At 48.6% G+C, this 144,179-nt stretch overlaps 1 protein-coding gene across 7 annotated transcripts; it reads right to left on the reverse strand.

The window, feature by feature from the left end:
* Positions 1 to 4,707: 4,707 nt before the first annotated feature.
* GULP1 (GULP PTB domain containing engulfment adaptor 1) lies at positions 4,708 to 107,724 on the reverse strand. 7 transcript variants are annotated; one of them, XM_029069051.2, is made up of 13 exons: positions 107,495 to 107,722; positions 70,408 to 70,472; positions 69,211 to 69,272; positions 56,901 to 56,972; positions 45,609 to 45,707; positions 37,273 to 37,410; positions 33,966 to 34,082; positions 32,367 to 32,459; positions 20,827 to 21,081; positions 16,962 to 17,109; positions 11,186 to 11,280; positions 9,147 to 9,157; positions 4,708 to 6,927 (listed from the first exon to the last, which is right to left on the reverse strand). In XM_029069051.2, exons 2-13 carry the CDS (start codon positions 70,433 to 70,435, stop codon positions 6,906 to 6,908), a joined length of 1,140 nt encoding a protein of 379 aa, XP_028924884.1. In that variant the 5' UTR covers positions 70,436 to 70,472; positions 107,495 to 107,722; the 3' UTR covers positions 4,708 to 6,905. The 7 variants fall into 7 exon arrangements, with proteins under 7 accessions (XP_028924884.1, XP_039768438.1, XP_028924882.1 ...); XM_039912504.1 differs by lacking the exon at positions 56,901 to 56,972 and having other exon boundaries at positions 107,495 to 107,724; XM_029069049.2 differs by lacking the exon at positions 9,147 to 9,157 and having other exon boundaries at positions 107,495 to 107,719.
* Positions 107,725 to 144,179: the final 36,455 nt, after the last annotated feature.

The following is a 144,179-nucleotide window of genomic DNA, read 5'->3' on the forward strand; positions in this document are numbered from 1 at the left end:
GTCTTAATCCCCATTTTACAGATGAGGTAACTGAGGCACAGAGAAGTGAAGTGACTTGCCCACAGTCACACAGCTGCCAAGTGGCGGAGCTGGGATTCGAACCCATGATCTCTGACTCCTAAGCCCCTTCTCTTTCCACTGAGCTACGCTGCTTCTTATAATAACGGTGGTATTTGTTAAGCACTTACTCTATGCAAAGCACTGTTCTAAGCGCTGGGGGGATACAAGGTAATCAGGTTGTCCCACGTAGGGCTCACAGTCATAATCACGAGAAGCAGCGTGGCTCACTGGAAAGAGCACGGGCTTTGGAGTCAGAGGTCATGGGTTCAAACCCCGGCTCTGCCACTTGCCAGCTGTGTGACTTTGGGCAAGTCACTTAACTTCTCAGTGCCTCAGTTCCCTCATCTGTAAAATGGGGATTAAGACTGTGAGCCCCACATGGGACAACCTGATTCCCCTGTGTCTACCCCAGCGCTTAGAACAGTGCTCGGAACATAGTAAGCGCTTAACAAATACCAACATTATTATAATCCCCATTTTATAGATGAGGTAACTGAGGCACAGAGCAGTTAAGTGACTTGCCCACAGTCACACAGCTGGCAAGTGGCAGAGCAGGGATTCGAACCCATGACCTCTGACTCCCAAGCCCGGGCTCTTTCCACTGAGCCACGCCACTTTGATATATAAACATAAGTGCTGTTGGGCAGGGAGAGGGGGGAAGAGCAAAGAGAGCAAGTCAAGGTGACTTGGAAGGGAGGGGGAGTGGAGGTAAAGGGGGCTTAGTCTACCGTAGGTCACTCGTTCCAGTGCAGGCTCCTGAAGGGCAGGTGTCATGTCTTTGTCCATCACTAAGCATGGTTATTGTGCTTCTGCCATTTCTTGGAAATCTCCGAAGTCTTCTGTGCTGAGAACCGGACTGTTCCCCACTGTCTCCCTGACCTGGGTCACTTATTGGCCACTGCTTGGACTCCACAGTTTTTGGACTGAGCAACCCAGACTGCTCAAGGTGCAGGTCACCGGGATGAATCGGGCCTTGATGCAGGGGTGGTTGATAGACAGCAAAGCTAGTGAGGACTAGTGGAAAGAGCTCTGGCCTGGGAGTCAGAGGACCTGAGTTCCAATCCTAGTTCCACCACTCGCCTGCTGTGTGATCATGGATGTCACTTAATTTCTCTGTGTCTCAGTTATCTTATCTGTAAAGTGGGGATTCCCCTCTCAGGGTCGCACCTGGAGAGTTTCCAGTACTCTACCAGTGTCGATTACTGGAGGGAGAGTCAAGCAGAGGCATACCCATTCCTAGCTTGACCAGTGGCTAGCGAGTGGAAGATAACTTGCTACAAGTCAAAACTCACCCTTGCTGGGCAGCAGTGGCATGGGAGAGGGTTGAGGGCGGAGACTTAAGTTTACTGCGTGGAAGGTGGCAATGGTCAACCACTTCTGTATTTTTCACCAAGAAAACTCTATGGATACACTGCCAGAATGTTTGCAAATGGTTAGCAGGCTGTTCTGGGAGAGATGTGTCCATGGTGTCGCTATAGGTCGGAAATGACTAGACAGCGTAAAACAAGACAAAGTGGAGATTAAGACCATGAGCCTCACATGGGACATGGACTGTGTCCAACCTGATTATCTTGTGTCTATATCAGTGCTTAGTATACTGTCTAGCACTTAGTAAGTGCTAAACAAATACCATAAAAGAAACAAAACAAAACACAAGCAACATTTGGGCTCAGAGACCAGCAGGGCTGATATGAGAGGTGACGGCCTACCTCTGGTGGGGCAGGGGAAGTATGGGAGGGTTTTAGATTGGGAACCCCTTCTGGTTCAGGGACTATGTCCCACCTAATTATCTTTTATCTACCCCAGGGCCGAGTAAGGTACTTGGTACATAGAAAGCTCTTAACAGGAGCCATTATCACCATTAGCATCACTTTATACAGCGCTCTGCTCTGTGCAGGAGCCCAGTACAGTGCCCTGCACCCAGGTGCTCCTTAATGGCCACTTCTTGATTTACAGACATGTTCACTGAAGAAACCCACTAAAGACAAAGCAGTGGTAGCATTTCTTGTTTTGTTTTTCTGTCTGCCTCCCCCTTTTAGACTGTGAGTCCGGTGTTGGGCATGGATTGTCTCTATCTGTTGCCGAATTGTACATTCCAAGCACTTAGTACTGTGCTCTGCACACACAGTAAGTGCTCAATAAATACGATTGAATGAACGAATGAATTTTTCAAGCACTTACTCTGTGCATGGCACTGTACTAAGGACTGAAGAATAGAAGTGCGAATTAGATACAGACCCTGGGTGTTGAGGGGCTCACGATCTACCAGTATAGATGGGGGAGAGGATTAAAAGACAGCACATTGGGAGAAAAATAAACAAAAGAATCTAGTTGAACTTCACATCCAGTTCTCCTATAATGCCAGGATGCTTTCTTATGAATCTTCGCACTCAGGAAAAGCTATGCTGTAGTAAGCACCGGTCCACCACCGTGGGGCCCGAAAGCACAAGACATTTAATCGACAATGCAACTTGCCAAGCTAAATGAGCTTTTGTTATCAAAAGGACATTCCCTAATTCCCTAGCCCCATTCTAGACAGAACTCATGTGTCATGTGTCAGAGCTGAGTGTATTGGACAACTCTCCTCCTTGTCCCCATTGGCTCAGTGGTTATGGTGCTGGTAAAATCTACATGACTCTTCCTAAATGCATAGGATGGTTGTGTAGTGCACATTTGTGTAATGCACATAACATTTGTGTACTGCACGCAATGTGGTGTCATACTCAACATTTGCACAGTGCATGTGACTCGTGTGAAGCCCACGCAATGCTTATGTAGCACACAAAGGGCTTTGGGTCCCGTCCTTGCAAGAGGGACCAGGCCTTTGCATGCTCAGCAGGAAGGATGGGGAGGTGATTGGAGAAGGCACCCACCCCAAAACACACACACACACACACACACAAACTCACACACTTACAGATATTCGGTGGATGGATGAGTGTGGGAGGGGAGGGGGCGTTGACCTCCCTGAGGTCATCTGCATTCCAATCCTAAAGAGTTCAAACTGACCTCTACCACGATTGATCCGGGGCTTCCCTCCCCTCTCCTGTAGTGAGCCGTTTCCCCTCCCATCCCATCCTGTCCCCACCTGGTCTCCTTAGCCTGTGGCTAAGCCTCCCTACCATGTGCAGAGCACTATCCTGACTGCCTACTATGTGCTTAGCAAATGCTTATGTGCAAAGCACCTTAATTATAGTAACAATAATAATTATGACATTTGTTAAACACATACTGTGTGCCAGGCACTCTACTAAGCGCTGGGGTGGATACAGGCAAATAGGATTGGACACAGTTCCTGTCCCATGTGGAACTCACAGTCTCAATCCCCATTTTCCAGATGAGGTAACTGAGACACATAGAAGTGAAATGACTTGCCCAAAGTCACACAGCAAACTAGTGGCAGAGCAGAGATTAGACACAGGTCCTTCCGACTCCCAGGCCTGAGCTCCACCTACTAGGCTATGCTGCTACTAAGCACCTACTGCTTGCAGATTGCTGAACTATGTGCCTACTCTGTGCCAAATGCTGTACTGAATGTCTGTGAGCATTGACTGCCTAAAGACGCAGTGCTGAATTTGTGTGCTGAACACTTTCTGTGTACAGGCACTGTATTAGTGTGCCAAATGCCTACTGTGAACAGACACTGTAACAGTGTGCTGAGGGCCTACTATGTATGGATTCTGGATTGGTGTGCTGAGTGCCATGTGTGAACAGATACTGTATTAGTGGGCTGAGGGCCTACTCTGTAATAATAATAATAATGTTGGTATTTGTTAAGCTCTTACTATGTGCAGAGCACTGTCCTAAGCTCTGGGGTAGACACAGGGTATTCAGGTTGTCCCACGTGAGGCTCACAGTTAATCCCTATTTTACAGATGAGGTCACTGAGGCACAGAGAAGTTAAGTGACTTGCCCACAGTCACAGCTGACAAGTGGCAGAGCCAGGATTCGAACCCATGACCTCTGACTCCCAAGCCCAGGCTCTTTCCAGGGAGCCATGCTACTTCTCTACAGACAAGGTATCTGTATTCTGAGTGCCTACTGTGTACAGACACTTGTATTAGGTATTTTCTGATCCCAGAGAAAAAAAAACATTAGAGACATGATCCCTGTCTTCCAGGGTGAAGGACAAGTATTAGCCCAGCTGACTGCTTGCAGGATGTATTCCCTCTCTCATTGAAGGCTGAACCCACTGGCTTTTCCCTGGACTTATCAATTCAGAGATGAAGCATGAGCTGAAACCATTATTTTGGCAAGCAGTGTGGCCTAGTTGGAAAGCAAGCCTGGGCCTGTGATTCAGAGGACCCGGTTTCTAATCCTGGCTCTGCTGCTTACCTGCTGTGTGCCCTGGGAGAAGTCATTTGACTTCTCTGTGCTTCAGTTTCCTCCTCTATAAAATGAGGATTCAATTCCTGTGCTCTCTCCTACTTAATCTGTGAGCACCATGAGGGACCTGATTATCTCATCTCTATCCCAACGCTTAGTACAGTGTTTGGCACACAGTAAGCATTCAACCAATTCCCCAATTATTATTCATATTATTATTATTCTTTCAAAATTTTCTGGCTGAAAAAGTGGTGGATTATGGGACTCCCATTCCACAGCATTCTGGATAGATTTCCCAAATAAATGAATTCAACAGTGAGATTTCCTTGAAAACATTTATTTACGGCAAAGCCAGACATATAATTGAGATTACATAGAAATATGGTTTCTCAACTGATTGTTCATCAAAGAAATGCCCTGTTGGAGTAAGCATTTGGAAACAGAGTGACGATTAACTACTGAATCATGCCATTGCTGGGACTAGGTACCATAAAAAATCAGTAAAGAAATACGTCATAAATTGTGCAAATATCATCTTAGTGCACTAGTGTTACCATTGATAGTAAGGGGCACTAAATATATGCCTATTCCATAAAGCTTTTAAAGAACAATAAAAATACAAATTCTATCTGTTAAAAAAGCCACTAATGTGGCTACTAAATATCCTGATTATACAGATTCCAAAATACTGTATGATGAGAAAAAATGATAGACTTCTTTTTATGAAACAAATATTATTCTAACATTAGTTAAGACATATGCATGTAAAACTAAAACTAATCAAGAAAGGATTTTATACATTGTAGAGCAATGAGAATGCTTATGCAAATGCATTTGACTTTTTCCTGGGAAAATTTGAGTATTGGAAATGAAATCAAATGTAAATTTAATGAGCCAGATATATTTCTCAAAAAGAAATGTCACGACTAGGAAAGGAGAAAAACAAATCAACTGGAATCATGATTAGTTTACTGATCTCGGGAGTGTTATGGGGTCAGGGTAAGTTTTTCCGGGGGTGGATTTTCCCCAAATTAATGTGAATTTCCAAATATGGTACGTTTTAGACAAGGCTTTAGAGAAATACCAATTACTTCCTAGGAAGAGGGTATCGCTGAATTACAAGATAAAAGAAAATGTTTATTGCTTGTGATGAAAGTGAGTGGATGCATAGATGAGTGAACTATATACTAAATCTCAGCAGCAACTTTATTTCTGTGCATAAAGTGAACATAGGAACTGTAGCACTGTGGAACTGCAGCACTGTGGAACAGTAGCAATGTAATGGAATTAAAATGAAATTGTGCAACACAACCTACTGGAAGTGATGGCTTTTTAACCACCATTTGAATTGGTGGCTGGGGTGTAACAGTGAACAGAGGTGGCCACGAGATCTTTTCTAGACCAGATCCAACTGAAATCTCCCAGCGAGTACTTGGGTTGCGTGAGCTCCACCCTGCCTCTGTGAACTTGGGAATACCTGCTGCGGTGGGCAGGCGAGCTGACTCCAGAAGAGCCGGGGAGGACCCCTTGATGCTGCCATGTGCAATGGCCCACTGAACAGGAATTGGGATGAGGGCGGGAAGCCCATCTCATCGGTGACCAGGCTGAAGTTGGACACCAAGCACCACAGTGCAGTCAATCGTTCAGTCGATCCATTAATGGTATTTACTGAGCGTTTACTGTATGCAGAGCTCGGACTGGCTGGGCTCAGCCACTCGGAGCTGCTCCGTGTCACCCTACAGACAAGTGGCAGAGTTGGGATTAAAACCTGGATCCTTCTGACTCCCAGGCCTGGGCTCTGTTCACTAGGCCATGCTGCTACTGGGAAGGCCAAGCTGGGATCCGCAGATCTGAAGCCGCTGAGGCTCCATGAAAGTGGAAACATTTGGATTTGGGGCGCATTAGAGCTGAATGAGATGAACTGTACAGGTGGTCAAGGAAGCTGGCATCCTTCCTCGCACCAGCTTTCTCTGATCTTCAATCCCTCTGACCGCTCTGCTGGCCAGCTTCACGCTCAGGAGTGATCTCGCCAGACTGGACACGAGGGCTCAGATCATCCAGCTCCATGTTCCCAGGGTGGGAGGAGCTTCAGGCCGGAGGAACACCGAGCCTAAGCTTCCGAGTCACTCTGGGATCAACTGAGGCCTACCCAGAGCCTCCCGGACCCACCCAGCAGACCGAGGAGACGTGACCATTATTCTGCAACTTCCATCTTCTGCCATGGCTTCTGGCCGGGGGTTCCGACTCCTGGGAAATGGGACATCCCGTTCTCCAAACGGGGGCCGCGGAAAAGGCCCCACGGTCCCCGTTGGAGGGCGGCGTGTCCCCGGGCAACAGTGGACCGGAACCAAGTTCTCCCGAAGTGCAGCTCAACCCCAGTGGTGAAGAGAGCCAGAACGTTGGTACGTGGAGAAGAGCCGGATCCCAGATGCTGAGCCACAGAAAACGGGCCCAGCCCCTGCTGTCGGCTCAGCAGTGGCTATCCAGGGGGTCCAGTCCGAATGCTGTGCCTTCCAACGTCAGTCCCATTTTGAACCCCTCCTGCAAGAGAGCGAGGGGGTGGGGAGAGAGAGACAGAGAGAGAGAGAGAAGGTGAGTGAGTGTACTCATTCGATCTAGGAATCTTTCTCAGTGGAAATCCATTCCAAAGAGAGGCTTCTGGTCCAGGCGGTACAGGAAGCCCAACTGGAGGGTGGGGCTGCCCTGGCCTCCTTTTTCCGACTGCCCTCCTTCCCTCCATGGCCAGGGATCAGGGAATCAACTGTCTTGGGATCGGGGGGAGCCCCCTTAGGGTGGCTCAGGCTATCGGTGGAGGTAGCTGAAGAACTGGGTGTTTGGGCTCAGAGCCAAGCCCTGCAGCCTGGGGTTCAGGGAAGGCCAAAGCTGGGCATATGTATGTGCGTGTGTGTGAGTACGCACGTGCGTGCACATGTGTGTTGGGGGGCTCAGAGGAATAACTGGCCAAAGAGAATGGGGGCAGTGCTTGAGCTGACAACTCTGCAATGAAGAACTCAGGGAATGCCAGAGCTGGATGTTCCTATGGCATGTGGGGTGGGTGAATGAGTGAGTGAGTTAGTGAGTGAGTGAGTGAGTGAGTTAGTGAGTGAGTGAGTGAGTGTGAGTGAGTGTGTGTGTGTGTGTGTGTGTGTGTGTGTGTGTAGGTCAGTGGCAAGACTGGCTGAGGAGAACTGGGGACAGCAGGGGGCGTTCTTCTTGCTGACCAGCATGGACCCAAGGTGATTAGCCCTGGTGTCCAGTTTGCTCCCTACTCACTGGGAGCTGCTCAGACTGGGTCTGGGAGCAGGGGATTGACTGACTTGTTCTGGGACTTATCCTTCTACAGGAAGGGAACTTGCTGCCCAGGATGGACATAGGAGCACTTCCTGAGGGCAGGCGGCCAGAGGGCGTGGTGTGGGGAGGGAGAGAGGAGGAGAGTGGGGGAGGAAAACGAGGAGGAGGAGGATTAGAAAGAGTCGGAAGGTGAAGGAAAGGGATTTTGGAAAGCAGATTCCAACAGGAAAGGAAAACCTTCAAACTAAAGGGTCTGTGTGTGGGAGGGAATGTGTGTGCCAATGTTTGTAAATGAGCATGCGCATGTGTGCATTTGTATATGAGTAAATGAGTGTGTGTGAGCAAGTGTCCTACTGAGAGCTCGACTCTTCCGGGAGGCCTTCCCAGACTGAGCCCCCCTTTCCCTCTGCTCCCCGTCCCCTCTCTTCCCCCCTCCCACCCTCTGCTCTTCCCCCTTCTCCCCTCAGCACTGTGCTCATTTGTATATATTATTTATTATCCTATTTATTTTGTTAATGAGGTGTATATCTCCTAGATTCTATTTATCTTGATGATGTTGTCTTGTTTTGCTTTGTTCTGTTTTGCTTTGCTCTCTGTTTCCCCAGTTTAGACTGTGAGCCCACTATTGGGCTGGGATTGTCTCTATCTGTTGCCGAATTGTACGTTCCAAGCGCTTAGTACAGTGCTGTGCACATAGTAAGTGCTCAATAAATACTACTGAATGAATGAAAGTGTCAGTGAGTGTGAGCATAAGACATATACGTGAGTGGGTATGTGAGTTGCATGAGCAAGTATATGTTTCTGTGGAAAAGTGTGCTTTAGTGAGCAAGTGTATGTAAATGAATGGGTGGGTATGAGTGAATGTGAGTGTGTCCACGTGTGAGTGGGTATATGAGATTAGGTGTGTGTGTTTATAGTGGGTGGTTTATATTCGCAGGAATATGTGCGAATGAGTGGGTGTATATCCATGTGAGCAGATGTGTGAGTGGATACATGTGAGCAGGTGTGTGTGTGTGTGTGTGTCTGTGTACAAGAGGGTGTACGTACATGGGAACAAGAGGGTGGGTGTGTTGGGGTCTTAATGGCAGAGGGTGGAGGGGAACAGAGTGGCTCTCTCTCTCTCTTTCTCCTAGGCCCCACGGGCCTTTCCTCAATCCAGGGACCACACAGTCTTGCATTTTTGACCCACGATGCCTGCAGAGAAGACCGGGTCAGGCCAGACCACACACACAGTTGGATCTGGGGTCCCATGTGTCCTGGCTACAGGGGTTTGTACCTCAGAAGCTCTGGGACGGTGGCTTTGACTAGAGCTACAGAAAGTCGTTATATTTCAATCCCACTAAAGAGAATGCACACACTCAGGCTGGGACACATTGGCTTAAATTCATTTCTAAAGCCCAAGGATGTTCTGAATCTGAAAGCTAAACTCCACGCGAGTGGGGTACCGGGACCGAGAGAGTATTACCAACCATCGCTGGCGCTGCCCGCCCAGGACGCATGAGGAGAAAAGAGACAGGGATAGACGTTAGACCCATTAAAGGAGGCAAAGTCATCTGCACGCTCTGTCTACTAACTCGATTGGACTCTCCCAAGCTCTCAGCCCAATTCTCTGCACGCAATAGACTGTAAGCTCCTTGAGGGCAGAGATTGTGTCTACTGACTCTATTGTCCTCTGCCAATAGCTCAGCCCAGTCCAGACTCGAAGTAAATTAAGGGCAGAGATTATGTTTATTAAATCTTCAGCTCGCTCCCAAGTGCTCAGGGCCTTACACTGCACAAGGGAAGCTCTCAAAAGACACCAATAACCTTTCTTTAGATACAAGCATCAAAAACCCACCAGGCAGAGATCCCAACATCAAAATGCTGATACCACTTTGGATTTCACCCAACACAGAGGCAGTGAGAGTCACCTTTAGAATTAACTTTCTCCATCCCAGGGAGGCTGTGTGGTCTGGTGGAGAGAGACACAAGTACTGGATTCTAGTCCAGCTCTGTCACTGACTGGCTGGGTAACCTCAGGCCAATCATTTAACCACTCTAGGCCATGGTTTTATCATCTGTGAAATGGTTTCCCCCTCTAGACTGTTATCTCCCTATGAACAAGGAGAAGAAGTTGCATGGCTTAGTGGAAAGAGCACGGGCTTGGGAATCAGAGGTCGTGGGTTCTAAACCCGGCTCTGCCACTTGTCAGCTATGTGACTTTGGGCAAGTCATTTAACTTCACTGTGCCTCAGTTACCTCATCCATAAAATGTGGATTAAGACTGTGAGCCCCACATGGGACAACCTAATTACCTTGTCATTTACCCTTGTGCTTAGAACACTGCCTGGCACATAGTAAGCGCTTGACAAATACCATTATTATTATTATTATTAGCAGGGAATATGTCTACCAACTCTGTTATATTGCAGGTCCCCACGCGCTTAGTACAGTGTTCTGCACACAGTAAGTACTCAATAAATAAGATTATGTGAATGGGGATAACACTTTCTACTTCTTAGGAATATTATCAGGCCACAGTGTGAGAGTTGGTGAGAAGGCATTCTGGGATAGGAAAGGCACGCCACCAAGTTTCATCATTTTTTTCATTGTCACAATTCAAGGACACTTCTTGGAGGTCTGAGCTCCACGGGAAAGAGGGGCTCCAAGGCCCCCTGAGTACTGCAGTGAAGCCAGAGACACTGGCGTTTAGGCAGGCTCCCTCCCAAAGACTCCTACTTATCTACCCTTCCCATCGCTTCCCTGATCCCTAGGGTTGGGATCTCTGAGCCCACCAACATGGATTGGCCAGAACGGGGGGAATGTTGCATGGAATTCTGGTAAACCAAACGAGGACTCACTTGACCAATTGCCACATTTGCAATACAGCAGCATGACCTACAGAAAGAGCCCTATCTTGGGAGTCAGAGGACCTGCTTTTTATCCCCAGCTATGTTCGTGATCTGCTGTGAGACCTTGGGCAAGTCACTTCTCTTCTGTCGGTCTCAGTTACCCCTTTTGTAAAATGGACAATAAATCCAATTCCCTTGTACTTAGACTGTGAGTCCCATGTGCGACAAGTACTGTGTCCTACCCAATTATCTTGGATCTACCCCTGTGCTTAGTAGAGTGCTTGGCACATAGTAAACAGTTAATACGTACTATGGTTAACATTAACATTAAAGAGGTAGCAGGTACCGCCAGGATTCTTCACATACTTCCTCAGGAAATACACAAAAGGGTGAAATGATCATTTTCCCCTCAATTTCTAAAATTCCCCTTTCCCAGGACAGACCCTCCCATACAGAGACTTCTTACCTAGAGCAGGAGCAAGTTGCTTCCCTAGAATATTGAAATGTAAATATCAGAACGTTTATATGCCTCTAACAAATTGGCTAAGGTTCTTGGCCCAGAACTAGCAATATGAGTCCATGTTTACTGTTTTGAAGATGTAACCCCCATCTCAATGTTGTCTTGCCTTGCTTAAGCCCAAGAAAACCATGTCTGTCAGGAAGGAATGAAAAGTCACCTGCATCTCATCGAGTTTGGACTGGATATCTGGGGGGAAGTCTCCGGAGCCACAGCTGAAGGGGTCGAAGGGCTCTGCTCCAAACAGGTCTCGTTCTAGAATCAAGAAAACAGTTAGCGAGGGCCTTGGGCAGCGGAGACCACTGGGCTCCACTTGGCCAGCTGGAACTAGATGCAGAAAGTTGAGTCCACTGTGGAGACGGTCGTTTCCTTCCCACGTCCTGAGAGACCTGACCTGCTGGGAGAGCTGGGTCCAGCCATAGAGTCTGGGCAGATGGGTCCAGAGAGAGCTGGCTTGGAGGAAGAGTGCCCCGAGAGCCAAATCCTGGGCGCTCGGGGGCTCGGGGGAGAACACCTAGGCTTGACTATGGAGCGAGAGAGCTGCTGAACTCTCTTGGGAGTTGGTTTGGGGTTCTGCTTTCGGTTTCCTGATCTCAGTGGTTCACTACTAAAATGAGCCCAGGATTCAAGTTCAGCTGCATTCAACACCCACACCAAACTCTGACTTTGATTCCCATGATCCAGCACAGAACAACCAAGCCCCCGATTCATGGCCTACTAGGAAGCAGCATGGGCTAGTGGTTAGAACAAAGGACCTGGGTTCTGATCCAGGCTCTACTACCTGTTGTCTGTGTAACCTTGAGCAAGTCACTTCATTTCCTCTGTGCTTCAGTTATCTCATCTGTAAAATGGGGGTGAAGATTGTGAGGCTCATGTGGGACAGGGACTGTGCCCAACCTGAGTAACTTGTAATAATAATAATTATGGTATTTGTTAAGTGCTTACTATGTGCCAAGCACTGTTTAAGTGCTGGGGTAAATACAAGTTAATCAGGTTGTCCTACATGGGGCTCACAATCTTAACTCTCATTTTACAGATGAGGTAACTGAGGCAAAGAGAAGTTAATGGATTCCCCAAAGTCACACATCAGACAAGTGGTGGAGCAGGGATTAGAACCTAGTCCTCTGACTCCCAAGCCCATGCTCTTTCCACTAAACCATGCTGCTTTGCTTGTATCTACCCTAGAGGTTAGAACAGCGCTAGACACACAGTAAGTGCTTAACAAACATCATCATTATTATTATTATCATTATTATTATCATTATTATTATTATTACTCTCTCCCAGGGACCCAGTATGGACCAAGCAACCCCCAAGGCTCTCCCTTCTCCATCTCTGATTCTCCCCAGTGGTCCAGCATAGATGAGTCAACATCTCTGACTCTTACCTCTCCATCCCTGACTCTGCTCCAGAGACCTAGCCCTTAGCACTCAACACCCCATCTCCCCTTTCTTCATCTCTCACTCTCCCCCAGTGACCTAGCACAGACCACCCAACACCCTTGACTCTCCCCTTTCCACCTCAGCAGCATGGTCTAATGACTAGATCACAGGCCTGGGAGTCAGAAGGACCTGGGTTCTAATCCCACCTCTACCACTAGTCTGTTGTGACATCTCTCATCTGTATAATGGGGAGTAAGAGCCTCATATGGGATATGGACTGTGTCCAAGCTGATTAGCTTGTATCTACCCCAGCACTTAGTACAGTGCCTACCACATAGTAAGCGCTTAGCAGAATACCATTAAAAAAAATAATTGGCACCCTTAACTTTCCCCTCTCCATCCCTGATTTTCCTCCAGAGCATGAGCACATACAATCTAACACCCCTGGCTTTCCCTTCTTTATCCCTGAAGCTCCCTCCAGTAACCCAGCACAGGGTCTGTCCAAACCCCTCTGTACTTGCTGGTGTTTCTGGCTGTACAACTACCAGTGGGAATGGACACCATATGCAGAGTGTTTCCTGCTGCTGATTTCAATGACTCATCACCAGTACTCATTCTAATTCCCAAATCTAGCTGTCTAGCCCTGATCTCTCTCCTTCTCTGCAATGTTGTATTTCCTCCTGCCTTCAGGACAACTCTACTTGGATGTTCTGCCAACATCTCAAACTTCACTTATACAAAACAGAACTAACTCCTCATTGTCCCTCCCAAACGCTGTCCTCCTCTTGTTTTTCCCAACCATGTAGAAAAAACCATTATCCTCTTTGGCTCACAAGCTGGGAGTCCCTTGTGGGCAGGGATTGTCTCTATTGCTGAACTGTTCTTTCAAAGTACTTAGTACAGTGCTCTGGACACAGTAAGTGCTCAATAAATACGATTGATTGAATGAATGAACCCTTGACTAAACTCTCTCATTCAACCCACATATTCAATCTCTCACCAAATCCTGTCGGTTCTACCTTCAAATCATCACTAAAATCTGTCCTATCCTTTCCACCCAAACTGCTACTGTGCTGCTCCAGGTACTTATCATATCCCACCTTCGCTACTATATCAGCCTCTTTGCTGACCTTCCTGCCTCTCTTCTCTCCCCATTCCCATTCTTACCCAACTCTGCTGCCAGGATCATTCTAAAAAAATTTTCTGTTCACATCTCCCCACTCCTCAAAAACTTCCTGTGGTTGCCCATTCACCTCCATTTCAAACAAAAACTCCTAAAAATTGGCTTTAAAGCAGTATATCAGTTCACCCACCTTCAGTTTTTCCTCACTGCTCTCCTAGTACCACCCAGTCCACACACCTCACTCCTCTAATGCCAACCTACTTGATGTGCCTCGAGTTCTTCTAATTTACCACTGATCCCTTGTATGTGTCCACTCTGGCCTGGAACCCCCTCCCCTTTCATGATTTGCTTGTATCCACCCCAGTGCTTAGGTCAGTATCTGGCACATAGTAAGTGTTTAACAAATGCCATGATTATGAAGAAGAGGATCGGTGAACTCATTCGCTCTCACGGCTTTGACTACCATCTCTACGCAGATGACACGCAGATCTACATCTCCGCCCCTGTCCTCTCCCCCTCCCTTCAGGCTCGCATCTCCTCCTGCCTCCGGGACGTCTCCACCTGGATGTCGGCCCGCCACCTAAAACTCAACATGAGCAAGACTGAGCTCCTCATCTTCCCTCCCAAACCTGGTCCTCTCCCAGACTTCCCTATCACCGTGGATGGCACGACCGTCCTTCCCGTCTCTCAGGCCCGCAATCTCGGTGTCATCCTTGACTCGTCCCTCTCGTTCACCCCACACATCCTATCCGTTACCAAGACCTGCTGGTTTCACCTCTACAATATCGCCAAGATCCGCCCTTTCCTCTCCACCCAAACGGCTACCTTACTGTTACGGGCTCTCGTTATATCCCGGCTAGACTACTGTGTCAGCCTTCTCTCTGACCTCCCTTCCTCCTCTCTCGCCCCGCTCCGGTCTATTCTTCACTCCGCTGCCCGGCTCATCTTCCCGCAGAAACGATCTGGGCATGTCACTCCCCTTCTTAAACAACTCCAGTGGTTGCCTATCGACCTCCGCTCCAAACAAAAACTCCTCACTCTAGGCTTCAAGGCTCTCCATCACCTTGCCCCTTCCTACCTCTCCTCCCTTCTCTCTTTCTACCGCCCACCCCGCACGCTCCGCTCCTCTGCCGCCCACCTCCTCGCCGTCCCTCGGTCTCGCCTATCCCGCCGTCGACCCCTGGGTCACGTCCTCCCGCGGTCCTGGAACGCCCTCCCTCCTCACCTCCGCCAAACTGATTCTCTTTCCCTCTTCAAAACCCTACTTAAAAATCACCTCCTCCAAGAGGCGTTCCCAGACTGAGCTCCTCTTCCCCCTCTACTCCCTCTGCCATCCCCCCTTTACCTCTCCGCAGCTAAAGCCTCATTTTCCCCTTTTCCCTCTGCTCCTCCACCTCTCCCTTCCCATCCCCACAGCACCGTACTCGTCCGCTCAACTGTATATATTTTCGTTACCCTATTTATTTTGTTAATGAATTGTACATCGCCTTGATTCTATTTAGTTGCCATTGTTTTTACGAGATGTTCTTCCCCTTGACGCTGTTTATTGCCATCGTTCTTGTCTGTCCGTCTCCCCCGATTAGACCGTAAGCCTGTCAAACGGCAGGGACTGTCTCTATCTGTTGCCGACTTGTTCATCCCAAGCGCTTAGTACAGTGCTCTGCACATAGTAAGCGCTCAATAAATACTATTGAATGAATGAATGAATGAATGAATGATACGTAATGGCTAGAGCTTGGGCCTGGGAGTCAGAAGGTTATGGATTCTAATCCCTGCTCTGCCACTTGTCTGCTGTGTGGCCTAGGGCAAGTCACTTAACTTCAGTTACTTCATCTGTAAAATGGGGATGAAGACTACGAACACTTTGCGGGACAGGGACTGTGTCCAACTTGATTTGCTTGTATCCACCCCAGCACTTAGTAATAACGATGGTATTTGTTAAGTGCTTACCATGTGCCAAGCACTGTTCTAAATACTGGGATAGATACAAGGTAATCAGATTGTCCCACGAAGAGCTCACAGTCATTACCCACATTTTCCAGATGAGGTAACTGAGGGACAGAGAAGTTAAGTGGCTTGCCTAAGATCACACAGCAGACAAGTGGCGCAGCTGGGATTAGAACCCACATCCTCTGACTCGCAAGCCCATGCTCATGCCACTAAACCACACCGTTTCAGTGCCTGGCAGATAGTAAGCAGCACTTAATAAATACCGTAATTATTATTATTATTATATGACAGACCATCACTCTCTCCACCTTCAAAACCCTCCCAAGATCACATCTCCTCCAACTGGCAACTCTTCGACTAAGCCCTCATTTCCTATGCTCCCTTTCCCTTCCATATCACCTATGTACTTGGATCTGTACCCTTTAAGCACTTGCTCTTCACCCCACCCTCAGTCTTACAGCACTTATGTACATATCCAAAATGTATTTTAACATCTGTCTTCTCCTGTAGGCAAGCTCCTTGATGGCAGGGAACTTGTCTACTAGGCTTTTTTGTATTATTCTCTGCCAAGCACTTAGTAGAATCTACTGCATACAGTAAAAACTCAGTGGTTATCATTGATTGATTGATTTTCCTGTCAAATGCCGAGCAAAATGCACCTGGCAGTCCCTTTACCCTATATTTGGTATTGAAGATGTCAGTATTCATTCATTCATTCAATAGTATTTATTGAGCGCTTACCATGTGCAGAGCACTGTACTAAGCGCTTAGGATGAACAAGTCGGCAACAGATAGAGACAGTCCCTGCCGTTTGACGGGCTTACAGTCTAATCGGGGGAGACGGACAGACAAGAACAATGGCAATAAATAGAGTCAAGGGGAAGAACATCTCGTAAAAACAATGGCAACTAAAGTTACAGAGACATCAGAGTCCTGTCCATGGCTTCAGAGAGAAAAGAAATTTTAGTGTCCTGAGGATGGGACTCCTTTAATTTCTCTTAGACCCTGAGCCTCTTGAATGACCGGGCCTTCTCTCCTATGTATGCTTTCCCAGTGCTTAGTACAGTGCTTCACACACAAGAGGTGCTTAATAAGTCCTCTTTCCACTTAAATCAGTGAGGAAGATTCAGCCACAGCCAAGCTGATGGACCCTTGCCTTCTGGCCTATCAGCTAGGAACGAGGCAGAAAAGGAGAACCATTGTTTTTTAAACTCATCTGGCAACAGAGCATTCCCTGTGGTGCCCCAGACAACACTCAGCCCCCAGCCCCAACGTGCCCTGGACACCGCCGAGTCCCCATCCCCAACCTGTCCCAGATGCTTCCTAATTCATAGTGTGACCTGGGGCCGCCAAGCTGAGCTGACTCGTTGGCAACTTGCAGGGTTGATGATGAGGTGACCGGGACCCGGGCTGGCCCGGGGGCAGAGCCTGGTGCAAGGAGCGAACCGAAGGCTGGGATCCAAGACATCATGTTGACTTACTGGTGTCCGCGGGCCTGCTGGGCACTGGAGGAGGCCGGGTGCCATTGTGCGCCGGCATGGAAGGTGGAGGAGATCCAGGGGAGAAGGGAACCATGTCAAAGACATCCGTGTCCATGGACGGTGGCGGTCCAGGCTCCGTGCTGCCCGCCTAAAGTGAGGGGAAGAAGCAAGCGTCAGGTGGGGGGCAGGTATTCGCGAGCAAGTCACACACCCGAACTAATCAACAGAGGTTCACACCAAAGCTGCGGGCCGGTGACACTGGCCAAGTGCCAGTTCACAAATGTTACGATGACTATGGTAAACCGCATGCTAATATCCACAAACACAGGAACAAAATCATGCCACATCACATGCTGCCATCACTCATGTAGCTGGTTGGGGATTTAAAAGAGTTGGACATTTTAAATCAGTTGAATTTCACAATGTTGCCTAGCCCCAATTAACACATGGAGAAATGGCAACAAACTCAAATCTGGAAACCAAAGGCGATGCAAGCTTCCTTCCAATTCCTCCCTCGGCATGGCAGCATTACAGATCAGAGGTCAGCACTACTCCTTTCCAAGACAGATGTATTCTTGACTGATCATCTTTATTACCACAGGGGAAGTGGTGGACAGTGGCCAGAGCCGGCAGAGCGTAACTCTGTCTTAGATGAGGACACGTCACTGAGGGTTCTGATTTAGGCAACACGGCGGCGGCTGAATCTGCTCATTTCTAAGCCACTTTCAAAACACACATCGGCTTTCCCAGCTCGCCGCCCTTTGGGGCCCCAAACCCCGGCCAGATGGAAGTGACGGAGGGTGCCTAGAGCTCAGGTGAGCTCAGCAAGCTTGACCCAGGCAGGGAGACCTGTCCTGCTCTTCTAGGGTCACACCGCAGGGTGGAGTTAGACCCGATGGGATTGCAAGCAGACTCGATTCCCTGGATCCTGGGCCAGAGGCTTAACTGTGTTTGATTTTCCTTGGTTTGGATTCAACTGGGCCTTTTTTTCAACTTTGATCTTCACAAATGCAGCAGCAACAGAAGTTCTCTAAGGAGTTCTCTAAGGGCATCCAGGGACGCTGACTGAAAGAAAATTGTCCATCAGACAAAGTCAGACCTGCTGACTTCCGGGATGCAGTTGGTGTGGATGGAAGACCGGTAACTGGGGAAAAGCTCTGGCCCCAAGGTGGAGTCCAGCCACCAGCCTGAATGCCGGGGTTTGGACACCCAGGGGAGGGCCAGGAGCAGGCAGGGAATTGGGAGCCGCAGCAGAGTAAGCCGACATCAGGGTTCGCCAGGCTGAGAAGAGGGCCTACCAGTCATCCTCAGGGGGGTGAGGTGGGAGCCGCCGGGCCTGGATGGATCCGAGAGGGAGGAACCCCCGGCTCGTGGATCTCACTTGGATTTGGCAATGCATCTGACCCGTGAATGTGGCGAGTCAAACCAGCTCTCTCTGTTGCCCTTATCCAGCCCTCACTGGGAGCCCAAAGATGGCATCCCCTCACTCGACTGAACGGGTTGGCAAATGTGGTGCAGAGCAAACTGGTGAGTGCGTTGGTGAAAATGGTGATTAGTGTGCTGCTAAGCATTCTGGTGAGAGAGGTGTTAATGATCATGATATAATGATGGCATTTGTTAAGCGCTTACTATGTGCAAAGCACTTTTCTAAGCGTTGAGGGGGATACAAGGTGATCAGGTTGTCCCATGTGGGGCTCACAGTCTTAATCCCCATTTTACAGTTGAGGTAACTGAGGCACAGAGAAGTTAAGTGACTTGCCTAAAGTCACACAGCTGACAAGTGGCTGAGCTGGGATTAGAACCCATGACCTGTGACTCCCAAGCCCGTGCTCTTTCCACTGAGCTATGCTGCTTCTCACACGCTGCTAAGTGTGATGATGAGTGTGGTGCTGAGCATGCTGATGAGTATGCTGCTGAGCATGGTGTTGAGCATGCTGGTGAGAGTGGTGATGAATGTACTGTTCAGAGTGGTGAGTGTGCTTGTGAGAGTGGTGGTGAACTCCCTGGTAAAAATGGTGCTAAATATCTTGGTGAATTTGGTAATGAGCACGCTGGTGAGCATGGTGCTCAGTGTTCCGGAGAGCGTGTTAATGAGTGTATCATCGAGAGTGGTGATAGGTGTCCTGGTGAGAATGGTGGCGAGTGTGCTGGTGAGTGTTCTAGTGAGCATGGTGAGGGCTTGTGAGCTTACTGGTGGGAGCAGTAATGAGTGCACTGGTGAGTAACTAAGGAAAGGAATTCACAGCATCAAACACTAAAGAAACAATATTAATTAAATACAGAAATTCTATTAGTGGAAACATACCCACAAGAGGAAGTTGGGGAAAAAATAAAGTCTGAAGAGCCATCTTATATCACTCTTTTGTGCATTATGTCCACGTGGCATCTTATAGTTCATTTTAAAGTCCAATTCATTGTCTGTTTGGATGTTTTCATCCCAGACCTACTGGCAGATGTAGGAGTGACCCATCCTCTAGATGTTAGGGAAATCACTTTGCTAATGATCTTTCATCAATGTTATCAACATGCTCACTGACACATTTAGTAACTTATTAATGGCTCCATTAACTCTTTCAGAACAGTGGGTTTCATCTAGTGGACCTTTTCTCATTTCCTACACATGCCCAGCTTGGCTCAAATCAGAGGAAGGGGTTTGTCTACCTACCTCCCTTCCCAAGATGGGAATTGAGACTTCTCTTCCTTGTTACACAAACAGAATACAAACACAGTCTTGGATGCCATTAAAACACATGCAAATGAAGCCATGATCACATCTGCCAATAGAGCCAGTGGAGGAGAGTGGTTGGACAGTGTGCTGCACACAGGTTGAGCTCAGTACATTCACGCTAGCACTTGGGGGCAAAGTGTCACAAGCATCAGGGCAAATTTGCAGGTAGCTTGGCATGGCATTTTGAGGGAAACGAAAGCACTTCCTTCATTTTGTACAGTATCAGGGCAACTGCACAGCCCAGAAATAGCTGCTGCTCTTGGAATGCCCAAATCTTCTTCCTCACCTATAGAAATCTGCTTTAGTGAGGCTAGAAAACCTAGAGCTCAAAACATAGAGAATGTGGGCCTTGAATCATGTAAATTTGGTCTCGTCCCATCCCAGGACAATCGACCCAACCTCTCCCAGCAAGCAGAGCCTCTCTTGCCAGCCAAATCATTCCTATAGAGTAATAGCAATAATAATAATACTGATGGTATTTGTTAGGTGCTTACTATGTGCCAAGCACTGTTGTATGCACTGGGGTAGATACAAGGTAATCAGGTTGTCCCACGTGGGGCTCACAGTCTTAATCCCCATTTTACAGATGAGGGAACTGAGGTACAGAGAATTTAAGTGGCATGCCCAAGGTCACAGAGCAGACACGTGGCGGAGCTGGGATTAGAACCCATGGGCTCTAACTCCCAAGCCCTTGCTCTTTCCACTAAACCACACTTCTTCTCAAATACCAAAAAAGGAATGAGTCTGGGAGAGCAAAATCATTTGAGAGATTAGAAACCCATTGGACTGGGGTCCAGGGACCCGGATTCTTGGCTCAGTTCTGCCACTGGTCATCAGTGTGACTTTGGACAAATCATCTAATCTCTCTGAGCCTCTATCTCATCATCTGTAAAATGGAGATAAGACCCTCACTCTCTCCCCCTCTAATGCCGGAAGAGCCCACCTGAGACAGGGACTAGGTCCGACTATCTCCAGCTGATTTTGTGGTGCTTAGAACGATCCTTGGCCTCTAGGAAGCTCTGAGTTGATTCCGAACTATATAAACTCCACACCCCACACCGCGATCCCGTTCTCCTCAACCCACCCCCTGTACAAGATGAATAGTGCTGGTCTTCCCACCCTTGTCCCCACCATTACACAAGGTCTCGGGATGCCGAACTGGCTTCCTGTCCTGGGGAGGGCAGCTCTCGGATGGGGAGGCGACGCTAGTACAGAGGACCGTCTGGAGCCGGGAGGGTTCTCAGGAGCGAGGGTGGTGGCACCGATGGGTCCCCGGGGATCTGAGCCCTCACTAGGACCCCACGAGAAAGGTGAGACTCTTTGGGAGGGCCGATGCTCATCACACGCAGATTTTATGTGTGGTGGTGGTGGGGGCAGTGGCAGCAGTGGGGGCTGCAAAGGAACCACAGAGAGAAAATGTGCTGGGGAAAAAGAGAAAGTTAAGAAAGAAAAGCAAAAACCAAAGGAGCTAACACGGACTTTATCACTCAGTCAGTCAATCGATCAGTAGTATTTACTGAGTGTTTATAGTTTGCAGAACACTGAAAAGTGCATTTAGCCAGGGACAGTATTAAACCACTGGACAGCTTAGTCATGGGGAGACGTGATGGCTTCATTCTGCAACCTGACTATGCTTACTGAATGAATGAATGAACCAGCGAATGAACAGATGAGCTAATGAACAGAGGAATTAATATTTGAATAAAGGATTGAATAAATGAATGAATGGGAGGTAATGCTGAGCTGGTCCCTTGTCTGACCACCAGGCCAATCTCCCCCGAACCACCGAAGGCAGAAAGGAATCCGGAATTTGGTAACTGGCTACAGGCCCTTCCTGAAAAACAAGTTCCTCAATTCTCTTGGTGCGTCCACCCAGGGTCAGTGGCACCTACTCAGCCCGAGCTGTGTCCGATGTCCCAGGTGGAGCTGGAGCCCAGCTGAAGAACACCCACCACACCCTACCATTTCCAAACCCAACTCCTACCATTGATCCAGTGGGGGCCGAGGAGCTGCCCTAGTGAGAAACACCATCAATTCCTTGAGCCTTCTCCCACATTCCGCTCTCCTGCCAAGCACGCTTTGGGACAGCACAATAGAAATACACAACGCACTCCATGCCCACAGTATATTTACGGCATGGTGCCCATAAGGATTGGGCACAGGGTGAACGCAAAGTTGGGGAAAGTAAAACAGAAGAACACGACACACTCCGTACTCAAGGCGCACGTATGATGCAGTGTCCATGGAGGGCAGGGCATATGCTGAACGCAAGATTTGAGAAAGCACAGTAGAATCAGATGACACGCTCTCTGCCCGCAGCATATTCACAGTGTGTGCCCATGAGGGCAGGGTACATGCTATAAGCAAGGTTAGGGAAAACACAGCAGAAGAACATGACACAGTCCCTGGTTCTTTCATGCCAGACATATGTTTACAGTACCTGCTTCACTGGACTCCAGAGCCACCCTTGCATCCCTGTCCCCAAATGCTTGGAGACCACAAGGGCCTAGAGATGCCAAGGCCCTGGAGATGCCGAGCCCCTGGAGACCCCAAATCTCCAGAGATCCTGAAGTCCTGGGGACCACAAGCTCCCGAGGACCCTGAACTCTTGGAGACTCTATGCTTCTAGGGATGTCAAGGCACTAAGGGTCCTTTGGCCCTTGGTATCCCAAATTCCTGGAGACCCCAAGCCCCTGAGGACCCCAAGCCTTTGAGGACCACATCCCCCTGGGACTCCTGAGCCCCGTAGGACTCCAAATTCCTGAGGCACCAATCCCCAGGTGGTCAGTCCACTCTCTGGTGAGATTGTGAAAACCCCATTCCTTTACAAGCTCACAGAGAGCTGGAGGCTGAAAAGCATTTCCCCCAGACAAAGCAGTATGGGGAAGAGGGGAGCCAGAGGGAATGGGGAGATGGGAGAGCAGAAGGGGAAAGGGGGTGGGAAGAGCAGGAGGGAATGGGGAATCAGGGGAATGGGGGGAAATGGGGGACTCTAGGGAATGGAGAACAAGGTATTGGGGTGGCTGGAGGAGCATGGAAGGGGGGGGAAGGGAGAAGCAGGAGGGAATGGGGAACAGGGAAAAGGGGGGGGAAGGGGGAAGCCCATCTTCTAGACTCTGAGCCCGTCTTCTAGACTGTGAGCCTGTTGTGGGCAGGGATTGTCTCTCTTTTTGTTACTGAATTGTACTTTCCAAGTACTTAGTACAGTGCTCTGCACACAGTAAGCACTCAATAAATATAATTGAATGAATGAATGAAGGGGAGGATCTGGACTGAACAAGGGAGTGAGGAGATGGGAGAGTGGAGGAGGGAGAGGGAGCCCCAGGGAACAGGGAAGCTGGGGGATGGGGGAGCTAAGGGGGGAACAGTTGGGGTCTCTGGCTGGCTTCCAGCCTCTCTCATTTTCTATTTTCTTTCTAGCTTCAAGGTTGCAGAAGCGTCTATCCTATTTTCCCTAATTAAAAATGGAATCATTAACTTCCAAATGAGAATATATGCATTGAAAAATAAATTATCAGATGAAATCTAATATCCAACCAAGAACTGAGGGACTCGGGTAATTAGTCTCTCTAGAGAAATGATGATGAGACTGAAATCTCCTGGAAATGAATCAGCACAGACAGTTTCAAGTTCACCCTTGGTTTTTACCACACACAAGCAGCCCAAAGTCAAAGGCTCTGTGGGAGATCACTCTTCTTGTAACTATTCTTCCTGAGGTTACAAAGAATTCATAATGACAAGTCACTTCCCTTTTAAACCTTGTTTGGCTAAACAACCCTACGAGCAAACTGCAAATTTTCTACCAGCTTAATCAAACTGTTTTGTTCCAACAGATGTACATGATAATTCTGATCCTAGGGGTCCAAAAGGAGGAGTACAAATCCTCCTTTGATTTCTCTATGCAATATCTCCTGGGAAGGACCAGGGAGACTCATTTGGGACTGCTACTTCTAATCCCCAGTTTAGCTGGCTACAGATTTTGTTGCACCTCTCCTAGGTGCATAACCACGTACTGTGGTTATTCATTCAATAGTATTTATTGAGCGCTTACTATGTGCAGAGCACTGTACTAAGCGCTTGGGATGAACAAGTCGGCAACAGATAGAGACAGTCCCTGCCGTTTGACGGGCTTACAGTCTAATCGGGGGAGACGGACAGACAAGAACAATGGCACTAAACAGCGTCAAGGGGAAGAACATCTCGTAAAAACAATGGCAACTAAATAGAATCAAGGCGATGTACAATTCATTAACAAAATAAATAGGGTAACGAAAATATATACAGTCGAGCGGACGGGTACAGTGCTGTGGGGATGGGAAGGGAGAGGTGGAGGAGCAGAGGGAAAAGGGGAAAATGAGGCTTTAGCTGCGGAGAGGTAAAGGGGGGATGGCAGAGGGAGTAGAGGGGGAAGAGGAGCTCAGTCTGGGAAGGCCTCTTGGAGGAGGTGATTTTTAAGTAAGGTTTTGAAGAGGGAAAGAGAATCAGTTTGGCGGAGGTGAGGAGGGAGGGCGTTCCAGGACCGCGGGAGGACGTGACCCAGGGGTCGACGGCGGGATAGGCGAGACCGAGGGACGGCGAGGAGGTGGGCGGCAGAGGAGCGGAGCGTGCGGGGTGGGCGGTAGAAAGAGAGAAGGGAGGAGAGGTAGGAAGGGGCAAGGTGATGGAGAGCCTTGAAGCCTAGAGTGAGGAGTTTTTGTTTGGAGCGGAGGTCGATAGGCAACCACTGGAGTTGTTTAAGAAGGGGAGTGACATGCCCAGATCGTTTCTGCAGGAAGATGAGCCGGGCAGCGGATTATGTGGATTATAGTTATGATTATGTGGTTATGATTATGTGGTTATGGTTATGGTTAGGAGAAGAAACGAATAACAGCCCTGCCCTCAAGAAACTTACACTCATGAGACAAGACACATGATACGACACACAGAGGAAAAACATATCTAGACAGGTATTACCTTCCAGACACTCCTGACCCCTGACATTTTCATTTCAAGACCATTTCCTCTCACCTTTCCAATTGCTGCTTCCCTGCTAAATATCTCACCCTGCCTTCTAAGCATTTTTGAAAAGCCACCTCCTCCAGGAAGCTTTTTCTGGTTAATCCCCATCCTTCTAGTTGGGTCACTCCTCCAAACTCCTTCAGCATGCTTAGGCATTGATGTGTTCATTTACTGATCATTCATTTATTTATCTGTGCGGATGCTTTATTTATATTGAAAGCTTCTTGCTGGATAGAAAGTTCCTGAGGGCAGGGGCGTGGCTCAGTGGAAAGAGCCCGGTCTTGGGAGTCAGAGGTCATAGGTTCGAATTCTACCTCTGCCACTTGCCAGCTGTGTGACTGTGGGCAAGTCACTTAACTTCTCTGTGCCTCAGTTACCTCATCTGTAAAATGAGGATTAACTGTGAGCGTCACGTGGGACAACCTGATTGCCCTGTATCTACCCCAGCACTTAGAACGGTGCTCTGCATATAGTAAGCTCTTAACAAATACCAACATTATTATTATTATTATTATGCCTTGAGAACTACTGGACTAGTGGATAGAGCCCGGGCCTGGGAATCAGAAGGACCTGCTTTCTAGTTCTGGCTCTGCCACTTGTTTGCTATATGACCTTGGTCCAGGAGCAGAGCTTGGGAATGTTGTCCTGAGAGTTTGGGTACAGTGCTCCAAGGGGAGGGGAGAGACAGTTGTGTGCTCGCTCGTGGCTCCATGGCAGAGCTCGGGAACATTGCCCTTACAGTCTGGGCTCTGTGTTCCAGTGGGTGGGGAGAGACAGTTGTGCACATGCTAGTGGCGCCAGTAGCAAAGCTCAAGAACGTTCTCCCAACAGTCTGGGCGCAGTGCTCCATGGGGTCGGGAGAGTCAGTTCTGTACACACACACACACACACACACACAAAACTGTCCCTTGAAATTGGTAATATGAACTTTTTTTTTTCCAGAGGAGCAGTGGGGTTTATGGAAAGACCATGGGTCTGGGAGTCAGAGTACTTGGATTCTGATCCGGGTTCTGCCACGTGTCTGCCACGTGACCCCATGCAAGTCACTTAACTCCTCTGTGTCTCAGTTACCTCATTTGTAAAATAGGGATTCAATACCTGTTGTCCCTCCTACTTGGACTGTGAGCATTGTGTGAGACAGGGACTGTGACTCACTGGATCATCCCGCATCTTCCCCAGCACTTACAATAGCGATTGACACATAGAAAGTGCTTAACGAATATCACAATTACCACAATTACACTCACAGTGGTGGTGGCAGAGCCCAGGAACGTTATCTCCACAGTCTGCATTCCATGGATCGGGAGAAATGGTTGAGCTCATGCTCACTGCATCAGTGGCAGAGCTTGGGAATGTTGCCCCAAAAGTCTGGGTAGAATGTTGCAGGGTTGGGAGAGATGGATGTGCAAATGTTCACAGAGGTTGGGAGAGACATTCATGAGTTTGCTCGTGGTATTCAGCAGAAGAACTTGGGAATGTTGTCCCGACAGACTGGGTACAGTGTTCCGTGGGGTTGGGAGAGATGGGTTTGCACACGCTCGTAGCGGTGGTGGCAGAACCCAGGAATGTTACCCCGACAGTCTGCATTTCACGGGTCAAGAGAAACAGTTGTGCGCTTGCTCTTAGCATTGGGCATGGCACGTACTGTGGCACGAGTCTTCCCCCACGCAGGTTCTGCCAAGATGGCAGCCTGCGCTCCGGGAGAATCTGCACCTTTGTAGTCAGCATCACTCGACCCACCACATCCCAGCTAGAAACACCCCACGGTGGCTAGACAGGAACATCTGAATTGGGATCGGGCCTCGGGCAAGAGCAAGGTGGCCCCCTCTCCCACCTAGACCCAGGCAGTTCCTCCCCATCCCTCTGGGGGAATGAAAGTCCGAGCGCCTGAAGATAATCATGACCAAACTTGGAGAATCTAACCTCTAATCTGCGGCCAACCCCAAACACTCAGAGCAGAGCAAACTCGGCAGAGTCGGGGAATGGAAAGTCTCCCTGCTCTCCGGCCGCCTCGGATGGGAAAAACTCCCTGGAACAGTGGGGAGACAGCAGCCCCCCCCAACCCCCCCGCCCCAAGACCAAAACAATAAAGTCACTTGGATGAACTGCCCTCTGGATCCAAAGACAGAAACTGCCAACAGCCAGGAGTCCCCTCCAACGCCTCCCAAAACACAGACATCCGACTGGGCGGACGAGGAAAGGGTCTGAAATAGTCATCAGGCCGATTTCAAGCTCTTTCCATGTCCACCCAGTTGGATACTTTGATTCATAACCATGACAACAGAATGTATCGAATGCTTCTGGGCCAAGAACGTTCTTTCTCTGCACCGAAAATGGTACTGGGTATCTACTGAGTGTGGAGCCCTGGAGTGGGTGACTACTGTGTGGACCATCATTTCGGGGGCCAAGAAGGACTATTCTGATGAGTGCTCAGTGGGGCTGGGATTGTGGGACTGTGGATTCCCCTCACTGGCCTTTCCAGCAATATACACCCTCCTAGGTGGCTCCCAGTGTCAGTGATATCTTCTTCTAATACAAAGGATCATTATATATCTACCCTAGTGCTTAGCACAGTGCCTGATACACATAGTAAGCGCTTAACAAATACCATTAAATACAAATGTATTTTTTGCAATATGTTTTTAAAAAATATATATATATCTCAGTGGTATTTTTAAGTGCTTACTATGTGCCAAGCACCATACTAAGTACTAGTATAGATACCAGGTAATCAGGTTGTTTCACATGGGGCTCACAGTCTTAATCCCCATTTTCCAGATGAGGTCACTGAGGCACAGAGAAGTGAAGTGGCATCCAAGGTCACAGAGCAGACAAGTGGTGGAGGCTGGGATTAGAACCCACATCCTCTGACTCCCAGACCCAGTCTCTTTCCACTAAGCCATGCTGCTTCTCTATATATTGCTCACCTAAATACAAACTAATCAGGTCGGACACAATCCTTGTCCCATATGGGGCTCACAGTCTCAATCCCCATTTTACAGATGAGGGAATGGAGGCTCAGAGAAGTGAAATGACTTCCCAAGGTCACCTAGCAGACAAGCTATGGTTTCAGGATTCGAATCCAGGTCCTTCTGACTCCCAGGCCCATGGTCTATCCATGAGGCCTCACTGCTTCTCTATTTATTGATCACCTACTGTGTAGCAAGCGCTGAATTGGACCCCCACTATGTGTAGAGCATTGCACTGAGTGACTACTGGGTGTACAGTGCTTTAGGGGGCATCTAGACCTGAGTTGCAGGGAGCGCTGTCCTGAGCTGTTGGGACCACACCAGAGAAGGAAAGATCACAGAGCCTAGAGGTGAGTTTGGGGCTTGCTCCACAGGCCAAGTTCTGAGAAACTACACCTCAGAGGCAGATGGGAGCACCCCTGGCTGAGACCAGGGTCTGGGCCTTACAGACTAGAGAGGTCAGTCAAGGAGCTAACATGGGGGTTTAGTTGGTTGAAGCAGCATGGCCTAGTGGCAAGAGCTTGGGCTTGGGAGTCAGAAGTCGTGGGTTCTAATCCTGGATCCACCACTTGTCTGCGTGCGGCCTTGGGCAAGTCATTTAACTACTCTGTGCCTCAGTTACCTCAATTGTAAAATGAGGATTGAGACTGTGAGGCCCATGTAGGACAGGGAACGTATCCAAGTCGATTACTTTGTATCTATCCCAGCACTTAGAAAAGTGCTTGGTACATCAAAAGCACTTAACAATACCATAATAATAATAACGATTATTATTATTAGTAGTAGTATGTTGAGAGAAATGGTGGGGACAGGTCACGGGAGATGGTTCACAGCTCCCATGACCCAGGGATGTGACCCCCCACTCCTGGCCTAGAGATGACCCATATACTGAATGTTTTAGAAAACGGACCCTCAGGTCCTACTCCTTGCCTAGAAATGCCGAACACTCAGCACAGCGTCCACACAGAGCTCAGGGTGCTTCCCACAGTTGATCCTCACTCCATGGCTCAAATGTTCTCTGTTTCCTGATGTCCTTGGGAGCCCCCAGGGAGAATTTCAGTTCTTTAGGTGGGAATGGGGGCAGGGTGGCGGGGGCTCTCCGGGACCCACCTCTGGAGAATGACGATCTCATTCACCCCTCCTGTTGCTCAGTTTGAATGCCAGAGACATGTCACGAACAAGAAATGAAAAAACAAAAAAGTTCCTGGCTGGAGCTGGCCAAGATTTCTCTATTCCCTCATTTGTCTGACTACCTTCTCCCATTTTCATTTTATTGTATCTCAAGTCATCATAGCTAAAGATGATCCAGCATCTCCCACATTCTTGGCACACAGGAAGCCCTGCATAAATATTGGAATAATAATAATAATAATACCTTTATCATTGAACATGAATAAGAATGGTAATCATTGTTGCTTGAAGCTAACGGTGAAATGGTAGAACTTGGAAGTACAGCTGATTATTCCATTAGCCTTCAGCCACTACTTCAATGATGTAGTGAAATTTCCACTTTCAGGGTGTGAACTTGGAGGCCAGTGTGTTTTGCTCCAGTGGCTGCCCAGAGGGCAGGGCTGAGTGATCTGGAGATGGGACGTGGAGTTCCAAGTGGAGGCACCACAAGCCACCGAACGGGAGGGGCTTGTCTGGGAACAGAACCGGGGGAGGGAGAGAGGAAAGGAGGTAGTGTGGGCAGAGCAGACCAAGGGCCAGATGGAGGCCCTATCCAAGATTCAAGCCTCTGCTCTAGGCCGCGTGAGCCCGGGGAAAGTCCACTAGGAACTGACATCTGTTGTGACCTGGGCACCACACTGGGGCAAACTCTTGGCAGCACCTACACTGTGCTGAGCACTGGGCTAAATGCTGGGGAAAGTTCAAATCAACAATTCTTCCTGTCCCTGTCCCCAAAGGGGCTCACCCTATAAGTCTGCAATCTCCCAGTGCAAGAAATGTTACCCGAACCATTGAGAAACAATCGAGGGGTGGGGAGGAAGAGTCTGGGGGACCTGCCCAGAGTTGGTGGGGGAAATGCCAGGGCTCTGGAGGCAGCTACAGGGCTGTTTCTGCCCTACCCTCTCAGACACCCAGTCCTGGCTGCTTAGCATTATAGCACCCAGCCTATCCCCCTTGCAGCCCCGAAGGGAAGTGGGACTGCTGCACTCCCCAACTACAGCCCCCCTTCCCTGTCTGTCAGTGAGGAGGCATGCAATAATAATAATAATAATAATGATGGCATTTGTTAAGTGCTTACTAAGTGTCAAGCACTGTTCTAAGTGTTGGAGTAGATACAAGCTAATTAGGTAAGACACAGTCCCTGACCCACATGGGGCTTACAGTCTTAATTCCCATTTTACGGATGTGGCACAGAGAAGTGAAATGACTTGCTCAGCATCACACAGCAGACAAGTAGCAGAGCTGAGATTAGAACCCAGGTCCTGCTGACTCCCAAACCCATGCTCTATCCACTAGAACACACTGCTTCTCTGGCCACCTGACATCCACCCTCCCCCGCCGGGTCCACAACATTTCGGACAATAGAACCCCAGCCAGGACAACAAGGTCTAAGAAAATGAATTAGCCCAGCAGGGTCCACAGCATCTCAGACAGTGGGTCCCCCTAGCCAGGTCCAAGATGTCTCAGACAATGGATTCCCCCAGCCAGGTCAGCAAGGTCTTGGACAACAGATCCCTCCCCAGCTGGGTGCCCCAGGGCTTGGACAACAGATTCTCCTAGCCAGGTTCATTACGTCTCTGACAGTGATCCCACAGCTGGATCCACAAGTTCTCTGACAACCAATCTTCCAGCCCGGTCCACAACATCTTGGACAACAGATTCCACTGGGCAGCGGTCTCTCATTTCTGAACCTTCCCCTTCCTCCCAGGAACTCCACCGCCTACCCCCGTGAGGACTAGGGATGACCAAAGATGGGGTAGCCCACAATGTGGGGTGGTTATGGTCCCTCTCTGTCATTCCCACCTACATTCCTCCTCAGAGGCAGCTGGCCTCATGGAAAGAGTGGGGGATGGGCTACGGTATCCATGCGCTTATTCCAGCTTTGTCATTGGCCACCTGGGTAGGGCAAGTCTCTGGGCCTTGCTTTCCTCATCAGTCAAATGGAGATAATATGGCTGCTCTCCCTCCTAGTCATGAGTCCCTTGAAGAACAGGAACTGTGCCTGAGCTCATTATCTGATATCTCCCCCAGGGCTTTGCCCAGGGTTGACACAGAGTGGATACATGCTTAAATTATACCATCATTATCCATGTCTGCCCAGTCCCCTTCTCAAATATTTCTTGGATCCATCGTTTCTTCTTCACCTGGTCCAAGGGTCGATCTCCTCACTGCTGGATTACATCAACAGCCTCCTTGTTGGTCTCCCAGACTCCAGCCTTTCCCTTCTTCAGTCCACTAATGGCCTAATCACCTTCCTAATATGACTCTCGGAATATACATCTCCCACAGAACCTCTGTGGGCTCCCCATCTCCCTCCACATCAAACAGGAAATAGACATTCACTAATGTTGCTTAAACCTGGCTGACACACCCAGCTCCAAAAGCCCAGACCCGAAGGCTTCCTCCTCCTCTTCCCTGCCAAACCTCTTCCCCGAACTGCTTTATTGTCCTTACCCAAGCACTTAGTAGACTGCTCTGCAGACAGTAAGTGCTCCATAATACCACTGATTGACCTGTCCATCTCGGTGGAGAACACCATCTCAAAAGCCTGCAACCCTTCACTCTCCATGACTTCCCACTGCAAACAGTTCCCTCACCCCACGCCTGTTCTGGGTGTCCCACCCTGGCTGAGCGGCCTCGAAGTAACTGCACCTGAAACCACCGCAGGAAATGGCTCCCAGGCATGGCCGTTGACCAGTGACACAGCCATGGCCCAAACCCCACAGTGGCTTTCCCAACAACGAGGGTGGCCCCAGCGAGGAACAGGGCCTTGCCATCCTGACCCTGGCACCAACCCCAGTCCGTGTGTGGGCTGGGCCTGCTTCACACGAGCCAGAGATGCAGTCAAAGCAGAAATTTTGATCCAAGACCCAGGCAGGGATGGTCCCAGCTGGGCCACGACCTTCCTGCAGAGATGCTCGGGGTAGACCAGGATACCATCCTGACCTTCCATCCTCAGTTCAAAAGAGCCTGAAAACTGCCAGTGGAGCCGGCATTCTCACCCATAGTGTGGTGGCTGGGGTAAGAGGTGCCTGGGGTGGATCGTGGCTGAGATGGGTGGTAGCGGACAGCTGCTATTGGGGGAGGGAGGACAGTGCTGGAGCAGGCCATAGGCTGTTGCTGGGGCATAGGCAGAGAGGCAGGACATGGGGTCTTTCCCCCCGACCCACTGGGGCTGTAAATACCCCAGGTTGTGGCTCGCTGGGCCCCCCAAGATGCTGGGGATTGGGACCAGAGTCGGCTGCTGTCTCTGGGTCCGGGGCTCAGCCAGAACTTCCATAGGGCCAGGGCACAAGGACATGTCCAGGGGCCCAGAGTTAGCCGAAGGAGCTCTAGCTGTGGCTCATCTGTCTGCTCATCCAGCTGGGCATCATGACACCTACACACCCAGTCCTCTGACCGGCTGAGGCCGCATAGACCCCTCCGCTGTCCCACCTTCATCCACATGCCCGTATGAAGACACCCAGAGAGTTATGTTATTCAAAATGTTGTTTTTTCACTGAGCAAACAAGCAAACAAATGGATACTCCACATACTTACTGGTGACGTAGCTCCTTGAGGTATTCTTAACTGATTTTCCAAATGTTGTACTTTATTTTTGAGTTCTACATTTTCTGTTTCTAGATCTTGAATCTAAAAAAAACAAATTATTCTTTTAATACCTAATTAAGATTTCATCCTTCTGGAAGATTTTTCTTGTCGTTTAAGATAAACCTTTAAAAGTTTTGGCCTTGAATTATTTTAAATGAATTTTGGTGTTTTAAGCAGCAGGGAGAGTGTTACGTAGGCAACAGTCCTCTTTTTAAAAAAATGGCATTTGTTAAATTCTTATTATGTGTCAAGCACTCTTCTAAGTTCCGAGATACATTCCAGATAATCAGGCTGGTCAAAGTCCCTGTCCCCGGGGAACTCACAGTCTAAGTAGGAGGCAGAACAGGTATTGAATTCCCATTTTGCAGTTAAGGGAACTGAGGCACAGAAAAGTGAAGTGATTTGTCCAAGGTCACACAGCAGACGAGTGGTGGACCCGGGACTAGAACCCAGATCCCCTGATTCCCAGGCACTCTTCTATAGTATTTTGAATTCTTGGGCTACTGTATTCTCCACTGACTCTTCTTAATTTTCTCCCTGAAAGTTGCAAGCTGTTTCCCATCAACATCAAGTTAATCCACAGAACAGTAAGACTTGTTCAAGCAGAGTTCCAGGAGTGGAGGGAGTCAGCAGTTTACTCGTACATCTCGCCAATGACCTCTCGCTCACTCCTTGCCTCTGGCCTAGAATGCCCTTCCTCCTCATAACCGACAGACAAGTACCCTCCCCCTCTTCAAAGCCTTATCCTCCAAGAGGCCTTCCCTGACTAAGCCCTCCTTTCCTCTTCTCCCACTGCCCTCTGCTTCATCCTGACTTGCTCCCTTCATTCAGCCCTATTCCAAGCCCCAAAGCACTTATGAGCAGTGTTTGGCACATAGTAAGCACTTCATTCATTCAATAGTATTTATTGAGCACTTACTATGTGCAGAGCACCATACTAAGTGCTTGGAATGTACAGTTAGGCAACAGATAGATACAATCCCTGCCCAATAATGGGCTCACAGTCTAAATGCCATCAGCCATCATCATTATTATTACTATTATGTATGTATCTGTAATTTATTTCTATTAATGTCTGCCTCTCCATCTAGATTGTAAGCTAACTGTGGGCAAGGAATCTGTCTGTTATATGGTTCTATTTTACTCTCCCAAGAGCATAGTACGGTGCTCTGCACACCGTAAGTTCTCATTAAATATAATTGACTGGCTGACTGACTCCACCCAGCCTGCTCCGGACAGAAATTCTAGCCACTCACCTCAGTCTCCTCCTTCTCTTCCTCCTCCTCCTTCTCTTCCTCCTCCTCCTCCCTTCCCCTCCCCCCCATTACTCCTTGTCCCCTCACCCCTTCCCATCCTTCTGAGACTGTGATCCCAGGAGAAGCAGCCAGAAGTGTAGCAAAGGCCCATGAGAAAATAGATAGGAAATTGGTATCCCGATATAGGGTTCCCGTAGACGGAATTGAGCTGGGAGAGTCTGGGCTTGATCCAGGTGGGCAAGGCCCCCCACCCTCGGCACCGACATGTGGCCAGAACCCTTGGGCATCTCACCCTCTTCTGCAGCCCTGCAATCTGTTTCCTTGTCTCCACGTCCTTTCCTCCAGATTCCAGAAATTTCCGGTAGGCCAGATCGAAGGCTTGACCGATGGTCAGGGTTATCTCTTCTGCCTGGATGAAAACAAAGCAGGCAGAGGTGCACATGAACAGGGTTCCACTCTTGGCCAGGTGAGTTGGAGAGGCAGGACAAAATGGTGTCAGAGATGAACTTCTGGGTGCTGAGCACTGTTCTGGGTGCTTGCTGGGTGCAGAACACTCTTCTGGGCATCTATCGTGAACTGAGTACTGAACTGTGCTCCTACTGGGTGAAAAAGCACTGTGCTGGGTGTCTACCACATGCAGAATGCTCTACAGGACTCCTACTGTGTACAGAGCACTGGATTAGATGCTTGGAAGCATGCAATAAAAGTAAAAGACACACTTCCTGCTCTCAGAGTTTACCTACTCTTTAAAACACATATGGTTGTAAATGCGGTGCTGGTCCCAGCTTCTAAGGAATAAGGTGTAACTCCAGGAAGGACTCCGCAAATGATTTAGGGTGGGGATAAGGGATCTGGAAAATTGCAGAACAAGAGAAGGAGGGATAAAGTTTAAATCTCAAGTGGAAGCAGCATGGCCAAGTGGAAAGAGCACAGCCCTGGGATTCAGAGGACCTGGGTTCTATTCCCGGCTCCACCACGTACCTGCTGTGTGACCTTAGGCAAGTCCCTTCACTTCTCTGTGCCTCTGTTTCCTCAACTGTAAAATGGGGATTCAGTAACTGTTCTCCCTTCTAAGTAAACTGTGAGCTTCATATGAGACAGGGACTGATTGATTTGAATCTATCTCAGTTCTTAGAAACAGTGCGGGACACATAGTGAGCACTTCACAAATACCATTTAAAAAAAACAAAAAAAGGGTGAGGTGGAGGGTCTAGGTGCCGCTTGTGTTCTTTTTATCTTCAAATCAATAGGTCGTTAATTTAAAACTTGGATGCATCCTGGACCCAGGCTGTATGGTGGGATATATTTCCCATAGTTTTCCTTGTTATAAATTGGAACCCATTCCAGAACTTCCAGAAAATATCATGAAGCCCCTTGATCTGTTATTCTCTAACTTTAAATATTGTTACTCTAATAGTTGTTCTGCTTGAAGGTAATTCAAAGCACAGCAATGCAACATTAAATAATGAGTGGGAGTGTGAATGACAGGAGACCCCAGCTTCTGAATGGCCACTCTGGCAATGGGTTTTCCAATTTAGTGAAACATTTGTCCAATTTAAGTTGAGCAACAGCCTTCTTTGCTTCATAAAGTACCTTATAATAGACGAACTCCTTCCAGACACCCTGGGTCTCAGCTGCCATTCTAGAAAATCCCATGGTTTCAGCAATAGTGGCTTACCTTGCAGCCTCTAAGTTCCTGGGCATGGCATGGTTTCATGGTTCTCAAGGAGGGTCTTTAAACAAAGTGGTGTCTCCTGAGAGACTAGAGTCAGTCAGGGCTCAGGGTCAGGCCCGAGCTGGGAGCTGTGTGACTGAAGCCTTGTACCTAGGTCAGCACAGTGCCTGCCACAGAGTAAGTGCTTAGTAAACGATAATGATGATAACGATGATGTTGATGATAACCACAGCAGGCAACCGACTAAGAGTTTCTATATGTGAATATTGAGCCGGGGCGGGGGGGGGGGGGGGGGGCAGGGGCGCGGGCGGTGTTGGGAACTCAATCCCTTGACCCAGAAGGTTTTTATTTATTTGTTTGTTTATTTAAATTAATGTCTGTCTCCACCTCTAGCCTGTGAGCCTGGTCATGGGCAGGGAATGTGTCTGTTTGTTATTATATTGTAGTCTCCCAAGTGCTTAGTACAGAGCTTTGCACACAGTAAGCACTCAATAAAGGCGACTGAATGAATGAAGAAGTGCCACGACTGAGGGCTGGAGGCTGATCTGATCCACGGTGCTTGGAGCTGTGTGGCTGTGTGAGGGCAAAAGGCGCAAGTCACTGTTGGCACAACCAGCTGCGTAAGCCCCAGCGGCTGGACCTAGGGATGAAGCAGTTTCTCCCTGGGCTCTCTTCTCTTCCGGTGCCTCTTCAGCCAACAGATTGATAGATTGAGTGATTGATTACGATTACGATCAAAAGCAGTGTGGCTTAGTGGAAAGAGCACGGGCTTGGGAGTCAGAGGTCGTGGGTTCTAACCCCAGCTCTGCCACTTATCAGCTGTGTGACTTTGGGCAAGTTGTCACTTAACTTCTCTGTGCCTCAGTTACCTCATCTGTAAAATGGGGATTAAAACTGTGAGCCCCACGTGGGACAACCTAATTATCCTATTTCTACCTCAGTGCTTAGAACAGTGCTTGGCACACAGTATGCGCTTAACAAATACCATCATTATTATTATTATTATTAGGAGACTCGGGACCAACAATAAAAAATGATTGGGTGAGCCCTGTGGGCAATAGAAACTGTCTCTAATCTGACATGCTTGCATCTCCCCTACACAGGGAGTGACTAACAAGTACCTCAACTATTATTATTATAAGTATTTACTCTGTTCCAAGGCTCCTGGGATGTGGCTGATTCATGGGGTCTCACCACAGCTACAGTGTTCACTCCACTGGGGGCAGAGTCAGACACCGGAGTTGGGGCCACTCGACTGGACAGATTCTGCTGAATCCCCAGACCTCGGACCCTGGGAGGACACCACATTTACCAGTGGATTCTGGAACCAACTGTTTGGCACAAACAGAGAAGCAGCATGACCTAGTGGGTAGAGCACAGGCCTGGGAGTCAGAAAGGCCTGGGTTCTGATCCTGGTTCTGTCACTTGTCTGCTGTGGTACCTTGGGTAAGTCACTTAACTTCTCTGAGCCTCAGTTACCTCATCTGTAAAATGGGGACGGAGTTCATGAGCCCCATATGAGACAAGGACTTTTTCGAACCTGATTAGCTTGTATCTATCCCTTGCTTAGAACAGTGCTTGAAGTGCAGTAAACTTTTAACAAGTACTATCATTATTATTACTATTTTCACAAAGCATGGAAACTCAACCAGAATCATAGCAAATGGGAAGGAGAAAATCCACGATGTGGTCTGGGAGGAGCAATGCCAACCATTACATGCAGGTGTGTGAGCGTGCACTCGGGATAAGGTTGGGAAGGATCCAGAGCCGGAGACCTCCCCTGGTGTGGGGCTGAACCCACCCGGGCCTCAGAGGGATGACCCCCCCACCCCGCCCCACGCTTTCAGAGGGATGTCCCATTCTCCAAGGGTACTCAGGCCTTCTCCCCTCCCCACTATGACCATGAAGCATCAGTCTCACTTACACACTTTTCACTGTCAAACACGTAGCACAAGTGCTTGTTGGACTCAGAGTCTTTGCATATGAAGGTGAATATCCGCCGGTCGGTTTTGTCATCCGCGCAGAACGATATCCGGTGGAGCTGGCAATTGTGTTGGATTCCCTGGGGACACACAGGAGAGGGACATGCCGTCAGTTACCACTCACTGGAATTCAGGAAGTTAGGGAGGATCTGGGGTGCAGGGTCCCATGAGGACAGATTTTCCTCACCCAGATCACTTAGTAAATCCGAGGGCCCTGGTACTCCAACTCCTGGCACTCCTCAAAGTAGAGAGAAGAATCTTAATCCCAAAGTGGAGAGGGAAATTCCATAATATCGAGGGGAGAGTTCTACATCCAGATATAAAGGGAAAAATCCCACCCCCTAGACCAGCCGGGAGAATCCTACATCTTTAAGTAGAAGAGAGCACCTCACACTCCAAAGTTGAGGGGTCAATCTCAAATCCAGACGCAATCAACTGACTAATTGTATTTACTGAGCATTTACTGGGTGCAGAGCACTGAACTAAGCATTTGAGAGAGTACAGTATAACATAGTTGGTAGACATGTTCCCTGTCCACAGAAGGAGAGTCCCACACCTAGGAACAGAAAGGAGAATACCACAATCCAGTATAGAGGAGAAAATCCCACACCCAGAAGCAGAAGGGGAAATCTACACCTAGAAACAGAGGGGAGAATCCCACAGCCCACTATAAAGGGGGGAATCCACATCCAGAAGCAGAGGAGAGACTGCACACCCAGCAGCAGAGGCGAGAATCCCACACCCAATTAGAGAGGGGAGAATCCCACATTCCCGCTGAGGCTCTGCCTGCCCCTCAGCTCCCCCAGCCCAGCCACTGTTAGCCATTAATTATTGCTTCTGCTGCTCATTCCACCCAGTCTTCCCTCAGGGTCACAGAGAGATCTCAGGGCTGGAAACGTCATTCTGGAATCCCCATTTCAAAATCAATTTGGAAAATGACCATGTTGAAAAGGGCTCCAAATGCAGGGTTAGAAGTCCAGGATCCATCCACATAGTCCGAGATTCAGCTTAGGAGCAAAATTCAGCTGGAGCTGAACACCCGGAGAGACAGTCAGTAACTGGCAAAACCTAAGAAATGATGCCACATGGGGCAGGGTCAAAGGGGCTCGCAGCTTAGTAATAAGTGCTAAAGTGGGAGCAGAAACTGTGTTCACTCTGAGTTTGGAGCCTAGCCCCCAGACGAAAAGGAAGGAAGGTCTGAGTCCAGGGGCCCGAAGGGTCCCGTATGGTTCTAGAGGGGATGTGTTTAGAAAGTCCCTCTCCTACCCCGGCATCCCTCCCCAACAAGCAGTCACTATGCGATGAGAAGCAGTGTGGTCTAATGGATAGAACACGGGACTGGGAGTGAGAAGGACCTGGTTTCTAATGTTGGCTCTGCTTCTTGGTTGCTGGGTGACCTTGGACAAGTCACCTCACTTCTCTAGGCCTCAGTTACATCATCTGTAAAATGGGAATTAAGACTCTGAGCCCCATGTGGGACAGGGATTGTGTTCAACTTGAGCATCCACTCCAGAGCTTAGTGCAGTATCTGGCACATAATCATAATAATAATAATGATGATGGCTTTTGTTAAGCACTTACTCTGCACCAAGCATTGTTCTAAGCACTGAGGGGGGATACAAGGTGATCAGGTTGTCGACCTTGGGGCTCACAGTCTTAATCCCTATTTTACGGATGAGGTAACTGCAGCATAGAAAAGTTAGGTTACTTGCTCAAAGTCACACAGCTGACAAGCGGTGGAGCCGGGATTAGAACCCATGACCTCTGACTCCCAATTCCGTGCTCTTTCCACTGACCTACACAGCTTCACATAGTAAGTGCTTAACAAATACTGCAGTTATTATTATTATTATTATTATTGTTAATGTTATTAGGAAAATTGAACAGTGGGGCTGGGAATGCATTTGCTTAGGTGGCTGGTTCGTTCCCGGCTCAAAGGACTTCGGTTTTCAAGCGCTTAGTACAGTGCTCTGCACATAGTAAGCGCTCAATAAATACTATTGAATGAATGAATGGGACCCATAAAGAAAAGAAGGCCCAAGACACCTGGATCAAGAGAATACGTTTGGTTGCAAAGAGGAGCTCTCTGCTCCTGAGGGGGCTTCAGATTTAGGGCTTTGAAAATTCTGGCTCTGAAGGATTTTGGCAGCACTGGTCGGGGGACCGGGTGGAGAAGGGGGAGGGAGGTTCTTCCTGTCGGGCTCTCATTCTCTACTCCGGGGAATGATTTCTACAGAATAGCAGATTCTGGGGACTTAGAAATCAAACCAAACTGAAGACCTCGACACTTTTCAAGATGATTTGATTAGCTTTAAAAAGGTGGTGCATGTTTGCCTCAGGAGAAAATTATATTTTGTCTTCCCATGGAGTTATAGGGTGGCCAGACTTTCTCTTGTCTGGGCCCAAGGCTGTCACTGTGTTGGCCGAATTTGAAGAATGGCAGGAGTCTGGCTGTTCTCCTCTGAAAGATGACTTAGCGAGAGGGAAAGAAAGTGAGAAAAACAAGGGACAGTTTCACAGTTCAATACGAACGGTAATAATAGGAAGACAAAGGCCAAGGAAAAGAATGCAACAGACTTCTGACACCTCATAAATCCAACCTCTGGGTGGAAATAATTAGGAAATCATCTTGCCACATGCTATAATTAGTTGTGTAGCTTGGTTCATATTTTCTCAGAGCTTCCACTGGAACTGAAAAGACAATCCTTCTGTCAGGCTCCCGCCGAGTTTGTCTGTTCCATTGGTCTTTTCCACAAGGTTCGAAAGTGACAGCCAGAATGCTGCTTGGGAGTCTCATCCAATAAGGTCGCGGAGCAGGAGGGAGGGAGGACTGGGCAAAAATCAGATGCCAGGGTCAGAACTCCACAACACCCCACCTACATGGCACAAGTCAGAATTCGATGCCAGGGCCAGAATGCCACAGCACCCCATCTACATGGCACAATTTAGAAAAGTCCCCTGCCCTCCCTCTCTGCTGCTTATAGCAAGCACAGATCCTCCAGAGGGGATGACTTGGATTTCCCTATCCGGCCCCTCCCCCGGGGCCCGTGGATCAGTCCAGGCAGCCACTGCCTCCTCTCCGACATGGATGGCTGAGAGAGGGAAACCTAGTTTGGTTTTCCCACTGACTCAGCTGCCTGTTTCCCCTCTGGGCACAATTCTCTTTTTCTGTGGTGGGCTCCTTCGATCCTGACTGCGGTAGTCACCGGAGAGAATGGAGAGAAGGACGCCAGCAGAAATGGCTTAGAGGACATTTCCCCTAGCCTGAGTGGGCTGCCATTAGCCTTCCTGGGGAGGTGGTGGTCAAAAATCAGCCCCTGCTCCTCCGTTACATAGGCCTTGGCTGAGAAGGGTGGGAGTCGACTCTTTTCCGCCAATGGTACGGGGGTGGGAGTACGGGGGGCAGGGTGGAGGGCTGGTAACACTGCAGGCAGTTTCACAGAGCAGTTGCAGCCTGAGCAGCTGGAAACCATCACGGAAAGCCCTGCTGAGTGCGGGGTCTCTGCGGGGAACTGCGGGAAAGGATGTGAGGGGGGGAAAGGGGGCAGGGCCCATCTGGCAGGCTGAGGGCCGGGGGCTGAGAAGTGGTGGGCCAGCTTGAAGGTTGGCTGGTTGGGGGGTGGGGAGGTGGCTGGGGGACCTGACTGGGGGCTGGCTGGGGCCCGGGCCGGCAATGAAGGATGGTAGTTTGGGGGCTGGCTGGTGGGGAGAGTGGGCTGGGGAGGCCTGGCTGGGGCCTGGTTGGGAGTGAAGGCTGGCTGGTGCCGGGGTTGGCTGGTGGGGAAGAGTGTGGGGAAGCGGGGGTACCTGGCTGGGGGCTAGCTGGAGGCCAGGCCAGCAGTGAAGACTGGCTGGGGGCTGGCTTTTGTGGGTAGGGGGTGCTGGGGGACCAGGCTAGGAGCTGGATGAGGGCCAGGCCAACAGTGAAGAATGGCTGGTTGGGGGCTGGCTGGAGCAGAGTAGAGTGGGGGCCCTGCCTGGGAGCTGGGTAGGGACCAGGCTGACGGTGAAAGCTGCATGGTTGGGAGCTGACCATTGTCGGGTAGGTGGACTGGGGGTCCTGGGTGGGGGCGGGCTGGGGGGCAGGGCCAGCAGTGAACAGTGGATGGTTGGTGGCTGGTTGGTGTGACGATAGTGGGGAGGTGGCTGGGGGCTGGGTGGCCTTGGTGGGGAGGCCAGGCCAGCAGTGAAAGTTGACTGATTAGTGACTGGCTGGTGAGGGGGATGGGGTAGGTTCGGGGACTGGCTAGGGCCAGGGACGGGAGTGAAAGATGGCTGGTTGAAGGCTGGCTCATGTTGGGGTGAGGTAGACTGGTGGTCGGGGCGACAGCAAAGGTTGGCTGGTTAGTGACTGGCTGATGAAGGGGGTGGGGTAGGCTGTGAGTCTGGCCTGCGAGCCTGGCTGGGGACTGGCCGGGGTCTGTCTGGGGTCTGGCCCAGCAGTAAAGGATGACCGGTGGGGGCTGGCTGGCTGGGGAGATGAGCTGGGGGCTCGGCTGACAGTGAAAGCTGCATGCTTGGGGACTGGCTGGTGAGAGGAGTTGGCTGCGGGCTGGGCCGGTAGTGAAAGGTGACTGGTTGGGGCCCTGGCTGGTTGGGGGTGCTGGCCGGGGGCCGGTCTAGTTTGGGACTGACCGGTGAGGGGGGACGGGGTAAGCTGGGGGCCTGGCTGGGGGCCGGCTGGGGGCCGGGCCGGCAGTGAAGTTTGGCTGGTTGGGAACTGGCTGGTCAGGGGGTGGCTGGGGTGTGGGAGGACTGGCTGGAGGAATTAGCTATGGGGAGCTGGCTTGAGGGATTGGTTGAGGGGGTGGCTGGTGAGGGGATGGACTGGGGACCTGGCTGTGGAGTGCTGATCGGCGGGGGGATCGCTGGAGGGGTTGGGTAAGGGGGTGGGTGGAGAGAGGAAGGCTGGAGGGGTTGATTGGGAGGGGCTGGTGGACAAGGGTTTGGCAGGTTGGGGCCTGACCGGCCTATTTATTTATTTATTTGTTTGTTTGTTTGTTTATTTATTTAATATTTGTTAAGCTCTTAGTATATGCCAGGCACTATATTAAGCAATGGGGTAGATACAAGATAATCAGGTTGGACAAAGTCCTTGTCCCACAGTGGGCTAAATGTCTTAATCCTGATTTTAGAGATCAGGTAACTAAGGCACTGAGAAGTGAAGAGACTGGCTCGAGGTCACCCAGCAGAAAGGTGGAGGAGATGGGATTCCTCTAATCAGACAGAAAACCACTCTCCCCTGCTTCAAAGCCTTATTGAAGGCATATTTCCTCCAAAAGGCCTTCCCAGACTAAGCCCCACTTTTCCTCATCTTCCTTTCCCTCCTATGTCACCCTGACTTGCTCCCTTTGCTCTCCCCTCTACCCCCAGCCCCACAACACTTATGTACAGACCTGTAATTTTATTTACTTGTATTGATGTCTGTCTCCCCTACTCTAGACTGTGAGCTTATTGTGGACAGGGAATGTTATTGTTTATTGTGGTATTGTAATAATAATAATTATTATTTTTATGGTATTTGTTAGATGCTTACTATGAGTTGGACACTGTGCTAAGTGCTGGGATGGATGCAAGCAAATCCAGTTGGACACAGTCCCTGTGTCCCACAAGGGGCTTACAGTCTCAATATCCATTTTACAGATGTGGTAACTGAGGCCCGGGGAAGTGACTTGCCCAAGGTCATACGGCAGACAAGTGGCAGAGTCAGGATTAGAACCCATGACATTCTGACTCCAAGGCCCATGCTCTAGCCACTACGCTATATACTTTTCTGAGTGCTTAGTACTGTGCTCTGCTCAAACTAAGAGCTCAGTAAATATGAATGAATGAATGAATGAATGAATGAATGAACGAACGAACGAACCTTCTGACTTCCAGGTCCAGTTCTTTCCTATAGGCCACACTGCTTCTCTTCCATAGTGGTACATGGCAAGCTGTAGGTGGGGCTCCTGGCTGCAGCCGGGTTAGTGCCCCCACTAGGTGAATGTCACCAAAGCTTGTTCCCATCCCGAGTTGCCAGACATATCCACTGACAGCTCCTGGACTGCTGGTCCGGTTCTCAATCCGGCCGGCTCTCTTGACTTCTGATCCAGTTCTCGGCCCAGCTGGCTCTGTTGGCTGCCATTCCCGTTCTCAGCCCGACTGCCCCGCCTAGACTGCCGGTCTAATTCTCAGCCTGCCAGATCTGCTAGACTGCCGGTCCGGTTCTCGGCCAGGCCAGCCTTCTAGGTTGCCGATCCAGTTCTCAGCCAGGCCGGTCCCCTAGACTGCTGTCCTGTACTTATCCAGCCCAGCCTGCTAGAGTGCTGGTCCGGTTCTCAGCCCGGCCTAGACTTCTGGTCTAGTTCTCAGCCCGGCCGGCCCCCTAGGCTGCTGGGCCAGTTCTCATCCAGGGCAGACATCTAGGCCGCCAGTTGGATTCTCAGTCCAGCTGATCCGCTAGATTCATCTGTTGGACTGCCATTCTGGTTCTTAGCCTGGCCAGCCCACTAGCCTGCCAGAGGGTTCTCAACCCGGATGGCCCTCTGGACTGCCTGTTTGGTTCTCAGGCCAGCCAGCCCACTGGACTGCCTACAGATAGGATTCTGCTTTCAGGTCCACTCAGAACTTACCCTTTTTTTAAAAAAAGTGTTATTTGTTAAGTGCTTATTATATGCCAGATACTGTACTAAGTGCTGGAAGAGTTACAAGGTCATCAGGTTGGACTCAGTCCCTGTCTCACGTAGGGCTCACTGTCTTACTCCCGTTTTACAGATGAGATAACTGAGGCACAGAGAAATGAAGTGGCATGGCCAAAATCACATAGCGGACACGTGGCAGAGCTGGGATTAGAACCCAGCTCTTTCTGACTCCTAGGACAGTGCTCTATCCACCAGACAACAACTGTTACTCTTGTGCAGTTCCTTGTCTCCAGTTGCCCCACCAAGCCACTGGCATCCTGAATGGGGCATTTCACCCCTCAGGGCACCGGGAACCTGTCCCTCCCAGGAGCAGAATGTGGTCACAGTGGGCGTTTGTGTATTGAATGAGTGTAAGAGTTGTGCTTATCTGATCCTCCTTGCCAATAACCCCTCCTGCACCTCCTTCTCCCACAGCAGCACCCTGGGCCTCTGCTCCTGCCCTGCCTCTTGCCGACGGGGTCACTAGCTGACGCAGTGTTATCACCAGTGCCGGAAGGTTGGATAGCTTCAGTTGTGACCAGACCCTGGGTGACCTGGGCAGCCACACTGTGAGGCCCCTTCCAGTCTCCCTTGCCACCAGACGTGTGGACTCTAGGCCTTGGCTTAAAGTTGTTTTTGTTTCGATTTTTCCTTTCCTTACACACCCAGACCCAAACTCCTTCCCATTGACTTTCAAAGGGCCAATCCCTTGATGGCCAGGGTTAGGGACTGTATTTAATTTTCACCTGGGCATTTTTTCCCTGCACTTAGGGCAGTGCTTTGCCCACAGCTGCAACTTAGACAAATCATAAGAATCCAAGGGACAACTTTATGGTGTGTGACCAATGTGGCAAAGGCTTTGGGTCCCACACTGGCTTTATCAGCAGAACACACTCATGGGTTAACTTCAACATCAGTGACATCTTCTTTAAATATGAATGGTAGGTTTTTTTTGTTGATTTTTAAAACAACTAAAACCTTGACTGCTACAAAATATCTCCAGGATGAGAGTAATAATAATAATGATAACAATATTTTTTAAGCACTTACAAATTGCCAAGCAGTGTTGTAAGCACTTTGGTAGACACAAGCTAATCAGGTTGGGTGCAGTCCCTGTCCCACATAGGGCTCACAGTCTTAATCTCCATTTTATAGATGAGGTAACTGTGGCACAAAGAAGTGAAATGACTTGCCCAAGGTCATACTGCAGACAAGTGGCAGAGCCTGGAGTAGAACCCGGGTCCTCTGACTCCCAGGCTCAGGCTCTTTCTGATAAGCCAGGCTGCTTTCATGAGTCCCACAAGGAGCAACCCAGCTAATTAGAGAATGTGATCCTGTCATACCATGTATTCCCAGGAAATTAAGTAACAGACCCTCTTAGTATAGTGCTCTGCACACAGTAATCACTCAATACATACAGTTGATTGATTGACAGAACATACGATGTTTGTTGGTAAGCTTCCCAGTAGCAGCAGCACAGTCCCTCCCAAAAAGTGCAAATTTAGCTGGACCCTGAATCATTCAAAGCATTTTCCCCCCAAGTCACATGTGCTTAGTTTAAGCTACCTCTCCATTAACAATAAAGATTGCATTTGAGGTTTTGAACCATTTCTTACCTTTGTTTTTGGTTCTAGAATTTTCACCCCATAAATGGATATTTGCAGCTCAACCTTAGGGGTCTTCTGGCCCTCAGATTTCTTGATGTGCCTCGCAAACTACAAACAGAAAAGGATTCACAGCATCAGGCTACAGTTCTTGAGTACAAAAACCAAACAATTGAATTCCCTTTGGCTACAGAGAAACAGTAATGGTAATTTACACTGCACTGCACTGAAAGTGGGGAAAATGCAATGAAAGCCCAAGAAATACTCCATACTCACAAGGAGCTTCCACTGTAATGAGGGAGACTGTGGAAGCAGATTTCCTGTGGGGCATTCAGAAGAAATGTCTGCACAATGGACAGCAAACACGGCTCACTGGGGCTGAGCATGTGGATAAATGAGCAGCTCAAGGCTCCAGGATGCAGTTGGGCTGATTCACTTTGGTGGGCTGTGAGCAACAGGGTAGGCATGTTGGAGGATGGGGATTTTGGGGGGCTTGGAAGGTGGAGAGGGCTGGTGGATTTATGGGGAGAGAGCTCTGGGCCAGGGGAAGACATTGAGTGAGGGGGTGGAGGCGAAGGAGTCGAGAGCGATGGGCGGCTGGAAGGAAGGTTTGGATGGAGGGAAGACAGGTGGGGAACAGTGGGTGAACAGAGCCATCAGGTGGGATGCAGTAGCAGGCAATGAACCAACAAAGGACACTGGAACTTCACCATTGGCCGTCCCTGACGGTGGTACCCCTGCTTCCATCTTTCACATAGGGATGGTACCATCCACAAGGGAAGAGAGTCACTGCCCCTCCCCTTTTCAGCATGCACGCTGGCAGCCTCCAAATTTCAGACAATAGGCACAGCGGGAGCATCTACACACCCTAGCTGCTCTCGCTGCAGGTTAACTCGTGCAGGCCCAGCCGCAACTCCTAATGTAAACAAACACAGCTTTACCAGAATTTGGGATACAATAGATGAAAAAATGCCATGGATGAAGCCAATCACCTCTGCACCGCCCTCCAATTATAATTATAATAATAATAATAATTATGGTATTTGTTAAGTGTTTACTATGTGCCAAGCACTGTTCTAAGCTCTGGGGGGGATACAAGGTGATCAGGTTGTCCCATGTGGGGCTCACAGTCTTAATCACCATTTTACAGATGAGGTAACTGAGGCATCGAGAAGTGAAATGACTTGCCCATGGTCACAAACTGACCCAAAATCAGTTGACTTTCATAGAGCTGCAGTATAGTTAAGTAGCAGGAATGCAAGAGGTTAAACAACTTGGTTTGGCTTCAGCCCAGAAAACCTGCGGCGGCCCCAATCCCAGACTGCCTTGGAGACTGCTTCGTTTTCCCTTTTCTCCCTAAGCCCTTTTCACAGCAGGTCCAGGAAAGAGGGGGTGAAGATGAGGAGCTTGTTTGGGAGGGTTCTTTTATTTTCCACCAACTTTATCCCAGATTGACTGTGTCCCTCCAGCTTTTCGCAAACCAATTTTCTCCCTTCCCATGTATTTTCCCTCCTGCTTGCTAACATCTTGAAGAGACTAAGCACTGTTCCTACTTTACAAAATTGCACATATAATTTTTTCCACAACTCCCTGGCCCTATTTGTTCAGGAATGTTAGTTTGGGAGCCATGCTGAAGCAGGGGTCTCTCCCTTTCGATTTTGGAATGGCAGCCTTCTCCAACCAACCCTGGAGCCCCAACTGGAGCAGGAATCTGGAGATGGGAGGCCCGAGTGGGGTCTCGAGACAAATCCAATGTGAAAAAGTCTTTATGTTTCAGTAAGCCTTGTGAAAAACCTGTCCAAGACACAGAAAGTCTAACGAACGCCAAATTCTTCACAGAGCCCCTGAGTCCTGGATCCTCTTTTGGACTTGCAGGAAAATCATTTCACTCAAAAATGCAAAGGAGACATTGAGGGCCATTCACCCGTGGACGCAGGTCCTGGTTTAAGAAAGGTGCCAGTAATACCAATAACAATTATGATGGTATTTGTTAAGCCCTTACTATATGCTAAGCACTGTTGTAAGTGCTGGGGTAGATACAAGATAATCAGGTTGTCGTATGTGGGGCTCACAGTCTTAATCCCCATTTTCCAGAGGAGGTAACTGAGGCCCAGAGAAGTGAAGTGACTTGCCCAAAGTCACACAGCTGATAAGCAAGCGGAGGAGTCAGGATTAGAACCCATGCTCTCTGACTCCCAAGCCCATGCTATTTCCACTAAGCCACGCTGCTTCCCTACTATATACTATTAATCTATACTAGTACTGTTGAAGCTGCTGCTATTACCAGAAGAAAAGCAGCATGGCTCAATGGAAAGAGCCTAGGCTTGGGAGTCAGAGGTCATGGGTTCTAATCCCGGCTCAGCCACTTGTCAGATGTGTGACTTTGGGCAAGTCACTTAACTTCTCTCTGCCTCATTTCCCTCACCTGTAAAATGGGGATTAAGACTGTGATCCCCACGTGGGACAACCTGATTACCTTGTACACCCCCAGTCCTTAGAACAATAATTGGAACAGAGTAAGCGCCCCCCTCTCCCACCCTGTGTTCTTCCCCCTTCCCCTCCCCTCAGCACTGTGCTCATTTGTATGTATTATTTATTATCCTAATTATTTTATTAATGAGGTGTATATCTCCTTGATTCTATTTATCTTGATGATGTTGTTTAGTTTTGTTTTGTTCTGTTTTGCTTTGCTGTCTGACTCCCCCATTTAGACTCTGAGCCCGTTATTGGGAAGGGATGGTCTCTATCTGTTGCCGAATTGTACATTTCAAGCACTTAGTACAGTGCTCTGCACATAGTAAGCGCTCAAAAAGTACTATTGAATGAATGAAAAATGTCATCATTATGATTATTATTACTACGAATACTACTACTATTACTGCCACTACTACTAATACTATACTACTACTATTAATAATTATGGTATTTGTTAAGCGCTTCCTAGGTACCAGGTACTGTACTAAGCACTGGAATGGATACAAGCAAATCAGGTTGGACTCAATCCCTGTCCCACGTGGGGCTCACAGTCTCAATCCCCACTTTACAGATGAAGTAAGTGAGGCGGAGAGAAGTGAAGCGACAAGGTCATACAGCAGACAAGGAGCAGAGCTGGGATTAGAACCCATTACTACCGCTTACTACTGCTATTACTACCACCACCGGATCAAACAAACCCAACGGACCCCCAAATTCACCAGCTAAAATTTCCCACTTAGGAGGAGGCAGTATTGTTCTTTGGAAAAAAAAAACCCCTAAAACCCTTAAACTCCTTAAGGCGCCGTCCTGACTTTGATGGTTAAAACATGATTAGAAAAACACAGAAGGCTGGTCTGTTAGCTGGGGCTCCCAGCTGTGGGCGAGACTGTGGGAGGGAAGAGGCTCCAGGGGGAGATCACTCACACACACACACACACACACAAACTCACACACACAAACTCACACACACACCCAGAGAACAGTAAATGTCAGACTTGCACGCACACACCAGAATGAGGGGAAGGCGAGGCCATGGGGCGGGCGCTTTAGTCACAGGACCAAATGTCTGTTTTAAAGTCCACTACTGCCACCTGCTGACCGCCTTGGCAATGCCCCGCCCCGGCAGGCCTCGGGTCTTCACTGGTAAATAATAATAATTATGGCATTTTCTTAAGTGCTTACTATGTGCCAAGCACTGTACTAAGTGCTGGGGGACATACAAGATAAACAGGTTCCACAAGAGGTTCACAGTCTAAGTAGGAGGGAGGACAGGATTGAATCTCCAGTTCACAGATGGGGGAATGGAGGTAAAGAGAAGTAAAGTGACTTGCCCAAGGTCACACAGCAGGTAAATGGCAGAGCCAAGGATTAAAACCCAGGTCTTCTGACTCCCAGGCCTGTGCTCTTTCCACTAGGCTATGCTTCTTCTCTTTAATTCACATGTATTAAGTGTGTATGTATGTGTGTGTGTCTGTGTGTGTGGCTATGTGGATATATATATTTCACTGTATATATTTTACTAACACATATATGCATATATATTATTAAAAATCAGTTCGAAAATGTGGAGAAAATTGGTTATAAATGAAAATAGCTTCTATGTTAGTACTACTCATTTCATTGCCCATCAACAGCCCACTGGGATCAACCCTTCTGCCCTGTCCAGTCAGTCAGCCATATTTATTGAGAAGTTAGTGTGTGCAGAGCACTTTACTAAGAGCTTGGGAGAGTACAATATAACAATAGAACAGACACATTCCCTGCCCACAGAAAGCTTACAGTCTAGAGATGAGAGAAGCGTCTTCAGTCAGCTCCCCACCCTGCCCACCAAGAGGCTTCCTAGGCCAACGAAGACCAAGAAGCTGAGAGGACCAGTCAGTCAGTTGGGCCAGAAAACACAACAAGGGTCCTGGATGGGCTGCAGTATGGCTGCCATGATGAAGGGCCACTAGACCAAAAAGGCCAGATGGTCACTGCCCTGGGAATGCTGGGGAGGTTGGTGTGAGGACAGGCCACACAGCTAAGAGGAACTAGAGCTTTGTTTTTGTAAGGTATTTGTTAAGCACTTACTATGGGCCAGGCACTGTACTGAGCACAGGGATAGATACAAGATAAGCAGGTTGGACAAAGTCCATGTCCCATATGGAGCTCACAGTTTTAATCCCCATTTTACAGATGAGGGAACTGAGTCACGGATAAGTGAAGTGACTTGCCCAAGGTCACACAGCCAAGTGGCAGAGCCAGAATTAAAAACCAGGTCCTTCTGACTCCCAAGCCCAGGCTCTATCCATTAGGCCACGCTGCTTGTGCCCCACAGGACGCTTAGATCAGCTATGGCCCCCAGCCCATCAGCTGGCGGAGCTCCACGTTGCCAAGAACGTGGCAGCGTGGCTCAGTGGAAAGAGCATGGGCTTGGGAGTCAGAAGTTACGGGTTCTAATCCCGGCTCTGCCGCTTGTCAGCTGTGTGACTTTGGGCAAGTCACTTCACTTCTCTGGGCCTCAGTTACCTCATCTGTAAAATGGGGATGAAGACTGTGAGCCCCACGTGGGACAAAACCTTGTATCCCCCCAGCGCTTAGAACAGTGCTTGGCAGATAGTAAGTGCTTAACAAATGCCATGATTATTAAGAACGAGACGGGCAGTGGACTCGCATCATTACCGAGGCCTGGCTAAGGAAAAACTTCTTAAGGAGCCCATTGTCCTCAGAATGAAATTCTTTTGCAGAAGAGCCGGGCAGAAGGTCAAAGTGACCAGGATGCACGTGTCCTGGTGAGCTACAGCTTTTGAGGCCATGTGGTGGAGGGAATATAAGTTCTTTATTAAAAATTCTGAGTTGGCTTTGATGTTCTCTGTGTTTTCCTGGAAGACTGGTGCTGTAAGTATTTCTGAGATTAGTCAGACCTGGATATTGCCTGTGGATGTTTTGAACCAGCAGTCAGTCCCCTGACCAGGGGGGACCAAAGTGATCTTACCCCTCCCTAAGAACACTCTTCTTCACACACGGTCATGTTTTAATATTGAGGAGCAACGAGGAGCCATGGTGTCCTACTCATCTTTGCTTTACATTGTCTTTCCACTGACGTAGTGTTTGGTTTCACCTCTTTAAATGTGCCTGTCCCAGTCTCCCCTCTCTCTATTTTTATTTTTGGTCTGTCAGCAGTGTCTAATTCACACCAGTGAGTTTTTTCCAGCCCTCTATACCCATTCATTTATTCAGCCATATTTATCAAGCACTTACTGTGTGCAGAGCACTGTTACTAAGCTTGAGAGAGTACAAAATAACAATAAACAGACATATTCCCTGTCCACAGTGAGCTTACAGTCTAGAGGGGGAGACAGACAATAATATAAATGAATAAATTACAGATATGTATGTAAGTGCTGTGGGTCTGGGAGAGGGGATGAATAAAGGGAGCAAGTCAGGATGACACAGAAGGGAGTGCTTAATAAATATCATCACTACTACTATTGGTACTGTCCACCGCGGTCAGCTACCAGCATGGTCCGCTGTGGCCACCACAATGCCCGGTGGTCTTGGGCAGAAGAGATACACCCAGGGAACCCTGCTGTTCTTCGCTGGTTGTGATCCCATCCTTTCCAGTGGTTCCTGCCGGTCCCTGTGCATTGTGATTTTCATCAGCAGGAAAGCCTACTTCAGAGTCCTTTGCTGATGCCACAAATGCTGATATAGGCTCAGGTTTTGTACGTGTCTGTGGCGGGAAAGAGCTGGCCACATACCCACACACAGGCACACAAACACACAAGTGGCATGCAGAGGGACCAGGTGCTATAAAATATAGCCTCCCCCTGCTCCTCTGGTCTGTCCCAACCCTCCCCTCTCTGATAGCTGGGCCTCCAGCAGGGTTGACTGTTGGGGGGGCCAACTGAGGTTTAACTTCTCTTCTCTTCTTAGCCGCTTCTCCTGTTCTTCCAGGGCAAGGTCTTCCCGGGACCCCGTGTGTGCACCAGCCCACTGAGAATTTACTCCTAGTTTTAAAAATTTCAGGCCTGGGTCCTCAGAGACCCTATCTGAAGGATGTTCTCCAACCCAGGTTAACCCATTTTAGCTCCCTGCTTAACAAACCCTATTCGCATACCAGCCACAAGGAAGCAGTGTGGCCTGATGGCTAAATCCCGGGCCTGGAAGCCAGGAGACCTGGGTTCCCGACTCCACCACTTGCCTGCTGTGTGAACTTGGGCAAGTCACTTAAATTCTCTGTGCTGTAAAATGGGGATTAAATATGTGAGCTCCACATGGGACATAGACTATGTCCAACCTGATTATCTTGTATCTACTCCAGTGCTTCAGTTCCCTCATCTGTGAGCCCCCATGTGGGGCTGATTCCCATGTGGGACTCCCCCTATTAGATTGTAAGCCCGTCAAAGGGCAGGGACTGTCTCTATCTGTTGCCGATTTGTACATTCCAAGCGCTTAGTACAGTGTTCTGCACATAGTTCGCGCTCAATAAATACTAATGAATGAATGAATGAATGAATGAATGAATGACATGAATTGGGTCCAACTTGATTAGCTTGTATCAACCTCAGCACTTAGCACAGTGCTTGGCTCATAGTAAGCACTTAACAAATGCCACTTAAAAACAAAAGGTCTGGAAGTCAGAGGACCTGGGTTCTAATTCCAGTTCTGCAGTTTGCCTGCTGTTTGACCTTGGGAAAGTCACTTAACTTCTGTGTGCCCCATTTTCCTCAAATGCCAAATTGTGATTCAATACCTGTTCTCCCTCCTGCTTAGACTGGGAGCCCCTTGTGGGACAGGCACTGGGTCTGGCCAGTTTAACCTGTATCTACCCCAGCTGCTTGGAACAGTACTTGACACATAGTAAGCACTCTAATAAATACCCACCCCCCCAAATTACCCCCATTTTGCTTCCTTGTGTTCATGTTTTTTTGCCTCTGAAACCTACCCGCTGATAGGACTCAGAGCACTTCTCAGGGAAAGGGTGTGAGAGTTGGAGAGAGCATTTCCTATGGCACCAGAAGAGAACGACAATGTGACTGACTGACACTGCCCTTTCCGTTGGCTCCTCAATGGTGATCAATGTGCTTGGCTTCTCCTAGCAAAGGCAGATGAGGTCAACAGCATACAAGACTGTCATCTAGCTGACTACAGTGTAAGATCCTTGAGGGCAGGGGACATACCTGCATTGAGCTCTTCCAGTTGCTTAGGGCAGGGCAGGGCAGGGCACTCAGTAGAGGATGAATAATGATTAATAATAATAATAATAATAATTATAATTATAATAACTGTGGCACTTGTAAACATTTATAAGGTGCCGAGCCCTGTAGAAGACCGGGCTGATGGAAAGCCACTGAACGCCCTGTGGAGCATTCGATTCAGAAAGGAAATGAGTTCTAGTGAGGAATTGATTGACTTAGATCCACTTGGGCAGTGGAAGTGCTCAGGAAACTTAACAGGGGAATGTGAGAAGAAACTGGGTTAATAGCATGAACGCTGAAAAAAATCATATCCCGAGCTTCCTAGGTAGTGGGGTGGGAGGCCTTGGGAAGGGGCACTTAGAAAAAGGGAGGGGAGCGAGAAACCATGTGAAACCCTTTGGTGATAAATAAATAATGGTCACCCCTTCCCAAATGCACTACCATCTGTGACAGCCGTGTATAATTTAAATGCCCTTTAACGTCTGTCTGTATTTAAAGTTTCCTTTCCTCTCTCTAACACACGGTTCCTTTTATTCATGATGACACGGAGCAGCATGGAAGAGCACAAATTATTTATTATGCATTTCAGTTCAATAATTATTCTACTCTATTACTCTAAAACCCCATCAACCCCTATTTTCCTCATCATTTAATACTTTTCAACGGTGTTTTCTCTGTTGATTAAGGTTTGAGAGAACAAAAGAAAAACTATGTATTTTTATTTTTGCTCATTCTGAGAGCCCGGGAATCTATCCGGTTGCAAGGAATTCAATGTTGAGAGGCAGCTGGATCAAGTTGGAATTCTGCCGTCAGCAGGATCTTGGTTAGGGAAGGAAATGGAAAAAGGCTTTTCATTTACTGCTAACTGTTCCCTCTAGGGATGCTCTCTCTTCTCCTGAGCAGACGGTCAGTTCAGGCCGGGGGAGAATTGCCTCCAAGGCCCTTCCCACTCCCCTCTGCTCCTCCAAATTGCCCTCTGCTCCCTCCCAGGCCCACTCACCACAGTCCTCTGCTCCCACCCAGCCACTTCCCTCCCTTCTGCTCCCTCCCAGCTCCTTCCTCAGTCCTCTGATCCCTCCCAGCTCCTCCCCTTGCCCTCTGTTCCCTCCCAGCTCTCCCACACTTCCTCATGCTCCCCTGTGCAACTCCCCCAGTCTTCCCCACTGCCCTCTGCTCCCTCTCATCAGCCCCCATGTGGGCCCACCTCCCCTGTTCAGACCCATCACCCCCATTTAGATCCACTGCCCCAACTAAACCCATTACCCCCATCTACATCCACCACCCTATATAGATCCACCCTCCCAACTAGACCCATTACCCCAACTATTCATTCATTCAATCATACTTATTGAGCACTTATTGTATTCAGACCACTACACTAAGCACTTGGGAAAGTACAATACAACAATAAATAGGCATGTTCCCTGTCTACAACGAGCTTACAGTCTAGAGGTGCTTATAGTCTGGGGGGGGGGGGGGGCGAGACAGACATCAGTACAAATTACAGAGGTGTACATTAGTGCTATGGGGCTGCGCCCGAGGAAGAGAAAAAGTCAGGGAGACACAGAAGGGAGTGAGAGATGAGGAAAGGTGGGGCTTAGACTGGGAAGGCCTCTTGAAGGAAATGTGCCTTCAATAAGGCTGTGAAGAGGGGGAGAGTAATTTTCTGCTGGATTTGAGGAGGGAGGGTGTTCCAGGTCAGAAGCGGGATGTGGGCTAGGGTCGGTGGTGAGACAGGTGAGATTGAGGCACAATGAGAAGGTTAGCAATAGAGGAGTGAACTGTGCAAGATGGATTGTAGGAGAGAAGTAAGGTGAGATAGGAGGGGGTAAGGTGTTAACTGCTTTAAAGCCAATAATAATAATAATAATAATGTTGGTATTTGTTAAGCGCTTCCTATGTGCCGAGCACTGTTCTAAGCGCTGGGGTAGACATAGGGGAATCAGGTCGTCCCACGTGGGGCTCACAGTCTTCATCCCCCTTTTACAGATGAGGGAACTGAGGCACCGAGAAGTGAAGTGACTCGCCCACAGTCACACAGCCAATGGTGAGAAGGTTTTGTTTGAGGCAGAGATGGATGGGTAACCACTGGAGTTTTTTGAGGAGTGGGGTGACATGTCCTGATTGTTTTTGTAGAAAAATGATCTGGGCAGTAGGGTGAAGTATGGACTGGAGTGGGGAGAGACAGAGGCTGGGTGGTCAGCAAGGGGGCTAATGCAGTAATCCAGGAAGGATAGGATGGGTGATTGTATTAATCTGGTAGCTGTTTGGATAGAGAGAAAAAGGCAGGGTTTTAGCTATGTTGTGAACTGCCCCACCCTCTGCTCTTCCCCACTTCCCCTCCCCTAAGCATTGTGCTCATTTGTATATATTATTTATTACCCTCTTTATTTTATTAATAAGGTGTATATCTCCTTGATTCTATTTATCTTGATGATGTTGTCCTGTTTTTGTTTTGTTTTGTTCTGTTTCGCTTTGCTGTCTGTCTCTCCCATTTATTCATTCATTCAATAGTATTTATTGAGCGCTTACTATATGCAGAGCACTGTACTAAGCGCTTGGAATGTACAATTCAGCAACAGATAGAGACAATCCCTGCCCATTGACGGGCTTACATGTCTAATCGGGGGAGACAGACAGACAAAAACAATAGCTTAGACTGTGAGCCCATCTTTGAGCACAGATTGTCTCTCTCTGTTGCCGAATTGTACATTCCAGGTGCTTAGTACAGTGCTCTGCACATAGTAAGCGCTCAGTAAATGCTATTGAATGAAGGTGGGACTAAGAGGATCTAGTGATGGACTGAATATGTGGGTTGAATGACAGAGAGGAATCATGATAATGCCAAGGTTATGGGCTTGTGAGACAGGAAGGATGGTGGTGGCATCTACAGTAATGGGGAAGTCAGAGACCCACCACCCTATCTAGACCCTCTCTACCTGTCTAGATCTAGCACCCCATCTAGACCTGCCATCCCTGTGAAGTCCCACCGATCCATCTGGCACACAGATCTGTGTCTCCCTTATTTGAGTGACTACCTCTTTCTGGCCAGGAGCCTCTGTTACTGAGTCATTCTCGCACACCCCGGACTGACCACTTGGGGAAGGAAAGGGGAATTGACTCTGGGAGGGATGGAAATCAGGCCTGGACATTAGGGTGGCCCAGTCCCAACAGTGGCCCTGAGAAACTCAAAGAGACTCAGCTCTGGTGAAGGGCAACTCCAAATTGGAGGGCTGCTCAGCTAAGGAGACTTTTTAACTGACCACCCAACCCCTGGCGCCTGGCCCTCGACCAGATTCATTCTTTCCCGAGAGGGAGTGGAGCGTGGGCTGACCACTGGCCGGGGAAGGAGTCAAGGGAGGGTCCATTCATTCATTCATTCAATAGTATTTATTGAGCGCTTACTATGTGCAGAGCACATAGTACAATTCAGCAACAGATAGAGACAATCCCTGCCCAATGACGGGCTCACAGTCTAATCGGGGGAGACAGATGGACAAAAACAAGACAACATAATCACAATAAATCCAGAGAGAGACCTGATTTGGGGTCAGGTTGGAGTCCGGTTTGGGGTTTGACCCCAAGCCAGCCCCCGTGGAGAGACATGTTGAGCCTAGAGCTGAAGGGCCCAGAGACAACAGTTCCCTACCTTTAGTTTGCGGACAGCATCTTTCACCACTTCGGTGCCTTTGGGCTGGTCCACCTCGGTGCTGCCAAGAAACTGAAAAGGGACAGAGTTGAGACCTGGAACCCAGGGAGACCGGTCCCCCATGTCCACCAGCGGGTCACCCACCTGTGCCAGACCAGGGTCTGCAGGATGAGGAGGCATCATAGTATTGCAGGTCTTTCATCGGAATCGAGGTTCGGGGGGATGGGGGAGAGCATGCAAGTGGTTGGGGCATGCAGGTGGGAGGGCGGCTATCATGGATGACTGGCTACCAGCCCCAAGCCCACCCTCTGATGGAAACCCGGCCCTGCCCCTGCCCTCTAGATTCCCAGCTGAAACATCAAGAGCCCAACCCTTGTCATTGGCATCAATGGGCGGAGGCATCCTCAGGACATGCATGCAGGGAAGGTCCCAGCAGTTCACAATGCCCAGCTGCCCACCCCGGGAGGCACGATACGTTGTCACGGGCTAGGCACTCCAAAGGGGCAGAGGGGTCATTCCTGTCTGATGCTCACACAAATCAATAAATGTTTTTTGGCCCCTTTGAAACCAGATGTGTTCAGTGGTGGGAGCAGGAATGAACACCCAGAACCACCGCACCGAGTGTCCGAGCCTCATATCCTAGGAGGGGGCTCTCGCCTTCAAAAAGAAATTGGTCAGGCCTGAGGAGGGCTGGCATATGGTTTATCTGGCTTCTTAGGTGTGCCCGGCCCTACCATCTTTCTCAGGCGCTTTATTGCTGCTCACTGCATTGTACCTGCATAACTCCTCCTGGAGGCTGGAGTCCTTCCCATTTTACAGATAAGGAGCCTGAGGTCCGGAGAAGTTAAATGAGCTTTCTGAGGTCACATAGCTAGCCAGAGGCAGAGTTGGGGCTAGAGCTCAGACCCCATCTCCTAACCCCAGTATCTAAAGGACCCAAAGAGTTGGATCACATGGAATGCAGACAAGGGCCATGGAGGCCTCCAGACACAGGTCCCTGGGACACTGGCCGACTGCTGTCGAATGGTTGACCTCACCCCGGAGGGAGAGATCAACATCAGATAGCAGAGCTGCCCTTGGGCTTGGGAGTGTCCAGAGGGGTGTCCTGGTGCTGCACGTGTCTCTGAGGCCTGGGACTTGTTTCCCAGACTCTGAAGCTTCAGGGAGTGGGAAGCCCATGGACATCTCCATCCACCCCAACTCGGCCAGGACTCTGCCGATTGCCTGGGCCGGCTACATCGACGGCCACAGGCCATGTCTGAGACCCTACGCACATCCACATCTTTCTGTCCTGCCTAGTCTTTATCTGATCCCACCCCTGTCCTCCTTCACCACCGTCTCCCACCACCTGGATTGTGCCAAGTCCTCAGCCAGGAATCAGGCTGTTGTCTCTAATGTAGGTGTTGATGCCTCATCACACTCCGGCTGCAGGGGTGCTTTCAGTCCGACAGATGGACGGGTCAAAGGATAGGCAGGCGGGTAGGAGGAGAGTTGGACCGGATGCACTAGATCCAGCAGCCTCAAACCACACAACGCTCCAGCCCACTTCATTCTGGAGACCCGATTTTCTCTGCAGCACTGAAGCATCGGAAATCAGCAAGCGTATGGAGGCTTCTGGGAACAAGGGGTTTCCAGAGCTTCAACCACTATGTCCCCAGATACAGAAACTGCCTGAAGGCAGCTGCAGTGGAAGTAATAGCAGTAGGAGGAGGAGGACCAGTAGTAAAAGTAGCAATAATAATAATAGCAGTAATAGTAAAAATAGTAGCAGCAGCAGTAATAGTGGCAGTAGCAGCAAAAGCAGTAGAGGTAGTAGCAAAAGAAATAGTAGCAGTGGTAGCAAAAGTTAAAATAATAATAATAATGGTATTTGTTAAGCATATACTATGTGTCAGGCACCGTAGAGAAGCAGCTTGGCTCAGTGGAAAGAGCACGGGCTTGGGAGTCAGAGGTCATAATAATAATAATAATTAGAACCCACAACCTGACTCCTAAGCCCGTCTCTTTCCACTGAATCCCGGCTCTGCCACTTGTCAGCTGTGTGACTGTGGGCAAGCACTTAACTTCTCTGTGCCTCAGTGACCTCATCTGTAAAACGGAGATTAAGACTGTGAGCCTCACGTGGGACAACCTGATTACCCTCTATCTACCCAGCACTTAGAACAATGCTCTGCACATAGTAAGCGCTTAACAAATGCCAACATTATTATTATTATTATTACTAAGTGCTGGGGTGAATACAAGTAAATCAGGTTTTACCCAGTCCCTGTCCCAAGGGGGGCTCACAGTCTCAACCCCCATTTTACAGATGAGGAAACTGAAACACAGAGAATAATAATAATGATATTAATAATAATAATGGTATTTAAGTGCTTACTCTGTGCCAAGCACTGTTTTAAGTGCTGGGGTAGAGGCAAGGTAATCAGGTTGTCCCACATGGGGCTCACAGTCAATCCCCATTTTACAGAAGAGGTAACTGAGGGAGGTAACTGAGGCCAGGAGAAGTTAAGTGACTTGCCCAAAGTCACCCAGGTGACAGGTGGCAGAGCCAGGATTAGAACCCATGACCTCTGACTCCCAAACCTGTGCTCTTTCCACTAAGCCACGCTACTTCTCTGAGGGAAGTGAAGTGATTTGCCCAAGGTTACACAGCAGACAAGTAGCGGAGTTGGGACTAGACCCCATGACTTTCTAACTCCCAGACCGGCACTCTATCCATACACCATGTTCCTTCACAGTAGCAGTAAGAGTAGCAATAGCAATAGTAGTAGAAGTAATAGCCTAAATAATGGCAGTAGTAGTAACAGTAATAATAATAATGTTGGTATTTGTTAAGCAGTTACTATATGCCGAGCACTGTTCTAAGCACTGGGGAGGATACACGGTTATCAGGTTGTCCCACGTGAGGCTCACCGTCTTGATCCTCATTTTACAGGTGAGGTCACTGAGACCCAGAGAAGTTAAGTGACTGGCCCAAGGTCACACAGCTGACAAGCGGCGGAGCGGGGATTTGAACCCATGACCTTCTGATTCCCATGCCTGTGCTCTATGAAGTGACTTTCCCAATAATAATAATAACAACAGTGTTGGTATTTGTTAAGCGTTTATTATGTGCAGAGCACTGTTCTAAGTGCTGGGTAGATACAGGGTGATCAGGTTGTCCCACGTGAGGCTCAGTCTTAATCCCCATTTTACAGATGAGGTAACTGAGGCACCGAGAAGTCAAGTGACTTGCCCAAAGTCACACGGCTGACAGGTGGCGGAGCTGGGATTAAGAACCATTACCTCTGACTCCTAAACCCGGGCTCTTTCCACTGAGCCACGCTGTAACAGTACCAGCAGTAACAATAATAATAATAATAATTATGGTATTTGTTAAGCGCTTACTATGTGCAGAGCACTGTTCTAAGCACTGGGGTAGATACAAGGTAATCAGTCCCACATAAGGCTCACATTTTTTAATCCCCATTTTTACAGATGAGATAACTGAGGCACAGAGAAGTGCAGTGACTTGCCCAAGGTCACACAGCAGACAAGTGGCAGAGCGGGGATTAGGACCCTAGACCTCTGACTCCCAAGACTGGGCTCCTTCTACTGAGCCACGCTGCTTCTCGTACTAACAGTACTAGCAGTAACTAACAGTAGCAGTAACTAACAATAGTCACAGCAGTAATAATACAATAATGTTGGTATTTGTTATGCACTTACTATGTGCCGAGCACTGTTCTAAGCACTGGGGAGGATACAAGGTCATCAGGTTGTCCCATGTGGCGCTCACTGTCTTCATCCCCATTTTACAGGTGAGGTCACTGAGGCCCAGAGAAGTTAAGTGACTTGCCCAAGGTCACACAGCTGACAGGTGGCGGAGCAGGGATTAGAACCCACGACCGCTGACTCCCAAGCCCGGGCTCCTTCCACTGAGCCACGCTGCTTCAATACTAGCAGCGGTAGTAGCAATCGGAGTAGTAGAAGTATTAGCATTAGTAATAGTAGCAGTAATAGTCGTAGAAATAGGAGCAGCAATGGCATCTGTGATGGTCGGAGGAGTTGGGAGTCTAGGAAGGCTTTGGATGTGGGGAGATCCAGGGTCCGTCTGACGAGGGGAAGGAGGGAGTTACAGGCTGGGAACAGCGAGGGGGAACGGATGAAGGCGGGAGAGTCGAAAGTGAGGAATGGCTCAAAAACTGGCTTGGGAGGAGCAGAGAGGGCGAGCTGGGGGACAGCGGGAGAAGTGGGCCCGCAGATACGGCGGTACCGGCTTGTGGAGGGCCTTGAAGCTGATGGGGAAGAGAGACCCAGGGAGTCAGTGAAGGGTTTGGCAGAGAGAAGAGATGTGGGCCAAATGTTGATCCAGGAGGGAGCAGAGGTGGAGTCTAGAGAGGAGCGGGGAGAGGCTGGAGGTTGGGAGACCAGGGAGGGGGCGGAGGCAATGGTCTAGCAGAGGCGAGACTAGAATTTGGAGTAGGGTGAGAGCCAGGCAGGTGACAAGGATTGGAGTGAAGTTTGCCATGGCTCACTGCTTATCCTCCTGCCCACACTCGGGTCGACTGTTTTCACCCTCACTCTAGATGTGAAGTTATTGCCCAAACGTGCTCTCCAATAAAAGCAGCTGAGCCACCAATGAGGAGAGGAAGTCAGAAAGGAACATACATGACAGCAACTTGTGTTTTCTCCCAGCAGAGGGTGGTGTTGGACAGGAGATTGGTGCCCTTTCGTTAACATTTCCTCTCAAAGACCCTAGCTTTGCTACAAGAATTAAATTCCCGGCCTAGTTTCTACCTCCCTGTTTTAAAAAGGCCCAAACCAAAGTTCACGAAAGCCAGAACTAAATGGTTCAGAGGCATAACTCTGAATCTCCGAACGCTGTCCCGTCTCTGACAAATACTGACCGTCAAAGCCACCCGGCCGGTCCGGAGAACAGAGACAGTGGAGGCCTTTGGTCGACTGGGCAAGAAGTTTGATAATAGTGCTGCGAGCCCTAGCAGAAACACGTAGGCCACAGCTCACCAGAGTCTCTAACTTCTCCCGACAGCTGTCTGTCCACGAGGGGATGAATCACTGAGACCAGGGGAAACATGGATGGCCAGGGCTCTGATAGAGTTAATCTACAACGAAACTTATAGGAGAGAAAGCGTTCCTTCTCCGACAAGCTTAAAACCTAAAAACCCCTCAAATCTGAACAAATCCTTTACTATGGGGACTGAGTGTCTAACTGCCCCTCGTTCTCCTCTCTCCTGCTTCCCACCACTCTCTCCCAGAGTTACCCCATCTGGGACTCCTTCCCATGGTTGCCCTTAGCCAAGACACCCTCCCGCAGTCTCCTCTGGCTGGGTCGCCCCTAGTCAGAACTCCCCCGTAGCTGGGACCTCCTCCCCACTCAGATCCAGCAGACCTGAGCCATCTTCAAAGCCTCCTGAAAAGTTTTCTCCTCTAGGCGGCCTTCCCTGATCCCCTCCCATCTTTCAGATCATATCTATTTCAATGGCCACCTTGGCTCTCATGGATTGAGCTGTTCATTTATGTAGATTTCATTTATTCACTTGTGCCGATCATTTACTTCTATTTCTATTCACTGGGAAACATCTGTCAGTTTGTGCCTTCTGTCTCCCCCATCAGAGTGGTAACCCTTGAGGATGAGGACTATTTTTTTTGAATATGGCATTTGCTAAGCATTATTGCCAGACACTGTACTTAGTGCTAGGGCAGATTCAAGCTCATCAGGGTGGACACAATCCATGTCCCATATGGGGCTCACAGGCTTAATCCCCATTCCAAAGATGAGGTAACTGAGACAGAGAAGTTCATTCAATAGTATTTATTGAGCGCTTACTATGTGCAGAGCACTGTACTAAGCGCTTGGAATGTACAAATCGACAACAGATAGAGACAGTCCCTGCCCACTGACGGGCTTACAGTCTAATCGAAGTTAAGTGACTTGCTCAAGGTCACAGAGCAGGCAAGTGTTGGAGCTGGGATTAGAAGTGAGGTCCTCTGACTCCCAAGCCAGCTCTCTGACTCTCACAGGTGACCCACACAGCACTCTGCCCTTAAGAGGCACTCAAGGCGTCAGTCCAACCAGTAGGATGCCTACTGAGTGCGAACCACTGGACTAAACATTTACATGAGTCCAGAAGAAACAAGATACACAGTCCTTTCCCTCAGCAAAGTCACAAGGTGAAGGACAAGACAGACAAAAACTAGTTATAATATAAGAAGTAAGTAACAGAAAAAGTAATCAAGTATACAAATGAAAATCCAACCCAAGATCTACATCTATGCATGACGGGACAGGTTGAAACAAAAATATATGTGTTAAGGGCACAGGAGGCATCCAGCACAGTGATTTGCATACAGTAGACACACAGTACAGCACTCTGCAAACCGCAGATACCTAGAATAGCTCTCAGCATACAGTGAAACTCAACACAGAGAACTGCGTAGGGTAGGTGCTCAGAAGAGTGCTCTGCACACAATGCTGACTAATCAGTGCTTAACAACATCATGTGGTTATATAATCCAAAGAAGGAAAACAGGCTTACAAAACCCATTTTCCTGCAATCAGCTGCTGGGCTTGTTGGCGGCTATCAGTGTCTGCTACAAGTAAAGCTTCCGATATAACTTTCCTCCTCCAAGGACTTTGGCTCAGGTTTGTAATTTCCATAGGGGAAGCTCATTAGCTTGCTCATCACCGCCTCATCCTCAAATCCCTTCCCAGATTCCATCTCTGAGCAATTCCCAAGCAGAACCAGCCGCTCGATGGCAAGGCCGTCTCCTCCTCAAGAGTTCAGCCTTTCATGGGAGCCCTGGGATCAGCCTCGAGATTGGCAGATGCCTCGAGAGACCACTGAGAAGATACGGGCGGTGTGGGTCTGGGCCCCTGAGGAATCTTGGAGAATCGTTTATTCCGCAACAATGCTGAGCATCACCTGAGGCAACGGAACTCATTGCCCTTTGGCCCTGAAATGCCTGGAGAGACCCCAAGGGTCGGCTGACAGAGGACAGACAGTCTGGCCCAGATGAAAGGCCTTTGCCCATTCCTGGCTCCAGCCACACTGCTAGTAACACATCCCATTGCCATGGGTTGTTTGTGCTTCTGTCTCCTCGTTGCCTCCACATTTCCCCGTCTGTCCAGGTGCAGCACGCTAGGCTGCTCTAGTTTGCACACTGCTCTTCTTACCAATAGATAAAAGGACCTTCATTTTGAAAGCCCGAGTTGCTGGATGACTAGGTTTATAGTAAAGGGATTGATTGCCCTTCCTAGGGGTGGCCAGCACCCCTGCCTCCTTCTTCCCTCCACTGGCAGCCTCAAACCCATGGGGCCAGTAAGGCATTTATCCATTCAAAGCTCCCGAATGGCCTGAGGCAGGCATTGTTGGTGTGTGGAGGTGTTCATAATAATAATAATTGTGATATTTGTTAAGCGCTTACTATGTGTCAGGCACTGTACTGAGGACTGGGGTGGATGCGAGCAAATCGGACTGGACACAGTCTCTGTCCCACACAGGACTCAGAGTCTTAATCCCCATTTTATAGATGAGGGAACTGAGGCATAGAGAAATGAAGCATCTTTCCCAAGGTCATACAGCAGACAAGTGGCGGAGTTGGGATTAGAACCCAGGTCCTTTTGACTCCCAGGCCCGTGCTCTAACCACTGGGCCAAACTGCTTCTCATTGATGGACTTGCCCTTGACCCCAAATCTGCCAGCTCTGGAGAGCCCCAGAGGCAGGTAAGGAGGTGAGGGCACACCTGGAGCTGGAGTTCCTGGCCCCAGCCTGGCGCCCGCCCGGCCCCCACTGCCCTCCACCCTGACCTCACCCACTTTGACCAAGGTGGAGGCAGGGTGGTTGGGTCTGGAGGGGCAGCTGCTGCTCCTCATGGTGGTACCCAAACTGACCAAGGCTCCCACCATCTCCAGTGACCGGATGCTGGGGACAGAGCCAGGCTGGCCGGACCCAAAATATGGCCAACCTGTCAATCAATCAGTGTGGGCAGAGAACATATCTAGCAACTCTGTAATGTGGTACTCTCCCAAGCTCTTATTACAGTGCTCTCCACACAGTAAGTGCTCAATAAATACCAGTGATGAACCGATTGATTGATCTGCCAACCAATCCATGGCAATGCTTAAGCACTGCCTGTGGAAGCCGTCCATTTGGAGACTTTCCTTGCAGATTCCTGGACTGTAAGCTCCTTGAGGGCAGGTATCATGTACACTGACTCTATTGTCTTCTTCCAAATGCTCAGTCCAGTGCTCTGATCACATTAGATTGTCAGTTCACTGAGGGAGTGATTGTGTTCACCAATCTATTGTCCTTTCCCAAATGCTCAGACAAGTGCTCTGCACATGGTTAGACTGTCAGCTCCTTGAGAGCAGGAATCGTGTGTCCTGACTCTGTTGCACTCTTCCAAGGGCTGACTGACTGACTGCCTACTGGCTCTACTGTTTTCTCCCAAGGGCTCTGTACAGTGATCTGCACATAGTAGACCATAAGCTTCTTGAGGGCAGGGATCATACCAACACAATCTACTGTCCTCTCCCCAGTGCTCAGTACGGGTCTCTGAATGCAGTAAGTGTTAAATAAATACCATTAATTGATTGACTGATTGATTTACAGGTTCTCAGTAAATACTATTGACTGAGCTTGCAGGGTTTCTGTCGATGCATTGAGCTCACTTTGTGGGCTTGGGAAGACCAGCCAATCTGGGCCCAACAAATTGGCCTGAACACACTTTACTATCACTGGGTCAGTGTTCCCTTGAAGGAAAGACAGGCAGGAGCAGAATTCCAACAATCAGTCAGTCTATTGTATTTACTGAGTGTTTAGTTTGTGCAGAGCATTTGGGAGAGTACAATGCAGTAGAATGAACAGATGCATTCCCTGCCTATCAAGCTTACAGTCAAGAGGGAGAGACAGACATTAATACAAATAAATAATTTATAATATAGGATTAAAAGAAATATTACATTAGAGCCGTGGGGTTGAGAGTGGGGTGAGTATCAAATACCCAAAGGTCACAGACCCAAGTGCATTGACGATGAAGTGTGTCTGCTATATTGCTACATTGTATTCTCCCAAGCGTTTAGTACAGTGCTGTGCACACAGTCAGGGCTCAATAAATACGATTGATTGATGGATGGATTGACACAGAAGGGAGAACGAACCAGGGAAAAGAGGACTTAATCGGATTTTAGTGAGGATAAAAGAATCCATCTCCGTCTCTATCTGTCTCTCTCCTCCAAGCCCGAGACCTGCAGTCTCAGTCAGTCAGTCAGTCGTATTTATTGAGCACTTACCTTATGCAGAGCATCTTATCAAGCACTTGGGAGAGTACAACATAACAGTGCAACCTACACATTCCCTGCTCACAACGAGCTTACAGTCTAGGGGACCCCTGCCAGCCCTGGGGTCTTCTGGCTCTCCCCATTATCCCCCAAACATTCTCAAAGCTGCAGGACCCTCCCATTGCTCCTCCCTGTGACTCCCCAACTGCTGTTCAGGTTTCTTTCTCTGCTTCACCGGCTGCTTGGGAACAGCTTGTGTCTGTCAGTCTTCCCTGTCAGGCCATGAGCTCCTAAAGGGCAGTAACTACATGCCTTACTCAACTGTACTTTCCCAAGTGCCCACTTCCGTGCTCTGTGAGTGACTGATGAGTGACTGATTGACTGAGAGATTGCATCATTCCACTCTGTCTCGATCAGCTTTCTAAAGTTTGTGATATTTTGCTATGATTTCCTTAACTTTTTTGCAGGTTTTATCATACGTTAGAACACTAATCACCCATTAGAAGCATGTGTTCTTTGCTGCACTGCGGACTTGGCCTTCTGTGTTCGTTTCATTCTGGCCCTATTTGCTCTCCTGCAGCCTTTTTGGTGGCAAGCTGGGAGGCTCCGTGCTCAGGTTCAGAGATAGCACTTTCTCGGCCCTTTTGTAAGTTCTAATTCTGGCATCAAAAGACCTTTTGGCCTGGTGGGAGGAAGCCCGCCCTGCAATGACCTGACGGTGAACTCAAACCTCTAGGGAGTCCCAGGAAACCTTAGGCCAGCCATTGCCCGATGCCCAGGGAGCTGTGGGCCTCTTGTCTCATTAGAACACATAGCAATACTCTCCTGTCTTCTGCCAAGCAAAGAGAGGGTCTTCTCTCAGGGAGACCAACCCACAGCCCTGCAGTCCAGCCCAGAGTACCTCCTCTGAGCAGGTCATCTAAGCCCGGGGGATGGCAGTGGGCAAAACGACCACTTGAGGGGCTTGCCCGGCAGGGAGGACACTAGGATGCCCTTTCACATAGGAGAGCCCCTTTGGTGCATTAGCTATTTTGAACTCCTCCCTTGCCCAGGCTGGAAAGAAGCTCTTGCCTGTTTGATAAAGGTTAACTGCTTGTCTCCAGTTTTCCATTCAAGGAATTAGGTGAATCAGTCAATGTCACAGAGACCCAGATGTTCCATTGCTGTAGCTGCCCCGAGTTGCATGCTGTATGTCTCTGTATGCCACCACCCTCATCGAGCTCTGAGTTCCCAATAACCCGGCAGCAACAGAGCTGTCGAGGCGTGAGGAAATGGAATGCTTAGTGCCGAGGCTGCATATTTTGGATTCCTAGGCATTGTTCCCATTGCCTGGGCTGCCTGGTTCCAAACCCGTGGATAACTCCGGCTCCAGAATCCCTCCTGCTTTCCTAGTTTTCCAGAGCCCTCGGAGGGCTCTGGACAGATTTCGAGGGGCCAGTTCCCAGGTGCAGAGTGGGGGTGGGGATGTGAGGATGAAGGGGGAGGAAAAGGCAGGAACTGGAAACCAGAGGAAGTGAGAAAGAAAGGGAGAGAGAGAGAGAGAGAGAGAGAGAGAGAAGGGGCGGGGGGAGAGAGGGAAAGTGGGAGGGAGGAAGGAGAGCATGGAGTAAGAGAATAAGAGGATAAGAAAGGCAGGCAGGAACAACGACATAAACAGAGGGAAAAACCCTCCCACACAAAGAGGTCAGGAGAGAGAGGGAAGAAGAGAGAGGGGAGGGATGAGTCACAAACACACAAAAACACACAAACACACAGACCAGAGGGAAGTTCCTGCTGCCCCACCCGCTACTGCTGTCTCTACCATCACCCTGGCCAGGACCCCAGCCCACCCCCTGTCTCTGCAGCCCTCCGGCCCGGCCCTCCGGCCCGGCCCTACCACCACCCTGAGGAGCAGGCAAGGGGCCCAGCTGTGGCAATCTGGGACTCTTCCATCTGCCCTCCCTTAGCTGCCTGCCTCCCTCGGCCTTGGTCCCTTGGACTCTCAGGCTGCAAGGGGGAATTTGAGCCCTCTGACTAAGGGACGGTGGTCCCATGCCTGATGGAACAAAGTCCCCTGTCTGGTGGCCCTCTGCCTGGTGGAGTGTGGCCCTTTGACCTCTTCCCTGGCCCTGCCCAGTTGAAATGGGACTTCAAGCATCCAACCAATCAACACTGCCGACTGTGCGCACGTTGGAGCAGATCACTGTGCTACCCTCCAGGAGAGGACCACAGCCTTAGAACTCCAATGATGACCTCACGGCCATCCACGCTCTCACTCCCCATTACCTCCAACAGCCGGGCAACTGGGCACCTGGGCTTTTGGGCAGGGATGGAGAAGGGCAGCTAGAATGAAGGGAGTGGAAAGATGGGGCAGATCCTGACACAAGCCGGCTGGGCAGCAGCCCACTGTGGCTTTCTCTGACTGCTGCCCAGTTCTCTCAGCACATGATTCATCGATCAAATGATCGAACAACCAGGTTTGCTGAGCCCAAGGTGTTCCGGGGCACAAAGGCCCTCTCTCTCCTACAGTGAGGATGGGGGAGAGGCATTCCAGAGGGGCTGGGGAAGGGTCTCTCAGTTTTTCATGGGCAACCAAGAGAGCAGGGAGGCGGAGTTTGTTGGGGTACCCCACCTTTACACCCCTAACGAGACTTGTGTTTAATCTCCCCCAAATTGCAGGAACTTTCAGGCCTGTCAACTGTGCCTCCTGGCTGTTGCTAGGTAGACTCAAGCCTGCCAACTTGCAGGGACTTAGCTGATGCTGCAGTGTCTAAGCCTCACTGTAGAGGTCAGAGGTCACACCAAAGTGGAGTCTCAGTCTGGGCCACTGGCACTGATCCCCTGGCACCGGCTCTTTCCTGGTGCCTTATTATGAAGGTCACCCCACGGACATGGTCCAGCCACTGGAACCAGGCACTGGTGCCCACATGCATGCTATCTGATCACTGGAAATGCATACTGGTGCCCGCATACACGCAACCTGGTCACCGGAAGCACACGTTGATGCCCGCACACACACAAGATGACAATAATGGGAGAGTTTTTACCTTGGCATTGTAGGGGATGTAATGCTTGGATAAAGCTTCAGGAGTGTGCATCCATGCTTTGTCTGAAACAGAGAATACGGAATTAGTTAAGTTCCCAGCATCTCCTCGGCAAAAGGACATCTTACAAGTCCCCATGCCCATCTCAGACAGCCACAGCATTCCTCGCCCTGGCTGCGGGTCTCCGCCTGGTGAACACAATCGTGTTTCTAATGGATCTGCCCCACCACTTAGCCCATAGTAACAAATAGCACAACTATTCTTATTATTATATAGGAAAATCATGGTAGGTTTCATTTTGGCAGACAAATAAAATGACTAAAACAAAAATGTACAGAGCAGGGTGGCTCAGTGGAAAAAGCCCGGGTTTGGGAGTCAGAGGTCATAGGTTCTAATCCCGGCTCTGCCGTTTGTCAGCTATGTGACCTTGGGCAAGTCACTTAACTTCTCTGTGCCTCAGTTACCTCATCTGTAAAATGGGGATGAAGACTGTGACCCCCACGTGGGACAACCTGATTACCTTGTATCTACCCCAGCACATACAACACTGCTTGGCACATAGTAAGCCCTTAACAAATACCAATATTATTATTATTATTATCAGTGTCTTCTTCCTCCTCCTCCCACTTCTTCCTCTCCTCTCCACCCCAGACCAAGGCCCAGCAAGGGCACTAGAGTGGGAGGGGAGATGTAATCCCTGCTCTCGGGGTCCATAGTCTAACTGGGAAACCAGCAGGCACAACCTGACGAATACATCCCAGTAGACAGAGTGAGAGGTAAAATGGAAGGTGGAGGGAGTGTAGCCAGTGGGAAGAGCTCGGGTCCAGGTTTGTAAGCCCCAGGTTGCTACCTGCCAGCTGGGTGGCCTTGGGCAAGTCACTTAAACTCTCTGGGCCTCCATCTCCTCTTCTATAAAATGGGAATATGGTAGATTGTGAGCCCTGTGTGGGTCAGGGACTGTGTCTTTCACCTAACCTTGATCCACCCCAGTGCTTAGCACATGGTAATCATACAGAACTCATCTTTCCATCCAAACCTTGTCTTCCCCAACTTTCCCATCACAAAGTAAGTACTTAACAAATGCCAGAATTTTATCACTAGTAATAATAATAATAATAATAATAATAACTATCAGTTCCTGGTCCTCACGGCCTGATTACGTCCACTTGCCCCCACCCCCCACTGAGCGTTGTCTCTCACCCTTCTTCCGGTTGAATGCCCTGTTCATGGTGGAGATTGGCCCAAAGGCTTTGAACCACTCTGCCCTGTGTGGAGAAACAAAAGGAAAGGAAACCACGGTCAAAGCAGCACCTCACCAAGGCGGCCTGGCTGGTTTCACCCAAGAGGGGTGTCCTGAATCTTCTCTAACTCTTTGCTGTCACTGGGCCTGGCTGTCGGGAGCCACGGGAGATCATCCATGTCCAAAACCCTCACAGGCCCCAACACCGCCCCAAGATCTGCACCCCACGGTTCAAACCCATGGCAGGCCCCAGCACCGTCCAAAGCTCCACATCCCATGGCTTGAACGAATGACCAGCTCCAGCACTACTCCAAGATCTGAAGCCCAGGGCTCAGACCCATGGCAGATCCCAGCACAGGCCCAAGCTCCCCCTCCCTTACCCGGGGCTCCAACCCCTGCCCAGGCTATGCCGCATTAATCTGGAGGGTCAAAGTGCCTAATGATTCTTCATTTCATCAAGCCAAGACACCCCCCTTTCTCCTCTTTCCCGTTATCACTGCTATATCATCATCATCATTGCTGTTGTTACCATGGGAACTATTCAGGATTTACCTGGGACAGAGCACTGTGCTAAGCCCTAGAAGAACTAAAAGCTGATCGGCAAGACACGGCTTGTGTCCCACATGGGGCTCACAGGGAGGGGGAGAACCATCCCCCTCCCTACTCCAAGGCTTCCACATAATCCACACAAATCCTGATATGTTTGTGGGGGGTGGCAGGTGGGGAAGATGTGCCCTGGGGGAGGCCTTTAGGCTGAGGATCCAGAGAAGATTGGTTACCTTCTGAAAAACATGCTAAGAATGGTAAAGTAGATGTGATATTTACCTACTTTCTTTTGCCTATTGAAGTATAATTGACCAATTTCCTTCCTCCAGGGAAACCTATTCTGGGGTAGAACATAAGGGAAAATAAATATTGAATTCTGATGTTATAATGCACTAGGCCTATTGGGTCAGTTGTGAAATAAAAGCACACAACCCAAATTAATTTGTCAAAAACTTTCAGTGGCAATTATGTAAAATAAGTTTGACGTGTCCTAACCCAATCTCATATGATTAAATTACTTCACAGCCACTCCAAACATCAACTAGACTACTAAACTCATCTTTTGGAGTGTGCTGACTCTTTATTAAGCGCTCACTTTGGGCAAATCATTGTACTGAGTGCTGAGAGAAAGTGCACAAGTGAGAATTAGACACTCCCTAGCCCCCAAAGGACTGTCAATCAAAGAAGAAAGGTGGGGGAGGGGATAAGGATAACAATATATAGAAAGAGGAAAGCCAAACGGAAAAGTCACAAGCGGTCCCTGCAAAGCCCACATTGAGACCAAAGAACAACAATCCTTTGTGGTGCAGTTCAGGGCCCTTCTAGTGAAGATGTCCATTTTCCTCTCCAATCAGCCAGGACCCCAGTCCTTTCAATGGGGGGGGGTGGGGGGGCAGTGAGGGACACCCATGTAAGGAGTGGGGAAAGACTGGAGGGAAAAGGCAGGGAGAAGGAATGATCTTATATTCTCTTAAAGAGCCATGGTTCAGCACCACCAAATGGCCTGCCCTCACAGTATTGGTTAACTCGCCAGGGAAATTGGTGATCTTTTATGCTTGAATTATCAGTGGACTGTGAAAGGTAATTTCCACCTTCAAATCTCTTCAAATCTTCAGTTTGGGACTTCAAAGAGTGGGTGAAAATTTAAACTTCAAGTCTAGTCAGTTCACCCACAGGCACGCCCACAGGCCAGGACTTTAACCTCCTCAGCCTGTCCCTCTGATTCTCTTCCTACCTTTGCTCTTCCCTCTGGGCTCCTCCCTTCCCCCCCGCCTTCCACAAGGCCTTCTCCTCTGCTCAGAGAGGCTGGTCTCTGCTCTCCCTGTTTTCTGTGAATCCTCATTCCCCAGCCAGACTCTCTAAGTTTTGGTCATTCAATTGTATTTATTGAGCGATTACTGTGTGCAGAGCACTGTACTAAGTGCTTGAAAAGTACAATACAGGAATAAAGAGAGACAATCCCCGCTCACAGTGGGCTCACAGTCTAGAGGGGTGGAGATAAACATCAATACAAGTAAACAGGCATCAATATAAATAAATAGAATTATAGATATACGCATTTATACATAAGTGTTGTGGGGGCAAGGTGACTGAGAGCTTTAAAGCCAATGGTGAGGAGTGTTTTTGTTCAATGCGGAGGTAGATGGGCAACCACTGGAGCTTTCTGAGGTGTGAGGAAACATGTCCTGAAGGTTTTTGTAGAAAAATAATCCAGGCAGCAGAGTGACGTATGGACTGGAGTGGGGTGAGATAGGAGATGGGAGGTCAACAAGGAGATTAATGGGGTAATCCAGGCGGGATAGGATAAGTGGTTATATTGATGTTATAAACCAGAGTCACTGGTCAACGATGTTATATACAACCTCACTGGCCACCAGTGGTACAAACCAGCCTCACTGATCACCAAAGTTATAAACCAGTGCAACTGGTCACTGATGTATTAACAACAATTACTGTCCCCAACTTCAAAGCCTTATTCAAGGCACATCCTCTCCAAGAGGCCTTCCCTAAGTCCTCTTTTTCTTTTCTCCCACCTGTGTAAACCTGCTTTGCTCCCTTTATTCATCTCCGCTCCCGGACCCACGGCACTTATGAGCATATCTGTTACTTTAAGCTTGTTATGGTCAGAGAATGTGTCTGTTATATCGGACTCTCCCAAGAGCTTAGTACTGTGCCCTGCACAAAGTAAGAGCTCGATAACTACGGCTGACTGACAACACAACTTATCTCAAATAGCACAAACAAGTGTCACTGATCACCAATGTTAAAAACCCGCATCGTCAACCACCACCACTGTGATTACTCTTACTACTAATAGCAGTAGGTTAAATGACCAGTGAGTGGATGTCACTCAGAGAAGCAGCGTGGCTCAGTGGAAAGAGCATGGGCTTTGGAGTCAGAGGTCATGAGTTCGAATCCCAGCTCTGCCACTTGTCAGCTGTGTGACTGTGGGCAAGTCACTTAACTTCTCTGGGCCTCAGTTACCTCATCTGTAAAATGGGGATTAAGATTGTGAGCCCCATGTGGGACAACCTGATTCCCCCGTGTCTCCCCCAGCGCTTAGAACAGTGCTCTGCACATAGTAAGCGCTTAACAAATACCAACATTATTAGAATTGGAACAATTACTCAAAGCCCATATAATAATAATTATGGTATTTGTTAAACGCTTACTATGTGCCAAGCACTGTTCTAAACATTGGGGTGGATACAGGTAATCACATTGTTCCACATGGGGCTCAAGTCTTCATCCTCATTTTACAGATGAGGAAACTGAGTCACAGAGAAGTGAAGTGACTTGCCCAAGGTCACACAGCAGACCCGTGGGGGAGCCCATATTAGAACCCATGAACTTCTGTTTCCCAGGCCCGTGGTCTAATCAGCTTTGCTCACCCAAAGGACACAGATCAGAGCTCTGCCTAAGGGCACACATTCCAGACAGCTAAAACTTGCCTGGTCCAACACAATGAGTAAAATCCACAAGGAATTTGGCTCTCATCCTCTTTCACCAGTCCGCTCCTGGGCATCCTACAAATGGCCCTCGAGTTGGTACGTTTCCCGGGACAGAATGGATTTGGTCACATTCCCTACTTGGCCCCAGACATTTCACCTTGGGGAAAGTTTAATGTGGCCCCTTCCTTCAGTCAAGCCCTGCTGGGAGGCGAGCAGTAGCTGGAAAGTTTACGCACTTGCCTGATTCATCAGCACAGAGCCCCCTGCTGAGAGTCCCAGCCCTGTACACCTGATGTGCCTTACTGAAGGGACATCTCCTCCAAGAGGCTTTCCCAGACTAAGCCCTCCTTTCCCTTCTCCCACTCCCCTCTCTGTCACCCTCACTTGCTCCCTGTAATAATAATGATAGTAGTACTTAAGTACTCACTACATGCCAGACACCATTCTAAGCACTAGGATAGATACAAGTTAATTAGGCTGGACACAGTCCCTGTCCCACATGAGGCTCACAACCTTAACCTCCATTTTACAGATGAGGTAATTAAGACCCAGGTAACTTAAGTGTCTTGCCCAAGGTCACCCAGCAGACAAGTGGCAGAGCTGGGATTAGAATCCAAGTCCTCCTGAATGCCTGGCCTGTACTTTATCCGCTAAGCCATCCCCCCTCCCACTCCCACAGCTCTTATGTACATATCTATAGTTCTATTTATTCTATTTATTTATTATATTTGCCATTGTTTTTATGAGATGTTCTTCCCCTTGACTCTATTTATTGCCATTGTTCTTGTCTGCCTGTCTCCCCCGATTAGACTGTAAGCCCATCAAAGGGCAGGGACTGTCTCTATCTGTTGCCGATTTGTACATTCCAAGCGCTTAGTAAAGTGCTCTGCACATAGTAAGTGCTCAATAAATACTATTGAATGAATGAATGAATATTTATTTATATTAATCTCTGTCTCCCCCTCTAGACTGTAAGTTCATTGTGGGCAGGGAAGCAGCGTGGCTCAGTGGAAAGAGCCTGGGCTTCGGAGTCAGAAGTTATGAGTTCGACTCCCAGCTCTGCCACTTGTCAGCTGTGTGACTGTGGGCAAGTCACTTCACTTCTCTGGGCCTCAGTGACCTCATCTGTAAAATGGGGATTAAGACTGTGAGCCTCACGTGGGACAACCTGATCATCCTGTATCTACCCCAGCGCTTAGAACAGTGCTCTGCACATAGTAAGCGCTTAACAAATACAAATACTAACATTATTATTGTTATATTTTTATATTGTACTCTCCCAAGTGCATGGTACAGTGCTCTGCAACAACAATAATAATAATAATAATGGTATTTCTTAAGCAGCGTGAGAAACAGCGTGGCTCAGTGGAAAAAGCAGGGGCTGGGGAATCAAAGGTCATGGGTTTGAATCCCGGCTCTGCCACTTGTCATCTGTGTGACTGTGGGCAAGTCACTTAACTTCTCGGTGCCAGTTATCTCATCTATAAAATGGGGATGAAGACTGTGAGCCTCACGTGGGACAACCTGATTACCCTGTATCTACCCCAGTGCTTAGAACAGTGCTCTGCACATAGTAAGCACTTAACAAATACCTACATTATGATTATTATTATTAAGCACTTACTATTTGCCAAGCATTGTACTAAGCACTGGGGTGGATACAGGCTAATTGGGTTGGACACAGTCCCTGTCCGCATGGGGCTCATAATCTCAATCCCCATTCTACAGATGAGGTAATTGAGGCCCAGAGAAGTGAAGTAACTTGCCCAAGGTCACCCAGCAGATAAGTGGAAGAGCCAGTATTAGAACCCATGACCTTCTGTCCCAGGCCTGTGCTCTATCTACTACACCATGCTGCTTCTCTGCACAAAGTAAGCACTCAATAAATAGTACAGTTAACCAACTGATTGACCTGAATCCCTCACCCACCAAATCCACCCATCAAACCCATTCACTGCGGCCTTCTGTCATGGGTCTGGGTGGTTGAGCCTTGGTCCACTCAAGTGGAGCATGCAAAGTGATGGAGCAGCCTAATTAGATAATTAGACCTGTTCTCCCTTCCTTTTCCTTGCAAACACTGGATCACTGAGAAAGAAATTCAACAGCCATGCTGCTGATTCATTTTCTCTTGCCTCCTTTGAATATTTTAACAGCTGTGCTTCCTCAAAGAGCCCTTTAGGCTTTGCATACAAAGTTTTGAGGGGAGCAGGGTCAGAAGAGACAAAGATGAGGGGAAGAGAAAGAAAAGGGAGGAGAGGGAGGAGAGAGAGAAGGTTAAGAAGAGGGAGGGGAGGGCAGGGAGAGAGAGAAGGTAAAGGCAGGGAAGGCAGGGAGAGAGAGAGGTGAAGGTGGGGAGGGCAGGGAGAGAGAGAAGGTAAAGGCAGGGAAGGCAGGGAGAGAGAGAGGTGAAGGTGGGGAGTGCAAGGGGAGAGAGAGAGAAGGTAAAGGAGAAGAAGGGGGGGAAGAGAAGGTGAAGGAGAGGGAGGCGAAGGCATGGAGAGAGAGAGAGAGAAGGTCAAGGTGAGGGCGAGGGGCAGGAGGAGAGAAAGAAGGTGAGAGGGAGGGGGAGGGTGGGGAAAAAAAAGGCGGTGAAAGTGAGGGAGGGAATGTAAGGGGAAAGAGAGACAAAGGCATTCAACCCCTGGAACAACAAGCCAGCCCCCAAATGTCTCCACATTTCCAGAGAGTTGATGTCCCTGGAATGGTCATCCCCAGAGCAAAATGCTCAGCAAGTACCAGTTCTGCTGCTGCTGGGACATCCCTGGAGTGTGACACTCAGTAAATACCATCACTGCTGCTGCAGGCATGTCCCCAGCATGCGATGCTCAGTAAGAACCATCACTGCTGCTGCTGGGATGTCCCTGGAGCCCAAAGCTCAGTAAATTCCAACACTGCTGCTGCTTGGACGTCTCTGGAACACAACATTCAGCCTTTGGTTTCCTAGAGCTGCTTGGGCAGGAAAACCCCAGATGTGGGGTTGGTCTCTGCTCTTCCGCCCATCTTCTCCATCACCTGGACAGTGACAGAAGCGGGCGTGGTTCAACTGCAGGGGGAGCAGCTCGGCTCTCCAAGACCCTCAGAAGTGCAGCGTCTAAACTTCTGACTAAAGATGACCGCCTGGACCCCTGGGCTGAGTGGAGCTGGAAGCAGCAAACCAAACCACGGGGAAATGAAGCTTTCACTTCTGAAGTGATTCCCATTGATCTCTGAGGCTACAGATGGCTTTGATCTCTGAAGGCCAATCAATGAGTTGGAGGAAGCAGATGCTGGGTAAATTTGAGTGGTCGACCATGTCTTCAAAAACCCAATCTGGTGGCAACAGGCTGGCGGGACCACCTCTGGGGGCAGGTGAGTCGGCTCAGTGTTGTGCAGGAGCACTGAAGCCAGCCCACGGGAAGATTCAAATGACCCAGATGTGAAACATTCCTGCCTGGGCATACTGGGCCTTAATGCCTCCTGCCCACTACTCGGACTGGGCCGTACACACTGGCCAGGATGTGACCAGTTCTGGCCCCACTGTATTCTGGGACTGGGAATCAGGCAGCTGGGCCCTTCGCTTCCCCTCTCCTCCACTAGCAAGGTCAGAGAGAGGAAAGGCCAAAGTAGGAAAGCTTCGGACGGGGATCCGGTGTCCAAAACTAGCCTGGCAGGCCCAAGCACAAAGAGGGTGGGAGGGAAACAACTACTGGCATTTTTAAACTATCATTGTCAGTAGTTCTGGAGCACGTACTCTGTGCAGAGTAATAATGTTGGTATTTGTTAAGCGCTTACTATGTGCAGAGCACTGTTCTAAGCGCTGGAGTAGGTACAGGGTAATCAGGTTGTCCCATGTGAGGCTCACAGTTAATCCCCATTTTACAGATGAGGTAACTGAGGCACAGAGAAGTGAAGTGACTTGCCCACAGTCACACAGCTGACAAGTGGTAGAGCGGGGAGTCGAACCCTTGACGTCTGACTCCCAAGCCTGGGCTCTTTCCACTGAGTCACGCTGCTTCTATATACAGCACTATACAGACACGTACTGTATGCAGAGCACTGAAGTGGGTGGCTATGATGTGTAGAGTGCTGTACTGAGCACTTCATCAGGTAACTCTAACACACGTACAGATTTCTCCCCTTCTCAGCACTTAGGTATATATGCCTATTCAAACATACATTCAATTATTTGTTAGATTTATAAATAGCCGCCTTTTGTATTCAGTGAAGATGCCACTGATGGTGAAATGTGATTTGGATTACTGTTTTCAAGTAGCTCTATGTCTGTCTCCTCTTTAGAGTAGAAGTCCTTGTGGGTATGAAATGAGTTTCTGGCTCGTTTGTTCTCCCCAAGAGCAGTGCAGCTGGGGAGAGATCAATAAATGCTATCACATCCAAAATAGAACTCATGTCCAAAACAGAACTCCTCATTTTCCTACTAAAACCCTGTTCTCCCTGTGACTTTCCCAACACTGTAGACAGCACCACTATCCTCCCTGTCTCACAAAGCTCATAACCTTGGCATGATCCACAATTCATCTCTTTCCTTCAACACACATATTCAGTCTGTCATCAAATCATGTCAGTTCTACCTTCAAGACATTTCTAAAATCTGCCCTTTCCTTTCCATTCAAACCTCTACCACGTTGATCCAAGCACTTACCCTATCCGCTTTGATTACCCCATCAGCCTCCTTGCTGACCTCCCTGCCTCCTTTCTCTCTGAACTCCAGTCCATCATACTTAATTCTGCTGCCCCAATCATTTTCTAAAAAAAAAATTCAATACACATCTCCCCACTCCTCAAGACCCTCCAGTGGTTGCCCATCCACCTCCCCATTAAACAGAAACTTTACCTTTGACTTTAAAGCACTCATCATCTCACCTCCATGTACCTCACCTCCCTTCCCACAACATTTACTTCTACTTGTACTATTCATTCATTCATTCAATAGTATTTATTGAGCGCTTACTATGTGCAGAGCACTGTACTAAGCGCTTGGAATGTACAAGTCGGCAACAGATAGAGACAGTCCCTGCCGTTTGACGGGCTTACATTCTAATCGGGGGAGACGGACAGACAAGAACAATGGCAATAAATAGAGTCAAGGGGAAGAACATCATTAAAACAATAGCAAATAAATAGAATCAGGGTGATGTACATCTCATTGAACAAAATAAATAGGGTGATGAAGATATATACAGTTGAGCGGACGAGTACAGTGCCAAGGGGATGGGACGGGAGAGGGGGAGGAGCGGGGGGAAAGGGGGTAGAAGAGGGTTTAGCTGCAGAGAGGTGAAGGGGGGGTAGAGGGAGCAGAGGGAAAAGGGGAGCTCAGTCTGGGAAGGCCTCTTGGAGGAGGTGAGCTTTAAGTAGGGATTTAAAGAAGGGAAGAGAATTAGTTTGGCGAAGGTGAGGAGAGAGGGCATTCCAGGACCGTGGGAGGACGTGGCCCAAGGGTCGACGGCAGGATAGGCGAGACCGAGGGACGGTGAGGAGGTGGGCGGCGGAGGAGCGGAGCGTGCAGGGTGGGCGGTAGAAAGAGAGAAGGGAGGAGAGGTAGGAGGGGGCAAGGTGATGGAGAGCCTTGAAGCCTAGAGTGAGGAGTTTTTGTTTTGTGTGGAGGTTGATAGGCAACCACTGAGGTTTTTAAGAAGGAGAGTGGCATGCCCAGAGTGTTTCTGCAGGAAGATGAGCCGGGCAGCGGAGTGAAGAATAGGCTGGAGCGGGGAGAGAGAGGAGGAAGGGAGATCAGAGAGAAGGCTGACACAGTAGTCTAGCCGGGATATTACGAGAGCCTGTAGCAGTAAGGTAGCCGTTTGGGTGGAGAGGAAAGGGCGGATCTTGGCAATATTATAAACTACTACAACCCTTCCCACACATTTCTCTCCTCTAACTGCCAATCTACTCACTGCACCTCGATTTTATCTATCCCACTGATGAACTCTTGCCTATGTCCTGCTTCTGGCCTGGATCTCCCTCCCCTTTCATATTTGACAGACTATCACTCCCCCCACCTTTAAAACCTTATTAAAATCACATCTCCTCCAAGAGGCTTTCCTCAACTAAGCACTCATTTCCCATACTCCTCCCTTCCTTCTATGTTGCCCTTGAACTTGGATTTGTATCCTTTATTCATTCATTCATTTATTCATTCAATCATATTTATTGAGCACTTACTATGTGCAGAGCACAGTACTAAGTGCTTGGGAAAGTACAGTAGATCAACAAAGAGTGAAAATCCCTGCTCACAATGAGCTCACAGTCTAGTGGAGGGGAGAGAGACATCAATACAAATAAACAGACATCAATATAAATATATAAAATTACAAATATATACGTTCTGAGGGGCAGGGGGAGAGAAAAGGGAGCAAGTTAGGGTGATATAGAAGGGAATGGGAGATGAGGAAAAGTGGGGCTTAGGCTGGGAAGGCCTTTTGGAGGAGGAGATGTGTCCTCAGTAAGGCTTTGGAGTGGGGGAAGAGTAATTGTCCTGCAGATTTGGGGAGGGAAGGCGTTCCAGGCCAGAGGCAGGACGTAGGCCAGGGGTCGGCGGCGAGACAGGCGAGATCGAGGCACAGCGAGAAGGTTGGCACCCAGGGAGTGAAGTGTGCTGGCTGGGTTGTAGGAGAGAATTGAGGTGAGGTAGAAGGAGGCAAGATGATGGAGTGCTTTAAAGTCAGTGGTGAGGAGTTTGTGTTTGATATGGAGATGGATAGACAACCACCAAAAATTTTTGAGGAGGGGGTGACATGTCCTGAACTCTTCTGTAGAAAGATGATCTGGGCAGCAGAATGAAGAATGGACTGGAGTGGGGAGTGGCAGGAGATTGGGAGGTCAGAAAGGAGGCTGATGCAGTAATCTAGGTGGCATACGATGAATGATTGCATTAACATGATAGCAGTTTGGATGGAGAGGAAAGGACAGAATTTAGCAATGTTGTGAAGGTGAGACTGACAGGATTTGGTGATGGATTGAATACGAGGGTTGAATGAGAGAAAGCAGTCAAGGATAACGCCAAGGTTTCGGGCTTGTGAGACGGGAAGGATTCACCCCACCCTCAGCCCCTTAGCTCTTATGTACATATCTGAAATTTATTTTAATTTCTGTCTCCCCTAGACTGTAAGCTCACTGTGGGCAGGGAACATCTATACCACTACTGTTACATTGAACTCTCTCAAGGACTTAGTACAGTGCTCTGTATGCAGTAACTGCTTAACAAATATGGTTGATTGATTATTACTTCTACTAGTACTACAGTCTGCAGAGCACTGTTCCAGGTGTGCAGAGCACTATATTGGGGGCTTGGGAGCATTAATGAAAAGTAGCAAACACTGCCCCTACCCTCAAAGAGCTGACAGCAAGTGAGAGAGAACCGGCAGTCAGAGATGGTAGAGATGTAGTGAGAAGGAAAGAGAAACCATAGACACCATGAAGACAACAAAAATCAGCAAAAATGAGTGAATCAATGAGTCAGTGGGGGCCAAGGAGGAACAGAGTTCGCCTAGCTGTTCAGGGAAACTGCTGGGCCGACTTGACTGGGGAACGGAAGGTGGAGGGGAGCACAGACACTCCCAGAAGGCGTGTTTGCAGGAGGCTCAGAAGGAGGAAAGGGTCATTGTTTGGGCCTTTTGGGGAAGGCAGGAGTTCCAGAATGGAGCTGGAGATGGGAGAGTCAGAGCAGGGATCGGTCAGCTCTTGGGGAGCCAAGGATCTGAGCCCTGTGCCAGTGGGAGAGGGCAACCAGAGGTGTCTTACTGTCTCATCCAAAACCCTTTGTATCCTACTGAGATCATCATATTTGGGAAGCAGTGAGTAACTCCGTATTTTGAAAAGGAGAATTAAATCAAATGACTCAAAGAGTGGATGGAGGTGGGCCTGGACCAGCGGGGGTAGGCCGCCTACTCTATAATCCCCCAAAGGCACATCGTGTCATGATGGGTGTGTCACAGCCTAGCCCAGGCACACTTTATCAGAGCCACCTGTACCCTCCAGTAGCTCTGGCGAACAGGAGAGTGTAGACGCTCTTGGGAGGCAGAGGGAGAGGATGCACATGGGGACAGGGGCAATACAGGGTTGGTCCTCACCGGCCTGCTGCCGACTTCAAGCCTTGGGAGACAGTGGGGGCTCGGAACCATCAGCAGATTCCAAAGGGAGGGTCCTGGCCTACTCTCCCTAATGATGGGAGACTTTATTTTATAAATTTTTTTTATTTATAGTATTTTATGGTGCGCCTCGGACCCCATTCCCTCTCACCTTATTAAAACCATCGCCCCTGCCCTCCTCCCTTCCTTAACTTCTATTTTTAACCACTCAATCTCCAAGGGCTCCTTCCCCTCTGCCTTCAAACATGCCCACGTCTCCCCCATCCTAAAAAAACCCGCTCTTGACCCCACTTCCCCCTCCAGTTATCGCCCTATCTCCCTACTACCCTTCCTTTCCAAAATCCTAGAACGAGTCGTCTACAATCGATGCTTAGAATTCCTTAACTCCCATTCTCTCCTAGACCCCCTCCGATCTGGCTTCCGTCCCCTCCACTCTACCGAGACTGCTCTCTCTAAGGTCACCCATGACCTCCTTCTTGCCAAATCCAATGGCTCCTACTCCATTCTGATCCTCCTTGACCTCTCTGCTGCCTTTGACACTGTCGACCATCCCCTCCTCCTCCATACCTTATCTCACCTTGGCTTCACGGACTCTGTCCTCTCCTGGTTCTCCTCTCACCTCTCTGGCCGGTCATTCTCGGTCTCCTTCGCTGGAGCCTCCTCCCCCTCCCATCCTTTAACTGTCGGAGTTCCTCAAGGGTCAGTTCTTGGCCCTCTTCTGTTCTCCATTTACACTCCCTCCCTCGGTGAACTCATTCGCTCTCACGGCTTTGACTACCATCTCTACGCAGATGACACGCAGATCTACATCTCCACCCCTGTCCTCTCCCCCTCCCTTCAGGCTCGCATCTCCTCCTGCCTCCGGGACGTCTCCATCTGGATGTCGGCCCGCCACCTAAAACTCAACATGAGCGAGACTGAGCTCATCTTCCCTCCCGAACCCGGTCCTCTCCCAGACTTCTCTATCACCGTGGATGGCACAACCATCCTTCCCGTCTCTCAGGCCCTCAATCTCGGTGTCATCCTTGACTCGTCTCTCTCGTTCACCCCACACATCCGATCCGTTACCAAGACCTGCCGGTTTCACCTCTACAATATCGCCAAGATCCGCCCTTTCCTCTCCATCCAAACGGCTACCTTACTGTTACGGGCTCTCGTTATATCCCGGCTAGACTACTGTGTCAGCCTTCTCTCTGACCTCCCTTCCTCCTCTCTCGCCCCGCTCCGGTCTATTCTTCACTCCGCTGCCCGGCTCATCTTCCTGCAGAAACAATCTGGGCATGTCACTCCCCTTCTTAAACAACTCCAGTGGTTGCCTATCAACCTCCACTCCAAACAAAAACTCCTCACTCTAGGCTTCAAGGCTCTCCATCACCTTGCCCCTTCCTACCTCTCCTCCCTTCTCTCTTTCCACCGCCCACCCCGCACGCTCCGCTCCTCTGCCGCCCACCTCCTCATCATCCCTCGGTCTCGCCTATCCTGCCGTCGACCCCCGGGTCACGTCCTCCCGCGGTCCCGGAACGCCCTCCCTCCTCACCTCCGCCAAACTGATTCTCTTTCCCTCTTCAAAACCCTTCTTAAAACTCACCTCCTCCAAGAGGCGTTCCCAGACTGAGCTCCTCTTCTCCCTCTACTCCCTCTGCCATCCCCCCTTTACCTCTCCGCAGCTTAACCCTCTTTTTCCCCTTTTCCCTCTGCTCCTCCACCTCTCCCTTCCCATCCCCACAGCACTGTACTCGTCTGCTCAACTGTATATATTTTCGTTACCCTATTTATTTTGTTCATGAATTGTACATCACCTCGATTCTATTTAGTTGCCATTGTTTTTACGAGATGTTCTTCCCCTTGACTCTATTTATTGCCATTGTTCTTGTCTGTCCGTCTCCCCCGATTAGAATGTAAGCCCGTCAAACGGCAGGGACTGTCTCTATCTGTTGCCGACTTGTTCATCCCAAGCGCTTAGTACAGTGCTCTGCACATAGTAAGCGCTCAATAAATACTATTGAATGAATGAATGAATTTGTTAAGCGCTTACTATGTGTCAAACACTGTTCTAAGCACTAATAATGTTGGTATTTGTTAAGCGCTTACTATGTGCCGAGCACTGTTCTAAGCGCTGGGGTAGACTTAGGGGAATCAGTTTGTCCCACGTGGGGCTCACAGTCTTAATCCCCATTTTACAGATGAGGGAACTGAGGCACTGAGAAGTTAAGTGACTTGCCCACAGTCACACAGCCGACAAGTGGCAGAGCTGGGATTCGAACTCATGAGCCCTGACTCCAAAGCCCATGCTCTTTCCACTGTGCCACTGTGCCACGCTGCCTCTCTCCTAGTGAAGGTGAAGGTACTAGTGAAGGTACTAGTTAATTAGGTCGGACACAGTCCCTGTCCCCTATGGGACTCGCAGTCTAAACAGGAGGGAGCACAGGTATCTTCATTGTACATTTGAGGAAACTGAGGAACAGAGAATTTAAGTGACTTGTCCAAGGTTACAGAGCAAGGAATTGGCAGAGGTAGGATTAGAACCCACGTCCTTCTGACTTCCAGGCCCATGCTCGCTCCACTAGGCCACACTGCTTCTAAATTATATTTATAAAAATTATCTACTTATATTTACATCTGTCCCTCCCTCTAGACTGTAAGTTCGTTGTGGGCAAGAAATGTGTCTACCAACTCTGTGGTACTGTACTCTCCCAAGTATTTAGTATAGTGATCTACATACAGTCAGTGCTCAATAAATACCACTGATGATGACGGTGATGACATAATCCATGCCATCTACTGTTTCCCGTAGCTGGAATGTCTTCCGCTGGCTTTCAGGCTCTTCAGTCCACCGCTCTACTGACACCCCCGGAAAACCCTCTCTGAAACCCTGAATGGGTGGCAGCATTATCAGCCTTGGAAACATCCTGGAATTTTAGTTTGGCATGGGAGGTTCAGGACCAGGCTAACTTTTCCTATACTAGTGGGGGTCGCACACCAGTCACCCCGGAATTTGGGGGATAACATCCTGCCATAGTGGATTCCCATATTGCTCTGTGGATCTGCTGATTTCAGTGAGTCGTGGGGGCTTGTAGCTGTGTCAGCATGGAAACACACAAAATTCCCCTGAAAGAGCACGCCAGAATTCAATCTCTTGCTGTGGGTACAACACGTGCACACCATATGCAGACAGCAAAGGCAGGAGCCTGGACATGTCCCACTCATCAGGTCCAGGGCCTGTTTCTGAGCACAAAGTATGAAGGTTGGGGTTTGGCCAGAGGTTTTTGAATCTGATAGCTTAGTTTTCATTCATTCAATAGTATTTATTGAGCGCTTACTATGTGCAGAGCACTGTACTAAGAGCTTGGAATGTACTATTAGGCAACAGATAGAGACAATCCCTGCCCAATGACGGGCTTACAGTCTAATTGGCTGCTCCATCTCCTTTGGAAATGCAGTAGCTGAGAGTCCCAGGCTACGCCTCTCCAGGGAAAACCCAGAATCCGTCTCTTTCCTGGACAAGGGGTTTGTTGGAGGTTCATAACTTGGAACTGCTCAAGTCTGTTGTGCCAGAATTTAATTGTCAGGGTGGCCTAGTGGAGAGAACCCAGGCCTGGAAGTCATGGGACTGAACGGGATTCTAGCCCCATGCTCCATGTGCCTGCTGTGCATGGCCTAGAGCAAGTCTCTCTGAGTGTCTGTTTCTCATCTCTAAGGGGAAACTAGGCAAATTCACTGTGACAAGCAATGTGATAGTTCTTTAGAAAGAAGCTCAAAGATGGGAAGGAAGGATGTGGGGGCAGTACTTTACAGAAGGACCAGGTGGGCACTAGGTGAGATTGGGTGCAGGGAGCCAGATCATAGTCAGCACCTGGCCCTCCGCTTCCAGAGGACCCTGGGCTACGAGCACAGACAGTGTGCCAAGAGGCAGGATTCTGCCCCAGCAGACACTTGTTTCCCTGAGACTAGAAATAAAATTTTAATGATTATTATTTCATTGGTTCATGAATAAAATACTTTTCCTCTGGAGGGTTTCAGGCTTTCTGCTTCCTGCAGGTTTTCAGAAGGACAGTAGCCTGCAGCAAAGGTAATTCGGCCAAGACAAAAGCTGGGGTGATGGGCGTGAGACCCCACTACTCTGACCCTCCAGTCCTGGACCCAGTCCCGCCACTCTCACTCTCCACCCTCGGACCCTCTGCCCCTGCTATGACCTGCTGACTCTGGCCACACTCCCACCACTCTGGAGCCCCCTGAATTAGAGAAGCAGCATGGCTCAGTGGAAAAGAGCATGGGCTTTGGAGTCAGAGGTCATGGGTTCAAACCCCGGCTCTGCCACTTGTCAGCTGTGTGACTTTGGGCAAGTCACTTCACTTCTCGGTGCCTCAGTTCCCTCATCTGTAAAATGGGGATTAAGACTGTGAGCCCCACGTGGGACAACCTGATTCCCCTGTGTCTACCCCAGTGCTTAGAACAGTGCTCGGCACATAGTAAGCGCTTAACAAATACCAACATTATTATTATTATTATTATCCTCAGAAAGTCAGTCAGTCAATTGTATTTACTCAGCACTAAAACTCATTCAATAGTATTTATCAAGCGCTTACTGTTTGCAGAGCATTCTACTAAGCACTTGGGAGAAGACAATACAACAATAAACAGACATATTCCCAGCCTATAATCAGTGTAAAGTCTAGAGACCACCTGTGGTTAATCAATCAATTGTATTTATTGAGTGCTTCCTGGGTGCAGAGCACTACACTAATCTCTCGAGGCAGGCAGGGCACATGGGTTTTTCAGGATTGGAAGGAAGATTTGTGCCGCAGCCCCTTCACCCTGGGGCCAGGGACTTGAGTTTTTGGACTGGAGCAAATTTGCAGTTCATCAGGAATTGTCTGGCACAGCGGGTTTTGAGCACCAGCTTTCATGCACCTGAGGGGGCTGACCACTCATTTTAAATACCAGCCTGCACGCAAAGAGAGCCTTCCTACAACCAAAGTTTTTCTTCAGTAAACCTCCACATTCTACCACAACAACTTCTCCAAGGAGACCTGTTGGTATCAGTAAGTGCGTAAGAGTAGGAGTGCAGGTGCATGTGTTTGGGTGTGTGTATGTGTGCGCATGTACATGCATGTGCACATGTGTCTGCCCAGAGTGCCGGGCAGAGTTGGACATTCTTCATTTTTTTTTAACAAGTGCAATGTCATTTTAATTTGTTGGAGAAATGAAAATGCCATTTCAATGTGTTTTAAGAATCTCAGACCAGCTCACTAAAGAAATACTTGCAATAGCTCAATTACATTCTGATGAATTGCAACTTCATCCCTGATTAATCCCCTCACCTCCTGGTCACGCCACCCTAGCTGAACTGAATTTATCTCTATCAGTTATTAATCAAGCCCTTGCTGCCATGATTTATATCCATCTTCTCACTCTTATTACCATGATGGGCTCTTCAGTTTATGGCTCCTATCTCTGTTGTTCGAATGGAAGCTCCTCAAGGGCAGGGATTGTGTCTTTCCTACTCCTGTAAAATCCTCCAGCCTCAGGAAGGTGCTCACAGTATGTGCCTAAGGAGCCTTTATGACACTGTTGAGAAGACAGAATAAAGCCTTGCTCTTCTGCTCTCAGTTTTTCATACCCTCTATAATAATAATAATAATGTTGGTATTTGTTTAGTGCTTACTATGTGCAGAGCACTGTTCTAAGCGCTGGGGTAGATACAGGGTAATCAGATTGTCCCACATGAGGCTCCCAGTCTTCACCCCCATTTTACAGATGAGGTAACTGAGGCACAGAGAAGTTAAGTGACTTGCCCACAGTCACACAGCTGACAAGGAGGCAGAGCCAGGATCTATCCATTCTGTAAACTAAGAGAAACTGTCAGATCCATTTTATTTGCTTAAATCCTTAACTGATCTTCCCATTTTACCACCTGATAGAATTCCAAAGAGAAGAGACCATCAGAGTGTCATGTTCAAACCATGAAAACTAAATTCAGGCCAATAAAATTCATGGTTTTTAACAGCAACCCAACCAACATGACACACATGCACTGATTAAGGCATTCTCCCTTCTTTAGAGGCTGTCCTGCCCTGCCTTTTTTGTTCTATGGAACAGAGAGTTCTGCTCATGATAAAATGATTTTTTTTTTTTGGCAATTTTCAACTAAGGTCAATGTTCTGAATCACTTCTTTCTCAGCATCTAACCAGATGAAGATGGGTGTGGGTGGTAAAAGGGGGGGAAGGCCAAGTCCTGGAGCCCTGAAGAGGGTTTCTCTCTTCAAGCCCTGCTCTCCTCCCCACTCAATGCTCTTAAATCTGGAGTGCTTCATGGAATGGCCGCCCTGGTCAACTATGGACCAAACCCCTGTGCTCTCTGTGCCTGGAACGAGAGCTTGGTTGGACCAGAGACCGTGTCTGAACTGTCCCAGTGTATCTGTCCCAGCGCTTAGCACAGGGACCAGCCCAGAGGATGGGGGCTTAATACACTCCACCAATCAAAAGGTGGAGTTTATTGAGCTAGCCCCCCTGAGGGTGGTGCACAGTACTGAGTGCTTTGGAGAGCCAGAAAACAGCAGACAACAGTGCCCCTACCCTCAAGAGCTGACAATTAGAGAAGCTCTATGGCCTAGCGGAAAGAACCTGGGCCTGGGAGTCAGAGGACTTGAGTTCTAATCTTGGCTCTGCCACAGGTCCCCTGTATGTGCTTGGTCAAATCACTTTACTTTTCAGTTACCCCATCTGTAAAATGGGGATTAAATCCTGCTACTTAGACTGTGAGACCCTTGTGAGTCAGGGACTGTGTCCAACTTGATTAACTTGAATCTACCACTGCACTTAAAACAGTGTTTGGCAAGTAGTAAGCATTTAGCAAGTACAATACTACTACTACTAATAATAATAATCTGCTAGTGGCATCACCACACTCTCTGTGACAGTGATAATTCCCCAGACACGACTTCTTGGGTTTTTAAAGTTGAAAACCTCTATGTGTTGGATTTTTCCAGCCAGGATTGAGGGGCTGGGAACATTCTTTGCCAACTCCTCAACAATAGTAAAATAATAATAATAACAATAGTACTTGCTAATTACTTACTATGTGCAAAGCACTCTACTAACCACATAGTGTGGCTTAGAGGAAAGAGCACGGGTTGGGAGTGAGAGGACATGGTTTCTAATCCTGGCTCTGCCATTTGTCTGCTGTGTAACCTTGGGCAAGTCACTTAACTTCTCTGTGCCTCAGTTCCCTCATCTGTAAAATGGGGATTATTCATTCAATAGTATTTCATTCATTCAATAGTATTTATTGAGCGCTTACTATGTGCAGAGCACTGTACTAAGCGCTTGGGATGAACAAGTCGGCAACAGATAGAGACAGTCCCTGCCGTTTGACGGGCTTACAGTCTAATCGGGGGAGACGGACAGACAAGAACGATGGCACTAAACAGCGTCAAGGGGAAGAACATCTCGTAAAAACAATGGCAAATAAATAGAATCGAGGCGATGTACAATTCATTAACAAAATAAATAGGGTAACGAAAATATATACAGTTGAGCGGACGAGTACAGTGCTGTGGGGATGGGAAGGGAGAGGTGGAGGAGCAGAGGGAAAAGGGGAAAATGAGGCTTTAGCTGCGGAGAGGTAAAGGGGGGATGGCAGAGGGAGTAGAGGGAGAAGAGGAGCTCAGTCTGGGAACGCCTCTAGGAGGAGGTGATTTTTAAGTAAGGTTTTGAAGAGGGAAAGAGAATCAGTTTGGCGGAGGTGAGGAGGGAGGGCGTTCCAGGACCGCGGGAGGACGTGACCCAGGGGTCGACGGCGGGATAGGCGAGACCGAGGGACGGCGAGGAGGTGGGCGGCAGAGGAGCGGAGCGTGCGGGGTGGGCGGTAGAAAGAGAGAAGGGAGGAGAGGTAGGAAGGGGCAAGGTGATGGAGAGCCTTGAAGCCTAGAGTGAGGAGTTTTTGTTTGGAGCGGAGGTCGATGGGCAACCACTGGAGTTGTTTAAGAAGGGGAGTGACATGCCCAGATCGTTTCTGCAGGAAGATGAGCCGGGCAGCGGAGTGAAGAATAGACCGGAGCGGGGCGAGAGAGGAGGAAGGGAGGTCAGAGAGAAGGCTGACACAGTAGTCTAGCCGGGATATAACGAGAGCCCGTAATAGTAAGGTAGCCGTTTGGGTGGAGAGGAAAGGGCGGATCTTGGCGATATTGTAGAGATGAAACCGGCAGGTCTTGGTAACGGATAGGATGTGTGGGGTGAACGAGAGGGACGAGTCAAGGATGACACCGAGATTGCGGGCCTGCGGGACGGGAAGGATGGTCGTGCCATCCACGGTGATGGAGAAGTCTGGGAGCGGACCGGGCTTGGGAGGGAAGATGAGGAGCTCAGTCTTGCTCATGTTGAGTTTTAGGTGGCGGGCCGACATCCAGGTGGAGACGTCCCGGAGGCAGGAGGAGATGCGAGCCTGAAGGGAGGGGGAGAGGACAGGGGCGGAGATGTAGATCTGCGTGTCATCTGCGTAGAGATGGTAGTCAAGGCCGTGAGAGCGGATGAGTTCACCGAGGGAGTGAGTGTAAATGGAGAACAGAAGAGGGCCAAGAACTGACCCTTGAGGAACTCCAACAGTTAAAGGATGGGAGGGGGAGGAGGCTCCAGCGTAGGAGACCGAGAATGATCGGCCAGAGAGGTAAGAGGAGAACCAGGAGAGGACAGAGTCCGTGAAGCCAAGGTGAGATAAGGTATGGAGGAGGAGGGGATGGTCGACAGTGTCAAAGGCAGCAGAGAGGTCAAGGAGGATCAGAATGGAGTAGGAGCCATTGGATTTGGCAAGAAGGAGGTCATGGGTGACCTTAGAGAGAGCAGTCTCAGTAGAGCGGAGGGGACGGAAGCCAGATTGGAGGGGGTCTAGGAGAGAATGGGAGTTAAGGAATTCTAGGCATCGATTGTAGACGACTCGTTCTAAGATTTTGGAAAGGAAGGGTAGTAGGGAGATAGGACGATAACTGGAGGGGGAAGTGGGGTCAAGAGCGGGTTTTTTTAGGATGGGGGAGACGTGGGCATGTTTGAAGGCAGAGGGGAAGGAGCCCTTGGAGATTGAGTGGTTAAAAATAGAAGTTAAGGAAGGGAGGAGGGCAGGGGCGATGGTTTTAAGAAGGTGAGAGGGAATGGGGTCCGAGGCGCAGGTGGAGGGGGTGGCACTTGCGAGGAGGGAGGAGATCTCCTCTGAGGATACTGCAGGGAAGGATGGGAAAGTAGGGGAGGGGGTTGTTGGGGGGGAGGGGAGAGGCGGAGGGGTGACTTTGGGGAGCTCAGACCTGATCGTGTTGATTTTCGTGAGGAAATAGGTGGCCAGATCATTAGGGGTGAGAGATGGGGGAGGGGGAGGAACAGGGGGCCTAAGGAGAGAGTTAAAGGTCCGGAACAATCGGCGGGGGTGACGGGCATGGGTGTCGATGAGGGAGGAGAAGAAGCTTTGCCTGGCGGAGGAGAGGGCAGAGTTAAGGCAGGAAAGGATAAATTTGAAGTGTGTGAGGTTGGCTTGGTGCTTGGACTTTCGCCAGCAGCGCTCAGCAGCTCGAGCGTAGGAGCGTAGGAGGCAGACGGAGGAGGTGATCCAGGGCTGTGGGTTAGTGGAGCGAGAGCGGCGGAGGGAAAGGGGGGCGAGAGAGTCGAGATGAGTAGAGAGGGTGGAGTTGAGAGCGGAGACCTGATTGTCGAGAGTGGGAAGAGAGGACAGGGCGGCAAGGTTAGGCGAGATGCTATTGGAAAGACGGATGGGATCGAGAGAGCGGAGGTCTCTGTGGGGCAGTAGCGAAGATTTGCAGGGGGAGGGAGTGTGAGAGATGAGGCAGGTGAGAAGGTTATGGTCAGAGAGAGGGATTTCAGAGTTGGTGAGTGAGGAGATAGTGCAGCGGTAGGAGATGACGAGATCGAGGGTGTGACCGAGTCGGTGAGTGGGCGCGGTATGGTGGAGGAGGAGGTCGGCAGAGTCGAGGAGGGATAGCAGGCGGGCGGAAGAGGAGTCGTCGGGTACATCCGTATGGATGTTGAAGTCTCCAAGGATCAGAGTGGGCAGAGAGAAGGAGAGGAGGAAGGTGAGAAAGGGGTCAAGGTGGTTGAAGAAGTCGGAGGTGGGACCGGGAGGGCGGTAGATGACGGCGACAAGTAACTGGAGTGGGTGGTAGAGGCGAATGATATGGGCTTCGAAGGAGGGGAAGGAGAGGGAGGGGGGAGGAGGGATAGTGCGGAAGCGGCATCGGGGCGAGAGGAGGAAGCCGACGCCTCCTCCCTTACCGGTGAGTCTGGGGGAGTGGGAGAAGGAGAGGCCTCCGCTGGAGAGAGCGGCGGCGGAGACCGTGTCTTCGGGAGAGAGCCACGTTTCCGAAAGGGCGAGGAGGAGGAGAGAGCGGGAGAGGAAAAGGTCATGGATGAAAGGTAGCTTGCCTGTAATAGAGCGGGGATTAAAGACTGTGAGCCCCATGTGGGACAACCTGATTACCTTGTATCTACCCCAATGCTTAGAACAGTGCTTGGCACACAGTAAGTGCTTAACAAATATCATCATCATTATTATTATAATCGGGTTGGACACAGTCCCTGTCCCAGACGGGACTCACAGTATGAGGACGAGGGAGTAGGATTTAATCCTCATTTTACAGAAGAGGAAACTGAAGCACATAGAGGCAAAAAGATTTGCCCAAGGTCACAGAGCAGATAAGTGGCAGAGCCAGGATTAGAACCAGATCCTCTGACTCCCAGGCTTGGGTTCTTTCCCTTAGGCCCGTCCTGTACCCGTGGCTGGCACTCCTCCACCTCTGGCCTAACCAACAAGCCACCCAAGAGGACAGCATATTGGGGAAGCCCCAGGGAAAGGAAGTCATCTCAAATATGAACATTCTGAGGAATGAGCATCCCCCATCTAGCTGGAAACCTTCCCAGAGAATAACACACTCGGAAGAAACAGAAAGAAACAGAAAGGGAAGGGAGAAAATGAACGGAAAGCCTTGGGGAGGTACTTGGTATGTCCTAAAGATAATTCATCCAAAAGGACCTCAATATCACATGAAAATGCAATTAAACCCCAGGGAAAACATCTAAACAAAATCACTGAAGAGAAAGTTGAGAAAACTAAGTAACACTGAGGTGGCTAGTTTCACTGTTTTGTGTTCAGACTGTTAAAGGGGGAAAATGAGATTCTCAGTGGAATCAACACCGAGATGGAGGAGTGGGAAAGATGATCCAACTCAACCCTGCAGTGGTTTTTCTCAAGTGTTTACTATGTACCAAAAGCTGTAGTAAGTGCTGGGGTAGATATAATGGAAAAATCAGATCGCAATAAGTGCCCAGTCCTCCTTATTCTCCAGTGCCAGCAAGATAATAATTGTGGTATTTGTTAGGCACTTACTATGTGCCTTGCACTGTATTAAACTCTGGAGTAGTTACCAGATATAAGCAGGACTCACATGAGGCTCACAGTCAAAACAGAAGGGAGAACAGAGTCTACCAACTCAATTATATTGTACTCTCCAAAGTGCTTAGTGCAGTGATCTGCACAAAGTAAGCACTCGGAAAATACGATTGATTCACAGGTATTGAATCCCCATTTTGCAGATGAGGGAACTGAAGTACAGAGAATAATAATAATAATAATAATGTTGGTATTTGCTAAGCGCTTACTCTGTGCAGAGCACTGAGGTAATGTTAATGTTAATGTTGGTATTTGTTAAGCGCTTACTATGTGCCGAGCACTGTTCTAAGCGCTGGGGTAGACATAGGGGAATTAGGTTGTCCCACGTGGGGCTCACAGTCTTCATCCCCATTTTACAGATGAGGTAACTGAGGCCCAGAGAAGTGAAGTGACTTGCCCAGTCACACAGCTGACAGGGGCGGAGCCAGAATTCGAACCCATGACCTCTGACTCCCACGCCCGTGCTCTTTCCACTGAGCCACCCTGCGAGAAGTAAAGTGACTTGCCCAAGGTCACACAGCAGACACGTGACAGAGCCAGGATTAGAACGTAGGTCTTCTAACTCCCAGGCCCATGTTCTTTCCATTAGACCTTACTGCTTTTTAAGAGCCTAGCCAGAGTGCTCCTGTATTGGGCTCCTAAAGACTTCCGTCAACTGGATCCTCCTGGAATTCCAGGGCTGCTTCAGATGACAGCACGGCCCAGGGACCTGAATCTTTGCAGCATGTCAGACATGGCAAAAGCACAGGGAGTAGCACCAAGGCCTCTATTCAGTCATTACAAAAGCCTTTGATACATTAATAAATTTGGACTCGAGTGTGTAGCACAATGCTCTGCACACAGTAAGTGCTTAGTAAATACCTTTGAATGACTGATTGACTCTGGAAACTTTTATCAGTTGTGGCTGCCCTGAAAAGTTCTGCTTCATGACATCATGCCTGGTCAGGTCAGAGCCAAGAATGTCCTGTCTGAGCTGGGCCCCAGCACCAAGCAGGGATGCCTAGTCAGCTGTGTGACTGTGGGCAAGTCACTTAACTTCTCTGTGCCTCAGTTACCTCATCTGTAAAATGAGGATAATAATAATGTTGGTATTTGTTAAGCGCTTACTATATGCAGAGCACTGTTCTAAGCGCTGGGGTAGACACAGGGGAATCAGGTTGTCCCACGTGGGGCTCACAGTCTTCATCCCCATTTTACAGATGAGGGAACTGAGGCACAGAGAAGTTAAGTGACTTGCCCACAGTCACACAGCTGACAAGTGACAGAGCTGGGATTCGAACTCATGACCTCTGACTCCAAAGCCCGTGCTTTTTCCACTGAGCCAAGACTGTGAGCCCCACGTGGGACAACCTGATTCCCCTGTGTCTACCCCAGCACTTAGAACAGTGCTCTGCACATAGCGCTTAACAAATACCAACATTATTATTATTATTATTAGTGGGGTTCTATAAATTAACCAATCGGTGCTATTTACTGAGTGCTTTATCTGTGTAAAACAGAAGAATTAGTAGACATGAACCCTGCCTTTAAGGAACTACTGGGTACAAAGTCCTAAGCATTTGGGAGAGTACAGTAGAGTGAGATGACACGATTCCTGTCCTCCAAGTAAGTGCTTAATAAATAGCATAAAAAAACAAGCGAACAACCAAACGAAAAACACCTTAAAAATAAAAGGGTCATCTCAACCGGGCAAAATCCCACCTCCTCCAAACAGCACCCCCCAAAAATGGATTTCCGAGCATTCTAAGCTGCCCCATCATCCTTTCAGACAACTTTAAGCACTTATGACCTGACTTGCCCTCTCCTCAAAACCAATGTCCACATGCCCCACTCAATCTACTCTTACCCTCGAGTGGTAAATCCCTTCATGTTCGTCTCCCGTTACATTGCCAGTTCCTTCTGCACAGGGAATGTTTCACTTTCTTTTTCTGCATTTCCCCAGCGCCTGGTAGGATGCACGGCCTTTGATAAATGCTGCTACTACTATGGCTGTCTGACGCTGTGAATGAGCTTTGTTTTTGGAAAAACATTTTCCCAGGATTCTCCGTTGTTCAGCCTGCTTTCATTCTCCACAATCCCTTCTAACTAGCAGGTTCCTCTTGCTGGGAATTGTCTCACACCTCACTCTGAAATCAGGCTCTATCCAAGTTGGGTTTCCTGCTTCCCAGAGACAGGAACCACATTCTGTTTCTATACTTCTTCCCACACTCCATGTGTGAAATCAAACTCAGGGTGACCAGCCTCACTGCCAGAAGGGTTAACTGCTTTAATTATGTCTTTCCCTTGATTTAATCTTAGTGCTCTGAACAGTTCCATTTTATACTCAGAACTGATTGCTCTTATAATATGAATTGAATGTCCCAATTTACTTTATCAAAATACCATGATTTTGGAAGTTTTCAATTAATCAGATAATCCATCCATCATTGAAATATGCATGCAAATATGGCATGCTAGAAATAACTGACCTCCTGATTTGAAGAAATTATTTTTCAGTGAGACCCATCTTCTGAATTGGAATGTCTGCAATAAATAACCATTTAGGGCTTATCTACAATTTTATTCAAAGGAAGTTTTACCCAAATAACTAGATCCAGTAAAAACTCCACTCTACATTACCAAAACACTCAGCTCATGGTAACAGACATTTTACGTATGTCCATCTCAGATTTCTGAACTAGTCACAACTGCCTCATGGGATGAAAAAGTGGGTTTTTTTCCAACTCTCTCCTAATCCATTGGAAGTTAACAATATGAGATGCCGCCCTTTTCTAATTTAATTCTATATTTGTCTCTAATCATGGAGAAAATGAATCATTGTTCCTTTTCCTTCTCTTCCAGCCAATCCAGCCTCTTGCAGTGAGAGGTTGAAGAGGTTTGGAAACAAGCTAAGAACACTAATGGGGCTGGCCATAATTTGGACTGAGAAACAGGGAGGGAGAATTAAAAGTCACAACTAGCAGAGGCTTGAAAAGTGGAATTGAAAAGAAAGCCTAGGAAACCACCAAATGGCATTTAACAGTTTCATGTTCCTGGCCCCAGGGCTGGTTTTCTCAGGACTCAGGGCCCAGTGGGCTATTTCTGTGCTGGATGCATAGCTCACAGGTCTGTTTATGGATCTGCTAAAACTCACCAGGAGGTCTTTTTTATTTTTTAACTGGTATTTAAGTTTTTACTATGTGTCAGACACTGTACTAAGCATTGTACTAAGCACTGTACTAGCATACAAGCTAATCAGGATGGATACATGGGGCTCACAGACAGGGGAAGCAGCATGGTGTAGTGGATAGAGTATGTGCCTGGGAGTCAGAAGGCCATGAGTGCTAATCCCTGATCCACCACTTGGAGAAGCAGCATGGCTCAGTGGAAAGAGCACGGGCTTTGGAGTCAGGGCTCATGAGTTCGAATCCCAGCTCTGCCACTTGTCGGCTGTGTGACCGTGGGCGAGTCACTTAACCTCTCTGTGCCTCAGTTCCCTCATCTGTAAAATGGGGATTAAGTCTGTGAGCCCCACGTGGGACGACCTGATTCCCCTATGTCTACCCCAGCGCTTAGAACAGTGCTCTGCACATAGTAAGCGCTTAACAAATACCAACATTATTATTATTATTATTATTACTTGTCTGCTGTGTGGCCTTGGGCAAGTCATTTCATTTCTCTCGGCCTCAGTTACCTCATCTGTAAAATGGGGATTGAGATTGTGAGCCCCATATGGGGCAGGGACTGTGTCTAACCCTATTTGCTTGGATCCGCCCCAGCACTTAGTACAGTACCTGGTACATAGTAAGTGCTTAACAAAGACCACTATTATTATTAAGACATATGAGTTTCATGATTAGAACCAAAGAGCTAATGGAGCCAGTAGGGAGATGGAGTTCCAAGGGCTTAGATGAAGCAGAAGTGCTTTAGTGATGTTATGAAGGCAGATCTAACAATATTTAGTGGCACAATGAATATATGGGTTGAATGAGAGAGATGAGTTGATGATAGCCCCAAGGTTATGGGTTTGGGCAATAGGGAGGATAATAGTGTTGTCTACAGCGATGGGAAAAACAGAGGGAGGAGAATGTTTGAGAGGGAAGTTGAGGTGTTCTGTTTGGGACATGTTAAGTTTGAGGTATCATCAGGACATCCAAGTAGAGATGTTCTAAAGGCAAGAGACTACAGAGGAGAGATGTAAAGGCTAGAGAGGAAGATTTGGAAATCATCCACTCAGAGTTGGTCGTTCAAGCTGTGGGAGCAAAAGTGTTTTCCAAGGGAGTGGGTGTGGATGGAGAATAGAAGGGGACCCAGAACTGAGCTTCGAGGAACTCCCACAGTCAATGGGTGGGAGACAGAGGAGAGGCCCGCTAAAGAATCTGAGAATGAGCATACAGAGAGATGGGAGGAGAACCAGGAAAGGACAGTGTCAGGGAAGCCGAGGTTGGATAATGTTTCTAGTAGGAGGGGGTGGTCCAAAGTGGCGAAGACATCTTAGTGGTCAGGGACGATTTAGATGGAGGATGCAGCAAGAGACCTGAATTTTAGAAGTTAAATGCACTTCTGTTTCTCTGCAAAACTCTTCCATTCGACAGCCTTCAAGCCTTACCCAAAGTCCTAGATGTGGTCATTCAAAATTCCTGTAATTTACTTATTTATATTAATGTCTGTCTCCCCCTCAAAACTGTAAAGATGTTGTGGGCAGGGAATATCTCTGTTTATTGTTGTATTGTACCTTCCCAAGCGCTTAATACAGTGCTCTGCACACAGTCTTCAAATGCTGTCAAGTCATTTACTACCCATAACAACACCATGGACACACCCTTTTGAGAACGTCTCATCTTCTGTCATAAAGTTGTTCTGATATGTGTATCCATGGCGTTTTCTTGGTATAGATACGAAAGTGGTTTACCATTGCCTTCTTCCACGCAGTAGAAACTTGAGCCTCTGCTGTTGTCTTTGATCAGTGTTTGATCACTGGAGAAGCAGTGTGGCTCAGTGAAAAGAGCGTGGACTTCGGAATCAGAGGTCATGGGTTCGACTCCCGGCTCTGCCACTTGTCAGCTGTGTGACTGTGGGCAAGTCACTTAACTTCTCTGTGCCTCAGTTACCTCATCTGTATAAAATGGGGATTATCTGTGAGCCTCACGTGGGACAAACTGATTACCCTGTATCTGCCCCAGCGTTTACAACAGTGCTCTGCACATAGTAAGCGCTTAACAAATACCAACATTATTATCTGCCTTTGACTCTTTCCCACGCCGATGTTACCCGGCACAGGTGAATCGACTGTCTGGCACTTCCGCTTAGACAATTCCATTATGAGTAAACCTATATGACATAATGCTAAGCTTCACCAACATATGCAAACTCTCATGCCACCATAAAGCATGGATTCATAGGAGAGCTGCTACAGTAAGTGCTTAATAAATAAGAATGAATGAATGTTCCCAGATCACTGAATTCACACCTCCAAGATCAATCAACCTCAGGCCTCTGCACAAAGCCAGCATTCAATGAACATTGTTGGTTGATTGAGGAGATGAGCACTGCACCTGTTTCCTACTGGGGCATGCTTCACCGAACACCTGCTATGTGCAGAGCACTGAACTGGGTGCTTGATGTTGGTATTTGTTAAGTGCTTACTATGTGCAGAGCACTGTTCTAAGCGCTGGGGTAGACACAGGGGAATCAGGTTGTCCCACGTGGGGCTCACAGTCTTCATCCTCATTTTACAGATGAGGGAACTGAGGCACAGAGAAGTGAAGTGACTTGCCCACAGTCACACAGCTGAGAAGTGGCAGAGCTGGTATTAGAATCCATCATCGATCCCGCCTACCTCTCCAAGAGCCTCACACAGGCAGGCAGAGCCCAGGCCAGCCCAGCCCCCTCTTCCTGCTGCCGAGCCTGCAGGGACCTTCTGATTGGACGTGGATCTCGCACTCCCTTCCCGCTGACCCGGCTAACCCCACTAAGGCGGCGGGGCCGAGGGGAGGCTGGACTGGGCCGGAGCCCCTGCTGCCTGCAACAGCTGGGACAGAGGCAGGCGGAGCCCAGAGAGGCATCTGAAAGGCCATTCAAGTTCTAAACAACAGGTCTCAGAGGAAAGGAATGTGCACTGAAATAGGGTAAAGCCTGATTCACTCTTTGGTTCTTGCTTCTGCAGCACCCATCTCCAGCTCCTGCCGGAAGAAAGAGCCACAGAACAACTCTCATCCACTCAGGAAACTATGGGAGAGAGGACCAGCCTCCTTCTGGGTCCTTGGAGGGCATGGTCTCTGCCAGCTTTTTGAATCCCTTCTCACCTCCTTGTCTATCGGTGCATCTCTGGGTCACACACAGTCCTGGGACCAGAGCCCAGCCACAGCAGTCAGCTTGACTTTGGCCTGGTTGAGCCCTGGGCTCTCCACAAGCAAACTGATCCAAAGCTCCACCCTCCACTGAATCTCTGGGAGAGGGTTCTTTCTCCCAGACTGGACTCCGGGGAATCAGTCTGAGCCCAGGGCCGGGCACAGAAAGACAAAGAGTTTTCCCATGATGCTGATTTCCCCTTGGGAAGATGTGAAATCAGTTCTCCCACTTGCTTCCAGGTGCCCCGGGCCCTCCACCCACAGGACAGCTAGAGTAGCGGGGATGCTGCCCACCTGTCACGCTTAGGAGTGGTCTGATGTACACCTTCACTAAGGTGGCCAGTCGTGACATCAAGAATACTGGTCAGCACATAGCCGCCTTCAGGCCCGCAATACAGATGATGACAATGGTGGGGGACTGGGAGAGGTGATGGGCCTCCCAGCTAGAACAGATGGGCTAGGTCCTGAGACAGGCCCAGACAGGGAAAGGTTGGACTGTCCCAATTAAAGTGGGGCCAATGGCCACCTCAACCTCCCCCCCACCGGCCTTGACCTGAGGACTGCTGAAAGCTGGCTGGCTCTGTGCCTGCCATTGGCCCTAGCCACTCCAGTCTTCCCTGAAAACCCAGGAGAGAGATTGAGTAGGGGGACGGGGCCATCTCTCCCCACATTTTTCCAGAACCGCCAAGGGCTGTGGAGAGCGCATCAGTCCCAGCAAGTCCACGTGAAGGCTCTGCACACAGTAAGCACTGAGTAAATATCATCGATTGATTGAGCAGCTCCCCGGGCTCACCCCGGTGACAGTCCAGTGGTGCTCTGTTCATCTCCCCGAGATTTATCAGTTCCGTGGCACCTTGGAAATACACTGGGTGATCCCTAGTGTGCCCACCCCCACCCCGCTAACTGCAGAAACGTGAGAAATTTAACAAAGAAGCAGCGTGACATAGCGGCTACAGCACAGGCCACTTGTCTGCTGTGTGATCTTGGGCAAGCCACTTAACTTCTCTGTGCCTCACTTACCTCATCTGTAAAATGGAGATTAAGACTGTGAGCCCAGTGTGGGACAACCTGGTTGCCTTGTATTTACTCCAGTGCTTAGAACAGTGCTTAGCACATAGCAAGCACTTAACAAATATCATTATTATTATTATCATTATCAATAATTCATAGGGACCTGGGTTCTAATCGTGACTTTGCCACTTGCCTGCAGCGCAGTCTTGGGCAAGACATTTCACTTCTCTGTGGCTCAGCTACTTCATCTGTAAAATGAGGATTACGAGTGTGAGCTCCACGTAGGGCATGGACTGTGTGCAAGTTTATATCTACCCCAGCACTTAGTCCAAGACCCCTGCTGAGCAGCAGCTGGAAGGTCCAAGAGCAGGATTTATGGGTAGGCCAGAGTCTGTCCAGCCAGGCAAATGTTTCACCCAGCCTATGTGCTTGGCTCCTCCACTGTCAATTTATGCACTGGGCTTCACTCTGGTCTCTCTCACTATCAGCCCCTTGCCTTGCTCACACCATTCCTCCCTCCTCCTGCCTGACACACCTTTATACCTGACAGACCTCCACTCTCCCCAGCTTTGAAACTTCCCTAAAATCACATCTCCTCCAGGAAGCCTTCCCTGACTAACCTCTCATCTCCTCCCCCTATTGCCTCTCCCTTCTCTATCCTCTATGCACTTGGGTCTGTATCCACTAAGCAGTGTGGTACTTACCACACCATAGCATTTATGTCTAAAGTCTTATACTCTTCTGCCTCCCCTATCTGAAATTTATTTGATCCGTTTCCTCCACGTATGGTAAGCTCCTTGAAGGCAGAGATACACAGATACCTACACACACACCCAGTCCCAGCCCCAACCCCAGGCACACACTCACAGGTAGGGACAGGCACACACATATAGTCAGAGAACCTGGAACACACAGTCCAATAGACTGGCATACAATGCGATGGAGACACAGGCACACACAAACCCACACACAGTGAAAGAGATACAATCTCTCTCACACACACACACACACTCACACAGAGGGAAAGAGAAACAGGTACACACATACACATGCATGCACACACACAAGCAGCATGGCATCGTGGATAGCCCATGGGCCTAGGAATCAGAAGGTCATGGCTTCTAACCCCAGTTCTGCCATTTGTCTGCTGTGTGAACTTGGGTAAGTCACTTCACTTCCCTGGGCCTCAGTTACCGAATCTGTAAATGGGAATTGAGACTGTGAGCCCTATGTGGGACGGGGACTGTGTCCAATTTGGTTTGCTTGTATCCACCCCAGAGCTTAGTACAGTGCCTGTCACTTAGTAAGTGCTTAACAAATACCATCTAGAGTCAGAGAGATAAAGGGACACACACACACACACACACACTCAGAGAGAGTGGAACACGTGGCTCCGTGGTGTAATGGATAGTGCATTGGACTTCCAGTATGGAGGAAGCCATTCAAAGTTTTGGGTTCAAAGCCCATCACACTCACTGTTTCTTTTTCTTTTAGACTGTGAGCCCATTGTTGGACAGGAATTGTCTCTATCTGTTGCCGAATTGTACACTCCAAGAGCTTAGTACAGTGCTCGGCACACAATCTGCATATGATTGAATGAATAGTTAGAGACACTGGCGCACAGACTCAAGCACATGCACACACAGTCTGAGAGACACAGCCCAACACACATATGTTCAGAGAGACAGACTCACAGAGAGAAAGACCCAGACAGTCACTCAAAGGCACAAACACCCCCACTGGCCTCCAGCCTCTGACCCGCCCACAGGCTCATGAACTTACAGCTATTTTGAGACCAACTGAGTGGCCCTTGAGACCCCGAGCCAGAGCAGATATCTCAAGAGAAGGCCAGAATGGCCCCTGGGTGAGGGCCCTGATCTGGGCTGACCCTCCTCCACAGCTGGGGGAAGGGGAAAGGATGGGGCAAGGAAGACGGCAGGGTGGTCTTGCTACTCCCCACCCCCAGCTCAGTCTCTGTGCCCGCCAGACAGCCATAAGGGGAAGCCCTTGTCCTGTGGCTCGCAGCCCAAGCGAGATCCCCCTGGGGCCACACATTCTTTACTAGATTTCCTCACCGAGGCCTCGGGCCGGTGTGGGGGAGGGGCACTGGCCGGGTAGAGCTGAGTGGCACGGCAGCCACCCTGGGCCTGCTGGGCTCTGCACTCCGTTCTCTCTGGGCCCAGGAATCAGGTCGAATACCACGAACAGACCAGAGCAGGTTACGGGGACAGAGAGCGCAATATTTGCTCTGGAGAATAGGTGACACCACATGTTTCTCGCCTTTTGATTGGAGCCTAAAAGGCACCAGTGACAACCATGGATTTCATAGTTTCAACTTCCCAAACAGAGAACTGCTGGGGCCTGATCTGATCCTAAAATCTCCCCTTTGCCCAGCCTTGCTGACCCATCCCTTTGGACCCAACACTCCAACCTCCTCCCGCTCCCCGGCCATGCTCACAATCCCATCCGGCCTGACCCTTGAATCTCCCCCTGGCCCTGTTGACCCATCCTCCCAGCTTGAAACCCCAGTAACCTGCTCTCCATCCCCTGAGCAGATGTCCTTGAGATCATCCCCCTAGGTGACCACAAGTCCTCTATTCCCCTACCCAATTCCATCTGGTTTCCGGGGTTGAAGTGGGCGAATAAGCCAGGGGAGGGTTCCAGTGAAATCTCTCGGGAGACCTGGCATATATTTTGGGGCTGCATGTACTAGGCAGGAAGGAGGCTGGTTACAGTGGTGTCCACACTGACTGAATCTCCCTCCCAAAATCCCCGAAGGACTTCGGGCCCTCCTTGGTGCCAAAGTGAGGGGGACGTCCCCACATTCTCCAGTGCCTTCATTTCACGGCCACTTCCCCCATCAGAACACACCCTGCCTCCTCTCAGATCTTCCTTCCTCCTGTCTCTCCCCACTCCAGTCTATTCTTCATTCCGCTGCCCGGATCATCTTCCTGCAGAAACGCTCTGAGCATATCACTCCCCTCCTCAAAAACCTCCATTGGATGCCTATCAACTTTCGCACGAAACAAAAACTCCTCACTCTTTGCTTCAAAGCTCTCCATCACCTTGCCCCCTCCTACCTCATCTCCCTTCTATCTTTCTACTGCCCACCTCATACACTCCGCTCCTCTGTTACTCACCTGCTCACTGTCCCCCGTTCACGCCTATCCGGCCGTCGACCCTTGGCCCACGTCCTATCGCTGTCCTGGAATGCCCTCCCTCTTCACATCTGCCAAACTAACTCTCTTCCCCTCTTCAAAGCTCTACTGGAGGAGGCCTTCCCAGACTGAGTACCCCCTTTCCCTTTGCTCCCTCTCTCCTCTCCCCCCCACCCTCTGCTCTTCCCCCTTCCCTTCCCCTCAGCACTGTGATCATTTGTATATATTATTTATTACCTTATTCATTTTGTTAATGAGGTGTATATCTCCTTGATTCCATTTATCTTGATGATGTTGTCTTGTTTTTGTTTTATTCTGCTTGTTTTGTTTTGCTTTGCTGTTTGTCTCTCCCGTTTAAGCTGTTTGTCTCTCTTGTTTAGACTGTGAGCCCATCACTGGCTCACAGTCTGTTGATGAATTGTATATTCCAAGTGCTTAGTAGAGTGTTCTGCATATAGTAAGCGCTCAATAAATACTATTGAATGAATGAATGAATGAACCTGCCGGCCTTTGAGTGATGCGACCTCGGCACCGTTTCCGAGGGAGGCAGTCCCCAGATCAGACCCGCATCCGCTCGGCTCTCAGCCACCGTCCCAACCCACCGTGCCCATTTGGCTGCCCAGATTCCGGACCAGTGCTCTGATTCCAGTAATATCATTTTCCCTTGTAAGTTCTCCTGGCATAGGAGCGTGGGGAGGGATGGAAGGTAGGGATGCAGAGGGCAAGGGCAGAGGATGGGCCTCTCTTTCCTGATGGTGCTTTCTGGAAAAGTCTTCTGTTTACCCATCCCCCTCACCATTGTCTGCCCTGATACCCGGAGTCTCCGTGAGGGGTTGGGGGAGGCAAGAGATCAGGCCCAGGTCCAACTTTTCTTTCTCAGCTTTAGGGCAGACACAGCCAGCAATGATCCAAAGCGGGGGACGGAAGGGAAGACAAGGATGCAGAAAGGAGATTCAGCCAAAATGGTCCAATTCCTGGAGACACAGATCTGGGTGAGAGGCAGCCAGTTAACAGGGCAGAGAGGGGACCAGGATAGCAATGAGAGCCTGGAGACCCTCACCTGCTCTTCCCCTTTGGTCTGCCAGTGGAGGGGGTCAGAATCGGGTGCCCCGAGGGAGAGTGGGGGCCATCTCAAGGGATGGTAGGCCAGGCGGAGGACCCCAGCTTCTGGCCCTCTCCAGCCCTTTCATTCATTCATTCATTCATTCATTCATTCATTCAATAGTATTTATTGAGTGCTTACTATGTGCAGAGCACTGTACTAAGCGCTTGGAATGAACAAGTCGGCAACAGGTAGAGACAGTCCCTGCCATTTGACGGGCTTACAGTCTAATCGGGGGAGACGGACAGACAAGAACAATGGCAATAAAGCCCTGGGGGGTGGGGTTCTAACCAGTCTGCTCAAAAAGCTGTGGGGTCAAAGCAGGTAATGCAGCCCAACATTCCAGTCTTAGTGTTGGGAGGTGGGGGAGAAGAGGGTTGAACTGAGCAGATGAGGAGCAGTATGACCTAGTGCAAAGAATACAGGCCTGGGAGTCAGAGGACATGGATTCTAATCTCAGCTCTGCCATTTGCCTGCTGAGTGGCCTTAGGCAAGTCACTTCAAGCCTCAGTGTATCAGTTTCCTCATCTTTAAAATGGGGATGACATACCTGTTCGACTGAGGTGTGTCTCCAACCTGCTAATACTGTTTCTCCCCCAAGGTTCAGTACAGTGTTAGGCATGGAATAATTGCTAACAGATACAATTATAATTATCAATACTAAGCGCTAATATTGTTATTAATAACTGCCTCCTGTCTCCCCCCACCCCAGACTCCAGTCCAAACTTCACTCTGCTGCCCAGATCGTTTATCTAGAAAAAGTTCAGTCCATGTCTCCCCATTCCTCAAGACCCTCCAGTGGCTGCCCATTCACCTCTCATCAGACAGAAACTCCTTACCATTGTCTTTAAAGCACTCAATCCCCTTTCCCCTCCAACCTCATCTCCCTGATTTCCTACTACAAACCCATTCTGCACCCGTCTGTCTTTGAAAACCAGCGTCCATCTCTCCTGTCTCCCTGAGGACCCCTTGCCCGTGTCTTGCTTCTTACCCTGAAATCTTTCCCTCTCCATCTGCACCAGGCCACCACGCTCCTCTCCTTCAAAGTCTTATTAAGGTCACATCTCCTCCAACAGGCCTTCTCCGAATAAGCCCTCTTTTCCCCGACTCCCTCTCCTTTCTGAATCGCCTCTGCACTTGGGACTGAACACTTCAAGCATTTATTATTCACCTCACCCTCGGCCCCACAGCACTAATGGACATAGCTGTAATTTATTTATTTTTATTAATATCTCTTGCCCTCTAAACAGTAAGCTTCCTGTGGGCAGGGAATGTGCCTATCTACTCTGTCGTAGTGTATTCTCCCAAGTGCTTAGTACAGTACTTTCCACACTGTAAGCGTTCAATAAAGACCACTGATTGATTACTAATCGGTTCCACTGTGCCCCTCAGAAGGCAGCACCCCGGGCTTCAGTCCCAAACGGGATTAGACCCTCGAAACTCCTCCAAATCCCCCCCTCTGCCCCGCACACACACGGTGGGGCAGCGATTCCTCTGTGGTCAGGTGCTAGGAGTAGGACAGTGCCAGGGGGCCAGGAACCGGCTGGGGTCTGGAGACGGCGGGTGTCTTGTTCCAGGGCTGGGAGCCTGCCGACCAGGGGCCAGGACCCTGGGGCAGGGGATCAGGAAACTTCCCGAGAAGCATCGTGGCTTAGTGCAAGAGCCGGGTCTTGGGAGTCAGTGGACGTGGGTTTTAATCCCGGCTCCGCGGCTTGTCGGCTTTGTGACTTTGGACAAACCTCTTCCCTTCTCTGTGCCTCACTTACCTCATCTGGAAAATGGGGATGAAGACTGCGAGCCCCACGTGGGCCCACCTGATGACCCTGGATCTCCCCCAGCGCTTAGAACAGCGCTTGGCACATAGTAAGCGCTTGACAGTACCCAGAATTAACATTAGTATTACGATTATTATTCCTCCAAGCCTTCCCCGGACGGCTGCCGTGGCCGGAGGGGGCAGAGGAGCCGGCGGGGCGGTGGTGGAATGGGCAGCGGCGGGGCGAGACCCTGCCCCTCGCCAGTGGCTCGGTTAACGGTCCGGACCCGGGAAAGGGAGTTTCCCAGCTCCGGGAGGGGGAATTCATTCAATCGTATTTATTGAGCGCTTACTACGTGCAGAGCGCTGTACTGAGCGCTTGGAATGTACAATGGGCAAGCCGGGAGTCCGGGGGCGCCGGGGTCCGGTCGGCGGGCCCCCCAGGGCGGCGGCGCTGACCCCCGGGCCCCTCTCCCTCTCGGGCCCTGCCCCCGGCCCGGCCCGGCCCGGCCCCCCCAGCCCTCGGTCCGTCCGGCTCCAGCTCCAGCCCCACGACCCCTCAGCCCCCCCTCCCCGCCCCCCACGCCCCTTCAGCCTCCTGACTCCGGCCCCTCGCCCCCCTCGGCTCCGGCCGGGACGGGGTCCGCCTGATGTCCGTGCGGACACTTACCGGCTGCGCAGCGAAGCTCCAGTGTCCGGCGGCGGCGGCCAGCCCGGAGGCGGTGCAGTGTCCGGTCCGCAGGCCCCGTCCGGTCCCCTCCGGCCCCGTCCGGCCCCCGCGCTCCGGCCCCCGCGCTCCGGACGGTCCCCGCACCGAGAGCGGAGGCTGCCGCGGGTGGGGGGACGGACAGGAGGGGGCGGGGTGAGCAGGGAGGCCCCCGGAGCCCCGGCCTCAACCTCCCTCCCCTCCACCCCTGCCCGACCCCCCTACTCCACCCCCGACCCCCGACCCCCGACCCCCGGGGCCCCGCTTTTCGGCCCGTCCCGCAGCCTCCTGCGGGAGGGAGGCTCGGGGTGTGAGTTGGGCGGGGGGGTTTCCAAGTTTCACTCCGCACCGCCCGTCGCCCTCCCCCAGTCTTGCCCGTCGCCCCCGCCTCTGCTCCTCGTCCTCTCCCTTCTCCTCCCCTTTTCTTCCCCCTCCCCTTCTCTCTCCCCGACCCTCCCCGTCCCCTCCCCTTCCCTTCCCTCTCCCAGGTCCTCCCCCTCCTCCTCTCCCCTTCCTTTCCCTCCTCCTCCCCTTCCTCCTCCCTCCCTCATTCATTCATTCATTCAATAGTATTTATTGACGCTTACTATGTGCAGAGCACTGTACGAATTTATTGAACGCTTGGAACGTACAGTTCGGCAACAGATAGAGACAATCCCTGCACGATAACGGGCTCACGGTCTCCTCCTTCTCCCCCTCTCTCCCGTCAGTGGAGGGAATGGGAAAATTAGGGCTTGGTTGGGGAAGGCCTCTTGAAGGAGATGTGATTTTAGGAGGGGTTTGAAGATGGGGAGAGTGATGGTCTGTCAGATATAAAAGGGCAGGGAGTTCTAGACCAGAGGGAGATGTGGAGGAGGGATCGTCGACAAGATAGAAGAGATCGAGATATGGTGAGTAGTTTGGGGTGCGAGGAACAAAGTGTGCAGGTTGGGTTGGTTGGAGTAGGAGCTGAGTCCTACTAAAATCACATCTCCTCCTCCTCCTCCTCCTCCTCCAAGGTTTCCAAGACAAACCTTTTTCACCCTTCCTTCTGCCTCACCTAAGCCCTTGGGTCTATATCCCTTAAGCAACTTGACGCTTACTCCACCCCAGCCCCACAGCACTTGCATGCATGTGCTTACACCCTGCAGATTCCCCTTTCAGTGATTTATTTTATTCATTCATTCATTCAATAGTATTTATTGAGCACTTACTATGTGTAGAGCACTGTACTAAGCGCTTGGAATGAACAAGTCGGCAACAGATAGAGACAGTCCCTGCCCTTTGACAGGCTTACAGTCTAATCGGGGGAGACAGGCAGACAAGAACAATGGCAACAAATAGAGTTAAGGGGAAGAACATCTTATAAAAACAATGGCAAATAAATAGAATCAGGGTGATGTACATCTCATTAAACAAAATAAATAGGGTAATGAAGATATATACAATTGAGCAGATGAGTACACTGCTGAGGGGATGGGACGGGAGAGGGGGAGGAGCGGGGGGAAAGGGGGGAGAAGAGGGTTTAGCTGCAGAGAGGTGAAGGGGGGGTAGAGGGAGCAGAGGGTAAAAAGGGGAAGCTCAGTCTGGGAAGGCCTCTTGGAGGAGGTGAGCTTTAAGGAGGGATTTGAAGAGGGGAAGAGAATTAGATTGTCTGAGATGAGGAAGGAGGGCGTTCCAGGACCATGGGAGGACGTGGCCCGGGGGCCGACGGTGGGATAGGCGAGACTGAGGGACGGTGAGGAGGTGGGCGGCGGAGGAGCGGAGCGTGCGGGGTGGGCAGTAGAAAGAGAGAAGGGAGGAGAGGTAGGAAGGGGCAAGGTGATGGAGAGCCTCGAAGCCTAGAGTGAGGAGTTTTTGTTTGAAGCGGAGGTTGACAGGCAACCACTGGAGGTGTTTAAGAAGGGGAGTGACGTGACGAGAACGTTTCTGCAGGAAGATGAGCCGGCAGCAGAGTGAAGAATAGACTGGAGCGGGGTGAGAGAGGAGGAAGGGAGATCAGAGAGAAGGCTGACACAGTAGTCTAGCCGGGATATAACGAGAGCCTGTAGCAGTAAGGTAGCCGTTTGAGTGGAGAGGAAAGGGCGGATCTTGGCGATATTGTAAAGGTGAGACCGGCAGGTCTCGGTAAAGGATCGGATGTGTGGGGTGAACGAGAGGGACAAGTCAAAGATGACACCGAGGTTGCGGGCCTGAGAGATGGGAAGGATGGTCGTGCCATCCATGGTGATAGGGAAGTCTGGGAGAGGACCGGGCTTTGAGGGAAGATGAGGAGCTCAGTCTTGCTCATGTTGAGTTTTAGGTGGCGGGCAGACATCCAGGTGGAAACATCCTGGAGGCAGGAGGAGATGCGAGCCTGAAGGGAGGGGGAGAGGACAGGGGCAGAGATGTAGATCTGCGTGTCATCTGCGTAGAGATGGTAGTCAGCGTGGCTCAGTGGAAAGAGCACGGGCTTTGGAGTCAGAGGTCATGAGTTCAAATCCCACTCTGCCACTTGTCAGCTGTGTGACTGTGGGCAAGTCACTTAACTTCTCTGTGCCTCAGTTACCTCATCTGTAAAATGGGGATTAAGACTGTGAGCCCCACGTGGAACATCCTGATTCCCCTGTGTCTACCCCAGCGCTTAGAACAGTGCTCGGCACATAGTAAGCGCTTAACAAATACCAACATTATTATTATTAGTCAAAGCCGTGAGAGTTTGTCTGTCCCCCTCTAGACTGTAAGCTCCTTGTGGGCAGGGTTTCATGTCTACCAACTCTTTTGTACTGTACTTTCCCAAGTCCTTGGTACTGTGCTCTGTGCACAGTAGCGCTTAAGAAATATGATTGATTTGAGAGAAGCCGCAGAGATTTGATTCATCTCAATCTCCTCCTCGAGGACAACTGAATTAGGAATTCAAGTTTACAGCATGTAACTTTATTCTTCATCCTTTGTTCCCTGATGCCTGAGTGGGCCCCAAACGTCAGTAGCCCAGAAAGGGGGATGAGACTCGGTGGCAGAAAAGGACCGATGTTATGGAAGGAGACCGAATCGGAAGGAACATCGGGAATATCCGAATGCAATCTCACCCGCAGCTGATCACTCTTGAGAAGCAATGAAGCTGATGAGTCCTTGGATGACTGAATTGCAAATGAATGCTGATTCCAGGTTCCTGAGTGGGCAGCTCCTGGCTTATGTCTGACGGGGAACTAATCCATGTTTGGTCTCAGTATTTAGGATGACGATGGCATGGGCATCTCTGACTCCATCTGGGCATCCAGCGAGGTGAGTTGGAAGAAAAACCCCCTGACTCCCTGGACTAGCCTGGATCCAAAAGCAATAACAGCTCTCTAGTTTCACTCTCACTCTCTCTCACCTTCCCTTCTTCTCTTTCCCTCTCTCTGATGAACACTTCTCAATATTTTCTCATGTGCACAAGGCTTTTATTACCACCTAGTACAGCATGGGTCTACAGAACAAATGATCTGAATTATCAGGAACGAATCAATCAATATCTTTGGTCTATCAGTTTTCTAAGGACACTGAGATGCCATTCCTTTGTGAGCCCACACCATCCATCCAGCCCAGACTGTCTCCTACAGGAACAAATTGCTGTTGGAGGAATTGTGTTCTGGCTGCCCTCCTGGGGATTGATCCTAATGTTTTAGAGTGAACAATCCAACCCCCTTGACTCTCCCCTCTCCATCCCTGACTCTCCTCTGGTGACCCAGCGTACACAAATGTCCATGAATTTATCCTATCCCTCTGGACCCTGCTGGTGTTTTCAACTGAAGTCTGCTCTCTGGAAAAGGGCCGTGCCTTCTATGCCCCACCGATGAAGGCTGAGGCATTACGGTCTTTGTTCTGAAAAGCCAAAGGAAACCGAATCAAATAGAGGTGGGCCTTGGTGCTGGTGGGTGAGGCAGCTCTGTGAGGGCTGAGAAACTCTGAGAGCTGGTCCATGAGACTGCTGACAGCTCACTGTGGCACCTGGTTTCAGGGCACCCAGCCACTTGACCCTCCCAGAACTAGCATTGAGGTTTCAGGTCTTGTGGTCAGACAGTCAGGCAGATGAGATGAAGGCAGCCCCTTGGGGCCACCGGTCATTTGTCCAGACTGCCCAGCAGGGCTCACAGGTGGTCGCGCCACCCACAGGGCCGAGCTGATGGTCCTGAGAGATTCTGTCTGACACGTGCACTCCGCTTCTGGGTGAGACCCCGGCGTCACACAAGGCTTCCTCCATGTTGGGTACATCAATTGCGGTGGACTGTGTTTGCTGATTTTGTACTGTGCAAACTGAATCCAGGAAATCCTGCAGTGGCCTGGGCAGGGTCACTGCTGTGGACTCTCTGAGGATGTGGGCATCCAGATATCCTTCTCTTATCAGAGGTTGGCACTCCATATGTCCACGGCAGTCATCACAGTGAACCAAAGATGGACAAGACTGTATTGAGAAGCAGCATAGCTTAGTGGATAGATCATGGGCCTGGGAGTCAGAAAGATATGGGTTCTAATCCTAGCTCTGCCATAGGTCTGCGATGTGACCTCTGGCATGTCACTTAACTTCTCTGTGCCTCAGTTATCTCATCTGTAAAATGGGGATCAGAGGGTGAGCCCCATGTGAGACAGGGGCTGTGCTCAAACTGATTAATGTGTATCTACTCCAGCGCTTAGAACAGTGCTTGGCACATAGTGCTTGGTGCTTAACAAGTACCGTAATTGTTATAATCATTATTATTACAGGAGGAAGTGGGAACCAGAAATGACAGACCTGATGGATCCAGGAGAGTGAGAGCCCCATTTGGCTTGGATAGTGACAATGGGGTGACAAGAGACAGTGAACAGGTCACTGCAGGGATTTGGTTGCTGTCGACTGTCACAGTAAATGTTATCCTGGTTTACATTATGTTCTCTCTTGGGAAGCCCTCTTTTAACCCTTCTCTTAAGCCCTCTTTTCCCCAGCTCTCCTTTCAATGTAATCTATGCACTTCGATCTGTAACCTTTGGACAATTGAGCACTTAGTACAGTGCTCTGCACACAGTAAGTGCTCAATAAATGCGATTGAGTGGTATTTGGACCGCTCATTTGTTCAATCATATTTATTTCATTATATATTATAAATTACTTATTTATTCATATTAATGTCTGTCTCACCCTCTAGACTGAAAGCTCATTAGGAGCAGGGAATGTGTCTGCTAATTCTGTTGAATTGTACTCTCCCAAACGTTTAGTTTAGTGCTCTGCACACAGTAAGTGCTCAGTAAATACAATCGATTGGGAAATGTGGTGAATACTTCACAATCGTGGTTTGTGTTAGGTCGTGGTTTTCTCCCTTAATAATAATAATAATAATGGTATTTGTTAAGCGCTTACTATGTGCTGAACATTGTTTGTGAGACGAACTATGTATGGTTGAGGTAAGAGGGCCAGGTGTGACAACCAGCTCCACTGGGCCCCCTGCTTGGCAGAGCAGGGATTAGAACCCTGACCTTCCCAGGCTGAGCTCCCCTTTTCTCTCTGCTCCCTCTGCTCCCCCTCTATCCCCCCTCACCACCTCTCCTCAGCTAAGCCCTCTTTTCCTCCCTTTCCGTCTGCTCCTCCCCCTCTCCCTTCCCATCCCCTCAGCACTGTACTCATCCGCTCAACTGTATATATTTTCATTACCCTATTTATTTTGTTAATGAGATGTACATCACCTTGATTCTATTTATTTGCTATGGTTTTAATGAGATGTTCATCCCCTTGATTCTATTTATTGCTATTGTTCTTGTCTGTCTGTCTCCCCCGATTAGACTGTAAATCCATCAGAGGGCAGGGACTGTCTCTATCTGTTACCGATTTGTACATTCCAAGTGCTTAGTACAGTGCTCTGCACATAGTAAACACTCAGTAAATACTATTGAATGAATGAATGAATGAATGAATGCATGAATGAATGAACCCAGGCCCTCTGTCTCTAGCTTCATGCTCTTTCCACTAGGCCACCTTACTTCCCAGGGGATTAGGGAGACCCTTGGCCATCTTGAGATGAGGGGAGTGATTTGTATGCCTGGGAGATGGGGAGACAGGGAGTGCTCGTGCTGTGGATCCTGAATGGATCCTGAATGGACACAGGGTCCAGGGAAGGATCAGAAAGGATCCCTGGAGGTTCAGAGTCCAGTGTCCAGGATTCTAGAAGAGCAAGGCTGTCACCCCTGAGGGGGAGATGAGTGTGAACCCTGGGGCACCTATAGAAAAGTACAGTGGTAGAAAGGGGTTTTGACCTGATTTTGTTTTCTTTTATTACTTTTTTAAGAACTTACTAAACAATGTTGAGCTTTCAGAGGAGGACCTGGGTTCTAATTCATTCATTCATTCCATAGTATTTACTGAGTGCCTACTGTGTGCAGAGCACTGTAATAAGCGCTTGGGAGACTACAATAGAACAATAACAGACACATTCCCTGCCCACATACAATGAGCTTGCAGTTTAGAGGTCTAATTCTGGCCCTACCATTTATCTATGTGACCTGGGGCAAGTCACTTAGAGAAGTAGCATGGCTCAGTGGAAAGAGCATGGGCTTTGGAGTCAGGGCTCATGAGTTCGAATCCCAGCTCTGCCACTTGTCGGCTGTGTGACTGTGGGCAAGTCACTTAACTTCTCTGTGCCTCAGTTCCCTCATCTGTAAAATGGGGATTAAGACTGTGAGCCCCACGTGGGACAACCTGATTCCCCTATGTCTACCCCAGCGCTTAGAACAGTGCTCGGCACATAGTAAGCGCTTAACAAATACCAACATTATTATTATTATTATTCCCTGTGCTCAGTTTCCTCAGCTATAAAATGAGGATTCTATACCTGTTCTCCCTCTTACTTAGATTGTGATCCCCCTGTGGGACTCAGTGATTTCACTATCTACCCCAGCACTTAGAACAGTGCCTAACATTCCTCCTCCTCCTCCTCCTCCTTCTCCTTCTTCTCTTCCTCCTCCTCTCCTCCTCTTCCTCTTCCTTTTCCTTCTCCTCCTCCTCCTCCTTCTTATCCTTCTCTTTCTTTTCCTCTTCCTCCTCCTCCTCCTTCTCTCTCTTCTCCTCCTCCTCTTCCTTCTCCTTCTCTTTCTTCTCCTCTTCCTTCTCCTTCTCCTCTTCCTCTCTCTCTTCCACCCTCACCTCCTCCTCCTCCTCCTCCTTCTTTGCTTGTGGTAGGGGCTGGAGAAGAAGCTCTGGGTGATGGGGAGATACATAGACTGGGGAACCTTGGAAGCAGGAGGGAGCGCTTTGCCCTGGGGCTTCCTGCACCCCTCCTTGGGGTGCAGAGGATTAGTCTATTCATTCAATCATATTTAGGAGTGCTTACTGCATGCAGAGCACTGTACCAAGCCTTGGGAGCCCTACTTTTCATCATCTCCCACTCCCTTCCACTTCACCCTAACTGTATCCCTTTGCACTTTCTCCCCGCTCTCCACCCCACAGCATTTATGTATATATCTGTAATGTTATTTATTTATATTGACGTCTGTTTACTTATATTGATGTCTGTCCCCCCAACACCCCCAGACTGTGAGTTCCTTGTGGGGCAGGAATAGTCTCTCTTTATTGCTGTGTTGTATTCCCCCAAGTACTTAGTACAGTGCTCTACACAGAGTAAGTGGTCAGTAAATTCGATTGAATGAATGAATGAACAGAATTGTGTCAGAATTCTTGCCCACAGTGAACTTACAGTCTAGAGGGGGGAGACAGACATCAATACAAATGTTACAGATAGAACAGTGCTCTGCACATAGTAAGCGCTTTACAAATACCAACATTATTATTACAGATATGTACATAAGTGCTGTGGGGCTGGGAGGGAGGAAGAACCAAGGGATCAAGTCAGGATGACGCAAAGGGAATGGGAGAAGAGGAAAGAAGGGGCTTAGTCTAGTCCCTGTTGACCTCTACACCTTTGGGGAGACACCTGGGCTTCAGGTTAGAATGGAAATCCTGCATTAGAAGAAGGGATTACTGAAGAGCTTCAGGGCCCTATGGAGACTGACCGGGGTGCCGGCATTCCTAAAGTGACACCGGGAGCTCTTTTGAATGGGACTTAAGGCTGAGAATCCCCAGTAACATCACATTCACTTACACCACACCACTTACCAACATTACACACACATAGAGAAACAGCGTGGCTTTGTGGAAAGAGCACGGACTTGGGAGTCAGAGAACGTGCATTCTAATCCTGGCTCCGCCACTTGTCTGCTGCGTAACCTTGGGCGAGCCACTTAACTTCTCTGTGCCTCAGTTACCTCATCTGTAAAATGGGGATTAAGACTCTGAGCCCCACATGGGACAACCTTCTCACTGTGCCTTGTCCCACCTTCGACCCCTGGCCTAAGTTCTACCTCTGGCCTTCCCTCCTCAAATCCGCCAATCACACTTCCCCCCCTTCAAAGCCCTACTGAAGGCTTACCTCCTGCAGGAGACCTTCCCAGACTAAGCCCCCCTTTTCTACAGCTCTCCCTCCCCATCTCTCTCACTCGCCCCCTTTGCTCTACACCCCCTCCCTGCACCACAACACTTGTGTATATATGTACATATCTATAATACTATTTATTTAAATTAACACCTGTTTGCTTGTTTACTTGTTCTGATATATATATATATATATACATATATATAATAGTTCTTATATATTATATATAGTTCTTTTATTTATATTGATGCTATGGATGCCTGTTTACTTCTTTTGATGTCTACCTCCCCACTTCTAGACTGTGAGCACGTTGTGGGCAGGGATTGTCTCTCTTTGTTACTGAATTGTACTTTCCAAGCACTTAGTACAGTGGTCTGCACACATTAAGTGCTCAATAAATACGAGTGAATGAATGAATGAATGATTGAATGAATGACAACCTGATTACCGTGTATCTATCCCAGCTCTTAGAACACTGCTTGGCACATAGTAAGAGCTCAACAAATACCGTCATTATTATTATTATTATTATTATTGTTACTTAGCACATAGTAAGTGCAGAACAAATACCACAGTTATCATTACTGTCAGGAGTGACCATGTGGCAGTGATGAGCTGGCTTCTAAACTGGTCTCTTGCATTCTGAGCACATGGTCAGTGGCATGTTAGTTAGTTCCCACTGGCCAGGTCACCCTCCCGGGGAATGCAGTGATGATGATGATGATGATGATGATGGTATTTGTTAAGCACTTACTATGTGCCATGTACTGTTCTAAGCACTGGGGGGGATACGAGGTAATCAAGTTGTCCCACATGAGGCTCACAGTCTTAATCCCCATTTTACAGATGAGGGAACTGAGGCACAGAGAAGTTAAGTGACTTGTCCAAAGTTACACAGCTGACAAGTGGTGGAGCCTGGATTAGAACCCATGACCTCTGATTCCCAAGCCCATGTTCTTTCCACTGAGCCACGCTGCTTCTCTAAGTGCAATCCGGGACCAGCATCAACTTTTGGTGAAGCGGTATGGCTTGATGGGGAAGGCACAGGACCAAAATCCAGAGTCCTGAGTTCCAATCCAACTCTGCCACTTGTCTGATGAATAGCAAACACCGTTTACACGGTCTCTGAGTTTTGAGGGTTGACTAGCAAGCCAGATCAGCTCTCTCCACACCCGACCCTGGCAGACTGGTCCCTCTGTCAGGCCAGAGCGCAAGAGGGTGCCCTCCTAACACATTTGGTATGGAGCCCTGCCTGCTCACAGTGAGGACTCAATCCCTACTTCGGGCTTGTTGATTGATCACAAACCTATTCTGGGCAGGAAACACGCCCCACCACAGCTCTAGAGCCCCGGAAATGCTCTGCCCTTCCCCTCCCCATCCTCGGCCATTGGGGCCTCCCTTGCCCACAGAGCTGGCATTTGACTCAACATGTTTAAGGATTTTTGGGTGTGTTGCCTTTTTAAGGAAAGAGCAGAAAATGAGCAGTGCTGCTAGCTATCTCAAGGTTTTGTTTTTCTACATTAAGGCCACAGGCTGAGGGGGGATTTGTAAAATGAAAATTCCTATTCCTTCTGAAGACTTCCTCCCTCCTCATTCCCTACCTTTTCCAGGATTTGCCCCTTACTCCAGAATGTTTTATGTGCAAAGTACAAACTGCTGCTGAGACCCAAGGGTGTTTGGCACATTTCAAGGCAGCCAGATTTAGAACAAAGCCTGATTATAGAAGAAAATTAAGAGCTCCTAGCCAAAAGTCCTTGTGCTCTACCTAGGCGGGCAAGAACTCTGAAACAGTCCCCAACCCAGGACATAATCACAGACAGAAGGACAGACAGACAGGCAGGCTGAGAGGTCAGTGGGGAGGGAGAAACACAGGGGCAGTTAGAGGGGAAGGGGAGACAGGCAGGCAGCCGGGGGAAGAGAGAGGCAGTCAGAGGGGGAAATAGGCAGATGGGGCGGGGTGGGAGGGACTGCAGGTGGACAGAGGGGAGGGAGAGACAGACAAGTGGGCAAAAGGCCTGGAGTACAGACAGTGCAGCCCCCTAGCAGGAGGAGAGTTCAGGGCACCCTTGGAAAGGAATCTCTTCTAGTGCAAAGAAGCCTACACTTGGTCCATGCCTGCCTCAGCACTTCTCTTCATGAACACTTCTGTGCATATTGAATTATTTATTCAGCTGTTCCATCCTGGCACACCCAGACCTCTTTGTTCTTCAGGTCTTGTGCTGGTAGTGAGCATGCAGCCTTAAGTCTGTAGTGTGCACGCAGCCTTGAGCCTGGGACTGGCACACTGGGGAATCACTGAAAACCCCACTTGACCCTGACTTGAAAAGACCTCCCTGGATCTAATAGCATCAGCCCCACAGAGTCTCACTGGGGCCTGCCACTGCACCCGAGGGGATTTTCATTGGCCACAGCCACGAACTGAGGAAGGTTGCCTGGAAGCCCTCGGCCTGGACGTTCTGCAACCAGCCTAACGCCTGCAGTCGGAGCAGCACCAAACCACAAACCGTTCTCCACTTGGGGTTCAAAATCTAACGCCGGGCCAAAGACACGGTTCTGAAAAGCCCAATGAAGAGACTCGATTAAATCGGGGCTAAGCCAGCCACTCCGCCTGCTGCTAGAGAATGACAGGGCCTGCCCAGCTGTGTGGAGAAGGGACCCCTGTGGTGCAAGCCAGGAGGGAGATAAGGGCTAGGGGACAACGACACTCAGCATCCCCCTTTCCACCACTTCCCTGCTCCCTGAACCAAGATGCCCACATCAGGCTGGCCAGGCAAGCCTCAGGTTTCCCTGAAGGGCCCCCCAGGAAGCTAAGCCGAGGCCCTCGGCTGTATGGAGTCCCTGGTTAGCAGCGGGGGAGTTGCTCCCCACACTCAGCTGCCTCCATGGCCTCACTGGAGTGCTGGGGGAGGCTGGGCAAGGCTGGGTGGGGGCCGAGTAGGGCCAGGCACGGCAGGACAAAAAGCCTTGGAAGTGGGCCACCGATTAGAGTTTCTCCCATTCCCTTCTGCATCGTGCTGACTTGCTTTCTTTATTTATCCAATCTCCCAGCCCTGTAGTAATTTAATTTATTTATGTTAATGTCTGTCTCCCCCTCTAGACTGTAAGGTAACCGAGGGATGGGAATGTGTCTGTTATATTGTTAGATTGTACTGACTGATGATTGACTGACTGTCTAGAGTTCCCTTCACCATCAAGGAGCATGGCCTAGTAGATAGATCCCGAGCCTGGGAGTCAGAAGGACCTGGATTCTAATCCTGCCTCCACCACCTCTCTGTTTTGTGACCTTGGGCATATCACAACTCCTCTGGGCTTCATTTACCTCACCTGTGAAACTAGATTTAGACTGTGAGCCCCATTTGGGACATGGATTGAGTCCTATCTGATTAGCTTGTATCTAACCCAGAGCTTAGTATGATGCCTGGTATATAGTAAGTGCTTAACAGATACCATGAAACAAATCCACAGATCTGGGAACCCTCAGTTCCTGCCACTGGGTCTCAGGGCCCAGCTGACTGGCTACAGTCAGGAATCAGGACAGTGTGACCGCTGCCTATCATTTCCCAAACAGGTCCTCAGTGGAGCCTAGATTTTTCTCTCAGAGCCAGAGGTTTTCATAACCTTTGTCCAGGCCCATCATGGAGAAGCCAGTTGGGGTGGCCTGGATGCTTGCTTATTGTTCCAAGTTTTGAATCTGGTTTTGTGCTCATCTCTCATCAACTTTGGGGATCACACATTCAACATGGGTTTCCAGTTTGTGGATTTATCAAACCAATGGGACCGACATCATATTCTTCTGGTCGGGGTGGGCCAGGACCCTGCTGAAGCTTTGATGTTTGTTGGGTGTCTAGTGGATGTGTTCTAGATGTATATGATCTAAATCAGAGGCTCCAAAGGTGAAGGATCTAAATAAAAAGGAATCCTGGTGGGTCAAGTTTCTCTGATGAGTAAGGAAGAAGAAAGGAAGAGTTTATGTCTTCAAAATTTCAGCCCCTTCCTGGGCATGATCCATTCAAAACTGACATTAAAACAGAAACTTATTTTTCCAAAAGTATTTTGAATAACTATTTGCATAATGTCCAAATTTCCAAATGCTCAAATGTCAAACCAGAAAGCGCTTCTATGACACCACTATTTCTTTCTTCCCCCTTGTGCCTCTTTTATACGTGCCACATAAAAATTAAGCAACATGAAGTTCAGCAAAATTCTGAATGGTCCATACATTTGTTTTTTTATATTTTTTAATATCATTTGTTAATCAATCAATCAATGGTATTTATTGAGTACTTACTATGTGTAGAGCACTGTACTGAGTAAGCTCTGGGGTAGATACAAGCTGATCAGGTTGGACACAGTCCACGTCCCACATGGGGCTCACAGTCTTAATTCCCCATTTTAAAGATGAGGAAACCGAGGCACAGAGAAGTGGCTTGCCCATCATCACACAGTAGACATGTGGCGGAGCTAATGCTAGAACCTGTGTCCTCTGACTCCCGTGCTTTTCTCACTAGGCCACACTGCTTCTCAAATTTATGAATACTTCCTGATGCTGTTTAAGATAAGATCTATGTGTCCATGTCTGTGCCATATCCCATCTTTTCATGTTCTAATTCCTCATCTTCCCGCCCAAACATTGTCCTCCCCCTCAACTTTCCCATTCCTGTAGACAATACCACCATCCTCCCTGTTCGACAAGCCCTAACTGCTCAATAAACACCACTGATTGATTGATACCCAGTGGACCATTACTCTCCATCTTCAACTCTATTTTATTTACATAGCATTTTTAAATTTTATTTTATATTCTAATGGTATTTCTTAAATACTATGTGACAGGTACTTTAGATACAAGATAAGAATAATAGTAATAATTACGGTATTTGTTAAGCACTTACTATTTGCCAAGCACTGTTCCAAGCCTTGGGGTAAGTACAAGGTTAATCAGGTTGTCCCACGTAATTGAGGCACAGACAAGTTAAGTGTCTTGCACAAGGTCACAGAGCAGACAAGTGTCAGGGCTGGGATTAGAACCCATTTCCTCTGACTCCCACACCCATGCTCTATCCACTAAGCCATGCTGCTCCTTACTCAAATAATATCTTCTCCAGAAAGTCTTACCTAAGTTCTCATCTCCCCCTTCTGTGCTCCTTCCTGCATCAACTAAGTACTTGGGCCTGTACCCCCTAAGCGCTTTGATGCTCACCCCACCCTTCACCTCACAGTGAACCAGCCAATGGTGTTGATTAAGCAGGGCTGGGCAGGCTGCCTCACAATCAGGGTAGTGTCCCCCCGCTACCCTACAACTTAGAACTTTGCCTTCAATGGTGGCAGGGAAATGCCCTTCCCAGGTGCTCTCTGGTCAAACCAAAGGGTCCAATCATGCATTTTTGAAATTCCCTTGGGATGGAATTTGTGAACAGGTCAGGCATTCTGTATCGAGTCGCTGTGTGCTGAGCACCAGGGAAGGCTTCTGCTAGCACAGAGGAACATGATGGTAAAAATAGCAACTGTAGGGAAATGGAAGCAAACTTGATACCCTGGTCACAGAACAAGAATGCCCAGGCTATTGACATTAGCCAGAATATCGCTTAGCTCCCCCAATTTCACTCCAAGAGAAACTTGGACATTTGACCAGCAAGCATTGAGAAATCTAAACTAAACAGGCAGGGACCTGTAGCTTTCTTCAGATGTTTCCAGGGACGCTGTAAGTGTTCCACATTTCTGGAAAAAGTGATTGTTCCAAGTTCCTTGTGAAACATGAAGGCGGTCAGCAGGGCAGGGTGCAGTATTCATTCATTCATTCAATAGTATTTATTGAGTGCTTGCTATGTGCCGAGCACTGTACTAAGCGCTTGGAATGTACAAATCGGTAACAGAGACAGTCCCTGCCCACTGACGGGCTTACAGTCTAATCAGGGGAGACAGACAGAAACAATAGCGATAAAGAGAATCAAGGGATTGAACATCTCATTAAAACAATAGCAAATAAATAGAATCAAGATCCTATCAAGATGTAAGATACAGTAGTGCAGGAGTGCAGGGTTGCAGGTGCTTTCTGCAGGAGTTGCAGAAGTTTCCTATAGAAAACAAGCTGTATAAGAATACATTGTGAAGTATCAAAAATGGGGGGCAGGATCCATCATGCAGAATATGAACTAGTGAAGAGACAGCTTGGAAAAGAAGGAAAAATATTTTTCCTGTGCCTTTTAGCTGAAAGATTCCAGCACACTGACAGATAAAACATTATGAAAACTAAATTTCCTTGTTGAGATAATCTTCCTTGCAGGGTTATTCAATTTGTCTTCAAAAGATTGCAGAACAGGAAGGAAAAAGATTTTTTTTCAATTCAAAAAGACTTTCATTACACTTGTTGTAGTTAGGGTAGTTTCAAGTGTTTGGAATAATTTGTGGTTGATTGGGACCAAATGTGCTTTCTCTTTGGTCACCCCACAGTTACTGAGTGGGAGATAGAAATGGGGTGACCAAGGCCGGAGGAGAGAGGAGACATTTTCAGTGCACAACTGAAAACCAGGAGATGCTAAAGCAGGGGGGCCAGCCTGGCTGGGTACCCTGCCTTCCACTCACCCAAACAACCACTGGTGTTTACTGAGTGCCTGAATGCAGAGCTCTGAACTCGACACATGGCAGTGTTCAACAGCAGCAAGATGCCCATCCTCTGCCCTCAAAGATTTTACAATCTACTGGGGGTGACTGACAGACAGATGGAAATTATTTGCATAGCATGGGTTTGGAGGAAAACAAGGCAATCATTGTACTTAGAGAAGTAGCAGGCCTAGTGGAAAGGGCCCAGGTCTGAGAGTCAGAGGACTTGAGTTAATAATAATAGTAACATAATAATAATAATAATAATATTTGTTAAGTGCTTACTACGTGCCAAGCACTGTTCTAAGCACTGGGCTAAGACACAAGTATTCAGGTTGTCCCATGTGGGGCTCACAGTCTTAATTCCCATTTTGCAGATGAGGTAACTGAGACACAGAGAATAATAATAATGTTGCTATTTATTAAGTGCTTACTATATACTGAGCACTGTTCTAAGCGCTGGGGTAGATACAGGGAAATCAAGTTGTCCCACGTGAGGCTCACAGTCTTAATTCCCATTTTACAGATGAGGTAACTGAGGCACCAAGAAGTTAAGTGACTTGTCCAAAGTCACACAGCTGATACCCATGACTTCTGGCTCCCAAGTCCATGCTCTTTCCACTAAGCCACACTGCTTCTCTGGAATCCCTCTGGCAATTCTCTGGGAGTTGGAATTCCAGCTCTGCCACCCATCTGCTATATGGCCTTGGGCAATTCACTTCACTTCTCTGGGCCTCAGTAACCTCATCTGTAAAAGAGGGATTGGATGCCACTCCCCCCTACTTAGACTGTGAGCCCCATGTGTGACAGGGACTCTGGCCTGATCTGATTAACTTGAATCTATCTGATTAACTGAAATCTACCCTAGTGCTTAGAACAGTGCCTGGCACATTATAAGTACTTAACAAATATCATAATCGTTTTTAATTATTACTTAGAACTTACTGTGTGCAGAACACTGGACTATGGTTCCTGAGAGAGTACAGTATGACCGAGTCTTGAGGGGGAGACAGATGCTAAAATAAATCATAGATCTGCACCTAAGTGTTGTGGCGGGGTGAGGGTGGGATGAATAAAGAGTGCAAATCTAAGTGCATGGGTGATGCAGAAGGGAGAGGGAATAGGGAATATAAGGGCATAATCAGGGAAGCCTTTTTAGAAGAGATGTGATTTTAATAAGGCTTTGAAAGTAATAATGATAATAATTGTAGTATTTGCTAAGCATTTACTGTGTTCCAAGCACTGAACTAAACACTGAGGTAGATACAAGCAAATTGGCTTGGACACAATCCCCATCCCACATGGGGCTCACAGTCTCAATCCCCATTTGACAGGTAAAGTAACTGTGACCCAGAGAAGTGAAGTGAGTTTCCTAATAATAATAATAATAATGATGGTATTTGTTAAGCACTTACTATGTGCAGAGCACTGTTCTAAGCACTGGGGTAGATACAGGGTAATCAGCTTGTCCCATGTGAGACTCACAGTCTTAATCCCCATTTTACAGATGAGGTAACTGAGGCACAGAAAAGTTAAATGACTTGCCCACAGTCACACAGCTGACAGGTGACAGAGCTGGGATTCAAAACCATGACCCCTGACTCCCAAGCCCGTGCTCTTTCCACTGAGCCAAGCGGTCACCAGCAGGCAAGTGGCAGTCAAGATTAGAATCCAGAGCCTTCTGGCTCCCAGACCCACGCTCTATCCACTAGTCCAAGCTGCTTCTGTTGGTGAGAAGAGTAATCACCTAACTCATTACGGGCAGGAAAGGAGTCTGCTAATCCCATTGCATTGTACTCTCCCAAATGCTTAGTACAGTGCTCTGCCCATAATAAGCCCTCAATAAATACCACTGATAGATTAGATTGATTGATATGAAGGGGGAGGGAGTTGGAGGTCAGAGGCAGGACCTGGATTGGGTGTCGGCGATGAGATGGACCAGATAGAGGTACAGCAAGTAGGTTGCCATTAGAGAAGCAGAGTGTGCAAGCTAGGTTGTAGTGGGAAATCAGGGAGATAAGGCAAAAGGGGGCAATGTGATTGAGTGCTTTAAAGCCGGTGGTAAGGAGTTTCGGTTTGATGCGGAGGTGGATGGTAGCCCAAATATGTCAGGATGAAATTGCTGAATAAAAATTGAATATGAAAATAAATATCCATATATACAAAAATGCTGCTGATGGGATAAAATAGGTAAATGCTGGGCGGAGTTGCTGGGTTAAAACAACTGTATGTTATAAATGAATCCAGAAAACGGTAGCTCTTTTCAAGTAGCCACTTTGAAGGGGACATGAGACAAAGAGGCAAAAGCAGAAACAACTAGGGCTGTAAATAGCAAACACAACAACCTGGTTGGGCTGCCTTGGGTTGGGGGGTGGCGTATCAGGGTCTGCCTTCAGAGGCTGCTAGGACTTTAGGCTCTGCATTACCTCTCCAGCCACACCCATGTCCCCCAGTGACCTTGACGGGCAGTGGTTTCTTTCCCCAGTTCGAAGCCCTCATTCCCTTTCCCACTCCTACCTCACCTCGCTACTCTCCTATTACTACAACCAAGCCTGCACACTTCGCTCCTCTAATGCTAACCTTCTCGCTGCATTCATTCATTCAATCATATTTACTGAGTGTTCACTGTGTGCAAAGCACTATACTAAGCACTTGGGAGAGTACAATATAACAGACACATTCCCTGCTCACAGTGAGCTCACAGTCTAGAGGGGGAGACAGACATTAATATAAATAAATATAAGAATGCCTACATAAATTAGAGATACACACATCTGTACTATGTGGATGGGAGGGAGGATGAATCAAGGGAGTAAGTCAGGGCAATGCAGAAGAGAGTGGGAGAAGAGGAGAGGAGGGTTTAGTCAGGAAGATTTCTTCTCACTGTTCCTCCTTCTCGTCTGTCTCATTGCCAACTCCTTGCCCACCTCCTACCTCTGGCCTGGAATGCCCTCCCTCCTCAAATCCAACAGACAATTACCCTCCCCCTCTTCAAAGTCTTATTGTAGGCACATCTCCAAGAGGCCTTCCCTGACTAAGCCTTCCTTTCCTCTTAATAATAATAATGTTGGTATTTGTTAAGCGCTTACTATGTGCAGAGCACTGTTCTAAGCGCTGGGGTAAACACAGGGGAATCAGGTTGTCCCACGTGGGGCTCACAGTCTTAATCCCCATTTTACAGATGAGGGAACTGAGGCACAGAGAAGTTAAGTGACTTGCCCACAGTCACACAGCTGACAAGTGGCAGAGCTGGGATTTGAACTCATGAGCCCTGACTCCAAAGCCCGTGCTCTTTCCACTGTGCCACGCTGCTTCTCCCACTCCCTCTGCATCTCCCTGACTTGTTCCCTTTATTCACTCCAACTCCCAACCTCACAGCACTGATGTCCACAGTAATTTATTTATATTACCATCTGTCTCCCCATCTATACAGTAAACTCACTGTGGGCAGGGAATGTGTCTATTTATTGTGGTATTGTACTCTCCCAAGTGCTTAGTACAGTCCTCTTCACTCACTAAGTGCTCAATAAACACGATTGACTGATTTAACTGACTGAAGGACCCACTAGATACCCTTCCAGATTTTGAGAGATGGGTGTTTTTCCCATCAGAGTCACTGACAAGAGGATTCCTTTCCTCAATCAGAAGGAAAGTCCATGGGTTATTTGCTGTCTGAGAAGCTTTTTTCCAGGAGAGGTTATGTTTTCTTGTGGGTGTCATGGCCTGTAAAATGGCCTGAAGACTGTGTCTCCCTTGTTTGTTAGCCCAGGTGTCACCCCACTCTGGCCCAGTGGGGAGAGGTCCATCTGTCCAGCCCCAGGGAGGGGCTGGTTGCCACCAGTTTAGTCCAGATGGAGGAGTCAAGTGTAACCAACCCCTGTCAGAATCAGGTGGGTGGCTTGGGGCAGACCGATTGTGAGGCCTGGGTTAGCACGCCTAGTGACTGCAGCTGCCCCAGGAAGGTGAGAGTGGTTGGCCAATCAGCCATGAGGGCCCTGGTCTGGCCCCTCATAGAAATGAGCGGTGTTCAGAGCTGCAGTGGGTATGGCCCTTCCCAAATGGAATTTCCCAAGATCCAGGGGTTTGAAAGCAAGGGCTGTTTCCCGGCTTAGTTCTGGCATCTCCCAGACTCTGATCCACTGGAGCTTGAATGGTCAGAGACCTTCTCCTTCCCAGCGTGGTTGAGGGGCTCCAGTTGACATGTTTGCTCTCAGGTATTCCAGGAGGACTGAAACCCACTTCAAGCCTCGAAAAAATATTCTGCTTGTTCAGAGGCAAGTTACCCTGACTTTTCTTTTGGGAAATGTGTGGGCAGCAATACTCAGAGTAGAAGTAGTAATAGTCCAGAAGCAGTGTTTAGCAAGAGCAAGGTTCTGGGATTCAGAGGGCCTGAAATCTAATCCTAGCACTGCCGCTTGTCTCCTGTGTGAACTTGGGCAACTCACTTCAGATCTCTGTGCTTCAGTTACCTCATCTGTAAAATGGGGATTAAGACTGTGAACCTTATGTGGGATAAGAACTGTGTCCAATCTAATTATCTTGCACCTACTCCAGTACTTTGTACAGTGCCTGGCACATAGTAAGTGCTTAACAAATACCACAAAATAATAGTATTCATTAAGTGCTTACTGCATGCAGAGCACTATACTAAGCCTGGGGGGAGATAATATAAATGGGAATTAGACACAGGCCCTGTGTATCAAGGGACTCACAATCTATGAATACAGATATGGGAGATGACTGGAGACAGACACTTTTGAAGCACAGAAACAATAAAACATTAAAACAGCACAAGAGGCAAGGATAAAGGCACAGTATACAAAATAAAAACAAAAGTCATTAGGAATCTGTAATAGGAGGAGAAGAATTCAGGCTCTTCATGATTCGGAGTCCCCAGTGCACTCGAAGCCACAACAAAGTCTACCGTGACCACTTGTCTCCCCAAGATCTCAAGGGCCCCCCCATGCAGCTGGTGATGTTCTTTTTCATGCCAGGGTGATGAAGAGCAGGACGGGTTGGTGTTTCCTCAGTGGTGCGGAGGGGAAGAGCGCCAGTTCCTGAGGAGGCAGCAAAACTTAAGGAGTGGAACGGTAACAGCATCAGTCAGCCAGTTAATCATATTTACTGAGCACTTACTGCGTGCAGAGCACTGTACTAAGTGCTTGGGAGAGTACAATATAACGATAGAACAGACACATTCCCTGCTCTCAGTGAGCTTACAGTTTAGAGGGAGAGACAGACATTAATATAAATAAATTACAGAGGAAGGTCTGGTCTTAACACAATCTAGAGAAGAGGCTATTTAGGTCTGTAAAAGAGTAGGGACAGACAGCAAACCAAAAGGCCACAAGCAAGTCAGACAGTTACCGAGGAAACAATCGTTAATGGGAACCAATCCCAAACTGGGTAGGAATGTTACTGTGTCACTAGTGAGCCAGGGGAGTTTAGATATGCTCAATCCCCTCAGGCCCTGGGAGACAACTCTAGGGGCAAGATGACTCAAACACCAATTACAGGATAATAATAATAATAAATAATACATAATTTTGGTATTTGTATGTGCCAAGTACTGTGGCAAGTGTTGGGGCAGATCCAGAATAAGCAGGACAGGCATAATCTCTGTCTCCCATGGGGCTCACAGTCTAAAGGTGGGGAGAACAGATTTTGAAATCCCATTTTACAGATGAGGAACCTGAGGCACAGAGAAGTGAAGTAACATGTCAGGGTCACACAGCAGGGAAGTAACAAAGCCAGGTTAGAGGCCAGGGCCTTTGACTCACAGGCCCAGGCTCTTTTAAGTAGGCCCTGCTGTTTCTTACTAGGCCATAATGCTTCCTGAAAAAAAGGATTCAAAATGAATCAAGCACTAGATCGAGCAGCAACATTTCTCACATTAGCTTAGTTCAGTGCACTCTACACAAAGCAAACAATAAATACCACTGATTGTTACCAACAGGGCCCGTGTCAAACTTGATTAGCTTGTTATCTACCCCAGCTCATAGTATAGTACTTGGCATATAGTAAGTGCTTAACAAATACCAATAAGAAAAATAAAATAAAAATGTCCATTCGTTCAATCATATTTATTGAACACTTGCTGTGTGCAGAGTACTGTTCTGAGCACTTGGGAGAGTACAACAAAACAATAAACAGACACATTCCCTGCCCACAATGAGCTTACAGTCTAGAGGGTGGGAAACAGACATTAAAATAAATAAATGTATACATAATTGCAGTGGGGCTGGGAGGGGTGAAGAAAAAAAGAAGCAAGTCAGGGTGACACAAAAGAGAATGGGAGAAGCGGAAAGTATAGGACTCAGACATGGTTTCTGCTGCAGTGCTACAACTCTGGTGTCCCGTCCATGGGAACCATTTCTCTGAGCCGATTTTCCACTGCAAACTTCCCCAGGAACACACTCCTTTCCTGGAAATCGTTTCCTTCCTTGATGGGGCTTTCCGAGGGAGCTTCAGCTGAGAGGGAGGGCAGTGGGTGGGGGGGAGCAGCAGCCGTAAGAGGGCACAGCCGGTCTCTCTGCACTGGACTGCCAAGGCCTGTCGGGGAAGAGAGATGCCAGCAGCAGCACTTGTCCACCCCGACCCCTCCCTAGGCCCACCTTCTCCAGCTGGAAGGGTGAGGGGCAGCAGGAGACTGTGGCAGCCTCTGTCACTGTGACCACAACTGTCATATGACTGTTAGACTCAGGAGTCAGAAAAAGCTCAGAACTCTGCCCTCCACCCAGCCACAGTGCCCCGCCCCTCCTTTTATATCCTTCTCTTTCATGATGACTTTGTGTTTTAATTGCTTCATCCTTCCTTGTGTGTCTGGTGCTTCCTCTCCCCTCCTAACTTACTCTGGATCAGTCCCTCGAAGGTCAGTGGCTGTATCCAATTCCCCACTGGGTATCAATCCCAGGCTTGGGAGTCAGAGCACGTGGGTTCTAATCCCGGCTCCGCCACCTCTCTGCTGTGTGACCTTGGGCAAGCTACTTAACTTCTCTGTCTCAGTTACCTCATCTGTAAAATGGGGATTAAGACTGTGAACCCCATGTGGGACAATCTGATTACCTTGTATCTACCGCAGTGCTTAGAACAGTGCTTGGTACATAGTCAGCACTTAAAAAATACCATCATCATTATTATTATTATTGGAGCTTAGTAGCAGGCAAAGATCACATGTGCATTTGGCAGTGAGCTGCACCCCTGCCATTGTCCACACTTTTTGCACCCCTGCCTGTAAACTTGCTTGTTGCACCCTTCCTGATGTCATCGCTCAAAACAGAACGACAAACAATTAATTACTTATCCCGGCTTGAAAGCCTTACTGAAGGCACATCTCCTCCAAAAGGCCTTCCATTCATTCAACTGTGCTTAGTACAGTGCTTTGCACACATTAAGCAGTCAGTAAGTACAATTGAATGGCTTGTATTTATTGAGTGCTTACCATGTGCACAGCACTGTACTAAGCACTTGGGAGAGTACAATATAACAATAAACAGACACATCCCTTGTCTACAACAAGCTTACAGTCCCTGACTAAGCTCTCCTTTCCTCTTCTCCCACTTGCTATTGCATCACCCTGACTTGCTCCCTTTATTCATTCCCCCTCTCAGTCCTACAGCATTTATGTCCATATCTGTAATTTATTTATTTCTGTTAATGTCTGTCTCCCCCTCTAGACCGTAAGCTCGTTGTAGACAGGGGACGTATCTGTTGTGGTATTATATTGTACTCTGCCAACCTCTTCGTACAGTGTTCTGCGCACAGAAAGTGTGCAATAAATACGTTTGATTGACTGACCTCCTCCAGTGTCCTCGTTCATGGCATCTCTGTTATTGTGCTTGCTCGTTGCACCCCTGCTGCTGTCCTCACTTGTTGCACCCCTGTTGGGGTACTTGCTTGTTGCATCCCAGGCCCCAGCAGGAATTGGACAGGCAGGAACATAACTGTGTACAAGTTGCTCTGGTTAAACCACCAGAGATAGAATCAACCCCTCTGCTCAGGGTATCAGACCCGATGTCTGAATACCAAGGTTTGTCCACCACTCCCAAAAGGAGAGTCCATCAACGGCATGGAGCATCTACTGTGGGCAGAATGGCCTGGCTACGTGGAAGAGGACGGTAGAGTTAGGAGGCAGCATTATTCTCCAATACACTCCCCAACCGCGCTTAGCCTCTCCCAGGGAAACAGCATCTGGGACTTACAGCCCCCACGGATGGAGGAAGCCTGTCTCTCCCCTGCTTGACTGTAAGCTCCTCACAGGTAGGAGTTGTATCTTCTAATGAAGTTGTACACCCCCAGCTCCTAGTAGGGTGCTCCATACCTCTGCCGTGGGGTGTCAGTCCTCCAGTCTGTAAGCTTTTGGTGGGAAAGGAATGTGTATGCTTACTGTTATATAGTATAGTACTCTCCTGAGCGCTCAGTATAGTGCTCCGTACACAGTGAACTCAAAAAATATGTCGGCAAATGTATTGGTTGACCGATTGACCGAGCGAAGTGGCGTCACTTTGTGGAGGAGTGCTGCCATAACCAGGCAAGGCCAGGCTTTGCCCCCTCCCAGGGCAGCCCTCTCACCCCCACTTAGCCTCCTCCAACCCTGCATGCCCCACGCTCCCCAAAGCTGGGACCCCGCACATCAGGGCCTCTGCGACCTCCTGTTCTCATTTAAACCCAATTTTACTTGAATTTTAAACAGTAAAAACGTTGCCCTTACAACCCTTACCACCCGCTCTGCTGCTCCCTGTGTTCCAAAGGGTCACCCTTGCCTTTCAGAGGATAATTGTTAGTCGTGATCCTTGCCCCCAAGGAATTTACAGCCTAGCTGGGAGAGGGACACTAAAGTAAATTCCCACTAGGAGGAAGGAATAGATATGTGCATGATTGCTGTCACTGGGGCTGGGAGTTACCTAAGTGCTTAGGAGGAGGGAAAGTGTAAATTCCCCTTAGACTCTAAGTTCAATGTGGGCAGGGATCCTGTTAAGCAACTGTGTTGTATTGTTTTCTCCCAAGATCTTAAAATAGTGTTTTGCGCACAGTAAGCTCTCAATAAATATCACTGAGTGATTTAAAGAAACAAAACATAATCATTCTCCACAAAAATGCAGCTCTGAGTAGAGCCTGAGTTGGCCCCTGTGGTCTTCATGGAGGTGGCATCGGTGGCATCGAGCTTTGACCTCATGGAGGCAGTGGGCAGGGCTGCTGGGGAGGCAGTGAGGGTGGGAGCCCTGCCAACCTCCTGCTGTGTGACCTTGAGGAAGTCACTTAATTTCTTGGTGCTGAAGTTTCCTCCTTCTGAGCCTTCCGGGTGGGGTCACTGAGTAGAGGCTTTATCTATCTAGTTGTTCCCCATATATATTAAGGTGGGAAGTACCTTAGAGAAGCAGCGTGGCTCAGTGGAAGGATCACGAGTTTAGGAGTCAGAGGTCATTCATTCATTCATTCATTCATATTTATTGAACGTTTACTATGTGCAGAGCACTGTATTAAACGCTTGGAATGTACAAGTCGGTAACAGATAGAGACAGTCCCTGCCCTTTGACGGGCTTACAGTCTAATCGGGGGAGACAGACAAGAACAATAGCAATAAATAGAATCAAGGGGATGAACATCTCACTAAAATAATAGCAAATAAATAGAATCAAGGTGATGTACATCTCATTAACAAAATAAATAGGGTAATGAAAATATATACAGTTGAGCGGACGAGTACAGTGCTGAGGGGAGGGGAAGGGAGACGGGGAGGAGCAGAGGGAAAGGGGGGGAAAAGAGGGCTTAGCTGAGGAGAGGGGAAGGGGGGTGTAGAGGGGGAGCAGAGGGAGCAGAGGGAAAAGGGGAGCTCAGTCTGGGAAGGCCTCTTGGAGGAGGTGAACTTTAAGTAGGGTTTTGAAGAGGGAAAGAGAATTAGTTTGGCGGAGGTGAGGAGGAAGGGCATTCCAGGACCGTGGGGGGATGTGGCCCAGGGGTCGACGGTGGGATAGGCGGGAATGGGGGATGGTGAGGAGATGGGCGGCAGAGGAGCAGAGCCTGTGGGGTGGGCAGTGGACACTTCTAATCCCGGCTCTGCCACCTGTCAGCTGTGTGACTATGGACAAGTCAACTAACTTCTCGGTGCCAAAGTTCCCTCATCTGTAAAATGGGGATTAAGACTGTGAGCCTCAAGTGGGACAACCTGATTACCCTGTATCTACCCCAGTGCTTACAACAGTGCTCAGCACATAGTAAGCACTTAAATACCAACATTATTATTACTATTATTACTCAGCATTCAGAGTGACCCAACCCATCCTGGCTCTTAATGAAGTGTGTATGAATACTCACTTTACTCTAGGCTCCCCATGCAATTCACTAGCAACAGGGGCCGGCTCCCCAGTTTGGGGAGTGAAAGGAGAGCATTAGCTGGGAACCTTCATCAGCAACCCCCTCCTTCCCCAACGGCAGTGTGGCCAGAAACCAGCAGAGTCAGGAGAAATCTCCTGAAGATGGTGAACCTAAACTGTGAACCCCATATGGGACAGGAAAGTAAAGTGATTTGTCCAAGATCACACAGCAGACAAGTGGTGGAACTGGGATTAGAACCCAGGGCCTCTGACTCCCAGGCCTGGGCTCTTCCCATTTAGCCATGCTGCTTTTCTGCTTGGAACTCTAAAGGAAAAAAAAACAAAATGAATTTCAGTGGTGCAAATTGGCTTTAAGCAATTGCATTTTGTGGCTGGAAAAAGCGTCACGGATGAAACCCAGGCTGCAGAAGCAAACACTGCAGCTGGGCTTCTATCATGAGAGCAAAAAACAACCTCACACAAAGTGAAGTTAGGCTGGGGAATGTCAGACCCACATTTCAGCATCCAAAATGATGGCAGTTTGGGGTTTCCTCTGCAGACTTTAAGCTCCTTAATAAATAATAATAATTATTATTATTATCATCATACTTGTTAAGAGCTTACCAGGTGCCAAGCACTATTCTAAGCACTAGGGTTGATACATGTTAATCAGGTTGGACACAGTCCCTCTCCCATATGGGGCACACACTCTTATCCCCATTTTACAGGTGAAGTAACTGAGGCACAGAGAAGTTAAGTGACTTGCCCAAAGTTGCATAACAGATATGTGGCAGAGCTGGGATTAGAACCCAGATCCTTCTGACTCCCAGGCCCACAGTCTATCTAGTAAGCCATGCTACTTCCTTGTGGGCAAGCCTTGTGTTTAGTAACTCTATTGTGCTGTACTTTCCCAAGAGCTTGATACCGTGCTTAGTCCACAGTAAGCAGGGTGGTCTAATGGACAGAGCATAGTACTGGGAATCAGGAGACTGGGATTCTAAATCCAACTCTGCCACACGTCTGCTCTCTGATCTTGAGTAGGTCACAATTTCTGTGTGCCTCTGTTTCCTCACCTGATATCTCTCCGACTTAGACTGTAAGCCTTGGCTGGGACAGGAACTATGTCCGATCCGATCATCTTGGATCCACCCCAGCAGTTAGCAAAGTACTTCCCACATAGTACTTACATCAATAAATACCATTGATTGATTGATGAATTGATTGGGGACAGAGACAGACATGTAAAGCAGTAGGGATGAGGATCGAGACAGAGATGGAGCCAGAGACCGAGATGGGGACAGAGACAGGGACAGAAAGACATGGAGAGGGAGACAGAGACAGAGATGGAAACAGAGACATATGAGAGAGATGGGGAGACAAGAACTGGGCCAGAAAGACATGGAGATGAAGACAGAGATAGAGACAGGGGCAGGGACTGAGATGGTGAAGGGGACAGAGACATGCAAAAGAGATGGGGAGGTGGAGACAAGGTCAGACCTGTTAGCCATGACAAAGAGGCCAGGAAGGACCTGGGAGGACCCTGGGCCATAGATCCAGCTGGCCAGAAAGCACAAGGACATAGGTGTGGGTGGGGATCATGTCTACCAACTCTGTTATATGTATTCTCCCAAGCCCTGAGTACAGTGCTCTGCCCAGAGTGAGTGATCAATAAAAATGATTGATTGATTGAGTGCCAGAAGGGAAAGTTTCTTTTTAAAGCACCCAACTTTGGAGAATTTATCCTACTGAAAATGTTTTCCAGCAACTGCCAAAGTTTTTCCTCAAAATCTTTATTTGGCCTCTTCTCTCCTGAAAAACCCAAAAAAGTGTGATTGGTAAATGCTTGATGAACTAGTTATTTTCCCATCTACACTGTGGTGAGATTGTAGGGAAAATGACTCATGCTTTAAATGAATGTGTTAGGAGAAAATTACTTTTTTCACTGCAAACTGAGAAATCTGAAGCACTTGGGCACACTTCACAGAAAGTACATATTTTGAAATTTTAGCTTCAGCTCTCATTGACTCTCTACAAGGCCTGGTTATGGGAATCTTTAAGACCCCATTGGAAGTGGAACTGAAGTCCAAAGGGATTATTCTTGCAGCAGCTGTGGCCTGGGAACTACATGTTCCAGAATCCTCTAGGGTGTAAACTAGTTAATCAAGTGAGCGGAGACTTTACATTGGGGAGAGGGAACACCTGGTGCCTCTCTTCCTTACTGCTGAGTCACTCCTTTCCCCCACACCCAGGCTGGCCCCACAGGAGGAACTGTGAGTACACAGCTCTAGACTCTGCCTGTACCTAGGGGAGTTTGCTGGTGGTGGTGTGTGGATGTCCAAGGGTGTACAGAACCTAGTTACCTAATGTGCCCAGTGTGAGCGCACCTGCCCAGGCTCTGCTTGGATCTAGGGGAGAAGCAGGGTGGTCTAATGAATAGAGCATAGGACTGGGAATCAGGAGACCTGAGTTCCAATCCTGACTCCTCCACGTGGCTGCTCTCTAACCTTCGGCAAATCACTTAACATTTCTCTGCCTCAATTTATTTACCTGATCTCCTTCCCTCTTTGACTGTGAGCCCCATTTGGGACAGGTACTGTGTCCCATCTGATTATCTTTTATCTATGTGGGTTCCTAACACAGTACTTGTCACACAGTAAGCATAGAGAAGTATCATGGCATAGTGGATAGAGCACGGGCCTGAAGGTCATGGGTTCTAATCCTGGCTCTGCCACTTGTCTGCTATGTGACCTTGGGCAAGTCATTTAACTTCTCTGTGCTTCAGTTACCTCATTTGTAAAATAGGGATCGAGACTGTGAGCCCATGTGGAACAGGTTTCGTGTCCAACCTGATTTGCTTGTATCCACCCCAGTGCTAAGTACGGTGCCTGGCACATAGTAGGTGCTTAACTAAATACCATTATTATTATTATTATTATCACTAACAAATACCACAGTCATTATTACTCTTTTTATTACCATTATGGAGTTTGCTGATGGGTTTTGTTGTCTGGCTGTGGTGACAAGTTTAGGTAATCTATCAAAGGCATTTACAAAGTACTTAATGCACAGCATTAAACTAAGCACTTGAGCGAGTACAGTGGAGTTGGTAGACATGACCACTGTCCTCAAAGAGTGTCATGTACGTCCTTGTGTCTCCTCAGTCCCTAGTAGCGCTTCCTCCTACCAGGAATTTTGTTTTGGGTCTGTCTCCCCCGGTTAGAATATGAGCTCCTTAACACCAGGGATCGTGTCTACTACAGAGAAGTAGCATGGCTCAGTGGAAGGACCCTGGGCTTGGGAGTCAGAGGTCATGGGTTCTAATCCTGCTTGCCAGCTGTGTGACTTTGGGCAAATTACTTAACTCCTCTGTGCCTCAGATACCTCATCTGTAAAATGGGGATTCAAACTGTGAGCCCCACATGGGACAATCTCATCACCCTATATCCTTCCAGGGCTTAGAACAGTGCTTTGCACAAAGCGCTTAACAAATACTTCCATTATTATTACTAACTTGATTGTATTCTCGCAAGTGCTGCACTTTTCACAGATTCAGCTTTCAGTGACTCCTGTTGATTGATTATTCAGATAAATTTCAGTTTTGCTATTATGGAATTGGCAGACCACATGTGAACAGTGGACACCAGCATGATACCCAAGCTGCTCAGGAACTTAAAGGAGTGCACACAGGCCAGGAGGGCAGAGCAAACAGTAAAAAGACCCCAGAAAGCCTGGTCTCAGGCACTGCAGGAGAGCCGGGAGCTGTAGGGAGTCCTTCCGGACACAGACCAGCCTGGAAGAAGGTTATTGGACAGGGGCTGGTCCCTTGAATAAAGTCTTCATCAATCGATTAATGGTAATTTTTTTTTGTGGTATTTGTTAAGTGCTTACTATGTGTCAGGCACTGTACTAAGTGCTGAGGTATATTTAGGCTAATCAGGTTGGACTTAGTCCGTTCCCTCATGGAGTTTACAGTCTTAATCCCCATTTTATAGATGAGGTAACTGAAGCACAGAGAAGTGAAGTGACTTGCCCAAGGTTATCTAGCAGACAAGTGGAGGAATCAGGATTAGAACCTAGGTCCTTCTAACCACCAGACCCATGGTCTATCCACTAGACCACACTGCTTCTCATGAAGTTTTGCTCTATTTGTGTGCAGAGCACTATACTAAATGCTTGGGAGAATAACATACAATGGAGTTGTTTGATGCAACCTACAATTTACTGGGGGTTACAGACATTAAAATAAATTACACGTAGGACAAGAAACAGAGTATAAGCACATGTACGTAAATGCTGTGGGTGTGGGAGTGGGGTAAATAGTAATGTGCTTAGGGGGCACTGATGTGAGTTCATAGGGAATGCAGAAGGAAAGGAGAATAGGGTGGGAAGTGAGAAGTTAGACAGGGATGACTTCCTAGAGGAGATGTAATTTTAGGAGGGCTTTGCAGATGGGGAGAGCAACGTTCTGTAGGATGTGAAGGAGGAAGGAGTTCCAGGTCAGAGGGAGGATGTGGGCAAGGAGTCGGCAGCGAGACAGATAAGATTGAGGTATGGTGAGTAAACTGGCATTAGAAGAGTGATGTGTGGGGCTTAGGTTGTAGTGGCAGAGCAGCTGGGATGGAAAGGAGGGGGAGAGCTGATTGAGGGCCTTAAGGTCAATGCTAAGGAGTTTCTGCGTGAAAGGGAAGTGGATGAGCAACTAAAGTTTTTAAGGAGTGCGGAGCTGTGCATAAAATTACTGTTTTAGAAAAATGATCTGAGCAGCAGAGTGAAGTATGGACTGGAGTGGGAGAGAGAGGAGGCAGGGAGGTCAGTGAGGAGGCTGATACAGTAATCAAGGTGGGATAGGAGAAGCCCTTGGGCCAGTGTGGTAGCAGTTTGGTTGGAGAGGAAGGGGCAGATTCTGGAGATGAAGTGAAAGTAGAACTGACAGGATTTGGCAACTAACTGAATATGCGGGTGGAATCAGGATAATGCCAAGGTTGCGGGCTTATAGGATGGGGAGGATGATAATCAGAAGGGTTCATAAATGATGGGTGGTGAGGGCTCTGCTCCGATGCCCTACCTATGTACAGAGATTTTTTTTACCCCACTCCAGGCACAGGCGGGTGTGGAGGGGAGGGATGTTTCTCCCAGACAGTGGCAAGGAGGCTGGGGAGGTGGCACACCTACTTCCTCAGAAGACCTCTGACCTCACATCCTGGGGTCACTGGAATTAAGAGTTGCATCGATATGGACTGACCTGAACAGTACGGGAAGCAGCCTGGTCTAGTGGAAGGAGCCCAGGTCTAGGAGCTAGAGGAACTGGATGCTGATGCTTGCTTTGTGATCTTAAGCAAATCACTTAACTTCTCTGTGACTCAGTTTCTTTAACCACAAAAAATAGGGATTTTAATACCATCTCCCTCCTTCTTTATTGTGAGGCCCAAGTGGGAAAGGGACTATATCTACCCTGATTAATTTGTATTATTCATTTATTTATTTTATGGCATTTGTTAAGCCCTTATGTGCCAGACACTGTACTAACCTCTGGGGTAGATGAAAGCTAATCAGGTTGTACACAGTCCCTGAGTGAGTCCCTGTCCTGCACGGGGCTCACAGTCTTAATCCCCATTTTACCAATGAAGTAACTGAGGCACAGAGAACTTAAGTGACTTGCCCAAGGTCACACAGTAGATATGTAGTGGAGTCGGTATTAGAACACAGATCCTTCTGACTTCCAAGCCCATGCTCTATTTACTAGGCCATGCCCAGGGTTTAGGGCAGTGTATGACACATAGTAAGGGCCTAACGAATACCAGAAAAAAAAAGTACTTTGAAATATTTGGAAGCTGTTGGAGAAAGATAAACAACAGCTTGTGGGGTTAGTGGGGAAAAAAATAAACATTTACTGCTAAGGATGGGATTGACTTGATGAAGAGAAAATCTAGTGCCCTGGAAACAAAATTGCTTTCAACAGAAGGAACACCATCTCCAAAAGACTCTTTGCAAGCCAGGGATAAATGACTGATGCCATTAAAAACTCAAAGGAGAAACAGAGAGGAATTCAGCAACAAGACTGCTGAAGAGGGAATGAACAAAACAACTGAGGTCAAAAACGGGTCAGAATATTGCCTGAATATAAAGGCCAAATGAAAAAGACCATTCAAAAACTCAAAGAAAATATTTTTTAATCTAACTGTACTGTTCTACAAGCAGCATTTACCTTGAATGAATTAAAAGGGCAAACAACTCCATAGATATGCACATATAATCATGAACATCACTGACAGTCTTCATTCAGCCTATTTGTAGAGCGCTGTGCTGGGCACTTGGGTAAATTCAACAAACATGGAACAGAACTTCCCACTCTTGAGGAGTTTCCAGTCCTGCAGAGGAGGCGGCAGACCCAAGTCACTGTTAGGAGTGGCCATGCAGAGAACACCCCGGCTGGCCACAGCATGACTGTGGGAAAGTAGACAGATACATGGAAAAATCATGTACATGGACATGTGCCAGCAACCTGGGAGATGGATGTTTCAGGACCATTCAGGGAGCAGATCCTGGAAAGGCAGAGCAGAGTATTGTGGACCTGGTACAGTGTGATCAGTGAGAAAGCAGACCAGTGGTTCACTCTGTTTTTTTCAGCTTTATCCCTTTGTGGGCCAGATTCAACAGACTATAACTCTCCCAGTCTCCCAGTTGACTTTGAGCTTCCTGGGGACCGGGACCCTGCCTAATTCTCATCCATGTATTCCTTCCCAAGGTTCAGTATCGACCTCAGTTATAGCAAACACAGGATATATGCTCTCACTGCTACCACGGTCTCATTTTCACAACAGCAGGGAAGTTGAGGCATGGACTCCAACAGCAATCCCCTTCCTAGTGAGGAGCTTCCAGTAGCAGTTGGTATTTCAGCCATTTTAAAAGCCTGGAACCCCTCTTTGTTCATGGCTTCTTGGAGAGTTGCCGGAGAACTAAGGCTCAGAGGACCTCACAGCTCTAGTCTCCTCAAGGTGTTAGAGGAAGTAGGCATAGGCCAGGTGGTCAGGGGCCCTGAGGGGACCAGTCCAGGCAGAGGTGATGGTCCCGGGACTCCAGGTCACTCACTCACCTGGGCAGGGGACATGTCTGCAGTGAAGACATGTCAACCCTTCCCTGAAGGTCACAGGAAATTTGAGCTCCAGCTTCCCCAGGGCTACATCGTACTTTGACCTCCAAATCAGTCAGTCAATCATATTTATTGAGGGCTTACCTTGTGCAGAGCACTGTACTGAGCACTTGGAAAGGTACAGTATAGCAATATAACTGACACATTCCCCGCCCACCACAATCTTACAGTCTAGAGGGAGAGATAGACATTTATATAAATAAATTGTAGATATGTACGTAAGTGCTGTGAGGCTGAGTGGGGGGTGAATAAATGGAGCAAATCAGGGCAACACTGATGGGAGTTGAAGAAAAGAAAAAGAGAGCTTAGTCAGGGAAGGCCTTTTGGAGAAGATTTGCCTTCAATAAGACTTCGAAGGAGGGGAGACTAACCGGGGGTGGGCTGACCCAGGCATGGCCACCCGCAAGCTCAGCGGCTCCACCAGAGCCCACTGTTTTGAACTTTACATACTTCAGCTCTGGCCTGTTCCCTCAATCTGGCCTGAGCAATTTTGAAGATTGCTCGATTAGAAGAATGAGTGCAGGTCTTTATGCCAAATATGCTGTTGATAAATAGGGGTGCACTAATTAAGGAAAATGCCATTGCAGAACATATTGACAATGCTAGAATGAATGACCCCAAATACTTTAATTAATATGGCTTTGAGGTACATTTATGATAAAGATGATTAAATTAAAAGAAATTAAAAGTTGTCAAATATTTGTTAAATGACAAGACTGGATTTTCATTTGATGTTTTTAAGGGATATTAATTACACATTTCTTCTGCATATAATGTTATGTTTCTTTTAGGAATCTCCTCTTTTCTCCTTTGTCCTGCTCCATCTCTTCCAACTCTTGTTCTTCCTCCTCCTCCTTCACTTACTGTTTTCTCTCCTCCTCCTACTCTTCCTCTCTGTTCAGTGACAGAGTGGCCTTGCTTCACACTCCTGTCTGAGGAACCGGCACCTGAGTCCAAGCTCTGAAGCCCCTCTGGAACGTGTGTCCTGACTCTCTCAATTTGCTTTTCCTTGGAGCTGTGGGGGTGCCTGGAGCTTGGGTCTCTCAGTTTGCTGTTCTAGAAACCTAGAAGGGGGCGAAATGAAAAATAAATTATGGATAGGGCAAGGGGCTGAGTATAGGGATATGTGCATAAGCGTTGTGGGGCTGGAGGTGGAGTGAGTAACACAATGCTTAAAGGGGTACAGGTCCAAGGGTTGCAATACAGAAGGGAGAGCAAACAGTGTTGGGAAAAGGGTGGTTAGTCAGGGAAGGCTTCTTGGAGGATTATATGATTTTAGGAGGGATTGAAAAATGGCGAGAGTTGGAGACTGTCAGATATAACAGAGGGAAGAGTTCATTCATTCATTCATTCAATAGTATTTATTGAGCGCTTACTATGTGCAGAGCACTGTACTAAGAGCTTGGAATGTACAAATCAACAGATAGAGACAGTCCCTGCCCTTTGACGGGCTTACAGTCTAATCGGGGGAGACAGGCAGACAAGAACAATGGCAATAAATAGAGTCAAGGGGAAGAACATCTCATAAAAAGAATGGCAAATAAATAGAATCAGGGTGATGTACAACTCATTAAAATAAATAAGAGTTCCAGGTTAGAAGGAGGATGTGAGCAAGGGGTCAAAGTGAGAGAGAAACACTATTATGGCCCGATGAGTAGGTTGGTGATAGAAGAGCAAAATGTTAGAAGAGCAAAGATTAGGTTGTAGTAGGTGACACATGAGGTTAGGTAGGAAAGGGAGAGCTGAATGAGTACCTTAAAACCAATGGTAAGGAGCTTCTGTTCGATGCAGAGATGGAGGATGTTGAGGAATTGATGGGACATGCACAGAATGTTTTGTTTTTTGAGAAAAATGAAGTATGGACTAGAGTGGGAGATACTTGGATACAGGGAGGTCAGCAAGGAGGCTGATGTAGTAGTTGAGATATAAGTGGTTGGATCAGTTTGATGGCTATTTGGATGGAAAGAGAGAGGTGGATTATAGAGAAACAATCAATCAACAATGGTATTTATTTGAGTACTCACTGTGTGAAGGGCACTGTACTAAATGATTAGGAGAGTACAGTGTAACCCAGTTGATAAACATGATCCCTGCTCACAAGAGCTTACATTCTAGAGAGGAAGATGGACATTAAAATAAATTACGGATATCTAAGTTCTGTGGGTTGGAGGGTGGGGTGAATATCAAGTGTTTCGAGGTTACAGATCTAACTACTTGGTGACACAGAAGGGAGAGGAAGTAGGGGAAATGAGGGCTTAGGGAAGGCCTCTAATAATAATGTTGGTATTTGTTAAGTGCTTACTATGTGAAGAGCACTGTTCTAAGCGCTGGGGTAGATACAGGGTAATCAGGCTGTCCCACGTGAGGCTCACAGTCTTCATCCCCATTTTACAGATGAGGTAACTGAGGCACAGAGAAGTGAAGTAACTTGCCCACAGTCACACAGCTGACAAGTGGCAGAGCTGGGATTCGAACCCATGACCTCTGACTGCCAAGCCCATGCTCTTTCCATTGAGCCACACTGCTTCTATACCCTGAAGTTAGAAGCAACAGAGTTTGGTGACATAGTTAATATGGGGGATGAGGATAATGCCAGGGTTATGGGCTTGTGAGATGGGGAAGATGATGGTGTTGTCTACAATAATGGGAAAGACAGGGAGAGGATGAGCTGAGTTTTGCTGTGAAGATAAGGATTTCTGTTTTGAACCTGTTCTGTTTTGTGCATTGTGGGCTTTGACGTATAGTAAGGAACAATAAATGAGTTTGCTACTGACACTGATCTCCCCACTTTCCACTGGACAAATCACTTTGTCATCCTCATTAAATTTAGGAAAACTGAGAGAGTGCACACGGCAGCTATTTCTTTAGTTAGGTTAATTGAGAGTCCTTGTTTTATTTGTTTATTTTATGGTATTTTTTAAGCATTCGCTATGTGTCAAACATTGTCTTAAGCGCTGGGATAGGTACAAGTTAACTGGGTCAGACGACAGCCCTTGTCCCTCATGGGACTTGCAGACCACCCTTGAATCTTTTGTCTTTGTAAATAGTCTCAAATATTTTGGCTCACTTTTTTTCTAATCCATTCTGTGGAGACTCCCAGCCCAGAAGAGACAGGTAAAGTCATTTCCATTGCAAATGTCCTATTTCCCTCTCCATTATATCAGGGTCCATTGTCTGTCAGATGTTAAACGATACCTTATTTCTTGCAAATAAATATAATTTAAGTACAAATATTAAACTATAGATGCATAAGCATTTCGAAAGTCAAAAGATACAGTTGTCTTGGGGACTAATGAATATTGCAGTTTCTGTCAAGTTGAAACAGATTTCCTGGTTTCCTTATTGTATAGTCTGACAATAGTCCAATTCAGCATTTCCTGATGTTGGTTGATATTTCTGACATGTTTTACAGCATGAGAAGCAGTATAGCCTAGTGAAAAGAACACAGGGTTGGGAGTCAGAAGGACCTGGGTTCTAATTCCATCTCATCAACTTGTCTGCTGTGTGACCTTAGGTAAATCACTTCACTTATCTGTGCCTCAGTTTCCTCAACTGTTAAATGGGGATTAAATACCTGTTGGTCCATCTACTAAGACTGTGAGCCCCATGTGAACAAGGATGGTGTCCACCCCGATGAACTTGTATATACCCCAGCACTTAGGCTAGTGCTTGATGCATAGTAAGTGCTTAACAAATGCAATATATAGTAATAATGATAATAATAATGCCAGTTTTCTTTGCCTCTTTCAATCTGTCCCACACCAAACATCTCCTATCCTTCCCTTGTATTCTCCAAAAAAACAAGCATCTCTCACGTTTTGTGCCACCTTGTCTTACTTTCAGTAACACATGTGCCAACCCATATAGGAAACTTTCTTCAGGACTAATCCTTGACAGGGCAAGAGAATCGTCCCTGGGTGCTACTTCTAAACAAAATTTTGTTGGGCTATTTTGATGTGTAGCCTCTGCAAATATATTTCATTGTCTGCCCTAGATAATATCTCTTTATTAATGATCTTCTTGGATCCAAACACAACTTCATCATAGAACTGGCACTGAAAACATGTCCTTTGCAAATATGAAATGTTTTGTAAAAGCTGTTATGAGTGACTTATGCTCATTTTTGGCAAAGAACCCACCGATTCATCCAAAAGACATGGAATGTTTTCCTTCCCAAGACAAGTATGGATGTT

This window comes from Ornithorhynchus anatinus, chromosome 7 (genome assembly GCF_004115215.2).
Source record: "Ornithorhynchus anatinus isolate Pmale09 chromosome 7, mOrnAna1.pri.v4, whole genome shotgun sequence".
NCBI lineage: Eukaryota > Metazoa > Chordata > Mammalia > Monotremata > Ornithorhynchidae > Ornithorhynchus > Ornithorhynchus anatinus.

Bases quoted from the DNA above. Each gene is read 5' to 3' on its own strand.
- GULP1 (XM_029069049.2), bottom strand. From the start codon at position 70,435: ATGAACAGGGCATTCAACCGGAAGAAGG. The intron at 17,110-20,826 runs GTAATGGTGGGG...CCCTCACTTTAG, and splicing joins TCGGCATCCCGAGACCTTGT to GCGGGCAGCACGGAGCCTGG. The intron at 11,281-16,961 runs GTAAGTCAACAT...TCTTGATTCTAG, and splicing joins CAGCAGGCCCGCGGACACCA to AACGAGACCTGTTTGGAGCA.